Here is a 106,185-nt window from a genome sequence, read left to right as displayed (position 1 = left end):
AACATCACCATTTATTAGGAAAATGCAAACTAAACCATAATGAAATATCACCTCACACCATTAGAATGGCTATCATCAAAAAGACAAGAAACAACAAAAGTCAAAGATGTGGGGAAAGGTACACTGTTGTACTCTGTTGGTGGGAATGTAAATTAGTACAGTAAGTCCTCACATAACATCATTGATTGACTGTAACTTTATGGAAACAATATATAATGAAACCAATTGACCAAGGCTAATTGATACAAACAATAGTTAAATTCCTATGGCATCTTATCAATGTTATAATGAAATGATGTTATTTGAGGACCTGCTGTACAACCACTATGGAAAACAGTATGAAGAGCCCTCAAAAAATAAAGAATAGAACTACCATATGGCCCAGCTATTGCACTTCTGAATGTTTATCCAAATAATATAAAAACACTAATTTGAAAAGATATATTCACACCTATGTTCATTGCAGTATTATTTACAACTAGAGACCCAGTGCACAAATTCATGCACCCGTGCAGTCCCTTGGCCTGGCCTATTGGATTGGGCCAAAACCAGCTCTCTGACATCCCCTGAGGGGTCACAGATTGTGAGAGGGCAGAGGCCAGGCCAAGGGACCCCACTGGTGCATGATTGGGGCCAGGGAGGGATGCAGGAGGTTGACCAGCCAGGGAGGGGCCACGGGAGGGCTCCAGGGTGTGTCTGGCCCATCTTGCTCAATCCTGATCAGCTGGACCCCAGCAGTAAGCTAACCTACCAGTTGGAGCGTCTGCCCCTTGATAGTCAGTGCACATCATAGCGAGCGGTTGGTCGGCCTTAACATATCATTAGCATATTACACTTTGATTTGTTGAACAGATGACTGGACACTTAGCATATTAGGCTTTTATTATATAGGATAGCCAAGATATGAAAACAACCTAAGTGTCCACAGATGGATAAATAGATAAGAATGATGTGGTATGTGCATATATCTGTGTACACACACACACACACACACACACACACACAGGAATACTACTTAGCTATTAAAAAGGTGAATTTGCAACAACATGGATAGACTGAAGATATTCTGCTAAGTGAAATAAGTCAAATGGAAAAATCAACTACAGGTGGGGGAAAAAATGGCAGCCAAGTAGGCAGACCTGTTGTGCACCTCCTCCCAGGGCCTGAATGGAAATACAACTAAATTGGAGAACATTCACCTGGAATTACCAACTGAGGCCCTGCTAAGGAGACTTACTTGTATATCAAGGAAGGAAAGAAAACACGTAGAGACCAGTAGAAAGGGCAACATTGCAAGAGGAGCTGACCCAACTTCCAGGAGAGCCAGGTCAATAGGCTGAGAGTAAGGAGGGAGCTCCTGGCTATAAGAGGGTCTGTTCCCTCAGAAGACAGAGGCCAGGAACTCAGACTGGGCTCCACAGCCCAGAGCTCCAGAGCCAAGACCAGCAGCCCACGGAACATCCAGCCATGAAAGGCAGCAGGGCTGCTGGCCTTGGCAGAGTCTGGAGCCGGTAGACCAGAGCCAGTCAGAGAGAAAGCCACCATTACATTTTTTGTTTTTAACCCAGAGCACAAGAGTTTTCATTTGCAGCTACTCACCGAGGTTTGGTTCAGGGAGGGAAGCGTGGACTCAAGGTGCCTAAGGAGAGACTAGGATAGGAAATATTAATGGGAGTTAGGGAAAAGCATAAGCCAGGAATAATTGGTCATAGGCCCCCCAAATGGAAATGGCCACGTACTTGAGAGAAATTAGCAGCTCCCAGTAGCTGCAGGGCAGGAGAAGAAACCCCCTCCCCTCACCCCCAGGTGATACAGTCTGACCCACTCTTAGGAGCTCTGTATGCCACACTCTGTATATTGACCTTTTCAGAGGAAACAAAAGCAGAGGCCAAGCCTGTGGGTTTGAACAGTCTCAGGGAGCATCAATGACTGAATTGGGAGAAAGACTATCCTGGGAACCTGTCTGATACTTTCCCCCCATAGGAGAGCTAATAGAAACTCCAGGTTTCCAGCTGATCCCATTGGTCTCCATACAAGGATCTCTGCCCAGCTGAGGGCAGACTAATATTTTGGGCCACTTGTGGAGGAGTAGGTCTGGGACAGAGAAACACACCTACCAGATTCCATAAAAGTTAAACAATGCCTCCCTCACCTAAAGCCCTTTCAGAAATAGACTTTTGAGTGGTTAAGATTGACAGCTGGATAGAAAGCAAAGGCAGGCAGAAGCAAAGCCCAGGGAACCAGGGGAAGTTTGCTGACCCAGCCCTGGGCCCCATACTGCTAACAAACCTATTTTAGAGGACAGATTGGCCCCTCCTGCTTGCAGCGAAGTGTGGAGACAGACACAAACGGTGGATTCCTTGGGGGTTTTAACCAGGTTCCTGACATTGATTAGCACCTAAGTACCTCAAAGGAAACCCAAAGTTGGCAGATAGAACATTCAGCCACAACCATCAAAAGAGTAAGATCCAAAGGGAGCTCCCATGGGGCATTAAACTCTGGTGAAACGAACACCACTTCACTTTTTTTTCCCTTTTCTCTTTTTTCTTCCTTTTTTTTTCTTTCTTTCTTTTTTTTTTTTTTACTTTCTTTTCTTTTCTTTTTTTTTATTAAATCTTTATTGTTCAGATTATTACATTTGTTCCTCTTTTTTCCCCCCCCATAACTCCCCTCCTTCCAGTTCCCACCCCACCCTCCACCCTCACTCCCTACCCACTGTCCTCATCCATAGGTGCACAATTTTTGTCCAGTCTCTTCCCCCATCTCCCACACCCCTTTCCCCTCCAAGAATAGTCAGTCCATTCCCTTTCTATGTCCCTGATTATATTATAATCAACAGTTCATTCTGTTCATCAGATTATTTATTCACTTGATTCTTAGATTCACTTGTCGATAGATGCATATTTGTTGTTCATAATTTGTATCTTTACCTATTTCTTCTTCTTCCTCTTCTTAAAGGATACCTTTCAGCATTTCATATAATACTGGTTTGGTGGTGATGAACTCCTTTAGCTTTTCCTTATCTGTGAAGCTCTTTCTCTGACCTTCAATTCTGAATGATAGCTTTGCTGGATAAAGTAATCTTGGTTGTAGGTTCTTGGCATTCATCACTTTGAATATTTCTTGCCACTCCCTTCTGGCCTGCAAAGTTTCTGTTGAGAAATCAGCTGACAGTCGTATGGGTATTCCCTTGTAGGTAACTGAGTTTCTTTCTCTTGCTGCTTTTAAGATTCTCTCTTTGTCTTTTGCTCTTGGCATTTTAATTATGATGTGTCTTGGTGTGGTCCTCTTTGGATTCCTTTTGTTTGGGGTTCTCTGCACTTCCTGGAGTTGTAAGTCTATTTCTTTCACCAGGTAGGGGAAGTTTTCTGTCATTATTTCTTCAAATAGGTTTTCAATATCTTGGTCTCTCTCATCTTCTGGCACCCCTATAATTCTGATGTTGGTACGCTTGAAGCTGTCCCAGAGGCTCCTTACACTATCTTCGTATTTTCTTCAGATTTTTTTTTCATTTTGCTTTTCCGGTTCGGTGTTTTTTGCTTCTTTGCATTTCAAATCTTTGACTTGATTCTTGCGCTCCTCTGGTCTGCTGTTGGGAGTCTGTATAGTATTCTTTATTTCAGTCCGTGTATGCTTAATTTCTAGTTGGTTCTTTATCATAACATCGAGGGTCTCGTTAGATTTCTTGTAGATCTCATTAAGTTTATCGGTGGCTTCTAGACAGTTCTTGAGAGACCTTAAAAGTGTGGTTCTGAACTCTATATCTTCCATTGACAATTTTGTCCTGTTTCTTTGTCTCCGCATTTTTTTATGCTTTCTTGGTGCACCCACTAGTGGTCTTTGTGCGCAATCTTGTTGTAGTTAAGCCTTGATTGTTGTAGTTAATACTGGGGGAATTTGACCTCCAGGCCAACTGGCTGTGAGAGTCAGCTGTGTCTGCAGTGGGAAAACTTCTGTCCTCTGGGGAGGTGCTAATCTAGCCTTTGCCTGAGGCTATCCAGCAAATGGCTCTGTGCAGGGCTTGGGCGGAGCAGGCGGGTCACACTGGTCGCACGGGATCAACAGGGCGGGCGAAGGGAAGCAGCCCTGTCCCCAGAGGCTCTGCCTCTCAGAGTCCCAGCAACCACTGCAAACCTCAGAGAGAAAGCTGCCCTCGTGTTCCAACCGATGCCAGACAGTCCCTCTTCTCCCGTTTGAGTCTGGGTTCCTAGTGACTCGCCCAGAACTGGAGCTCAGGGCCTGAGCCTCCCTCCCGATTGAAAACAACAACCGCGCCCTCAGCCACCAGCCCGCTCCGCCCACACCTCCACACCTTTGTATTTTCCGCACTGCACCTCCTCTGAGTCTCGGTATGCTGTTCTCTTTCCTTCTAGTTGAAGAATTTCCCCTCAGCCAGCTTTCCTGTGGTTCTGGGTGATGTCCGTTCCGTCTTTTAGTTGTATTTTTGAAGTGGTTGTGCGAGACAGCATTCTCCGGTGTTTACCTATGCCGCCATCTTGGTTCTCTCCTTTTCTTTTTTTGTTTACTTTCTCTCTTTCCTTTCCCCCTCCCTTTTTAAATGTATCTTCTTTATCTATCTTCTTTATTGATTTTTTATTCTAGTCCGTTGTTTTGTTCATATATCTAATTTTCCCCTTCCCTTTTTCTATTTAATTACTTTTCTTTCTTCTTTTTTTTTTTACTACTCAGTTTTTTTTCTTTTCTTTCTCTCTTTTCTTTTTCTCCTGCTTTCTCTTTTTTTTTCCTTTTCTTATTTTAGGTCTATCTGCTTTCTCCTCTATTTTCCTTTTCAAATATTTTTCTTTCTTTTCTTTTCTTCCTCCTTTATTGTAAACCATCTTCCTTCCCCCTACTCTCCTAATTCTTGTTTTCTTTATTTCAGCTCTGCATCTACATATTCTTTCCCTCCCCCTTTATTGTTGGTTTTGTGTGTGTTTTTTGTACTTTTTGTTTGTTTGTTTTGTTTTGTCCTCAGATTTTTTCTTTCTTTCTTTTATTCTATCATTATTGCTCTCTTTTCTCTTCCCTAATTCTCTCTTATCAGGTGGTTGCTTTTGTTTGTGCTGTAGGGGTCTTGTATGTGGTTTTGCTTTGTTTCTTTTGTTTTGTGTTTTCTTGTGTTGTATTTTTACCTGTTTGGTCAGCATCCATAATAGCTTGCATAATGTGGTTGGGAATGAACCACATAGTAAGGCAGCCTGAAAGGAGACTCCATCCATGAATGGGACAATAACATTCAAGACCATACTACAATAGAGGAACCCAAATAACTCAAGCAAGGGACTTTCCTAGAGCACCCAGCTCAGGAGATATAATAGACTGCATCAGTGGGTCTCACAAAACACCTAATACATAAGACCACCCCACAAAGTCTGTGAGACATAACAGTTTGATATAATACATAGAAAAAAACCACAAAGGGATAGCAAAAATAAGGAGACAAAGAAACAACCCCAAAATGTAAGGAAAGGAGGAATCACAAGAAAAGGAACTAAATGAAATGATAGAAGAAATTTGTCAGATAAAGAATTCAAAATAATGGTAATAAGGGTGCTCAAACAATTCAGTGAGAAATACAAGCAACTTAATGAAAATTACTGGTATAAGGGACTTAATGACAGCTACACCAATATGAAAACAAAGCTTGAAACAATAAATAAGAATCATTTTGAAATGAGGAATGACATAGCTGAAATAAAGAAAACCCTGGAAGGATTCAACAGTAGACTAGAAAAAGCTGAGGACTGAATCCATGTGAATTAGAAGACAAGGTAGGAAAGAAACACCCATTCAAAGCACCCAGTGGAAAAAACTTTTAAAGCAGGAGGAGAATCTAAGAGAGCTTTGGGGCAACATGAAAATAACAACATTCACATTACAGCAATGCCAGGAGGAGCAGAATCTGAGAGAGGAATAGAGAACCTGTTTGAAGAAATAATGTTAGAAAATTTTCCTAATCTGTTGAAGGAAGAAATCACTCAAGTTCATGAAACATGGAGAGTCCCAATCAGTATGAAGCCCAAAAGACCCATACCTACACACATAATAATTAAAATGGCAAGCATTAAAGACAAGGACAGAATCCTAAAAGCTGCAAGAGAGAGACAGAATGTTACCTACAAAGGAGTTGCCATTAGAATGTCAACTGACTTCGCAATGGAAACGCTTCAGGCCAGAAGGGAATGGCATGAAGTATACAAAGTAATGGAAACCAGGGACTGAATTCAAATCTACTCTATCAATTGAAGGTGAAATAAAGAGCTTTGCAGACAAAAAAAAAAAAAAAAGCTAAATGTGTTTATCATCAAACCAGCACTGTAAGAAATGATAAAGGGACTGTTGTAAGAAGAAATATAGAGAAAGAGAAGAACACAGGCATAAAGAATAAGAATGGCAATAAATAAGTGCCTATCAATCATAATCTTAAATGTAAATAACTTAAATGCTTCAAGCAAAAGACATAGGATAGCTGGATGGATAAGAAAACATGACCCACATACAAGCTGTCTACAAGAAACCCACCTCAGAACAAAGGACTCACACATTATGAAAGTGAAGGGATGGAAAAAATATTCCATGCATATGGAAATGAAAAAAGCTGGGGTAGCAATGCTCATCTGACAAAGTAGACTTCAAAGTGAAGGCCATAACAAGAGATATGAAAGGCCACTTCATAATACTAAAGGGATTGATACAACAAGATGACATAACTCTGGTAAACATATGTGCACCCAAAATTGGAGCACCTAAGTATATATAAATAACTTCTGGAGGACATAAAGGGAGAGATCGACAGCAATACAATCACAGTAGGAGACTTTAACACCCCACTGACATCACTAGATAGATCTTCTAGATAAAAAATCAACAAGGAGACAGCAATCCTAATCAACACACTAGATCAGGTGGAATTGACATTTTCAGAACATTTCACCTCAAAGCTACAGAATATATATTTTTCTCAAGTGTACACAGGAAATTTTCAAAAGATAGACCACAGGTTAGGACACAAACTAAGTCTCTACAAGTTCAAGAAGATTTTATTCATACCAAACATCTCAGATCACAATGGCATGAAATTAGAAATCAGCTACAGTGAAAACCCTCCACAACATTCAAACACAAGTGTGGGGAGCGGGCACAGCCATGGCATACTCATGCCAGCTCAGTCTGGTTCAGTGACTCTGAGTGGGGCGATGAAAGGCTTAGAAAAGACAGACAAGAAAATGAAAGCTGGGTCTCAGTGGGACGCTGCCCCTCTGATGGACAGCGCCAATGCCCACAAGCTGTGTCTTTATTTTATAGTAGATGCCACGAGGCAAAGTAAGGGTGTGATCAAGATGTTTACAACATTCTCGTGGGTTTCAATCCTACTCAACTACATGCACCTGAACTATATCACTCAGGAACGTGGGACCACGTGTTTGGACCATAGGCTCACACTTACAACTATAGCTGTTGGCTATAATTGTGCTGGGAAGGCTCTGCCCTCCAAGCTGGGACTTGCACGTGGCAATGAGAGGACTGTGCCCTCTCATCAGTCCAAGGCTTGAACTTGTCCAAAACACTGTAGCCGCGCCTCATATAGCCCCCTTTGCTTTTGTTTTTAAACACGTCTATTTACATTATCAAAGAACTCTAAACAAATTATTCAGCATAATCAAAACATCAAAACAAACTTCTGGCTATTAACAAAACCATAAACATAGCAATGTTAACAAGAGAGAACAAAACTGGCTAATAACAAAGCAATACCAATGCAAAACCAAACTACAAACATGTTAACATTTTCAGGATATCTTACTTAGAGTCCTTAGATTTGGCTGCACAAGACTTTACAGAAGACTGGCAGCTAACCAATGCTAACATAGTCATAAACATGGCTGAAGGAGCAGCTTCCACTCCTTGCTTTTCTGCCATTTGCCGGGCCTCAGTTGTTAGCTTCTTCAGCTGTCCCCATGTTGGCATCTCGGTCACTTGCATAGTAAAATGCCGCTGATGTAAAGATGTCGTAGATGCAAAACTGGTCCCCTGGATTAGGCTGCTTGGACGGTTGGCCTTGGCACTGAGTCGGCACTAGGCCCAGTCAAATCAGCCCCATCCACGCGGGTGGAAGTCCGATTCCTTCGCAGCTTCTTTCTTTAGCCATCGCTGCATGGAAACGAGTAGCCCTCGGTCCTGCAGAGCTGGAGACCTCGAACTCTGAGTCTGGGGTGTCACACAGACCCAAAGACCCAGAGAGCTATCCCGTCACAAGCAAAGATAATCAAAGCCCAGAGCAAGAGCTTACAATCTAGGTCTAAAATAAAAATTATTTCCTTAAACAACATCAACCACAGCCATTATTTTGCTTTACAGTGGCTTAAACAAAACCTACAAGATTTCTACTTTATTTTGTATCACCTATTTTCTACTTTATTTTATTTTCTACTTATTTCTAGCTCCTATTTCTGCAGCTTATTTCCTACCGCTTACTTCCTACCGCTTGCTTCCTACCGCTTACTTTCTACCGCTTACTTCTTACCACTTATTTTCTAACGTCTACTGCTTATTTTCTCCTTCTTTTCTACCTCTATCTGTGAACTATAGGTAGGCTTGGCTGTCCCTGCCCAAACCTTCCTGGGTTGCAATCCCCACAAATTCCACACTGTAACTGAACCCGCAAAACCCCACGAGGCCCAGTGCCTATCAGCAAACAAATTACCAAAATTTTACCTATACTATCTTCTACTTCTAGTTTTCCACTTAATCTGTATCTATGTTATTTTCTATCTTACCTATCTTTAAGCTTAACAAAACCTAAGAGATCTCTTATTTTCTACCGCTTATTTCTACTGCTTTTTTTCTAACATCTACTGCTTATTTCTACCGCTTATTTCTACCTTAGAAATTTAAAAATGCTCCAATAAGCATTGTTTTTAGGGATCCCCTTTTTATGCTTTTCTGCCTAATTTCTTGTCTATTTTTTACTTATTCTCTCCTTAAGAAATTTAAAAATGCTTCAATTAAGCATTGTTTTTGATGATCCCCTTCCTGGGATCCTGAATTTCCCAAGTTTTACACCGAGCTGACATTACTACACTTCTGCTCCCCACCTTACTTTCTTTTTACTTTTACTTTGCTTATTTGTACTTATTTCTCTATTTCTCTGCACGTGCTTCAAGGGAGCCTCCTTTCATCTGACTACTTTTAATTTCCCCCCAAACTCAAGCCCTGTTCGGGTGCCATATGTGGGGAGCCGGCACAGCCATGGCATACTCGTGCCAGCTCAGCCTAGTTCAGTGACCCTGAGTGGGGGCGATGAAAGGCTTAGAAAAGACAGACAAGAGAATGAAAGCTGGGTCTCGGTGGGATGCTGCCCCTCTGATGGACAGCGCCAACGCCCACAAGCTGTGTCTTTATTTTATAGTAGATGCCACGAGGCAAAGTAAGGGTGTGATCAAGATGTTTACAACATTCTCGTGGGTTTCAATCCTACTCAACTACATGCGCCTGAACTATATCACTCAGGAACGTGGGACCACATGTTCGGACCATAGGTTCACGCTTACAACTATAGCTATTGGCTATAATTGTGCTTGGAAGGCTCTGCCCTCTAAGCTAGGACTTGCACGTGGCAATTAGAGGACTGTGCCCTCTCCTCAGTCCAAGACTGGAACCTGTCCAAAACACTGTAACTGCGTCCCATACACAAGGAGGCTAAATAGCATGTTATTAAACAATGAATGGGTTACCAATGAGATCAAGAAAGAAATCAAAAACTTCCTGGAAACAAATGAAAATGAATACACAATCAAATTCTCTGGGACACAGCAAAAGCAGTCCTGAGAGGGAAGTTCATAGTAGTACAGGCCTACCACAAAGAAACATAAAAAATTAATAATAAACTATTTATTCCTACAACTTAATAAATTAGAAAGAGAACAAGAAAAGCCCAGAGTAAATAGAAGGAATGAAATAATAAAGATATGAGCAGAACTAAATGACATAGAGACTACAAAAAAAAATCAGTGAAACCAAGAGCTGGGTCTTTGAATAGATAAACAAGATTCATTAGCCAGACTCTTCAAGAAACAAAGAGAGAGGACCCAAATAAATAAAATCAGAAATGAAAGTTGGAAAGTTACCACTGACACCACAGAAATACAAAGGATTGTAAAAAAAATAAAAAATACTATAAACAAGTATATGCCAACAAGCTGGACAATGTGGATGAAATGGAAAAATTCCTAGAAAAATACAATATCCCAAAATTGAATCAGGAAGAATCAGAAAACTTGAATAGGCCAAGATAACAACTGATGAAATTGAAGCAGTAATCAAAACATTCTCAGCAAACAAAAGCCCTAGTTTCAATGGCTTCACAGGGGAATTTTTAAAGAACTAACACCTATACTCCTCAAGCTATTCCAAAAAATCCAAGAGGAAGGACCACCTCCAAGCCCTTTTTACGTGGCCGACATTATCCTAATTCAAAACCAAATAAAGACACTCCAAAAAAAGAGACTTACAGGCCAATATCCCTGATGATCATAGATGCTAAAATCCTCAACAAGATATTAGTAAATCAGCCCTGGTGGGTTTGATCAGTGGTTAGAGTGTTGGCCCAAGGACCAAAGGATCGAGGGTTCAATTCTCTGTCAAGAATCCATAGCTGGGTTGAGGGTTTGATTCTGGGCCCTGTGGTAGGGGCACATGTGGGAGACAACCAAGTGATGTATCTCTCACACATTGATGTTTCTCTCTCTGTGTCTCTCTCTCTTGTCCTTCCTCTGTCCTTCCACTCTCTGGAAATCAATGGAAAAATATCTTCAGGTGAGGATTAACAAAAACAAAAGAAAATAAAAGAAGAAATAGAGGAAGATACATACAAGTGGAAGCATACACTATATTCATGGATTGGGAGAATCTACATCATTAAAATGTCCATAATATCCAAGCAATCTATAGATTTAATGCAATTCCTATTAGAACACCAAAGGCATATTTCACAGATCTAGAACAAATATTCCAAAATTTATATGGAAGCAAAAAAAAAATCAAAAAGAGCCTCAGCAATCTTGAGAAAGAAGAATAAAGTTGGAGAAGAAAACCAAGATGGCGGCATAGGTAAACACCAGAGTTAGCTGCCTCGAACAACCACTTCACAAATACAACTAAAAGACAAAAAGGACATTGCCCAGAACCACAGGAAGACTGGCTGAGGGGAAATTCTTCAACTAGAAGGAAAGAGATCAGCATACGAGACTCAGAGGAGGCGCAGTGCGGAAAATACAAAGGTGCGGAGGTATGCGTGGAGTGGGCTGGTAGCTGAGGGCGCAGTGGTCGTTTTCAATCGGGAGGGAGTCTCAGATTCTGAGCTCCAGTTCTGGGCGAGTCTCTAGAGACCCAGACTCAAACAGGAAAAGCGGGACTGTCTGGCACTGGTCAGAATGTGAGGGCAGCTTTCTCTCCGAGGTTTGCAGCAGTTGCTGGGACTCTGAGAGGCAGAGCCTCTGGGGACGGGACTGAGAGCAGCCATAACTGCTCGCTCCACCCGCTCTGTTGATCCCGTGCGACCCGCCCCGCCCAAGCCCTGCGCAGAGCCATTTGCCAGATAGCCTCAGGCAAAGGCTAGATTAGCACCTCCCCAGAGGACAGAAGTTTTCCCACTGCAGACACAGCTGATTCTCACAGCCAGCTGGCCTGGAGGTCAAATCCCCCTGGTATTAACTACAACAATCAAGGCTTAACTACAACAAGACTGTGCACAAAGACCACTAGGGGGTGCACCAAGAAAGTATAAAAAATGTGGAGACAAAGAAACAGGACAAAACTGTCAATGGAGGATATAGAGTTCAGAACCACACTTTTAAGGTCTCTCAAGAACTGTCTAGAAGCTGCTGATAAAGTTATTGAGATCCTCAAGAAATCTAATGAGACCCTCGATGTTGTGATAAAGAACCAACTAGAAATTAAGCATACACGGACTGAAATAACAAATATTATACAGACTCCCAACAGCAGACCAGAGGAGCGCAAGAATCAAGGCAAAGATTTGAAATGCAAAGAAGCAAAAAACACCCAACCAGAAAAGCAAAATGAAAAAAGAATCTGAAGAAAATATGAAGATAGTGTAAGGAGCCTCTGGGACAGCTTCAAGCGTACCAACATCAGAATTATAGGGGTGCCAGAAGATGAGAGAGACCAAGATATTGAAAACCTATTTGAAGAAATAATGACAGAAAACTTCCCCTACCTGGTGAAAGAAATAGACTTACAACTCCAGGAAGTGCAGAGAACCCCAAACAAAAGGAATCCAAAGAGGACCACACCAAGACACATCATAATTAAAATGCCAAGAGCAAAAGACAAAGAGAGAATCTTAAAAGCAGCAAGAGAAAGAAACTCAGTTACCTACAAGGGAATACCCATACGACTGTCAGCTGATTTCTCAACAGAAACTTTGCAGGCCAGAAGGGAGTGGCAAGAAATATTCAAAGTGATGAATGCCAAGAACCTACAACCAAGATTACTTTATCCAGCAAAGCTATCATTCAGAATTGAAGGTCAGAGAAAGAGCTTCACAGATAAGGAAAAGCTAAAGGAGTTCATCACCACCAAACCAGTATTATATGAAATGCTGAAAGGTATCCTTTAAGAAGAGGAAGAAGAAGAAATAGGTAAAGATACTAATTATGAACAACAAATATGCATCTATCAACAAGTGAATCTAAGAATCAAGTGAATAAATAATCTGATGAACAGAATGAACTGGTGATTATAATAGAATCAGGGACATAGAAAGGGAATGGACTGACTATTCTTGGTGGGGAAAGGGGTGTGGGAGATGCGGGAAGAGACTGGACAAAAATTGTGCACTTAGGGATGAGGACAGTGGGGGGGTAAGGGCAGAGAGTGGGGTGGGAACTGGGTGGAGGGGAGCTATGGGGGGAAAAAAAGAGGAACAAATGTAATAATCTGAACGATAAAGATTTACTAAAAAAAAAAAAAAGACAATAAAACCAGAACTTGGCTGGAGATCCTGGCTAGAGAACCTGGCTAGAGAACATGGCTATAATGATCACCTGAAAAAAAAAAAGAAAAAGAAGAAGAATAAAGTTGGAGGGATCACAATACCATCCTATCTAATAATAGACAAACATGGTAATTAACCGTTCCTCCGACACGCTTCCCATTGGCTAATCAGGGGGATATGCAAATTAACTGCCAACCAAGATGGCAGTTAACCACCAACAAAGATGGTGGCTAATATACATACTACAGGCAGGGCGAGACAGCGCCATCCCACCTGCCCCCCTGCCATCCGGTCCTGCTATCTGTGACCAGGGCGGCAGGCAGCCCGTATGGGACCCGACCCAGGGCTGGCCTGCGGGACCACAGCCATCCGCCACCGGACATGCCCACAAACGGCCTTCTCGCAGGGATGCATGGCTGGCAGGTCCTAATGCACCGATCAGCCACCGGCTTAGCCTACAAACGGCCCTCCTGCGGGGATCCCAGGTTGGCAGGTGCCAATGCACCAACCAGCCACTGGCTACGCCCACAAACGGCCTTCCCGTGGGGATCCTGATTTGGCAGGTGCTAATGCACTGATCAGACACTGGCTGTGCCCATAAATGGCCTTCCCATGGGGATCCCAGGTTGGCCGGTGCTAATGCACCAATCAGACACCAGGTGCGCCCACAAACGGCCTTCCCGTGGGGATCCGTGGCTGGCAGGTGCTAATGCACCGATTGCCACTGGCCACGCCCACAAACGGCCCTCCCGTGGGGATCCCGGTTGGCAGGTGCTAATGCACTGATCTGCCAACACGCACACCCAAGCCGCCTTTGCCCTGCGCATACTATGCAACTGGGAGAGGGGAGTGGGGCCGCTGGGAGCAGGGTGGGAACTGCCCAGGGTTTGCATCAGGCAGCCCAGAGTGGAGTGCGAACTATCCCGACAGGTAGCTGCTTGCTCATTCACTTACTTGCTCATTCATTCACTCATTCACTCCCTCATTCATTCACTCACTCAGCAAACCCTCTCAGGTCCCTGGCACCAGGCCAGGCACTGAAAGTGAAGCAGGATAAGACAGCTATGACCTCAAGATATTACTAATTCAGTATGCAACCAGGAGAGGGGCGCCAGGCCTCTGGGAGTAGGGCGGGAACTTTCCCACGTGGGCTTCAGGCAGCCGGGAGTGGGGCCGGAACTTCTGCTGTGTTGCCATGGCAACGTGGCAGAAGTTCCGGTCATTTAGCTGCTTGCTCATTCCCTTACTCCCTCATTCATTCGCTCATTCACTCACTCATTATTCACTCACTCACCAAACCCTCTCAGGTCCCTGGCACCAGGCCAGGCACTGAAGGTGAAGCAGGATAAGACAGATCTATGTCTTCAAGATGTTAGTAATTCAGTAGGGCAAAGTACGCACATGAACAAGGCAGTTGTATGCACAGATGCAGTGTACTGGGTTCGGTGAGGGCTGTAACTAACGCCAACTTTGTTCTCTTGATAAAATGGGGCCTCGGGACCCAGGCCACCCCAAGCCTGTAGGCCTGTGCCTAGGCCAGTAGAGGCCAGGGTCCAGGAACATGACAGAGGGTGCAGGTCGGGCTGAGGGGTCTGGCCCCACCCCTCACCCTCACCCCCGAGTGCACAAATTTTTGTGCACTGGGCTACTAGTATATCAATAATACTATAAATCCACTGTAATCAAAACAGCCTAGTATTGGCACAAGAACACGCATATAAATCAATGGAACAGAATGTTAGGTTAGGTGGCTCAGGAGGCAGCATAGGAAATAAGAGTCCAGTGAATCAGAAAAAGAAAAAAAAGGAAAAGTTTTATTTCTGCGTCCCCGGGAGACCCACGTACCCCAAAGACAGGGCACATGGATTCATCCCAACAGGGAGGGGGGCGCTTTTTTTATACTGTGGTTGGGTGAGGGGCGGGGACATGAGCTGAGGTATTCAGCTGAGGAAGTTTCAGTTTCAGGGGGTCAGCAAGGTATTCAGGAAGAAGTTAGTGTCTGTGTGGGGGTATGTGGATTCAGGGAGAAGAAGCAGTATCTGTGCTTGGCACGTTGATCTGTGAGAAATTCCAGGGGAAGTCCATTATCTCATTACACATCTGCATGTATCCAATCCTGGGGTCTCTCCGACCTAACACAGAACAGAGAGCCCAGAAATCAACCCAAGCCTTTACGGTCAATTAATATTTGACAAAGGAGACAAGAGCATACAGTGAAGTAAAAACAGTCTCTTTTGGACAGCAACATGCAAAAAAATGCAACTAAACTACGAACTTACATCTTACACAAGAATAAACTCAAAATGAGTAAAAGACTTAAATATAAGTTGTGAAAACTTAAAAATCCTAGAAGAAAATATAGGCAGTGTTAACGTAAAAAAACCACTGAAACCTGTGAAGAATTTTTGTGAGTTTATTTGAGCCAAACTGTCGACATGCCGGGAAGCAGAACCTCAATGAATTGAGATAATGCTCCCGAGAATGGTGTTTACATTGTATTTATACATTTGCAATCAAAGGAGGGACATAGGTGGGTTACATGAAATTCATTGGTGATAGATTAAGGAGGAAGGATAAAGTAAAGCAGGGAAACCCCTGGGATTGGATAAAAAGTAAAATGATGGACACATACTTAGGTGGGTGCAGGATCAATTAACATGATAATGAAGGATTTGTGGTATCCTGGCACCCAGCACATTTGGTTGTGCCCCAGGGGCTCCAGAAAAAGGGAAGTTACAAGTTACCCAGACATTTCAAGGGTATGTTATCATAGATGAAAAAAGACAGATAGGCTCAGTTAAGGTAAAGGTTGACCTTGTCAGTGAAGATACTGGCCTAGGATGTAACTGGCCACCATAACTGTTTTAGTTAAAGTTTAATTTCAGACCATCCTTTGTGGTTACTTTAGGTCTCTGAGTTTGCAAGACTGCCATGCAGGCCTCCCCTGAGCTTGTCAGGTCAGCATGTGGCCCCTTTCGTCCACAGCAGTAACATCTCAGACATCTCTCACAGCAATATGTCTCCAAGGGAAAAGGAAACACAGGAAAAAATAAACAAATGGAACTACATCAGACTATAAAGCTTCTGCACAGCAAAAGAAATCATCTATAAAATTAAAAGGGAACCTACAGTATGGGAGAATATATTTGCCAATGATTCATCAGACCAGGGGTTCATCTCCAATATATATAGAAACAACTTATAAAACTCAACACCAATAAGACAAAAAATCCTATTTAAAAGTGGGCAAAAGTCCAGTGTGGCTCAGTGCTTGAGTGTCAACTTATGTACTGAAAGGACAGAACAGGACTGGTAGCTGTGTCCTTAACCCCTCTTCCAAGAAAAAGCCGCAGAATGTATCAGTTACTCAGCCTGCCCTTATCTCGGCCAATGGGAAAGGGGGGGGGAACTAGCCCAAGGCCAAAAGTATGCTAGCCACCCGCCCTGTCTTTGTGTAACCAGACCCTCGCTGCACCCTGCCCCCACCTCCGACCCCAAGCCCTATAAATTCTTTGTTCTCTTGGGACTCGGGGCTCTCTTGCATCCAGTATGGAAGCAGGGGGGGTACCAAGCGAGCTTGTATGAAAGACTCTCTGCTTTTGCATAGGACTGGCTGGCTCCCTGGTGTGGTCTTTTGGGGATCTTGAAATCTGGGCATAACAGTACCAGGAGGTGTGCTTTGATTCCAGTCAGGACATATGCCCTGGTTTCGGGCTCTGCAAAATAAGGGGTGTGCAGGAGGGAGCCTATCAATGATTCTCTCTCATCATTTATGTTTCTCTCTCTCCCTTTCCCTTCCCTTCTGAAATCAATAAAAATGTATTTTTTTTTAAAAAGTAAAATGATAAATACATGCTTCTTTTACATAGTTGGGAAAAGGCAACAATTAACAGATAACAATAACAATGAGGGAATTTGTGGTCTGTGCCCTGGCACCATTTGTTGTGCCCTGAGGGGTCTGGGAAAAGGGAAGTTACAAGTTACCCTGACATCCCACACGTTTGTTATCTCAGATGCAAAAAGCCAATAACCTCAGTAAAGATCGAAGTTGATCTTTGTCAGGGAAGACACTGGCCAAGGACATGACTACCCACTATAAACTGCTTTTAACAAAAGGTTTTAATTTCAGACCATCCTTTGTGGTTACTTTAGGTCTGAGTTTGCAAGGCCGCCATGCAGGCTTTTCCTTGAGTTAATCAGACTAGCATGTGGCCCCTTTTCCCTCACACAAGTAACAGTAAATCCCTATGCTAATTAGCTCACTACTAGTAAATATAGGGAAGTTACTGACTCACTGGCCATGTAGATCGGCCCCCAGCTTCACCCCTGTGACTGGGCTCTCAGGGGCTCCTCCCTACGTCTGCAGCCCCGGTAGGTGCCCCCGGGGCGCGGGGCTGGCATCGGGAGGAGCTAGCCTCCGCAGGAGCGGAAGCGGAAGCGCCCGGGGCGCAGCCATGGAGACGCGTGGGGTGGGGCAGCTGGAGGCGCGCCACCTTTGACCTGCCATCGGGCCACGTCAGAGGCCGGCGCAGACGCAAGTTCCAGTGGGCACCGGAGCTGCGGGCTGGGGACTGCGTGGTTGCAGGGGCCGCGGCGGGCGAGCCGCCATGGAGGTAACGCGGCCCGAGCCCTGTGCGGCGCACTTGGGTTGGGGCCCACCACCTTCTCGCCCAGCCTTGCGGCCCCGGGTTGGACGCGGGAGTAGGCCCGGGATGAGGGCTCAGCAGCTCCCCGCAGTCTCTCCCACCGTCCCCGAATCCGCCCCTCGCTGTCCCAGGCCCATTAGAGCCGCTCCTACACGATTGCTACGATCAGCCCCAGCGACAGACCCCTCCTTCCCCAGGTCTTTCTCACGGTAAAGGTTTCCTCCACCTGATCCCACGGAAGGGTTTTTCCCTCTCAAGGTTCCGCGTTCTGTTCCCGATTAGGAAAACAGTTCTGACCACTTGGGTTTGATTGTTTTGCAGGATCCTGTCCAACATGGAGTGGCTCCACCAGCCACGCCTGGAGCCGGGAAATCGAAGGTGAAGAGAATACTTGACTAGCAGGCTCCCTGGAGAGTAGAAGGCTAATGAATTGGAAAACTGCGGCATTGAGGGCGGGACGGGTTCAAAAGAAATAGCCTTTCTCCAAGGGCTTTCCCTTTTAATTTACACAGTCACCCACCTGTTCCCTTTGTAAGTTTACTGGTATGAAAAGAGTTGATTTTTTTGTTGACTTCCTGCGCCTGGTTAGCACAGCTGAGAATTCTGCAATTTTTCAGATATAAACAAAGCAGTCTAATTTATGAAGATTCATATAGTGTAGTGGAAAGAGCAGACATGGGTAGATAAGAGTCAAGGACTCTGTTCTGTAGGCTTCTCCTATGATGGGAAGAGAGTTCAATAGTGTAATTTTCATGGCCCTGTACAGCCGTTTACCCTTCACTGATTCTCACGGATAGCGGTTTATCACTTGCATGCTAAGTTTCAGGCACTCTAAACACTCCTTCATTTCAGCTTCATGGTAACCATGAGATAACTACCATTGTTCCCCAGTTTTACAGATGAGCCCACAAGTTAAGTAATTTTCCCTGAGTTTTAGTTGAAGCCGTAATGCAACATGATTCATCTTATTGCTATAAGAATTATGCTTACATGTTTTCATGTAGTCAAAGACTTGTCTTGGATAGAATGAAACACTTTTACAGCTCTAAAGAACTTTAAGTAGGATTAGTTTGTCCCCTAATTTACAATTAAAGAAATCAAAACGGAGAAAGTGTCTTCATCTCTTTCAGCAATATCTGTAAGACAATATCTGTAAGCAATATCTGAGCTATTTTTACATTTCCTAGTAGTTGCTTAACTAATAATTGAAGTTGCATTTGCTCATTTTTAAAAATGTAGTGTTTGGTTGACTTACAGTAGGATTTTCATTTTTGGGGAGATGTGATGTTCTTTTGCAGTATAGTAGAAACATGAATTATAACAAATTGGTAATGTCACTACATCTTTCAGCTGGAAACATTGCCCAAGGAAGATCTTATCAAGTTTGCCAAGAAACAAATGATGCTAATACAGAAAGCTAATTCAAGATGCACAGGTATTGGGTTGAAACTGTTTATCTTAATCACAATATTATTTAATCATAGTTAAAAATTAGTTTTTTAATAGTACATTTGTTTGTTTTGTTTACTAGTGAATCCAGTAAAATCTTAGACAGTGTAATGGAATTTGTTATTTAACATTCTATTTGCCTCTGATTATTTTTTTAACCTCACATCTCTAAACTGCAGTTCCTTTGAATTATTAAAATAAAGGAAGATATTTAAAACAATTTGTTGAATTAAGCACCTTTTTTTAACTTAATTTAGATTGTATATTCTTCTGAGTCAAGCATGTTTTCTAGAGTAGTCAGTTAAAATGTTAGAGACACAAGGTTGTGAGCCAAAGAAGTAAAACAAGGCCTAAGTAAAGTAATAAAAGATTTCCACTTCTGGAATTTTGAATTATATTTATTTGCTGAAGTTGATTGAGTCCTTATTTAGTTTGCCTTTCTTTATATTCCAAAAGGATGAATAAATTAGTATCCTTTTTAGTATGTGTGGGTTAGTGCTTAAATTTTCAGTGACTTAACAAATGTTAACTGCCCAGCCTAAAATCCAAGATTTATTTTCTGTTAGGAAAGGTCAAATTGTGTTTTGGGAGGTTGGATCAATTTGTGATAGAGAGAGTAATTTATTTGGAAAGGTGTTCTAGGCCCCAGACCTAGACATGAGTTGATGAAATAGATTAACATGTATGTTTAATATGAGGTTAGTTGTTGCTTTAAGATTCTACAGTAAGAAGTTGTTTACAGCTGAAATAATAATGTCTGGGATTTGCTTCAAAAATTTGATAGAAAGGAGAAAGTGAATGCAGGTCAGAATGAAACAAGATTGGCTATGTAATAATTGCCAAATCAAGGTGATGGGCACATGACGAATAATCAGTCTATTCTCTTTACTTTTATATATTTGGAGTTTTTCATAATAAAAAGGAAAATAACAGATAATAATGGGTTAATATTTTCTTAAATTATTTGCTGCTTCTAAAATGTATTCTTATTTATAGTGATTTTTTTTTTTTTTTTAAGAATGTACTTATTCCTTTAGCCAGTTATTTTTTATTTCTGAACTGGAATCTTTTTCTTTTTTTTTTTAAATAATTGTTTAGAATTAGAGAAAGAAATTGAAGAACTCAAATCAAAACCTGTTGCTGGAGGAACTGATGAAGTTATTAAGGTGATGAAACAGTTGTGAATATTGCTTTCATTTTGATTTATTTACTTAGAGGAAATGTCTAATGACCTATCAGATTTCTGTGAGGGCCCTCAGCCTCCTGGAGCACTCTCTAGCTTTCTGCCTCTGTTTCTCCACTTCCTCTCTGCCCTTAGATAAGTTTGTAATCACTCTGGCTGACTGTAAAAAGAGAGGGTTAAATGAGCTCTGGCTCCTTTCTGTTCTGAAATAAGTATTATTCCCTCTCCTTTTCATCAAACACACTGTAACTATGGTTGTTGACTCAGTCTCAGCCCTGTTCTTCCCTCTCCCCCTCAGAAAGCCCAGGACGTTGATGACGATTTGGGGGCTGATCATTTACATATACATTTAACCTACAGTAGATAGGTATCCCTGGACTTGACTACTGACCCATATCTCACAGGCGAATTTCTAGCTATTGGGGGGAAAATTTTTGCTCATTTCTCGAGTCTGCTCTTCAACATGACTATCCTCTTCTCTGGACAACCAGGGACAGCACCGTTTTCGAGGCCTTTAACATTAGAGACTCCCCAGCTCTCCTGTCTCTAACTGTGTGTGTGTCAGTCACCAGAGAAGTATTTTTTTTCCTTCAAGATAACGCGGTAGTTCACCCTCCTTCTCCCCATGTCCATGGCTCTGTGTGAAGCGCTTCATGTCATATGTGACTTAATTTTAATAACCCCTAACTAGGCTTTCTTTCTCTTCTTACTGCTATATCCAATTGCCAGATCACAGAATGTTATTTTTACCTTGTTATTCTGCTTAAGAACCTGAGTTGCTTATCACCTGCCATTAACCCTAATAACTAAATACTTTTTCCTTCCCCCACTTGGCCTAACCTTTTGAAAGTTTCACTTCTCAAAGCTCTGCAATCATTTTTTCCTTGCTTTTCCATATTTATAATTTGAGTTTTGCGATCTATTCTTTTATTATATGTTATCTTACACTCTTATTAGATGGCTCTAAACTTGTGAGCGGTGAGCAATTGAAAGACTCCCAGAGCTTTCCCTGCTGATAGCTCTCGCAGAAATGGTGAACGTTCCTAAAACCACCGAACTTTCTGTAAGAAGTGTGGCAAGCATCAACCCCATAAAGTTAACACAGTACAAGAAGGGCAGAGATTCTCTGTATGCACAGGGAAAACGGCGTTATGACAGGAAGCAGAGTGGCTATGGTGGGCAGACTAAGCCGATTTTCCGAAAAAAGGCTAAAACTACAAAGAAGATTGTGCTGAGGTTTGAATGAGTTGAGCCTAACTGCAGATCTAAGAGAATGCTGGCTATTAAGAGATGCAAGCATTTTGAATTGGGAGGAGATAAAAGAAAGGGTCAAGTGATCCAGTTCTAAGCTTCATATTTTGTTTGATTATATGACAATAAAATCATGATATGTTCACTTCAAAAAAAAAAAGAAAGAAAGAATGACTTCCAGAAAGTTACTACAGGAGGTCTTAAATCCCTCTGCATCTCATGCAATATACTTTTGTTCTTTATTCAGCTAAAATAGTATATAGTGAATGGCATGCACAAATACCAATACTTGGATTTAAAATGAACTGATTTATTTAAATATTACTGAATTCATAGTAGTTTTCTTTGTTTATCTGGTCATTATGTTATTTTCTTAATCAGTTCTGGCCAATGTACAACTACGTGGTATCTAAGAGTACAGTCTGGAGCCAGACTGCCTGTCAGATCTTCAGATCCCTGCCTGCTCTGCCACTTACCAGCTGTGTGACCATGGCTAAGTTTCTTCATTCTCGGTGACTCAGTTCCTTCAACTGTAGACTAGAGATAATAATACCTATTTTTTACAGGGTTGTTTAGAGTATTATGAGTAAATAAATGTATAGCACGTAGAACTGGATCTGTCACATAAGTACTTGATAATTATTCATTATCATTATTACTTTATTTTTAAAAATATTTTTATTGATTTCAGAGAGGAAGGGAGAGGGAAAGAGAGAGATAGAAACATCACGATGACAGAGAATCATTAATTGGCTACCTCTTGCACATCCCCTACTGGGGATTGAGCCCGCAACCCAGGCATATGCCCTTGACTGGAATCAAACCTGGGACCCTTCAGTACACAGGCCAATGCTCTATCCACTGAGCCAAACTGGCTAGGGCTCATTATCATTATTACTATGTATTTGTGGGAATGTTTTATGCACATTTATGTATGCACACCAGAAGGAGGCTTTTGTATTTGAAAAGAAAACCACAAAGATTCTCTTCTAATTTGTATCATTTAACTCTTAGCTCTTAAAATACTTTTTACAAAATTGCATTTTAGAATACCTAAATATCTGCCCCTTATTTGTTCCTTATCACCAATCAATGTATTCTCCTATTCTGTCAAAACTGTTCCTAGAGATGAGATTAGAAAATTTCTCTAAGTTAGCCAACATTGCCTTTTATTTTATTTTAATTTTTTGCAGGAGACATTTTTGTTGTTGTTAAATATATTTTATCGATTTTTTACAGAAAGGAAGAGAGAGGGATAGAGAGTTAGAAACATTGATGAGAGAGAAACATCGATCAGCTGCCTCCTGCACACCCCCTACTGGAGATGTGCCCGCAACCAAGGTACATGCCCTTGACTAGAATCGAACCTGGGACCCTTCAGTCCACAGGCTGACGCTCTATCCATTGAGCCAAACCGGTTAGGGCAGGTTATTAGTTTAATAATTAGCCCATGTTATCCTAACCACACAAGTCCCAGAAAGTAAAGGTTTGGCAAAAATTTAGCTGTCTTTTACAATGACTTCTGTTTTCCAAATGGTCAAATTAGTACTCTCCTGCACTAATTTGATCTAGTGGTTCTCTAGTATTGCTGCACAGCTTTCCTGGACTTGGCCTCTTGCCATGATTCTGTGAATTTCTACACTGCTTTCCTATGTTGGCCCTTCTGTTTCTAGGTCACATGTCTTCACCTTCTTGGTTAACCCTCTCATTTGGTATAGCATGTCCTTCTATAGCTTCCTAAGAATGGATGCATGGGAGGAAAATTTTTGTCATCTTATGTATTCAAATGGATTTGTTCTGCTCTCATCCTATCTAATAAAAGAGTAATATGTAAATTAGCCTTCACTCCGTGACAAAGACGGCAGCACCCATTGTGGCCGGGACGGGACACTGGCAGCTTTGCCCCGGCAACACAAGCCCAGTGTCCGTGCCCCAGCCGCATGGAGGGAGGGGAGGGAAGGGTCCTTGGGCCAGAGGCCGAGATGAGGGACACTGGCATTGTTGCAGGCTGGACTGAGGGAACTCCCCCTCCCCCCCCCCCCCGTTCATGAATTTCATGCACCGGGCCTCTAGTGTTTGAATAATAGCTATAACTTGACATAGAAGTCTAAACTTCCTACATCTCTGTTTTTTTAAATAACAGTTTTTCTTTATTATTTCAGTAGTAGCCCGGTGCATGAAATTCATGCACATTAAAAGGGAATTAATTAGAGGAAATATTTTAATATTGCTATTTGCCCTTTCTCTATAATAGAAGTGTCAGAACTGAAAGAAAATTAGTAAAATGTATATGAAAATCTTTCTCCTGTCAGAGTCTGGGGTACCTTGCGGGACCCAGAGTCAAGTCTCCCCCGCGTGCACCTTGAAATTGCGCGAGACCCAGACCCGACCTGCCCCACCCCCATTGGGCAAAATTCAGACTCGGCCAGCCTCACTCTCATCAAGCCCCGCCGGGCAGGGAGCGCAGCCTCAGGTCCCCCATCAAGCCCCGCCAGGCGGGGGTTGCAGCCTCAGGGCCCTCGTCAAGCCCTGCTGGGTGAGGGACACAGCCTCAGGTCCCCTGGCCTGGTGGGGGGGGCGCGGCCTCGGGTCCCCCTGGCCCAGGGCAGATGGCGCAGCCTGAGGTCCCCCGTCAAGCCCCACCAGGCGGGGGGTGCAGCCTCAGATCCCCTGCCCTGGCGCCACGCAGCCTCAGGTCCCTGCTGATTGCTCATTACGGGAACCCCGCCTCCGCTGTGGGCGCAGCCATCTTGTGATGGTGTGGGGGTCAATTTGCATATTGCCTCTTTATTATATAGGATATAAGTCCAGAGGTAGGCAATTCAAGGATGATGGATGATGAAATGTACTTATGATTTTAACATTAAGGATTTACTTTATATTTGTGGTGAAATGGGTCTGTGCTTTTCCTGTGAAGTCCTTGGATATCGGTATCAAGTTATGCCAGTTTTATAGAATAACTTGGGAATTCTTCTTGTTTTTCACTTTGTCTGAACAAGTTCATATGTAATTGGTATAATCTGTTCTTTTAAAATTTGATAGAACTCACCAGTTAAGCTATCTATTTCTCCTGTTTGCTTTGGTGGACAATTTTAAATAGCTGGTTTGATTTTTAAGTAGATAGAGTGGTGTTAATTAAACTTTTAATTATTTGCCTTGAGTTAATAAAGCTACATTTTTCTAGGAATTTCTATTCATTTCATTCCAGTTTTCAATTTATTGCCAAATAATTGTTCATATTACATACTCTGTTTAATCTCTGATTTATATGTAGATATTTCTCCCCCTTTTTTCATTATATTGTTTGTTGCTTCAGACTTCTTTTGATCAGTCTTACTAAAGGTTGTCTGCTTTGTTAGCTGACTCTGTAATTGTTGAACTGTTTTCAATTTTATCAATTTCCACACCTATTTAATATCTGTAGAGAATAACCCTGTCTCTGCCCTAGCCAGTTTGGTTCAGTGGATGGAGTATCGGCCTGCAGACTGAAGGGTCGCAGGTTCGATTTCGGTCAGGGGCACATGCCTGGATTGCAGGCTCGGTCTCCAGTGCAGGGTGTGTGGGAGAAGGCTGATCGCCTAGGGGCAGGTCTTATCTTCCCCTAGTGCAGCGGTTCTCAACCTGTGGGTCACGACCCCTTTGGTGGTCGAACGACCCTTTCACAGGGCTTGCCTAAGACCATCCTGCATATCAGATATTTACATTACGATTCATAACAGTAGCAACATTACAGTTATGAAGTAGCAACGAAAATAATTTTATGGTTGGGTCACAACATGAGGAACTGTATTTAAAAGGCCAGAAGGTTGAGAACCACTGCCCTAGTGGCTTCTCTAGGATTTCATGCATCTGCGTTTCCTAACCAGATTTTGCTCCTTGTCAAAGCAAATCTTAATTCTCTCTCATCATTGATGTTTCTGTCTCTCCCTCCCTCTCCCTTCCTCTCTGAAATCAGTTTTTAAAAGAAAGAAAGAAGGAAAGGAAATATATCTTTAAAAATAAAATAACCCTGTCTCTGAGGGAGACAGGACATGGGTAAATTTCTTGCCTATTATTCTAACCACTCCCTATTCATACTATCACCCAATCCCCAATTTTTGAACGCAGTATACATTGTACCTTCAACAATATCTGTTGCCTCCAGTTCCTGAGCATTTAATTCTCTAGAGTATTTCTAGTTTCTCATAAGTGTTTAGCTCTGCAAAGGCCCTTAGGTTATAGCTTTCTTCCTCTCTCTAATTCAGTTCCTCCTCTTCCACTTTCAGTTTTCCAAAAATATGTTGAAATTTCACATATCCTCATGTCCTTTCTTCTTTTCTCTTTGTTCTTATGTATGTTCCTTTTAAAATTTTTCATTCTTATTTTAGTGTGGTTTGGAAAAGGTGAGGAGATAACTTATGCATGGATCAATCCATTATATTTAACCTCGGGCAAACGAATCCTGTTTCAAACAGGCATTGTCTGAACATCTGGATGCTGTTCTTCTGGAAAAAGCAGAGACTGAGCAACAGTGTTTTTCTCTGAAGAAGGAAAATATTAAAATGAAGCAACAGGTTGAGGTAAGGCAATATTTTAATTTTTTTATTAACTTATATAGTGTGGTAATGAATTTTAGACTTAAGATCTTAAAAAGCATCTGATCTGACTTTAACAGTTTACAAACAAGAAAATGAATTGATATTTAAAAAGAAAAATAACTGAAATTACTCAACTACAAGAGATAGAGCTAACATTTCTTTGTTGCATTCTTTTTTTTTTTTTCCTTTTTGATTTCAGAGAAGAAGGGAGAGGGAGAGAGAGAGAAAAACATCAGTGATGAGAGAGAATCATTGATTGTCTGCCTCCTGCACGCCCCATACTGGGGATTGAGCCCGCAACCTGGGCATGTGCCCTTGACCAGAATCAAACCTAGGACCCTTCAGTCTGCAGGCTGATGCTCTATCCACTGAACCAAATCAGCTAGGGTTAATGTCATTCTTTAATAAAAATGGGGTAAAAAAAAAAAAAAGTATGTATTTTATGAAAAAGTATTTATGTAGGTCGAACCTCACACATATTCTAAATACTATTATCTGTTCAGTTCTAGGATATGCAGTTACCTCTTGGGTCTGGGCAAATTTTTCCAAAAAGTCTTTTATTAATCTTCTCAAGAGATAGTTGTTAAAGCCTTGTGATGTAATACAAGTTACATAATTTGTCCTTTTAAAAGAAAATTAAATTCATAAATTTCCTAGTTATTACTCTGAATGGCATTAGTACTGTTGGTATATATTGTCATATTTAAGGTAGTCAGACCCTAAGTAGAATTCTTGGAATATCAGTGTCCTATTTTTCTAAGTACTTTCCTGTTTTCTCTACTTAGCCTGTGACGAATACTTTTCTTGAGGACAGGAGTTTCTTTTGTCTTAACTAAATAATTATTTTTAATTTTTATGTCTTGATTTTTTTTTTAAGAGAGAGAGAGAGAGAGAAAAACATTGATTTGTGATTCCACTTATTTATGTATTCATTGGTTGCTGCTTTTATGTGCCCTGACCAGTGATTAAACTCACATTTGGCATATTGGGACAACACTCTAGCCAACTGAGCTATCTGCCCAGGGCTAATAAAATAATTTTTATGTACTTATTTTTATAATAGGATTCTGAAAATAAGATGGAAGATATCCACAAGGAGTTTGAACAGTCACAAAGGAACTGTATGAAGCAAATGGAAAATTTGAAAAATGAATTAATGGCAGTACATTGTAAACACAGTGAAGATAAAGCTAGATTGCTGAAGGAATTGGAAGAAGAAAAAAAAAAACAATTAGAGTTTTCAGAACAACTTAAATTTCAGAGTGACTCTGAAGATAATGTTAAAAACCTGCAAGAAGAGATTCAGAAAATTAGGGCAGCCTTTGAGGAGCAAATTTTATATCTGAAAAATCAATTAGAAGCTGCCACAAATGAAAAGGACCAAGAAATTACTCATCTTCAAAAAGTCATTGAGGCTAATTCTCAGCATTACCAAAAAGATATTGATAGTTTGCAAGAAAAACTTATGCAGTTGAAAGCTACACATCAAGAAGAAGTGAAAGAATTGATGTGCCAAAATGCAGCATCTGCTAAAGAACAAGAAGCAGAAGCCAATAATTTTAACCAGCTAAAAGAGAACTTAGTCAAACAGTGTGAGGCAAGTGAGAAGGACATTCAGGAAAAATATGAATTAGAAAACTTAGGGAAAGCCTCAAATGCAAACCAAGAAAATCAGATGTCTTCTTTGCTCTTACAAGATACTTTTGTAGAACAAATAGTAAATGAAAAAGTCAAACACTTAGAAGATACTTTAAAAGAACTAGAGTCTCAACATAATATCTTAAAAGATGAGGTAATTTATATGAATAATCTTAAATTAAAACTTGAAATTGATGCCCAACATATAAAGGATGAATTTTTTCATGAGCGGGAAGATTTAGAATTTAAAATTAACGAATTATTGCTAGTTAAAGAAGAACAGGGCTGTGTAATCGAAAAATTAAAATCTGAACTAGAAGATTCAAATAAACAACTTTGCCATATTACAGAACAGCATAACAAAGAAATACAGAGTCTTCAGGAGCAACAGCAAAAAGAAATATCAGAACTACATGAGACATTTTTGTCAGATTCAGAGAAAGAAAAATTAACATTAATGTTTGAAATACAGTGTCTTAAGGAGCAGTGTGAAAACCTACAGCAAGAAAAGCAAGAAGCAGTATTAAATTATGAAAGTTTGCGAGAGATTATGGAAATTTTACAAGCAGAACTAGGGGAATCTGCTGGAAAAATAAGTCAAGAGTTTGAATCAATGAAGCAACAACAAGCATCTGATGTTAATGACCTTCAGCAGAAGCTCAGAACTGCTTTCAATGAAAAAGATGCTCTTCTTGAAACTGTGAATCATCTCCAAATAGAAAATGAAAAGTTATTGTCACAAAAAGAACTTGTACCTGAACTTGAAAAGGCCATAAAAAATCTTCAAGAAAAGAATGACGCATATTTAGTTAGCCTCAGTCAGAGAGATTCCATGTTACAAGAATTTGAAGCAAAGATAAGTTCTCTTACAGAAGAAAAAGATAATTTCATAAGTAAAATTAAAAGTTATCATGAAGAAATGGGTAATCTCCATATAAAATGTGAAAGGGAAGAAAGATTAATTCTAGAACTTAGGGAAAAAGTGCAGCAAACTACCCAGTACAACAGTGAACTAGAACAAAAGATAAATGAATTGACAGGAGAACTCGAAGAAACTTCAAAAGAAAAAGACCAGAGTAGCCAAGAACTAGAAAAGCTTATGGTTCAATTGAAAACTCTCTCTGAAAACCAGGAAGCACTGTCATCTGAAGTGAAGTCTCTTTATGAGGAAAATAGTAAGCTAAGTTCAGAAAAGAATAATTTAAATAGAGATGTGGAAGCTTTCTTGTCTCAAAAGGAAGAATATTTTATTCTTAAGGAACACATTTCTGAATTAGAAAAGAAACTTCAGGTAACAGTTCAAGAGCGAGATAATTTAAATAAACTGTTTGAAAATGAGCAAGCCCAGAAGTTATTTGTCAAAACTCAGTTGTATGGTTTTTTTAAACAAATGGAGCTGGAAGTAGAAGAAAATGAAGAGCAAGATGTTACAAATGTTCTACAAGCTGTAGGTGAATCCTTAGCTAAAACAAATGAGGAAAAACATAACTTGCTCTTTCAATATGATAAAAAGGTATTAGAGTTAGAAAAAAATATTAAGTGCCTTGAGGAGGAGAATATAGTTCAATATGAGGAACTTAGGTCTTTACTGAGAGACTATGAACAAGAGAAAGTTCTCTTAAAGAAAGAGTTAGAAGAAACTAGGTCAGAAAAAGAGGCCCTGCAGTCTGATCTTCTAGAAATGAAAAATGCTAATGAAAGAACAAGGCTTGAAAATTTGAATCTTTCAATTCAAGTTGAAGAAATGTCTCAAAAATTGTGTAGCAACTTTGAAATCCATAATGAAAAAGAAAAGTCTTTTATAAAGGAACTTGAAAACCTAAGGCTAGCACTAAAACAAAAAGAATCTGAATTGCAAGATGTGAAAGCAGAGTTGATATTAAAGGTATTTTAATTTGAATTTTATCAATTTAAATAAATTCTTAGTTCAAATTGTGAGCTCTAGAAAATATATAAACTTTTTTACACTTCAAAGCCAGAATTTAAATTTTTGGCATTTAAACTCAAATGGGAAATTTTTGAAAAATACATTTCATGATGACTTTTTGGTTTTGGATCATTTTAGAATTATGATCTTGCATAAGATTAAGTGATATTGTGTAATTGTATAATTTAGTCAACAGCAAAACTGCACTAAGAATGAAGAAATTTGAATTTCATTCTTGTGTGATGTACGTATTACCTTTTTTAAGGTCAATATTACCTGGTCTCTCAAGGGAAGAAAAAGACTGTTCACCAAATTGCTTTTTGTTTGGATTCTTTAATAATGATTTTCTTATATTTAACATGATGGCCCATTCATCATTAGGAATAAAATGATTCTGTTTTTGTTTTTTTGTTTCCTATAAAATCTAGGATTCCTTTGAGAAATCACCTTCTGTAGAAAATAATCAACTTCCTTTAGTAAAAGAACTAGAAGAAAAAATAGGTAAGTACCGTTTTGCATATGTTGTCACAATTATACAGATTCTCCTTAGGGTTAAAGTAGGTTGGGAAATATAGAAGCCAGTTAATAAGTCTTTAAATCATAATAAGCAGCTGTCTCTTCCTAATATCCCCTTTCTTGCCCCTCTGCCATCTGTTTGTCTTCTCTTTCAAAACTGTCACTTTTTGTTTAATCCAAGTAAAGGACTAATATGATTTTATTTATAAATGGTTCCATGGTTAAATAAACAAACTATTTGAATGCCCAGTTACCTAGGCACTAGTAATAGAAAGGTGATTAAGATACAGGTCATGTCTTCAAAAAGCTCACTGCCATAAGGGGCTGTTATTACATTAGTTTGATGTGTGTGCAAGGTACAGTGCAGGTGGTACTAAAAGTAACTGCCTGTTTTAAGTTAGGAAAAACATCACAGTATAAACTACTTTTCTTGTGTCTTGAATGATGAAAAATTTTCCACAAAAGGAAGGTATTTTAGCAAGAGGAAACAGCAAGAGCTTGTATGTTAACATATATACCATCAAGGAGCATATTAGAAGTTCCTGGGGCAGCAGGAGTCTGAGCATAGACACACCAGTGCCACCTGCAGAGGAGTCAGGACTTTATTTCTCATCATTATGGGATAGCTCTTTTAAAGACAAAGAAACAGCACTAGGTGGTTGGGCTCAGTGGATAGAGCATTGGCCTGGGGACTGAAGTGTCCTGGGTTCCATTCCAGTCGAGGGCACATGCCCAGGTTGCGGGCTCGACCCCCAGGAGGAGGTGTGCAGGAGGCAGCCTCTCCTTTCCCCTTGAAATCAATAAAAATATATTTTTAAAAATATAAATAAACAAAGATAAACAAATACTTAGTGTTTTGTAATGTGCCCATAATTCCTCATTTTAGTGCTCACTTAAATTGGCAGAGAGAAGGGGAGAGGGTAGCTGGAAGAGATTAGAATGACACCCAGTTTTCTATGATGGATGATTGGGGCAAGTCAGGTTAGGGAGATCATTAGCTCAGTTTTAAATAAATTAAGTATAAGGACCAATGCAAGTGGAGATGTCAAATAGACTGCTAAATATGCGAATCCAGAATTGAGAAAAAGCTAAATCAGAGATAAAAATTTGTAATCAACATAATAGTTGGCATTAAAAGCCATGTGATTGAGATCACTAAGCAAATGAGTGTAGAAAAAGGATGAGGACCAGAGATAGTTCTCTATCATTTAAAAATCAGAAAGATAGAAACAGCAAAGAAAGTTGAGAAGGAAAGAAGGGAGGTAGGAAGAGCCAGAGCATAAAATGTCTTGGAAGCTAAGGCAAATGAAGTTCAAGTGTTTCAAGAGGGAAAAATGTTTAACCGTGTGAATGCTATGATAGGCCAAGTAACATTAGTACTAAGCACTAACCATTGGATTAAGCAACCTAGATGTCATTGGTAACTTGGTAGTAATAGTTCCCATGATAAGCCAAAGCCAGATCCTGATTGAAGTGAGTTAAAGAAACAAATGGAAGAAGAGAAATTTGAGAGCATATATAAACAACTCTTACAAGTTCTGCTATAACAGGAAGAAGAGATGGGACAATTTCCACAGAGGAAATGTGGTTTGCCTTTTTGTGTGTGTATGATGTTTCATCTATCCTATCATGACTGCAACCCTCTTTAACTGCATTCATTATTTATTCATGAGCTTAATCTCTCGATATTTTTCTTATTGTATGCTTATAAATTGGAGAAACACTAATAGAGGAGGAAGTATGCTGCACAATAAAGAAGAATTGCTACATTGGTGCCTGAGTAGGTGAGAAGATATAGGACAAAATGCAGAATTGAAACAACTGTCCTGCGTTTCACACACACAGATGGTTCATCAGTAGCAGCCAGATGTATTTGTACAGTGTATTTGAAGACAGGTGCAACTACATTAATAAGCAGGGATAGAACTAAAGTTAAGCAGTGATACCATCAAAAAGTAAAATATGCCCTGTTGAGTATGGCTCAGTTGGTTGAGTGTCAGCATAAGATAAGATAAAATAAAATAAAAATTTAAAAAGAAATTAAGGGGAGAGGTCAAGACTGGATACATAGAACACATTACAGGTTTAGTTGTAAGAATAAGACCAACCAAGACGGGTATGCTTAGGGAGCATGACTATATAACTTCATCTGGTTATATAACTTAATAACAATATAACTTCTACTTGATCCTTGTTTGAAAATTATCACCTAAAATCTTGGTATACGGGTGTTTCCAGGAAATCTTTTCAGGTTAAAGATGTCCTAACAGCCTCTCCAATTCCTAGACAGTTATGAAATGCCTGAAAAACAAAAGTAGACTATTATGGAGGATAGAAGAAAATGGAAATTTTTTACATTGTTTCCCTCACTTAGATAATGAATACTTAAGCTTTCACTTAAAAAAATAGGTATTAATACTTTTTCCAGGGCTAAAATAAGTAAATTTGGATATTTTTCTTTTTTTCCTTTTGAGTTCATATATAAGCCATTCATTTTATGTTTTTAGAGTACCTCAAAAAAGAATCCAGAGAGAAAGAGGAAAAAATAAATAAGATAAAACTAGTTGCTGTGAAGGCAAAGAAAGAACTAGATTCTAGCAGGAGAGAGGTAAGGTGACTTAATGCAAAATTCAAAAACCTTACATTTTAGAAAATCAACTTTTCTATCCATAAAACTATCTATTATATATTTAAAATAGGCCCAGACTCTAAGGGAAGAACTCAAATCTCTTCATTCAGAAAAGGATCAGTTGTCTACTTCCATGAGAGATCTAATTCAAGGAGCAGAAAGCTATAAGGTAAAAAGTTACTTCAATAACAAGATTTATTTGTAACCTCTAAGCCAGGGGTGGGCAAACTTTTTGACTCAAGGGCCACAATGGGTTCTTAAACTGGACCGGAGGGCTGGAACAAAAGCATGGATGGAGTGTTTGTGTGAACTAATATAAATTCAAAGTAAACATTACATAAAAGGGTACAGTCTTTTTTTTTTTTTTTTTTTTTTTAGTTTTATTCATTTCAAACGGGCCGGATCCGGCCCGCGGGCCGTAGTTTGCCCACAGCTGCTCTAAGCTAACAAATGTACTAGAAATTTTTGTCTATAATAATCACCTTGTGTTTTTAGTAAATCGTTTTTGTATAATGTATCATAATGTCAAGATTTTAAGTAGCTATGCTTTAAATAGTGCCTTGTATTTTAAAATTAAGATTCTGTTTTTGGATTTTATAATAAAACTAGAGGCCTGGTGCACGAATTCGTGCACGGGTGGGGTCCCTCAGCCTGGCTGGCGATGGGGGCCGATCAGGGTGGCCGGCCAACCAGGGGAAGGGACCGCTGGAGGTTGGCTATAGGAGTGCACTGACCACCAGGGGGCAGCCCCTGTGTTGAGTGTCTGCCCCCTGGTGGTCAGTGCACATCATAGCTATCGGTCGATCACTTGGTTGTTGGTAACTTAGGCTTTTATATATATAGATTAGGAACAAAAAAGATGGTATTATTACTGTTGTCTTCTATATATATAAAAGGCTAATAATATGCTAAGTGTCTGACCGTTCAACTGGTTGCTATGATGCACATGGACCATCAGGGGGGCAGACACTCAACGCAGGAGCTGCCGAGCTGCAGGGAATTGGCAGCAACGGTTCTTGGGTGACGCACCCCAAAATCAGAGAGGAGGGACCCCTATTCCTCGCAGGGCCGCATAATTCCACCTTCAGCCATGGGTTATGTTGTTGCTGGGGCACTGTCGGCCCCGAATCTGGTTTACTGCACACCTGCGTTTGCGTTCCACACCCTGTTTGACAGCAACTTTGCAGAGTGCCCTCTTGCACTCTGGGACCTCTTGGGGGATGTTGGAGAGCTGGTTTCGGCCTGATCCCTGCAGGCCAGGGCGAGGGACCTCACCTGCCGGAGGTACCCCACTCCACAGATGCCGGGGAGGGACTGCGGGAGGTTGGCTCCAGGGCGTATTCGGCCCATCTTGACCAGTCCTGCCCTGCCGGCCACCTTCTAATTAATTTTTTTTCAATGTGCACGAATCCGTGTACCGGGTCACTAGTTATTTACTACTAGAGGCCTTCACCGGTGTGGGGCATGGCTTGAGGGATCAGCCTGCTGAGGGAGCATCCTGGTCAGCCAAGCGGCGCTCCCACTGTGGGAGCACACTGACCATCAAGGGGCAGCTCCTGCATTGAGCATCTGCCCCCTGGCAGTGTGCGTCATAGCAACTGGTTGACTGGTTGTTCTGGTTGTTTTGCCATTCAGTCGCTGGGCTTTTATTATATAGGACTAGAGGCCCAGTGCACGAATTCGTGCACCAGTGGGGTCCCTCGGCCTGGCCAACATCTCCCAAAGGGTACCAGATTGTGAGAAGGCACAGGCAAGGCTGAGGGACCCCACTGATGCATGATTAGGGCCAGGAAGGGACACGGGAGGTTGGCCAGCAGGGAAGGGACCACGGGAGGGCTCCAGGGTGTGTCCAGTCCATCGCACTCAGTCCCAATCAGCTGGACCCCAGCAGCAAGCTAACCTACCCGTCGGAGCTCTACCCCCTGGTGGTCAGTGCACGTCACAGCGAGTGGTTGAGCAGCCTTAGCATATCATTAGCATATTACACTTTGATTGGTTGAACGGACAACCGGATACTTGGTATATTAGGCTTTTATTATATAGGAATTGTTCTGCCCACATGAATAAGCCATTTGAAGCTTAAACAACAGGTCTGACAGGGAAATGAAAGTATTATTATTTGGAGGTAATATGCTTTTCTACCTAAATAAAATGAGAATACTATAAAAAATAAAGTAATTTAAAATGAGAGTACAAAATTACTGAATGCAAAATAAATACCATTATGTTTCTTTATCTATTCTTTTAGCAAATATTTTTACAGCTGGGTTGAGTACTGGGGAGATGGTCACCAATATACTAAGTTATTGCCATGTTAGGACTTACATTCCAATGGCAATAACAGACAAGCAGACAAAAATACAAGATGGATACTGTATAGAAAAGTAAAGGTAGATAGGGAGTAGGCCATAATCAAGTGGGATTTGATTAAACGAAGAAAAACCCAAAGTAGCCTAAAATAAAATTTCATGAAGAACTTTAATGATAAAATTTGGAACTTAATGAAGAAAACTGCAAAACATATGTAGGATGACTCAATATTACTTGAAATATTAGTTCTCAGTTTTGTTTACAAGTTCTAAAACAATTTCACTTAATATTATAAGTTTTTTAAAATAAGTTTTTATTTTTCAGTTATAGTTGACATACAATATTATATTAGTTTCAGGTGTACATGACAGTGATTAGACATTATAAAACTTACTGAGTGCTCATCCCAAAAAATGTAACCATCTGACATCATACATAGTTACTAGAATATTATTTTTATTTTATTTTTTTGTTATTGTTAATCCTTACCCAAGGATATTTTTCTATTATTTTTAGAGAGAGTGGAAGGGAAAGGGAGAGACAGAGAGAAACATCCATGTGAGAGAGACACATCAATTGGTTACCTCCTACACGTACCCTGACCAGGGCCAGGGAACCTGCAACCAAGGTATGTGCCCTTGACCGGAATTGAACCCGGGACCCTTCAGTCGGCGGGCCAATGCTCTGTCCACTGAGCAAAACTGGCTAGGGCATAGTTATTAGAATATTATTGACTGTATTCCCTATGCTGTACTTTATACCCAAGACTATAAGTACTAATTTGAACTTCTAAAACCCTTCACCTTTCTTAACCATCCCTCAAATCCCCCTTCCATCTGGCCAACTGTCAAAATGTTCTCTGTATCTATGAATCTGCTTCTGTTCTGCTTGTTCCTTTATTTTGATTTTTAGATTCAATTGTTGATATGCACTTATTGCTATTTTGTTGTTTTTATTTAGATTGTTTAACATTTCATGTAATACTGGTAAACTTCTTTAGCTTTTCCTTGTCTGGGAAGCTGTTTATCTGACTTTGAATTCTAAATGATAGCTTTGCTGAGTAGAATTGAATTCTAAATGAGAGCTTTGCTGAGTAGAATAATCTTGCTTGTAGGTCCTTCCTTTTAATCACTTTGAATATTTCTTGCCACTCTATTCTGGCCTGCAAAGTTTCTGTTGAGAAATCAGCTGACAGTCATATGGGCGCTCCCTTGTAGGTAACTAACTGCTTTTCTCTGCTGCTTTTAAGATTCTCTCTTTGCCTTTAACCTTTGGCATTTTAATTATAATGTGTCCTGGTGTGGGCCTTTTTGGGTTTATCTTGTTTGGGACTCTCTGCACTTCCTGGACTTGTGTGTCTATTTCTTTTACCAGGTAAGGGAAATTTTCTGTCATTATTTTTTCAAATTTTGATTTCTTGCTCCCCTCCTTCCCATGACCCTTTGATGCGAATGTTGGTATGCTTGAAGTTGTACCAGAGGCTCCTTACACTATCTTCATATTTTTGGATTTCTTTTTCTTTATGCTGTTCTGATTCTTTGTTTTTTGCTTCCTTATATTCCAATTTCTTTACTTGATTCTCCACTACTCTACTGTTGATGCCCTGTAAATTATTATTCATTTCAGTTAGTGAATCGTTCATTTCTGACTGGTTCTTTTTTATACTTCCTAAGACCTTCTTCATGCTGTTGAAGTTCTCACTAAGTTCTTTGAGCATCCTTATAAACATTGTTTTGACTCTGTATCTGGTAGTTTGCTTGCTTCCATTTCGTTTCATTCTTTTTCTGGAGGTTTCTCCTGTTCTTTCTTTTACGATATGTTTCTTTGTCGCTGCATTTTTTCCGCTTCCTTGTGTTTGTTTCTATGTATTAGGTAGAGCTGTGTCTCTCGGACTTGGTAACATGGCCTTGTGTACTAGTTGTCTCATAGGGTTCTGTGGCCCAGCTGGGTGTTCCAGGTGCACCCCTGTGTGGACTGTGTGCACTGTCCTTTTGTAGTTGAGTGTTCTTTGATGTTGGTATCTCTGAAAGGAATTGACCCCCAGGCCAATTGGCTGTGAGGACCAACTGTGATTATAGCTGAAGAGCTGCTATACAGGAGCCTACCCTATGGAGCAAGACTTGCTTCAGTGGGGCTTTGGTGTTCACCTAGTCTGCCCCTTGGGTGTGTCACTAGTGGATGTGGTAGAGTTGTAATCTGGCCTGGTCTGATGCTGTCCTCTGGATGGACTGGTTTGGGGCCTACTGGGCGGTGCAAAGTCAGCCACTGCCTGGGACCACCTGTCACAAGCTACAGAGAGATCTGCAGATGGCTGCTACTTGTGTTGGGCTTGGAGTTGCCCAGCAGAGGTCAAGATCTGAACCAAAAGAGGGCTGCCACTAGTGCCAGACCTGGGGCCACTTATTGAGAGGTACAGGGTATGCTGATGTTGGTTGCTGCTTGTCTGAGAGATTTTAGGAAATTCTGAAGCATGAGGCAAGAGAGGCCAGTTGTATGGAAAAGTCACTGGAAACAACTTGGATGAGTTAGCAAGTTGGGCAGGGGTAAGGTCTCGGGGAATCACCAGAGCAAGACAAACAGTGTGAGCCAGGTTGATGGAGACTGAGATATGGTACCCACCTGTCAGTTGGGGTATTGGGAAAATGACCTCTGCCAGCACTTTTGTCTGGGAGAAAGCTGCCCCAGTAGCTCCTACCCTGATGCCAGACAATTTAGTTCCTCCTCGTGTGTCCCTGAGGTGCTGCTCCAGTGCTAGAGCTCAGAGGAAGTGAGTCTGTGTAAGTTTAAGAACTGCCTGGGACTCCAGCAGCCTCCATCTCACTGAGCCACTATCCCTGCTGGTTTTTACAGCCAGAATTCATGGAGACTTATTTTCTTGGCACTGGAACTTGGGCTGAGGTGTCTGGTGTGGGTCTGGTACTCCTTGCTCCTCAGGGGGTACCTCCGTAGCCAGGATATCCTACCCGATTTGAAACCATCACATGTGGTTGTGGAACCAGCTTGTTCTATGACTCCTCCCCTCTTACCAGTCTCAATATGGCTTCTTTAATTTCCTAGTTGTAGGACTGCCAGCCAGCCAGATTTTAGGCATTTCTGAATGATGGTTATTCTGAAGATTACTTACATTTTTTATGTGGTTGTACCATAAAGAGGTGAGTACCATGTTTACCTATGCCACCATCTTGGTCAGAAGCCTTCTAGGGTTTTTTGGTAGGGCAATCTGGACAAGTTAGCACGAATAGAAGTGAAAAGTGACATCTTGCAGACAATAAAATTTATTTCAAACCTACAATGATGTGCAAAAATAAAGCATTAATTTAATAGAAGACCTAGTGACTTTTGCATAACAACGCACAAAGTGTGTAGCCTCTCTCCTACACACTTTACATTATCACACAGAAACCAAGGAAGAAGGAATTAGAAAACTATTTCAGAAAAATCTAGGTAGACTTTTAATTCATTCCCCACACTAAAATAAAATCTGGATGGATTATAGAGTTTTGTCAAAATAAAAGCAAATTTTTAAAACCTACAATAAAATATTTGATCATTTGACTTCTGAATATGAAATACTTTTTTAAACTTAAAAGCAATGAAAGAAGTTACAAAAGAAAATATACCGAACTAAAGACAATATGAAATTAACATGAAAATATGACAAGATATTAGTGTCCTTAATATATACAGATATCTCACAAATCCATTTTTTAAACACACCTGAAATTTAAATATGGACTTTATCTTTTATGAGCCATTAGGAACTTGCTTCTTTACATATTAATGTATTATTAATTTTCTACAGAGGCAGATCATGTATGTCAATATATTTGTTTAAAATAGAGATTTGTAAAGATTGAAAACAAGAGTAGAATATTCAGGAACTGTGAGACAACTACAAAAAGTATAATAATATATGCATAATGAGATGTCATAAGGAGAAGAAAGAGAAAGGAACAAAGATTTGACACAGTAATGACTGAGAATTTTCTGAAATTTTTAACTTGGAAATGTGACGTTGTTAGACACCAAATTACAGATCCAGAAGCTCAGAGAACACTAAGCATGATAAATACCTCCAAAAAAATCTAAACCTAAGCATATCATTTGCAAATTTTAGAATATCAAAGATAAATTATGAAAAAAGAAGCAATATAGGTAAGGAAACACACCTTACCTATAAGAATTACATTCATCTTATGAGAAAACATATAAGAAAGAAGAGAATGGAATGAAATACTGAAAGTGTTGAAAGAAAAAAAACCCCCACTAACCTAGACTTCTGTGCCCTGAAAAATTATCCTCCAAAAAGTGAAGTAGAAATAAAGACTTTATCAGGTAAAACTTGAGGGAATTAGTAGACATGCCTTTCAGCAAATATTAAAAGTTCTTTAGAGAGAAGGAAAATGATACAGGTCAGATCCAGAATAGGCATATTGAAGAACAAAGTGGGAGAATTAACATCATATGGCTTCACGACTTACTATAAAGCAACAACAATCAAGATTGTGGCTGAAAAAAATGGACAGATCTATAGAACAGAATAGAGAACCCAGAAACATTATATATATACTAGAGGCCCGGTGCACAAAAATTTGTGCACTCGGGGGGAAGGTGGGGTCCCTCAGCCTGGCCTGTGCCCTCTCGCAATCTGGGACCCCTCGGGAGATAACGACCTGCTGGCTTAGGCCCACTCCCAGGTGGCAGAGGGCAGGCCCAATCCCTAGGTGCAGCCCCTGGTCGGGCTCAGAGCAGGGCCGATTGGGGAGTTGGGGCGCCTTCCCCGTCATGCACAGAGCAGGGCAGATCGGGAGGTTGCGATGCCACCCTCAGTCACGCTCAGTGTAGGGCCGATTGGGGGGTTGCAGCGCCACCCCCTGTCACGCACAGAGCAGGGCCAATCGGGGTTGGGGCGCTGCCCCCTGTCACGCACAGAGCAGGGCCCATCAGGGGGTTGAGGAGCTCCCCCCGTCACTCAGAGAGTAGGGCCGATAGGGGAGTTAGGGCACCGCCCCCTGTCACACACAGAGCAGGGCGGATCAGGGGGTTGAGGAGCTCCCCCCGTCACGCACAGAGCAGGGCCGATAGGGGAGTTGGGGCACTGCCCCCTGTCACACACAGAGCAGGGCGGATCAAGGGGTTGGGACTCCGCCACTCTCACACTCAGGGCAGGGCCGATGGAGAGGTTATGGCTCTACCTTGTCACACACAGAGCAGGGCCCGTGTGTGTGTGTGTGTGGGGGGGGGGGGGGTTGGGTCACCACACCCTGTCACACACAGAGCAGGGCCAATCAGGGGGTTGGGGCGCCACACCCTGTCACACACAGAGCCGCAGGGTGATCAGAAGTTGGGGAGCTCCCCCGTATCAGGCACAGAGCAGGGCTGATCAGGAGGTTGGGGCGCCTTCCCCTGTCACGAGCAGAGCAGGGTGGATAGGGAGGTTGTGGCCCTGCCCCATGTCGCACACAGAGCCGCAGGGCAATCAGGGGGTTTGGGCGCTGCCCCCTGTCACACTGATCCCGGTGCCGGGAGGCCTCTCAGCTCCACTGATCCCAGTGCTGGGAGGCATATTACCCTTTTACTATATAGGATAGAGGCCTGGTGCACGGGTGGGAGCTGGCTGGTTTGCCCTGAAGGGTGTCCTGAATCAGGGTGGGGGTCCCCACTGGGGTGCCTGGCCAGCCTGGGTGAGGGGATGATGTCTGTTTGCAGCTGGTTACACACCCTTCAGGGTGGGGTCCCCACTGGGCTGCCTGGCCAGTCTGGGTGAGGGGCTGAGGGCTGTTTTCAGGCTGGCGGGTGATGGAAGCTCCCAACCGCTCCTTTTTTTCTTTTTTTCTTTTTTTAATTCTGGGCCAGCTTTAGCTCTGAGGCTCCAGCTCTTAGGCCTCTGCTGGTGAAAGTAGGTAATCGAAATAATGTATAACTCCAGCTCTGAGATCCCAGCTCGTTAAAATGTTTCAAACTGCAGACTCAGAGGCCTGAAGCCGCAGGCGGGGAACTTGGTTTCCTCCGTCACTGAGGCAAGCAAGCCTCATGTTAGTTTCAAGCTGCCTGGCTGCCGACCACCATCTTGGCTGGCAGTTAATTTGCATATCTCGCTGATTAGCCAATGAAAAGGGTAGCGGTCGTACGCCAATTACCATGTTTCTCTTTTGTTAGTGTAGATAAAGAGCCAGGAGCCATCGCAACTGAATGTACAGTCGAACAGACGACCGAACAGGCTGAGTGGGACAACAAGGCCGGCAGGGGCGTTAGTGAGGGACGACCAAATGACTGAACAGCATGTTGTGTGGGGCAACCAGGCCGGCATGGGGAGACAGTGAGGGGTGACCAGGCCAGCAGGGGGGGCATTGGGGGCAACCAGGCTGGAGGGGGGGGGATGAGGGGGTGACCAAACCAGCGGGGGGGGCAGTTGGGGGCAACCAGGCCAGCGGGAGGGGGGGGCAGTGAGGGACAACCAGGCTAGCAGGGGGGCGGACAGTTGGAGGCAACCAGCTCCCAGGGGGGTGCAGTTAAGGGCGACCAGGCTGGCAGAGGGGGCCAGTAGGGGGCAACCAGGCCAGCGGGGGCGGGGGGATAAGGGGTGACCATGCTGGCCGGGTGGGGGCAGTTAGGGGCAACCAGGTTGGCAGGCAGGGGCAGTTGGAGGCAACCAGGCCAGCAGGCAGAGGCAGTTAGGGGTGATCAGGCTGGCAAGGGGGCCAGTAGGGGCGATCAGGCAGACAGGCAGGTGAGCAGTTAGGAGCCAGCAGTCCCAGGTTGTGAGAGGGAGTTCCATCTGCCGGTTTAGGCCTGATCATCTCCTGAGGGATCCCAGATTGGAGAGTGTGCAGGCTGGGCTGAGGGGTCCTCCTCCCCCTGGGCACGAATTTCATGCACCGGGCCTCTAGTATAAATATAATCAACAGATCTTTGGCAATGGAGCGAAGATGATCTTCCACCAGTGCTGCTGGAACAATAAGACATCCACATGCAACAAAAAAGATTATTGATATTAAATCCTCACAAAAATTAACTTAAAATGGATCATAGACCTAAGTATAAAACACAAAGCTATAAAATTCTTAGAATCCTATCTAATAATAGACAAACATGGTAATTGACTGTACCTTCGCTACATCTCCCATTGGCTAATCAGTGCGATATACAAATTAACCACCAACAAAAATGGCGGATAATTTGCATACTGCAGGCAGGGTGGGACAGCGCCATCCCGCCTGCCCTGCCGCCATCCAGGCCTGCTATCTGTGACCCAGGGCGGCGGACGTCCTTGTGCGACCCGACCTGGGGTGGCCGGGCGGGGCAGCAGCAATCGGCCAGCCCACCCAGGCATCCCGTGTGCAACCCCCCCAGGGCGCCCCATGTTCGACCTGACCCAGGGCGGCGCCCCAACCCCCAGATTGGCCCTGCCGTGTGCTGCCGGGAGCCGGTCCATCCTTGCTGTTTCAAAGGACCTGGCATATATGGCATACTGTCCTTAAAATGTTTGCTCACCTTCTTGGCACTATGTGTTTTAACCAAGGTCTCTGAGAAAGGTTGTTTCCCCAAGTATGGATTTTCCCCTGAAGTTAGGGAGGGAATAAGACCTCTTAACTAAGTGCCAGGGAGGTAATTAATCACTTTAACTATGAACAATCATGCTTAAGCTACATAATCTTTACTCCCTGGAATGGAGATAAGAAACACCCTAACCTTTGTAATAGAGATTGATAGGATTGAATCAACTGGTATAAATACAGATGTAATAAGACAGCAAGACACAGAACTTAGAATACAGAGCTTAGAACACAGAACTAAGAAGACAGAACCTACACAGAACTAGAGACAGAAGAACTTCGCTGGAGAGAACATGGCAAAAGATCCTGGACTGAACCTGACTACAGAAATGGGCAAGAGAACCTGACTAGAACCTGGTGACTGAACCTGGCTGGAGAACCTGGACAGAACCTGGCTGGAGAACCTAGCAAGAGAACATGGACACAGAACCTGGCTGGAGATCTGAGGCAGAACCTCTCTGGAGATCCAGACCAGAACTTGGCTGGAGATCCTGGCTGGAGATCCTGGCTAGGCTGCTGATCAACTGAACGCTGTCTCCGTGTCATTCCTTCTTTACTGACTCCGTCCACACCTTTGGGGATCCCTGGACCTGCTGGGGTTGGACCCTGGCAGTGTGCGCCACCTGGGGAGGCGGGGCAGGCACCGAGGGATCGGGCCTGCCATCTGCCACCTGGGGAGCGGGCCTAAGCCAGCAGGTGGTTATTTCCTGAGGGGTCCAGGACTGTGAGAGGGCACAAGTGGGGCTGAGGGATACCCCCCCCACTCTCCCTCCCCCGCCAGTGCACAAATTTTTGTGCGCTGGGCCTCTAGTATAATATAAGAAAGAACTAGATGACCTTGGTTATGGTGGTGACTTTTTAGATAGAACACTAAAGGCCATGAAGTAATTAACACCTAAACTTAATTAAAATGTGTCAAAAGAATGAGAAGACAAGCCACTGATTAGAAGAAAATATTTGCAAACAACATGTATTTGATAAAGGACTATTATTCAAACTATACAGAGAACTATTAAAACTCAACAATAAGAAGAAACAAAAAATCCTGATTATAAAATGGGCTGAAGACCTTAACGAATACCTCACTTAAGATATATGGATTGCAAATAAACATGAAAAGATATTCCATATCATATATTACTAGAGGCCTGCATGAAAATTAGTGCACTCTGGGCTGGGGGGGGGGGGGGGGGCGTGTCCCTCAGCCAGGCCTGCACCCTCTTGCAGACCAGGAGCCCTTGGGGGATGTCCGGCCTCCCTCTGCAGGAGGTGACCAGTGGAGCTATCGGGACGGCACCAGCCGGCAAGCAACCGGCCATGCCCCCCAGTCGCCCCTCCGACTCCACGAATTGCCGCTAGTCCCTCCGACTCCACCGGTCACTGCTGCCTGCTGGTTGCCATCCCTTCCTCTGCCCACTGGCACCCGTCTTGGCTGGCCTGACACCACCCGCTTGCCGGCCCCGCCAATCTGCCATTCAGTTGGTTTGCATATTAGGCTTTTATTATATAGTATTACGGAAATGCAAATTAAAGCAGCAATGAGATACCACTATACACCAGTTAGAGTGGTCAGAGTCTGAAAAGATGACACTGCCAAATGCTGGCAAGGACATGGAACAACTAGAACTCATTCATTGCTGATGGGAATGCCAAATGGTACAGCCACTTTGGAAGGAATTTGATATTTGCTTACAAAACTAAACATACTCTTACCATATGATTCAGCAACTGTGCTCCTTTGTATTTACCCAAATGATTTGAAAACTTAAATCCAAACAAAAACCTACATACAGGTGTTTATAGTAGCCTTATTCATAATTGTCAAAACTTGGACGCAACCAAGATGGCCTTCAGTAAGTGAATGGATGTCATGTACCACATAATGAAATTTTGGTCAATGACAGACCAAATCTATGACAGTGGTCTCATAAAATTATAATGGAGCTAAATGATAGAAATATGTGGTTCAGAAGGGATATTTTTTCACTGATGGGGGCAATATTTGTGGGGTTTGGCAATAGATTTTCTCTCACTCGCAGCACCTCAATTTTGATTGTACAAGTTACATTCCAGTCAGTCAGCAACTGAACTATCTCAGTACATAGGGGTCTGTGCCCCAATGCTACATATTCACATATTCAGAGGCCATTACAGCTCTCCCAGATCTAGCTTGATGGTCTTCAGAGTAAAAGGCTGAAAATTCTTTGTTGAGGACCTAAATCTTGTACAGAGGTCTAAAGGAGCTACTTTAACAAGGATTAAGTGCCACTGCCACTTTAGGAAAAGTTTTTACTGGCGGTAATGTGGAGCCAGCCTGTGTCTGTTCTTGGGAAATATTTTCAGGTTGTAATGATTTAAAGCAGGGGTGGGGAACATCCAGCCCATGGGCCATATAAGGCCCGAGAAATCATTTGGTCTGGCCCTGCCACGGCATTAGGGGTGAGTTAATTAAATGTTTGACCAAATATAGCAGGCTAATTTTTAAGGATAATTTGTATGGCCTGAAAATCCTATATAATAAAGATATAATATGCAAATGGTTGTTACATAACGACTGTGTAATGAACAGATCATGGATCAGCAGGAGAGTGGGGCATTGAGCTACAAGCCGGTGACAGAGAGCTACAGGAGGGGCAGGGCAGCAAGCTATGACGGGGGAGGGGTGCGGGGGGAGCTACAGGAGGGTGGCAACGAGCTACTGGCTACAAGTGGGCAGTAGAGAGCTATAGGAGGGGGCCGGGCAGCAAGCTATCGGGGGGGGGGGGGGCAGGGGGAGCTACAGGAGGGCAGGTTCAGCGGGCAGAGAGCTACAGGAGGGCAGCAGCAAGCTACTGGCCCACGGATTTGTGCACAGGGCTACTAGTGATGTTATAAATATCCAAGTGGTCCTTGGCTGAAAAAAAGGTTCCTCACCCCTGATGTAAAGCATAGTTTTATTTCTCCCATCAGTTCAATGCCATAGAGGGTTGATGGAAGTAAAAAATTACCACAGTCAAAATATTGAATCCTCAGTTCTATACCCTCTCAATGTTAAACACCCTCTTCTTTTTTTATTTTTTAAATGAGGACCACAAAGTTCCTTAACCTGACTACTGTTCCAACATGCAGTAGCTGAAACTACATTACCATGACAATCCCTACCTTCCTTTCTCTCTCCATGTTGATTTTTTTTTTTTTAGTAAATCTTTATTGTTCAGATTATTACATTTGTTCCTCTTTTTTTCCCCCCATAGCTCCCCTCCACCCAGTTCCCACCCCACCCTCTGCCCTTACCCCCCACTGTCCTCATCCCTAGGCGCACAATTTTTGTCCAGTCTCTTCCCGCATCTCCCACACCCCTTTCCCCACCAAGAATAGTCAGTCCATTCCCTTTCTATGTCCCTGATTCTATTATAATCACCAGTTCATTCTGTTCATCAGATTATTTATTCACTTGATTCTTAGATTCACTTGTTGATAGATGCATATTTGTTGTTCATAATTAGTATCTTTACCTATTTCTTCTTCTTCCTCTTCTTAAAGGATACCTTTCAGCATTTCATATAATACTGGTTTGGTGGTGATGAACTCCTTTAGCTTTTCCTTATCTGTGAAGCTCTTTCTCTGACCTTCAATTCTGAATGATAGCTTTGCTGGATAAAGTAATCTTGGTTGTAGGTTCTTGGCATTCATCACTTTGAATATTTCTTGCCACTCCCTTCTGGCCTGCAAAGTTTCTGTTGAGAAATCAGCTGACAGTCGTATGGGTATTCCCTTGTAGGTAACTGAGTTTCTTTCTCTTGCTGCTTTTAAGATTCTCTCTTTGTCTTTTGCTCTTGGCATTTTAATTATGATGTGTCTTGGTGTGGTCCTCTTTGGATTCCTTTTGTTTGGGGTTCTCTGCACTTCCTGGAGTTGTAAGTCTATTTCTTTCACCAGGTAGGGGAAGTTTTCTGTCATTATTTCTTCAAATAGGTTTTCAATATCTTGGTCTCTCTCATCTTCTGGCACCCCTATAATTCTGATGTTGGTACGCTTGAAGCTGTCCCAGAGGCTCCTTACACTATCTTCATATTTTCAGATTCTCTTTTCTTTTTGCTTTTCAGGGTGGGTGTTTTTTGCTTCTTTGCATTTCAAATCTTTGCCTTGATTCTTGCGCTCCTCTGGTCTCCTGTTGGGAGTCTGTATAATATTCGTTATTTCAGTCCGTGTATGCTTAATTTCTAGTTGGTTCTTTATCACAACATCGAGGGTCTCATTAGATTTCTTGAGGATCTCAATAACTTTATCGGCGCTTCTAGACAGTTCTTGAGAGACCTTAAAAGTGTGGTTCTGACTCAATATCCTCCATTGACAGTTTTGTCCTGTTTCTTTGTCTCCGCATTTTTTATACTTTCTTGGTGCACCCCCTAGCTGTCTTTGTGCGCAGTCTTGTTGTAGTTAAGCCTTGATTGTTGTAGTTAATACTAGGGGGATTTGACCTCCAGGCCAACTGGCTGTGAGAATCAGCTGTGTCTGCAGTGGGAAAACTTCTGTCCTCTAGGAAGGTGCTAATCTAGCCTTTGCCTGAGGCTATCTGGCAAATGGCTCTGCGCAGGGCTTGGGCGGGGCGGGTCGCACGGGATCAATAGAGCGGGTGGAGCGAGCAGTTATGGCTGCTCTCAGTCCCGTCCCCAGAGGCTCTGCCTCTCAGAGTCCCAGCAACCGCTGCAAACCTCAGAGAGAAAGCTGCCCTCGCGTTCTGACCGATGCCAGGCAGTCCCGCTTTTCCTGTTTGAGTCTGGGTCTCTAGAGACTCGCCCAGAACTGGAGCTCAGAATCTGAGACTCCCTCCCGATTGAAAACGACAACCGCGCCCTCAGCTACCAGCCCGCTCCGCGCGTACCTCCGCACCTTTGTATTTTCCGCACTGCGCCTCCTCTGAGTCTCATATGCTGATCTCTTTCCTTCTAGTTGAAGAATTTCCCCTCAGCCAGTCTTCCTGTGGTTCTGGGCGATGTCCGTTCCGTCTTTTAGTTGTATTTGTGAAGTGGTTGTTCGAGGCAGCTAACTCTGGTGTTTACCTATGCCACCATCTTGGTTTTCTCCAGCCATGTTGATTTCTTATTCCTACTGATCCTCAGGCCATCTCTCACTCCTTCCTGACATTATTATGGTAATCTATGTCTTAACTAGCCAGCCTTCCCTCAATACTTCCAATCAGTCCAGCACACATTCCTGTTTATGGAGCAGCATGAACAGCTTTATGTTCTATTTTTGACTGTCCAGTGGAAGCAAGGTATGGCTTTGGGGACTGTGTTTATAAAGTCTGTAGTAGTGCTATAGGCCTTCACGTTCACTCATCACTCACTGGTTGACTCACCCAGAGCAACTTCCAGTCCTGCGAGCTCCATTTATGGTGAGTGCCCTATACAACTGTACCATTTTTTAAATATTTTCTACTGTATTTTTGCTGTACTTTTTTTACATTTAGATACAGAAATACTTAACCATTGTGTTACAATTGCCTACAGTATTCAGTACCATACATGCTGTACACTCAGGCTTCTAGCCCAGGAGCCTAGGTATATAGGAGGCTAGATCATCAAGGTTTGTGTAAGTGCCTCAATGATGTTCCCGTGATGAAACTACCTAATGATGTATCTATCAGAGCTTATTCCCATCATTAAGTGATTAATGACTGTATTCTGCACTAAAAAGAAATCAGCTATCAAGCCATGAAAAGACATGGGAGAAACTTAAATGCATACCACTATTAAGTGAAAATAGCCAATATGAAAATACATTTGATTCCAACTATATGACATTATGGAAACAGTAAAACTACCGATACAGTAAAAAACAAACAAACAAACAAACAAACAAAAAAAACAATGGTTCTGAGGGTTTGTGGGGGAAAAGAGAAGAATAGGTGGAATACAGGATTTTTAGGGCAGTAGAACTGCGCTGTAATAGTGACTATATGTCATTATACATTTATTCAAACCCATAGAATGTACAACACCAACAGTGAACCCTAATATAAACTATGGATTTAGGGTAATGATGTTGTTCATCAATGGTGAACCAATGTAGTAGGTTTATCTATTGTAATGTACCACTCTGGTGGTGAACGTTGATGATGAAGGAGGTTATCTATTGGAGAAAGATGGGTATAGGGAATTCTCTATACTTTCCCCTCAGTTTTTGTATAAACCTAAAACTTTTAAATGATAAAGTCTGTTAAAACATTTTTAATTTTTTTTATTGTTGAAAGTAGTACATATGTCCCCTTTTCTCCCCGTTTAATCCCTCCAGCCTGCCCTTGCCCTCTGCCCCAAGCCTTCAACACCCAATTACCGGTGTCCATGGATTATACATATATGCATGCATACAGAGTTCTTGGGTTTATCACCTCCCACCCACCCACCCTCCCCCATCTTCCCTCCAAGATTTTGCACTCTGTTCCACACTTCTGGATCCACTCTGTACATCAGTTTATTTTAATTAGATTCCACATATGAGTGAGATCATGTGATACTTGTCTTTGTCTGACTGACTTATTTCACTTAGCATAATACCCTTAAGGCCCCTCAGTGCTGACTCTTACTGCTGCATAGTATTCCATGGTATAAATGTACCACAGCTTTTTTATCCACTCATCTACTGATAGGCACTTGGGCTGTTTTTATGCTTGGGTATTGTAAATTATGCTATCATGAACATACATTCTTTCTGATTGGTGTTTTGTTTTCTTAGGATATATTCCTAGAAGTATGATCACTGGGTCAAGTGGCAGTTCCATATTTAATTTTTTGAAGAAACTCCATACTGTTTTCCATAATGGCTGCACCAGTCTGCATTCCCACCATCAGTGTACTAGGATTCTCTTTTCTCCACATCCTTACCAGCACTTGTCATTTGTTGATTTATTGATGGTAGCCATTCTGACAGATGTGAGGTGATACCTCATTATCGTTTTGATTTGTATCTCTCTGATGATCAGTGATTGAGCATTTTTTTCATGTGTCTTGGTCATCTGAATGTCTACTTTGGAGAAGTGTCTATTTAGGTTATTTACCCATTTTTCAATTGGATTGTTTGTCTTTTGTTAATTTGTATTCAGTTCCTTATATATTTTGGATATTAACCCTTTATCAGATGTATCATTGCCAGATATGTTCTCCCATACAGTCAGCTCCCTTTTTATTTTGTTGATGATTTCTTTTGTAGTACAGAAGCTTGTTCTTTTGATGTAGTCCCATTTGTATATTTTCTCCTTAGTTTCTTTTGACCTAGGACCATGGTCGGCAAACTGTGGCTCGTGAGCCACATGCGGCTCTTTGGCCCCTTGAGTGTGGCTCTTCCTAAGCCTTAAGAGTACCCTAATTAAGTTAATAACAGTGTACCTACCTATATAGTTTAAGTTTAAAAATTTTGGCTTTCAAAAGAAATTTCAATCGTTGTACTGTTGATATTTGGCTCTGTTGACTAATGAGTTTGCCGACCACTGACCTAGGAGATGTATTGGGAAATATATTGTTAGGAGAGATGTCTGAGATTTTGCTGCCTATGGTTTCTTCTACGATTTCTATGATTTTCCAACTTACATTTAAGTCTTTTATCCATTTTCCTTTTATTCTTGTATATGGTGGTCTAGTTTCTTTTTTTTTTTTTTTCATGTATCTGTCCAATTTTACCAACACCATTTATTGAAGAGACTGTGTTGACTCCATTTGTATGCTCTTGCCTCCTTTGTCATTATAATTGAGCGTATGGCTTGGGTCAGTTTTTTGGGCTGTCGTTCTGTTCCATTGATCTATGTGCCTGTTCTTGTGCCAGAACCAGGCTGTTATGATTACGGTGGGTTTGTAGTATACCTTGATATCTGCTAGTGTGATTCCTCCCAACATTGTTCTTCTTTTGCAATTTGATGAAGCTATTCGGTATCTTTTTTGGTTCCATATACCAGGTGTACCAGTTAATAATGCGGAATTTTTTCAATAGATGGATTTACACATATGTTGATATATATGCGATTTGATATGTATGCTATTTTGTTGTATTGACAGCGAGCTTCAAAACTTCATATGTCAAATTTTCTGAAGGTGTTAACATCATAATATTTTTACACTTAAAAATGTTGAATTTCGTGACAAAAAAAGAGCATTTGCGGGAAGTTTTAATTCACTACTTTATTTTGAAGAAAAGTGCTGCTGAAAGTTATCATATAGTTCAGGAAGCTTATGGTGAACATGCTCCATATCAAGATACTTGTGAAGGCTGGTTTAAACGCTTTAAAGTAATGCTTTTGAAGTGAAAGACAAAGAATGTTCAGGTAAACCAAAAAAGTTTGAAGACCAACAATTACAAGCATTATTGGATGAAGATGCACGTTGAACTCAAAAACAACTTGCAGAAAGATTAAACGTTGCTCAGCAAACAGTTTCCGATCGTTTACAAGCAATGGGAAAGATTTTAAAGGGAGGAAAATGGGTGCCACATCAAATGAACAAAAGACAAATGGAAAACTGAAAAGTCATCAGTAAAATGTTGTTTCAATGGCACAAAAGAAAGTCTTTTTTGTATCGAATTGTAACTGGCGATGAAAAACGGGTTTATTTTTAGAATCCTAAATGCACAAAATCATGGGTTGATCCAGGTCAACCATCAACATCGACTGCAAGGCCAAATTGCTTCAGAAAGAAGACAATGCTCTGCTTTTGATGGGATCAGGAATGTGTGGTGTATTATGACCTTCTAAAACCAGGTGAAACCATTAATACTGATTGCTGCCAACAACAAATAATCAATTTGAACCATGCGTTGACCGTGCATGAAACCAGAATGTGCCAGAAGACACAGCAAAGTAATTTTGCTTCATGATGACGCACAATCACACACTTCAAAACCAGTTAAAGACACATTAAAACATCTTGCCTGGGAAGTATTAACCCACCCACTGTATTCACCAGATCTTGCTCCTTCAGATTACCACTTGTTCCGATTGGCACGCGCACTTTCTGAGCAGCACTTCAAAACGTACAAAGAAGTGGAAAATTGGGCCCTAACCGGTTTGGCTCAATGGATAGAGCGTTGGCCTGTGGACTGAAGGGTCCCGGGTTTGATTCCGGTCAAGGGCATGTACCTTAGTTGCGGGCACATCCCCAGTGGGAAGTGTGCAAGACGCAGCTGATCGATGTTTCTCTCTCATCAATGTTTCTAATTCTCTATCCCTCTCCCCTCCTCTCTGTAAAAAAATCAATAAAATATATTTTTTTAAAAAAGAAGTGGAAAATTAGGTCTCTGAATGGTTTGCCTCAAAACAAGAAAAGTTCTATTGGGACAGTATCCACAAATTACCTGAAAGATGGGGGAAATGTGTAGCTAGCGATGGACATTACTTTGAATAAAGCACTTTTGATGTTTCACTTGAAATTATCATGTTTTCTTTGATTACAAAATTCGCATTAACTGGTACACCTGGTAAATTTCTACATTTGTGAAATATACCATTGGTATTTTAATAGATATTGCATTGAATCTATAGATTGCCTTGAATAGTATAGACTTTTTTTTTTAATATATATTTTATTGATTTTTTACAGAGAGGAAGGGAGAGAGATAGAGAGTTAGAAACATCGATGAGAGAGAAACATCGATCAGCTGCCTCCTGCACATCTCCCACTGGGGATATGCTCACAACCCAGGTACATGCCCTTGACCGGAATCAAACCCGGGACCCTTCAGTCCGCAGGCCGACGCTCTATCCACTGAGCCAAACCGGTTTCGGCTAGTATAGACATTTTAATTATGTTATTTCTAACAATCCATGAACACGGTACAGTCTTTAAGTTTATATCTTCTTCTGTCTCTTTTTTCAACGTCCTGTAGTTTTCCCAGTACAAGTTTTTACTTTATTTGTAAAATGGTAAACTTACAAGTAACTTATAATTTATTTGTTAAAATGGTAAATAGGATTGTTTGTTTACTTTCTCTTTCTGAGAGTTCATTATTGCTGTGTTAAAAAGCCATAGATTTGTGGTGTTGATTTTGTATCCTACTACATTCTCAAATTCATTTATTAAATCTAGTCGTTTTTTGGTGGAGTCTTTAGGGTTTTCTCGGTACAATATCATGTCATCTGCGAGTACGGACAATTTTACTTCCTCCTTTTCAATTTGAATGCCTTGTATTTATTCTTCTTGTCTGATCACTGTGGCTAGTACCTAAATTACTGTGTTGAATAAGAGTGGTGAAAGTGGACATCCTCGTCTTATTCCTGTTCTTAGGAGAAATGGTTTTAGTTTTTGCCCATTGAGTATGATGTAGCCTGTAGGTTTGTCATATATGGCCTTTATATGTTGAGATATGCTCCCTCTCTTCCTGCTTTGCCTAGTTTTTATTTTAAAAAATGGGTGTTCAATTTTGTTGAATGCTTTCTCTGCTTCTATTGATATGATCATGTGATTTTTGTCTTTCAAATTTTTTATATGATGCATCATGTTTATTGATTTGCAAATATTTTACCATCCTTGCATCCCTGGAATAAATCCCTCTTGGTCATGGTGTATAATCTCTTCAATATATCGTTGAATCTTATTTGGTAATAGTTTGTTTGAGGATTTTAGCATTTATGTTCATCAGGGATATTGGCCTGTAATGCTCTTTCTTTATAGTGTCTTTATCTGGTTTTGGAATTAGGGTAATACTGGCCTCATAAAAAGGGCTTGGAAGTGATTCTTCCTCTGGGATTGTTTTGCATAATTTGAGGAGTATAGATGTTAGTTCTTTGAATGTTTGGGAAAACTCCCTGTGAAGCCATCTGGACCAGGTCTTTTAATGGCTAGAAGTTGTTGTTTTTTATTACTGCCTCTATTTCATCAGTTGTTATTGGCCTATTCAGGTTTTCTGATTCTTCCTGATTCAGTTTTGGGATTTTTCTAGGAATTTGTCTATTTCATCCATATTGTCCAGCTTGTTGGCATGTATTTGTTCATAGTATTTTCTTACAATCCTTTGTATTTCTATTGTGTCACTGCTTACTTCACTGCTTTCATGTCTGGTTTTATTTATTTGGGTTCTCTGTTTGTTTCTTGATGAGTCTGGCTTATGGTTCATCAATCTTGTTTATCTTTTCAAAGAACCAGCTCTTGGTTTCATTAATTTTTTTGTATTGTTTTTCTATGTAATTTATTTCTGCTCTAATCTTCATTATTTCCTTCCTACTTACTCTGGGCTTTTCTTGTTGTTGTCTTTATAATTCCTGAAGTTGTAGGGTTAAATAGTTTATTTGCCCTTTTTCTTATTTCTTGAGGTAGGCTTACGTTACTATGAACTTCCCTTACAGAACTGCTTTTGCTGTGTCCCACAGATTTTGTGTTGTTGTGTGTTCATTTTCATTTGTTTCCAGGAAGTGTTTTCATTTTTCTTGATCTCATTGGTAACCCATTCATTGCTTAATAACATGCTAATAACATGCTATTTAGCCTCCATGTATTTGAATGTTTTGGGGTGTTTATACTCTAGTTGATTTCTAATTTCATTCCACTGTGTTCTGAGATGCTTGATATGTTTTCAATCTTCTTGAACTTGTAGAGACTTGTTTTGTATCCTAACATGTGGTCTGTCCTTGTGAATGACCCATGTTGACAAGAATGTATATTCTGAAGCTTTGGGGTGAAATATTCTATAATTTTCAATTGAATCCATCTGGCCCTGACTGGTTTTGCTCAGTGGATAGAGCGTCGGCCTGCGGACTGAAGGGTCCCAGGTTTGATTCCTGTCAAAGGCATGTACCTTGGTTGCCAGCACATCCCGAGTAGGGGTGTGTAGGAGGCAGCTGATCAATGTTTCTCTCTCATCAATGTTTCTAACTCTCTATCCCTCTCCCTTCCTCTCTGTAAAAAAATCAATAAAAATATATTAAAAAAAATTAAATCCATCTGATCTAGTTTGTCCTTTAGAGCAGTGGTCACCAACCAGTGGTCCGCGGACCACTGGTGGTCTTTGAGGTCTGAAAGGTTGTTGACCACTGCTTTAGAGTCACTGTTCCCTTGTTAATTTTTTGTCTGGATGATGTATTCAGTAAAGCCAGCAGGTGTTAAAATACCCTACTATGACTGAATTATTTTCGATCTTTCCCTTAATGTCTTCTAGAAGTTTCTTATACATTTAGGTGTTTCTATATTGGGTGCATATATGTTTACCAGGGTTCTATACATCCTCTTGTTGGATTAATCCCTTTAGTATTATGTAGTGACCTTTATTTCCTCTTGTGATAGCCTTCATTTTGAAGTCTATATTGTCCAATATGAGTATTGTTAATCCAGCTTTTTTCTTTCCCATTTGCCTGGAAAAAAATTTTCCATTCCTTCACTCTCATCCTGTATGACTCTTCTGTAGAATTTTCTTGTTCTTTGATTTGGGGGTTGTTTCTTTGTCTCATTGTTTTGGCTGCCTATTTGCATTTGTGACTATATATTAGGTAGATCTACTACACCTCTCAATCTCTAGTGTAGGACTGTTTCAAATGCTGTTTCTGGCAAATTAGATCAGGCAAAGACTCAACGCCTCCAAAGACCCACTTCATCCTGGATTGGATTCAGTCTTGAGTAGTCCTCTGGCAATCATCCACAGATGGAGTAAGAGGTTTTCCAATAGGGTGGAGCAATTGCTTCTACTTGGAGGCTAATTGTTATTCTAGTCTCTTAATTGTCCACAGAAACTCCACAGGGTGGGACAAGGGGTTTTTTAATAGGGTGGGTCAACTGTCTGCTCCCCACGCAAAAGCTGGTTGGCTAGCAAATGTGTGCCTGAGAAAGATGATCTCTGCTGCTGATGGAATGACTCAGCACAGGAAATAGGGGTGTCTGTCTCCAGAGCTCTAACTCCATTGTCCCCAACCCTGGCTTCTGCTTACATAGCTCCAATCCACTGTGGCCTCCCTCTGCGGAGCCCAAGATGAGAGGCTGTACATGAAGTTTTGTGTGTTGGCCCTTTAAGTGGATGCCTGCATTTCCAGCCATCTCTCTCTCTGGTAGACAACAACCCTTCTGCTTTTCACAGCCAGATGTTATGTTGGCAACTTTCTCAGTTCTGATGCTCTTTGCTGGGGTGCCCAGCTTGGGGTTTAGACCCCAGAGTACTTGGTTGGAACCCCCCACAGCTGAAATGTCCCTCCAGAACTTCAGCTGCTGTCTGTGGGTGCCTGGCCAGCCCTTTTTTGGCCTCCAGTCTCTATGTAGTCTCCACTTCCCTTCCTTGGTTTTCAGGGTTCTCTCCAGTTAGTCCTCAGTTGATTATTCAAGATTTTTTTTTTTGTATTTCAGTTATAATTTCAGAGTGGTCTTGGGAACGTGCCAGTGTAGCATCCATTTACTCCCCCTTGGTTTTGTTAAATACTTAAATGTTTTAAATTGGGGTAAAATAAAAAACAAAGTTCACCATCTCCACCATTTTTAAGGGTAGCTATTGACAACTTTTAAAACCCTAATGAGTAAAAACATTAGACAGAGTCTAAGAGGATAAAGACCTTTGATTTTTTAATTTAGAGGAATCCACATAAATACAAAATAAGCATGCCATCATCTCTCTATGAGATAGAAGACATGATTTCTCAATTCCATATTTATGTATGCTAGGATTTGTCAGAATCCTCAGACAAATGAACATGGACAAATAAATTTATAAGCCAGATTTTAGATTCCCAATTCCTGCCTTTGCCAATGAATAAATAGGTAGACCATAAAATAGAACCTCAGATTCTGTCACCAGTGTGGATAGTAATTGACTATGAATAAATCAGAATTAGAAACAAAATTAGATTTGGCCGGAACCAGAAAGAACACATAAATCCATGCATGGGGGGCAGAGGAGCCTGGGAAGGTTAGCCAAAAACTCAAGAGGTCCAGGGCTGGATGAAAGTCACTTTTCAAAGAAAACTGAGAAACATTTTCTTAGTCATTTTGCACACAAATTCATTTATGTGAAGGAGAACAGTCAGTAGTTGTCCAGAAACAAAGCCAAAAACAGGATTTAGAAGAGAGGGTAAAGAGGAGAAACTATAGGCAATCTGGAAACAGTGAGTCTTATTTACATATTTCTTTTTTTTATATTTTTATTGATTTTTTTTACAGAGAGGAAGGGAGAGGTATAGAGAGTTAGAAACATCAATGAGAGAGAAACAGCTGCCTCCTGTACACCCCCTACTGGGGATGTGCCTGCAACCAAGGTACATGCCCTTGACTGGAATCGAACCCGGGACCCTTCAATCTGCAGGCCGATGCTCTATCCACTGAGCCAAACCAGTCAGGGCTTATTTACATATTTCTGGCAGAGTAACCTGATTGGCTGCTATGTAGCAGAAAGGTCTCTGTGGGCATTTTGTCCTGGAATAATGGACATGTGGGACTATCCAAAAAATTCATTTGGTTTTAGAGTCTTCAGAAAATATTGAATGTTTTACTATAAGATGTAAGGGGCTGTATTTATATAATGTCTATTCATGTTCTACCATTAGCACTTCTACTTTATATTAGACTAGACCTGAAACATTTCCTTTATCAGAATTCTTTAGGTGGAGCTAAATAAGTGACCAGGTTAAACTTTTTTTCCTTCCTCAAATTTTGTTTACATTTCAGAAGTTTGTTTTTGTTGATGAATCGAAGATTTAACTTGGAAATTACTGTCTATACTAATAAAACAGTAATTTGCTAATTAGACCGGGAAACCTTCCAGAGACCTTCTGGACAAAGCCGGGGGCTTGGCCGGCCTGCAAACCGCCCTCACCCAGGCTGGCCCTGCCCCGCAGTGGGGACCCCCCACCCTGAAGGGGGTGTGGCCAGCCTGAAAACGGCCCTCAGCCCCTAGCCCAGGCTGGCGATGCCCCCCCAGTGGGGACCCCCGCCCCCCAAGGGGACCCCCACCCTGATCCGGGACCCCCTTCAGGGAAGACCAGCCAGCCCCTACCTGTGCACCAGGCCTCTGTCTATACTAATAAAAGAGTAATATGCTAATTAGATCGGGAGACTTTCTGGGAGACCTTCCAGACATCCTTCTGGACAAAGCCATGGCAGCGGGGCCGAGACAGAGGCAGTTAGGGGCTATCAAGCCAGGAGGGGAAGGCAGTTGGAAGTGATCAGGTTGGCGGTGGGGGAGCAGTAGGGGAAGAGCAGGCCGGCAGGGGGGGGGCCAGTTGGGAGTGAGCAGGCTGGCAGGAGGGCATTTTGGGGGCAAGCAGGTTGGCAGTGGGGGTCAGTTGGGGCATTCAGGCCGGCAAGGGGGGCAGTTGGAGGTGAGCAAGCCAGCAGGGGGGGGCAGTTGGGGGCGAGAGCAGGCTGGTGGGAGGGGCAGTTGGGGGCAATCAGGCCGGCAGGGGCGGCAGTTGGGGGTGTGAAGGCCAGCAAGTGGGGAAGTTGGGGGCGAGCAGGCCAGCAGGCCGAGTGGTTAGGGGTGATCAGGCAGGCAGGCAAGTGAGCAGTTAGGAGCCAGCAGTCTCGGATTGTGAGGGGGATGTTTGACTGCCGGTTTAGGCCTGATCCCATAGAGATCAGGCCTAAACCAGCAGTTGGACATCCCCCGAGGGGTCCCAGATTGGAGAGGGTGCAGGCCAGGCTGAAGGACAACCCCCTACCCTCTGTGCACAAATTTCGTGCAGCAGGCCACTCGTATAAATATAAAATCCTCTTCCCCTTCAATAGAGTCCCCTCATACTTAAAATAATCTGAATTATGATAATTTTATTATATAATGCCAAATAGGTATTCTGTCAAATGTTGAATTTAGGTAAATGTTTAAGCTTCCAGAATGGACTCATAAACCTTATATAAAGATGGCTTGATGTTGCCGGAACCGGTTTGGCTCGGTGGATGGAGCGTCGGCCTGTGGACTGGGGGGTCCCGGGTTCGATTCCGGTCAAGGGCATGTGCCTGGGTTGCGGGCACATCCCCAGTGGGAGATGTGCAGGAGGCAGCTGATTGATGTTTCTCTCTCATCGATGTTTCTGGCTCTCTATCTCTCTCCCTTCCTCTCTGTGAAAAATTAATAAAATATATTTAAAAAAAAAAAAAAAAAAAGATGGCTTGATGTTATAGTCTGACTGGTTGAGTGTATAATAATATCCTAAAATTAAATTATTTTGTTTTTTATTAAAGAACCTTTTACTGGAATATGATAAGCAATCAGAGCACTTGGATATAGAAAAAGAACGTGCTAATAATTTTGAGCATCAAGTAGAAGACCTTACAAGACAATTAAGGAATTCAACTTTTCAGGTAACTTTAAATTGAGAAAATGCATACATGAAAATTATAATAAGTAGATTTCATTTTCAGTATATTTGCATAAAATAAAATTAATACATAAGCAGAAACTTAATTTCATTTTCTTTTCCCACTGTTGGGAAAAAAATTAGCAACTATCCTATCTTACTTACTGCTCTGATCCAAGCATGTCAAACTCGTGGCCCACAACGAATATTTTTGCAGTCCAGCCAATATAATGCTATGTAAGAAATGTTTAAATAAAAATTTTTAACTTAATTTTTACAATATCCTGTTATACATAACTATTAATAATGAACTACAATGTTCCCTAATGACTGATTACTATAATTGTGTTGCATTCATTTCCCTTGTGCACAGGCACACCATTTCTCTCCACTAATACTAGCAGCGAATATTTTAGCAGCCAACTGCCATGTCATTAGTCTTGGACTGGCTAGTTTGGTGTGCAAAACAGGAAATACTTTGCTTTCAGAGAACAAGAAAAATAGGTTTATTTGCCTTGCACTTATTAATTTGTGTTTGCTAAGTTAATGTTCAAGAAAAAATATTAATTCTTATTAAAATATTCTATTTCAGCCCTTTGTATTCAGCGTGTCTTTATTGAAATAAACCTACGTTTCTATGAAAATTGAAGCTTTTTTTTTTTGTAGCCCACATAAACTTAAACCTTTGTTTATTTGGCCCCTGTTAGTCTTTGAGTTTGACATGCTTGCTCTAATCTCAGTTCCCTTTGGGATTCCTTGGTTTTGATTCATTTTCGCCATTTTATCTGCCAGTGTTCCTAGTCTTTTATACTGTTTGCCAAATTAATGTCCACAATTATAGTGTTTAAAACTTATCCTCAACTTAACATTGTCATTCTTTGAAACTGATTTTGAAATCTTCATTTTTTAATACTATGGAAACATTTTTTTTTTTTAATATATTTTATTGATTTTTTACAGAGAGGAAGGGAGAGGGATAGAGAGTTAGAAACATCTATGAGAGAGAAACATGGATCAGCTGCCTCCTGCCCGCAACCAAGGTACATGCCCTTAACCGAATCGAACCTGGGACTCTTCAGTCCACAGGCCGACGCTCTAGCCACTGAGCCACACTGGTCAGGGCGTTAATATACCATTTTATTCTTTCATTCCTGTATATATTTTGTGTGTGTATACAATAATCAGTAATTTCTCATTCTAGTGTGAAAAATTAAATTCTGACAATGATGATCTCCTGGCTCATGTTGAAACACTACAGTCTAATGTCAAGTTATTGGAAGTACAGATTTTAGAGGTCCAAAAAGCCAAAGCAATGGTAGACAAAGAATTGGAAGCTGAGAAACTTAAGAAAGAGCAGAAGATCAAGGTAAAAATAGTCCCGTGGGATTAATTCATGTTATACATTGATGTTTTTATCAAAGTATTATTTACAAGACTAGAGGCCCAGTACACGAATTTCGTGCACGGGTAGGGTCCCTAGTGGCTGTTGGCTACCGGCCACGGCCTCCCTTCCCCTGGCTGCCTGCCGCCGCTACCAGCCGGGTCCTTCCTTCCCCCCGCTGTCAGCCAGGGCCTCCCTTCACACCTGCCTTGGCCTGGTGCCACTTGCTCACCTGCTCCACCACCCCACCGTGGTCCCACTCTCATTGGGGCCCATCGGGGCCAGCAGCACCTCCACTGCCTCCCATGGCCAGCACCGTGTCACCGACGCCCACCATGTTCCGCACCGACCCCTGGTGGTCAGTGCACGTCTAACTCCCGGTTGGTCAAACTCCTGCCCATAGGGACAATTTACATATTAACCTTTTATTATATAGGATGGAAAGATTGTTCTGGACAGTTTGGTTCAGTGGTTAGAGTGCTGGCCCATGGTCCAAAGCATCATGGGTTCAATTCCCAGTCAAGGGCACAGTACCTCAGTTTCAGGTTCAATCCCAGTCCTGGTCAGGAGGCAACCAATCCATGTGTCTCTCTTTCCCCCCACCCCACCTCTATTCCCCTCCTCCTGTTTCACTCTCTAAAAAAAAAAAAACAATTGAAAAAATATCCTCAGGTAAGGATTAATAACAACAAAAAAGATGGAAAGATTACTGAATAGCATTTGTTAATACAGCAAAATTCATTAATTCCTTAATGTATGCTAACTATGAATTTCAGAACCCAAGTTATGACTTTTGAGTGTACAGTAGGTCCTCAGGTTATGTTGGAGATCCATTCCTACGGTGCGAGGTAACGTGATTTTCGCCATAAGTCGGAACCCACCTATGTAAACACCTATGTCACTCACATGGAGCACATACACAGCAGTAATGAAGTGAAACAGTAAAAAAAATGTAAAAGAAAGATAATAATTCCTGACCTTTGTGGTAAAAAATAATAAAAAACATAAAGCACATATGTACATATGTCAAAATGACAAAACTTTTTTTTATAAATACTGTAAATGGGAGATGGTGACATAACCACGAAACAACGTACATCGAGTCCGAAGTAACCCAAAGACTGCCTGTATATTTTTTAAATATTGAAAGATTTCAAACACTTTGTATTTTATTATGTCAGATTTTATAGTTCCTTACAAATACCTTTTTAATGTTGGTTGGCTTGGGGTGGGGGGTGGGGGTTTTTAATTTTTAATTTTAGGAGCATGCCAGTTCTGTAAATGAACTTGAAGAACTTCAGCTACAACTTCAAAAGGAAAAGAAACAGCTACAGAAAACCATGCAAGAATTAGAACTGGTTAAAAAGGTAAAATAAAACATCAGACTCATAACTGATGTCAGTAATTATCTTTGTTAAACTATTCTATAAACATGGAAAAGAAATCTTTGAAAAACATGGTTACTTACTTGCTGTACTAAAATAATCCTATCTAATAATAGACAAACATGGTAATTGACTGTACCTTCACTACACCTCCCATTGGCTAATCAGCACGATATGCAAATTAACCACCAACAAAGATGGTGGCTAATTTGCATACCGCAGGCAGATCCCGCTGCGCCGCCCCACCTGGGGCTAGTGGCAGCGTGATCCCCAGCTGCCAGCTGCCCCAGCGCGAAATCCGGGCCTGCCGTGTGCGGGGCGGGGTGGGCAGGGCGGGCAGCAACACGATCTGAGCGGCCACCTGACCCAGTGCAGGATCCGGGCGTGCCATCTGCAACCGGGGGAGACTGGGCAGACACCGCGGGATTGGGCATGCCATCTGCCACCAGGGGAGCGGGCCTAAGCCAGCAGGTGGTTATTTCGAGAGGGGTCCCAGACTGTGAGAGGGCACAGGTTGGGCTGAGGGACCCCCCCTGCCAGTCCACAAATTTTTGTGCACCGGGCTTCTAGTCATTTATAAATTGCTTGCCTCGTAATATTGAAAATTGAACTTATTTCTCTGAATGCCTATCCCTCCAGAAGAATCTAGGCTAAGGAATTATTGGATATTTTGGATATTGGGTTGGTATTTTATTTTTGTACATGATTATTGTATGACACATGAAGATTTAACTTTGGCTTATTTTTCTCAACTTTTTCCAAGTACTGTACAAGCTGTTTAAAATATTAGTATTTATAAATAAGAGCCCAATAAGAGAATAACTACCAATTGAGGTTAATAAAAAATAAGAGATACAATGAAACTGAGAAAGTTAGATTAAATAAACTGTTACAAAACACATTTTGAAATTACAAAGTATTCAACTTTTAATTTCTTCATTACTGTATAAACTTTATTTCAGAAAAGCATAGTAGAATCTGTTTATTCCTATGGCATCATTTTAGTAAGTTTACATTTGAAATTAACTAATCTTTTATTTTGTGGATCATTTATTTATAATATGTGCAGGATGCCCAACAAACCACATTGATGAATATGGAAATAGCTGATTATGAACGTTTGATGAAAGAACTAAATCAAAAGTTAACTAATAAAAACAGCAAGATAGAAGATTTGGAGCAAGAAGTAAAAATTCAAAAACAGAAACAAGAAGCCCTACAAGAAGAAATGAGTGAGTAAAACACAGTTCTTTTTTAATATATTTTATTGATATTTTACAGAGAGGAAGGGAGAGGAATAGAGAGTTAGAAACATCGATCAGCTGCCTGCTGCACACCCCCTACTAGGGATGTGCCTGCAACCCAGGCATATGCCCTTGACCAGAATTGAACCTGGGACCCTTTAGTTCACAGGCTGATGCTCTAGCCACTGAGCCAAATCAGCTCAGCTCGTGCTCTGTTAATGATTTTTTTTTTTTTTTTTTGAGCACCCAAAGCTTTTTTATATTTTGCTGCAGAGGTATTTTCGATGTATTATTAGTCACTATGTAATTTGTAAACTGCTCATTCATACCCTACATGTACAAAATCATTTTACAAAAATTATTGAAAAAGTAGTAGATAATGTGTCTTCTGCTGGGATCTTACTGGAAGGTGTATCTGGGCAGGTGACAGGATTAGCAGCAGCAGCAGCCAGTACTGTGGCTGCCTCTCTATCTGGCCCTGTCTTCCAACCACCTCGTAAATTCCCAAGTCCACTGCATCTTGGTTCTTCACCTTTCTCCCCTCTTCTGTCGCTGTCTTCTCACTGGGACCAGCCTCTTCACAGATGGCCATGCAGGATAAACGAGGAATAGAAATACATCTTTGTACCTTTCTCCCTTCAGGGAGAACAGTTCTGGTTCTCTGGGACATTCAGCAATCTTATTTCCAGTGGACTTTTTTATCCCACAATGAACCACTTCAAACTTAAATAAATCTCCTTCAATTAGAGTTCTCAAGTAGCCTGCATGAGAGCTTTTGAGTCTTCCTTTTACACTTAGTCCTTCAAGTATCTATTACAATATTTTAACCTTCGTGATCAAAACAACTAAGAACGCTGTTTTGTTACTATTGCGTTATGTTCCATCTCACTAGGAGCTCTACTAAGAAAATACAAAAAGGAAAAGTTCAGCTCGATAATCAGCTGCAGCACGTTCTTAATGTGTGCTACTAGGGGAAGTCTCTAGGCCAAAATTATTGCAATCAGATATCCAGTTCTTCCGAACATCACCAGACAATCCAGGGTCATGGGCCAGACCAGAAGTCCACTGTGATGTTGACATATAAAGGATTGTAATCCACGGATAGTAATTTATAAACACAACTGTTCAACCCATCTGTCCTCCAGACTCGTGACACCTGATGTAAGAGCTTCATCCGCCCTATGTTCACCTCATTGCCTCGGTCTCTAGTGTGGAAGATCATTGTATATTTACCCACATCCGGCATCGGCCGGATTATTTTCATTCTATAAAGTTCAACCCCAGGGTGTTTGCTGGAGTCCAACCCCAGCAGGTCCAGGGGTCCCCAAAGGTGTGGACGGAGTTGGCGAAGAAGGAATGACACGGAGACAGCGTTCAGTTGATGAGCAGCCTAGCCAGGATCTCTAGCCAAGTTCTGGTTCAGTTCTCTCACTAGGTTCTCCAGCCAGGTTCGGTCGCCAGATTCTGTAGCCAGGTTCTTCAGCCAGGTTCTGTCTAGGTTCTCCAGCCAAGTTCTGTAGCCAGGTTCTGTCTCTAGGTTCTGTTGCCAGTTTCTGTCCAGGATCTTTTGCCATGTTCCGTCTCTAGGTTCTGTTGTTAATGATTTTTAACCTAATTCTTTTGTAGTTAGAGAACATACTCTGTATGATTTAGTCCTTTTAAATTTACTGAGTTTTGTTTTATGGCCCAGAATGATTTATTTTGGTAAATGTTTCATTCACTTGAAAATAATGTGTAAGTCTATATTAGTTGTTAGATTGTTCTATCTAATGTCAATTAGATCAAGTCAGTTGACAGTGTTTAACCCTTTGAGTGCCAACAATATCGTAGGAACTATGCTAAAATTGCCAAGGCATTTTTGCTGATTTTACAGCAGTTTGGGAAAAAATTATGAAAATTAGGCAGATAAATGCTAGTGGTCAATTTTAGAACTACAAACATTCGGCATCTTAAGTAATCTGCACTTAGGTGCCATCTGTCAATAAAGAGTGAACTACTGAGCGGTGGCCCAGCTCCGGCCCGGCATGCGCCGGGCTGTCGGGTTCCCTGGGGGGTCGCCCGCCCTCAGATGTGTGGGAGGGGGGCCTGGTGGGCCTCGCCTTCTACACCTGGAAAAAAAAAAAAAAAAGAGTGAACTACTAGCATCTAATAGTGACACTGCATGAGGAGCGCAATAGCGCTCCCAGCACTTTTGGAGAAAGACAGGAGGAGCGCGATCGCCGACACTCTAGAGGTTAAGTTTTCTACATCCTTAGTGATTTTTCACTACTCTTCTACCAAGGGCTGAGAGAGGTATGTTGAATTCTCTCACCATAATTCTGAATTTCTTTTTCTTTTTGGTTCTGAAACATGGGGCTCAGAGTGCAGATTCTTCCTGTGGGTCCTTGCCCTGTGAAGTTTGAAGAATAAACTCATGGACTAAAAGATTTCTTTATAAAAATGTAGAAGTTTATTGGAAGCATATACAAACTCCATCTAGGCAGGGGGGGTCCCCAAAAGGGCAAAAGTCTGCTTTCTCTCTCTCTCTAATGGGAAAAAAATCTAAATCCAAAATCTGTTTCTGCTGAGTCTTTGTCTCCTGGTTTATAAAGGCTGCAGTTCTTTGTCTGGTCTTAACCCTTCCTAATTGGACTCTTCCTTAATTTAGGAGTCCTGTGCTTTCCTCATTGGTCACTCTGCTACATAGTATTACTTTCAAAGTCTAAAGCCCACGTAGTGCCCCTCACTGCCTCTCCCCCTTACTTTGCAACATTGTCCATCTTATCTGTTCAGGTTGGAGTTGCTTTTGATCCCCCTTATGGCTCTTTCTCAGTTGTCCTAGCGGGAGATGTTTCATTACCCCTTATGGCTCTCTCAGCTGCTCAGGTCAGGGCTGCTTTTGATCTACCATATGGCTATTTTAATTGTTCAGGCCAGAAATGCCTCCATCCTCTCTGGACACTCCCCTTCCTGTCTGCCTCATTAAGCTAGGTAGCTAACCCTTATCAGTTCCTATTGAAGTTGCTTCATATATTTAGAAACTCCAGAATTAGCTACATGTATATTTAGTACTAGGGGCCCAATGCACAAATTCATGCACCTTGAAAGGAACTGTGAGCCGTGAGACTGCGGGGGGCACGGGTGGGTGTTGGCCCATCCTCCATGCCCCCTCCTGCCATGACCCCTGGTCCCCTGTCTGCCGGCAGCCCCGCCCCCACCGCCGCCATTCCCATGCACTGATGGCGCCAGCTCCACTTGCACCCGCTGATGGCGTGGAGCGATTGGGGCCGGTGTCAACAGCAGGTGTGAACAGTGGCTGCCAGCCCCGATCACCCCTCAGGAGCAGGGGGAGGTGGAGAAGCCCTCAGGGATGATCAGGGCCAGCAGCTGCCACTCGCACCCACTGATGGCACCAAGCAATTGAGGCCAGCGCTGGGTGCCGGCAGCGGGTGGGAGCAGGGCAAGTGCCGGCAGCAGGTGCGAGCACCAGGCGGGACAACAGTGCATGGAAGCAAAGAATTTTCAGTATCCACCAGAGGCTTGCCCTGATGACAGCGACCGGCACCCCACCTTGGTCTGGCACCCCTGCTCAGCTGCTCCACCATCTGCCACAGCCAATGCTCACCATGTTCTGTATGCACCACGGCCAGCACACGTCATAGTAACTGGTTGTTCAGTTGTTCCCCCATTTGATCTATTTGCATATTAGGGTTTTACATATATAGTTGGTCATTTTTGGTGATTTGATGCCTCTATGATTGTGAAATGTCATTTTTTTATCACTGGTAATATTTCTTTTTCTAAAGTCCACTTTGATGTTAATATTAATATAACCATTTCAGCTTTCTTTTGTTTCCTATTTACATGACATATCTTTTCTCATTCTTTGGCTTTCAAAGTACGTAAATCTGTAAAGTGTTTCTTTTTTTTTTTAAATGAATCTTTGTTCAGATTATTACAGATGTTCCTCTTTTTTCCCCCCATACCTCCCCTCCACCTGATTCCCACCCCATGCCCTACCCCCACCACTGTCCTCATCCAGATGTGTAAGATTTTTGTCCAATCTCTTCCTGCACCCCTCACACCCCCTTCCCCCCGATAATTGTCAGTCCACTCCCTTTCTATGCCCCTGCTTCTATTGTATTCACCAGTTTATTCTGTTCATCAGATTTTTTTTTATTGACTTAATTTTTAGATTCACTTGTTGATAGATATGTATTGTCGCTGTGTTGTTCATAATTTTTATCTTTACCTTTTTCTACTTCTTCTTCCTTTTCTTAAAGAATACCCTTCAGCATTTCATATAATCCTGGTTTAGTGGTGATGAACTACTTTAGCTTTTTCTTGTCTGTGAAGCTCTTTATCTGACCTTCAATTCTGAATGATAGCTTTCCTGGGTAGAGTAATCTTGGTTGCAGGTTCTTGCTATTCATCACTTTGAATATTTCTTGCCACTCCCTTCTGGCCTGCATAGTTTCTGTTGAGAAATCAGCTGACAGTCATATGGGTACGCCCTTGTAGGTAACTGACTGTTTTTCTCTTGCTGCTTTTAATATTCTCTCTTTGTCTTTTGCCCTTGGCATTTTAATTATGATGTGTCTTGATGTGGTCCTCTTTGGATTCCTCTTATTTGGGGTTCTCTTTGCTTCCTGGACTTGTAAGTCTATTTCTTTCACCAGGTGGGGGAAGTTTTCTGTCATTATTTCTTCTAATAGGCTTTCTATATCTTGCTCTCTCTCATCTTCTGGCACCCCTATAATTCAGATGTTGGTACTTTTGAAGTTGTCCCAGAGGCTCCTTACACTATCTTCATATTTTGGGATTCTCTTTTCTTTTTGCTTTTCAGGGTGGGTGTTTTTTGCTTCCTCGTATTTCAAATCTTTGACTTGATTCTTGTGATCCTCTAGTCTGCTGTTGGATCTCTGTATATTATTCTTTATTTTAGTCAGTGTATGCTTAATTTCTGACTGGTCCTTTCCATTTTTTTGGCATTCTCATTAAGATCCTTGAAGGTCTCACTAAGTTCCTCGGAGGTTTGTAGAAGATTTTTGAGTAACCGTATAACTGTGGTTTTGAACTCTATATCCAGTAGTTTGCTTGGTTCCATTTCTTTCATTTGTGACATGTTTCTTTGTCTCTGCATTTCAGCTGCTTCCCTGTGTTGATAAAGTGTCTTTGTGTGCTAGGTGTCATATAGGGCCCAGTGGCTCAGCCTCCCCAATCACCTGAGGTGGACACTCTTGAGGCACCACCCCTTTGTGGGCTGTGTGCACAGGCTTGTTGTAGTTAAGCCTTGACTGCTCTTGGTATCTCTAGGAGGAAATGACCTCCAGGCCAATTGACTGCGAGGACCCGCTGTGTCTATAGTGGAAGAACTGCTGTGCTGGAGACACCCTTATGGGGCAGGACTTGCTTCAGTGGGGCTTTGGTGCTCACTGAGTCTGCCTCTTGAGTGTGTCACTTATGGATGTGAGGAGTTGAAATCTGGTATCTGACCACTGGGTACACTGGCTCCTGGATCTCCAAAGAGGTGCAAAGTCAGCTACTGAGTGAGTCCACCCTGCAGGAGCTACAGCAAGATCTGCAGATTTCTCCTCTTTGTTTGGGGTTTGGAAGTTTTGGGGCTCTCTGACCCAGCTGCAGTTTGTTAGGTTAGGCTGCAAAAGGACAGGCGATTCATTTGCACCGCTGCGCACAGCTTTGGTGGGGTTGTACATTGGGTGGGGCGGGGTCTCAGAGAATCTCCAGGGCAGAGCAAACAGCAATGGCTGTCCATCAGCCCTCTCCGCGTCTCCGGGTCTCCGTGTCCCCGAGTCCCGCACCCCCACAATAACAATGATCCCTGCGAGCAGCTCTGCGAGAAAGCCACCCTTGCTTTCTGACCCGCTGCCAGAGAGTCCAGTTTCTCCCTGTAGGAGTCTGGGTTCCCAGAGTCTTGCCGGAAATGGGTTCAGTGCAGTCAGGGAGCTTGTATCTCCCTTCCAATTGAAAAAAACCGCGCGCCCAGTTGCAGCCCGTTTCGTGTGCCTCCGTACCTCTGCTCTTGGATCCTCCGCACCTCCTACCCAGTCTAAATGCACTTTTTTCTTTCCTTCTAGTTGTAGAACTTCCACCCAGCCAGCTTTCCCGTTGTTCTGGATGATAGCTGTTTTGTATTTTAGTTGTAGTTTTGATGTGGTTGTGTGGGGCGGCATGTACAGGTATATACCTATGCCAACATCTTCTAAAGCTGTAAAGTGTTTCTTAAGTATGTAGTTGAGTCTTGTTTTTCTCTCCAAGGTGACAGTCTGTTATTTAATTGAGATGTTTAAGCTATTTATTTTTAATTATCAAATGATTTAGTTTAAATCTATCACCATGCTATTTGTTTGCTATTTGTCTTACAATTTCTTAACCTTTTACTTTTTCTGCCATCTTTTGAAATAATTATTTTATATTGTTTTATCTCTTTTTTTTTTTTAAATATGTTTTATTGATTTTTTACAGAGAGGAAGGGAGATAGAGAGTTAGAAACATCGATGAGAGAGAAACATCGATCAGCTGCCTCCTGCACATCTCCTACTGGGGATGTGCCCGCAACCCAGGTACATGCCCTTGACCAGAATCGAACCTGGAACCTTTCAGTCCGCAGGCCGACGCTCTATCCACTGAGCCAAACCGGTTTTAGCTTGTTTTATCTCTTTTATTAGCTATACCAATTTGTTAGATTTTAGTGGTTGCTTTATGGTTTATAGTGTACATCTGGAACTTAATAGAGATTACTTTCAAGTAGATTATACCACTTCATCCTATATAATAAAAGGCTAATATGCAAATCAACCGAACAACAGAACAACTGGTCACTATGAAGCACACTGACCACCAGGGGGCAGATGCTCAACGCAGGAGCTTCCCCCTGATGCTTAGTGTGCTCCCACAGAGGGAGTGCTGCTGAGCCAGAAGCCGGGTTCACAGCTGGCGAGCCTAGCAGCAGTGGCGGGAGCCTCTCCTGCGTCTGTGGCAGCACTAAGGATGTCTGACACTTAGGCGGGGAGGGATCCTAAGCCGTCAGTTGGACATTCCCCAAGGGCTCCCAGACTGCGAGAGGGCGCAGGCCGGGCTGAAGGACCCCCATCCTGGAGTGCACAAATGTGGTGCACTGGGCCTCTAGTATCCTATCTAATAAAAGAGAAACATGGTAATTGGCGTACGACCGCTACCCTTTTCATTGGCTAATCAGCGAGATATGCAAATTAACTGCCAGCCAAGATGGCGGCCGGCAGCCAGGCAGCTTGAAACTAACATGAGGCTTGCTTGCTTCAGTGACGGAGGACTCCAACGTTCCCCGCCTGCCTTGCCGGCCTCTGAGCTTGCAGTTTAAGAAACATTGTAACAAATATAGAAGCTTAACAAAACCCCAGAAACCTGCTTTCAGCGAGCCCGGGATCTCAGAGCTGGAGTTATACATTGTTTCGATTATAGAACCGAAACAAACCAAATACCTTCTTTCAGCAGCAGAGGCCTCAGAGCTGGAGCCAGAGCTCAAGCTGGCCCAGAATAAAAAATTAAAAAAAGAAAAAAAGGAGCAGTTGGAAGCTTCATTCTGCCTGAAAACAGCCCTCAGCCCCTCACCCAGACTGGCCAGGCACCCCAGTGGGGACCCCCACCCTGAAGGGTGTGTGACCAGCTGCAAACAGCCATCATCCCCTCACCCAGGCTGGCCAGGCACCCTAGTGGGGACCCCCACCCTGATCCAGGACACCCTTCAGGGCAAACCAGCCAGCCCCACCCATGCACCAGGCCTCTATCCTATATAGTAAAAGGGTAATATGCCTCCCAGCACCAGGATCAGCATGACGGGGGCAGCGCCCAAACCCCCTGATCACCCTGCAGCTCTGTGTGTGACAGGGGGCGGGGCCACAACCTCTTTATCCGCCCTGCTCTGTGCCTAATAGGGGGGACCTCCCCAACCCCCTGATTGCCCTGCGGCTCAGTGTGCGACAGGGTGTGGCGCCTCAACCCCCTGATGGGCCCTGCTCTGTGTGTGACAGGGTGCGGCGCCCCACCCCCCCCCCCCCCCCCCGCTTCCCCGGGCCCTGCTCTGTGTGTGACGGGGTAGAGCCATAACCTCCCCATCGGCCCTGCCCTGAGTGTGAGAGTGGCGGCGCCCCAACCCCCTGATCGGCCCTGCTCTGTGGATGATAGAGGGCGGTGCCCCAACCCCCTGATCCGCCCTGCCCTGAGTGTGACGGGGCGGTGCCCCAACTCCCCTATCGGCCCTACTCTGTGAGTGACAGGGGGGAGTTCCTCAACCCCCTGATCCGCCCTGCTCTGTGCATGACGGGGGGAGCTCCCCAACCCCCTGATTGACCCTGCTCTGTGTGTGACAGTATGGAGCCCCAACCCCCCTGATGGGCCCTGCTCTGTGCATGACTGGGTGCAGCGCCCCAACCCCCTGATTGGCCCTGCTCTGTGCATGACCAGGTACGGATCCCCAACCCCCCTGATGGGCCCTGCTCTGTGCGTGACAGGGGTTGGCACCGCAACCTCCCCATCGACCCTGCCTTGAGTGTGACGGGGCGGTGCCCCAACCCCCCAATCGGCCCTACCCTGAGCGTGACTGAGGGTGGCATCACAACCTCCCAATCTGCCCTGCTCTGTGCATGACAGGGAAAGGCGCCCAACTCCCCAATCGGCCCTGCTCTGAGCCCGACCAGGGGCTGCACCTAGGGATTGGGCCTGCCCTCTGCCACCCGGGAGCAGGCCTAAGCCAGCAGGTCGTTATCTCCCGAGGGGTCCCAGACTGCGAGAGGGCAGAGGCCGGGCTGAGGGACCCCCCCCCAACCCCCCCCACCCCCCACCCCCGTGCACAAATTTTTGTGCACCGGACCTCTAGTATTATATAAGAATCTTACAATGGCACTCTTCATTTGTCTCCCCTTTTCTCCTTTGTGCTGTTTTGTCATACATTTTCATTCTACATGTGTTACAATACATTGTTGTTATTTTTGTTTGAAAATAGTTATCATTTTAGGTCAGTGAACAGTGGCCCACAGCCCAGTTGTCTATTTTTATAAATAAAAGTTTTGTAGAAACACAACTATGTTCATTTGTTTATATCATTTTTTACTACTTTCATGCTGCAACAGCACAGTTCAGTAATTGTCACAGAAACTGCATGACCTGCAAGCCTATGATATTTATTATCTGACCATTTTAGTGTTTATCAACCCATTTTAAAGAAATGAAAAACTTAGAGAATTTGTTTTTAATATTCAGCCACATGTTTATCATTCTGGTGCTCTTCACTCCTGCATATATATCCCAATTCTGTCCAAAAGGTATAACTTTCCTTATGCCTGAAGAACTTCCTTTAATACATCTTTTGACACAGGCTACAGGCATTGAATTCTCTTGTGTTTCATTTGTCTGAAAACAACTTTAACCTGCCTTCCTTTTTGAAGGATACTTTTGCTGGGTATAGAGCTTTAAGATATGTGTTTGTGCATTTTTTCCTTGTTTGTATTTATGATATATTGAACTTCTTTTTTTAAAATATATTTTATTGATTTTTTACAGAGAGGAAGGGAGAGGGATAGAGAGTTAGAAACATCGATGAGCGAGAAACATCGATCAGCTGCCTCCTGCACAGCCCCTACTGGGGATGTGCCTACAACCAAGGTACATGCCCTTGACCAGAATTGAACCCGGGACCCTTTGGTCCGCAGTCCGACACTCTATCCACTGAGCCAGACCGGTCAAGGCTATTGAACTTCTTTGATGTATGGAGTTTTTATAGTTTTCTTCAGGTTTGTCATAATTTTGGTGATTATTTTCTTTAATATTTTGTGTATAAACCTCCCTTTCTTTTCTTTTCCCAAGAATCCAATTACACACATTAGACCACTGATAAAGTCCTAGAACTCAGTCATTTTCCTTTTTCTTTCTTTTTTTTTATATTCTGAGCTTATTTATAGATTGTTTACATTATTATGTCTTTCAATTCTCTCACCTGCAGTGTCTATCTAATCTGTTAATCGTATTTGGTGACATTCTCACTTTAGATACTGTATTTTTTTATCTCCAGATTCCCATTTGTTTTGTTGTTTTTATTTTTCATTTATTTCTACTTTATGTTCATGTTTTTATTTAAGTACTTAAGAATATTGTAGCTATTTTAATTTCATTATTTGCTAATTTCACCATTTCTGTAATTTCTCATTCTATTTCTATTGATTGGGTGGGTTTTTTTTCTGTTTATGAGTAATGTTTTCTTGCTTTTTTTATGGGAAATAATCTTTTAATTGGTTGTGAATTTGACATTTTTGAATGCTAAAATTTTTATATACATTTGAAGAGTTAAATTTTGTATGACAAGAAGTTATTTGTGGATCAGTTTTATCCTTTTGTGGCTTGTTTTTCATCTTCTTTAGGACAAGTGTAGAATAGCCTTTCCTAACGATCCAGTTCAGTCCCAATATTAAGGTGGGAATCATCTGAGGACTACTGAGTGCCCATGTACTCAACAACATTTCTTACTGTAGCTGGTAGGAATATGAATAATTTATAGTGCTGTATAAAATCTGAGAATTACTCAGATTACAGCTCTCTGTGCATTATTTTGTTCCTGTTAATCTTTGCAAGACCTCTGCTCTGTTTGGGATTCCCTTCCTGCACCATAGTTTAAAAATTGCTTCAGGCAGAGAACAGGGACTATATAATAGGGCTTTTACCTCATTTGTTATTTACCTCCTTTTAGGGATCACAGTACTACATTGCTTACTGTCCAATGTCAGAAGACAGGTTTTTTTCACATATTTGTTCAGGTTTCTTTTTTATTATTTAAAGAAAAAATGGAAGTCATTAAATGTCATTGTCTTTTTTTTTTTTTTATCACCCCTCTCCCCTTTGGCAATCATCAGCTTGTTCTCTATATTTGTGGGTCTGGTTTTTTTGTTTGTTTGTTTATTTATTTATTTATTTATTTATTTGTTGTTTTATATCACATATAAGTAAAATCATATAGTATTTATCTTTTTAAAATATATATATATATATATATATTATTGATTTTTCACAGAGAAGAAGGGAGAGGGATAGAGAGTTAGAAACATCGATCAGCTGCCTCCTGCACACCCCCTGCCCACCAGGGATGTGCCTGCAACCAAGGTACATGCCTTTGACCGGAATCGAGCCTGGGACCCTTTAGTGTACAGGCTGACACTCTACCCACTGAGCCAAACCGGCTAGGGCAATATTTATCTTTCTTTGTCTATCTTATTGCACTTAGCATAACACCCTGTAGGTCCAGCCATGTTGTCACAAATGGCAAGATTTTGTTCTTTTTTATTGCTGAATAATATTTCAGTGTGTGTGTGTGTGCGCGCGTGCGCGCACGCGCTAGAGGCCCGGTGCACGATATTTGTGCATGGGTGTGCCGGGGTCCAACCCCAGCGGGTCCAGGGGTAGACGGAGTCGGCCAAGAAGGAAGGACACGGAGACAGTGTTCAGTTGATCAGCAGCCTAGCCAGGATCTCCAGCCAAGTTCTGGTCTGGATCTCCAGAGAGGTTCTGCTTAGGATCTCCAGCCAGGTTCTGTGTCCATGTTCTCTTGCTAGGTTCTCCAGCCAGGTTCTGTCCAGGTTCTCCAGCCAGGTTCAGTCACCAGGTTCTAGTCAGGTTCTCTTGCCAATTTCTGTAGTCAGGTTCAGTCCAGGATCTTTTGCCATGTTCTCTCGCTAGGTTCTGTCTCTAGGTTCTGAGGCCAGTTTCTGTCCAGGAACTTTTGCCATGTTCTCTCCAGCGAAGTTCTTCTGTCTCTAGAGAACGTTCTGTGTAGGTTCTGTGCCTAGGTTCCGTCTCTCCTCGTTCTGTCTTCTTACATCTGTATTTATACCAGTTGATTCCAATCCTATCAATCTCTATTTCAAAGGTTAGGGCGTTTCTTATCTCCATTCCAGGGAGTAAAGATTATGTAGCTTAAGCATGATTGTTCGTAGTTAAAGTGATTAATTACCCACCTGGCACTTAGTTAAGAGGTTTTATTCCCTCCCTAACTTCAGGGGAAAATCCCTACCTGGGGAAACAACCTTTCTCAGAGACCTTGGTTAAAACACATAGTGCCAAGAAGGTGAGCAAACATATTAAGAACAGTATGCCATATATGCCAGGTCCCTTGAAACAGCAAGCATGGACCGGCTCCCGGCATGGGTGCGGTCCCTAGGTCGATTGGAGGCTGGGCCAGCCGGGGGAGTGGGGCCAATGGGGGCCCAGATCAGGCTGGTTGGCTGCCGCAGTGCATGTTATAGCCAATGGTCGTTCTGGTCGTTCTGCCATTCTAGTCGCTAGGCCAGGGGTGGGCAAACTTTTTGACTCGAGGGCCACAATGGGTTCTTAAACTAGACTGGAGGTCCGGAACAAAAGCATGGATGGAGTGTTTGTGTGAACTAATATAAATTCAAAGTAAACATCATTGCATAAAAGGGTACGGTCTTTTTTTTTCAATAGTTTTACTCATTTCAAACGGGCCGGATCCGGCCCGCGGGCCGTAGTTTGCCCTCGGCTGCACTAGGCTTTTATATATATATAGATTATTGTATTATTTTTTATATGAACAACTTTAAACCTAGTTTTGCCCTGTTCTATATATACTAAAATATTTACAAATGAATGTACTAGTATATCTTGTAAAAAAAGTAAAAGAAGAAGGAGGGGGAGGGGAAGAGTAGGTGAGGCTATAGGTCAGGGGTTGGCAAGCTTGTTTTATAAAGGGCCAGGCCATAAATGTTTTATTTTCAAGCCATGTAGTCTCTATCATGTTAGTCAAGATTACTATTTATTGTTGCACTAAAGCAGCCTTAAAAATGCTATGTAAATAAATGAGCCTGTGTTTTAATAAAATTATTCACAGAAACAGACAGCAGCCAGATTTGACCTGTGGGACTGACTGGGTGAAATAAGATTGGCCATGTGTTGGTAATTGTTAAAGCCAGGTAATGGGCACGGTAGTGTTTATTGCACTATCATCACAACTGTCATTTATGTCTGAAATGTTCCATAATAAAAAGTTAAGACAAGTTTCTTTAAAAGATAGGTTAAAGAAAAGACTTGTCACTTGTTTATTTAAATACATTCATGAAAATAATTTCATCTCTTCTGAAATAATTTCTTAATACTAGCTTCACTACAGACTTCATTGCAACAATATGAAGAAAACAACACCAAAATCAAGCAATTGCTTATGAAAACCAAGAAAGAACTGGCAGATTCAAAGCAAGCAGTATGTTAATTCCTCAGTTTCACATTTTAATACTTACTTATAATGTATTTATGAATAACTTCTTTTTAAAATTTAACCAAGATTCTTATTCTGTAGGAAACTGATCACTTAATGCTTCAAGCATCTTTAAAGAGCGAGCTAGAGGCAAGCCAGCAGCAAATAGAAGTCTATAAAGTAAGATTCGTTTTACTTTTTAAGATTTAGAAAAAATCTTCCATGTAGAAGTAAAATACCATTTAGGGATTTTGCTAAATATTATTGTATATCAATCATACACATAGTTGGCCCTTCATAGCTGCGGGTTTTGCATCCTCAGGTTCAACCAACCATCTGCAGATGTGAAGAGCCAACTGTATGCATTGTTCTGTGCCATTTTATATTAGGGGCTTGAGCATCCACGGATTTTGTAACACTGGGTTTCGGGAACCAATCCCCGACAGATACTGGGGTGGGGGGGGGGGTCAGTTGAATCCCCCCGCCCCCAAATATAGTTCCATTGAACTATAGTCTGGAATTCTTTTTCATGACTTTTTTTAAGGAAACCTAATTTATTTTAAAAAATGTTTCAATAATAAATAATTCTGATATTTATGTCACTTAATTATTTGAAACTCATGTCTCTAAACTCAAGTTTATGTTTAAAGAAAGTCTGTTTAACAAGTGAAAATCATATTTGCTAGAGCTTAATTAAAAGATTTTGCCTCCAGATTCAGCTGGCTGAAATAACATCTGAGAAACACAACGCTCACGAACACCTGAAGGCCTCTGTAGACCAGCACCAGCGCGCCCTGAGCGTATACCAGCAGAAAGTGGCAGCCCTTCGGGAAGAGTGCCGTGCTGCCAAGGTTTGTTCCTCATCCAGAAGCAGCATGTCAGAGACGCTGTTACCCACTGGGTAGCACTTCACTTAAGGGCGGTGGTCTGGCTTTTTAGTGTTTGCTGTCATTTAAGAACACTTACTAAATGAATACCAGATTCAGCTCATCTGACCCTAACCCCAACCCTATCACAACCCTGTCACATGGATAACTCTTTCTTTGCCAAGAGGAAAGACATGCATACATGTTGTTTTCACTCCAACTTTGTTTTACAATTTCCATGTGTAAGAAAGTTACTGTTTTAAAGTTTTTATTAGAGAAGTGTTACAGTTCTTTCTGAGGGCTAAATGATTATAAAATATTCTAGTAGAATGGGGTCTGGGGCCTACTTACTTGCATACAAAACAGAAACAGTACAGTAGCTTTGTTAGAGGATAAAACTCTTATCTATGTGTTCTTGGCAGAAGGGTCATGGGAGTTTACAGATCATTGCAGGAAAGTGGAAATCCTAGAATTTAATTTTTCCACTTTCTTGAAAACTGAAGTGCAAGTAACTTAATTTCTTTGAATTATTTTTCTTTATTTATGTATTCATAAATCTTAATTGTTGAAAGTATTACATATGTCCCCATGTTTCCCCCATTGACCCCTACAGCCCACCACTGCCACCCACCCCAGGCCTTCACTATCCTATTTGTGTCCATGGGCTATGCATATGTGCATACAAGTTCTTTGGTTGATCACTTCCCACCCACCCACCCACCCTTCCCCACCTTCCCACAAGGTTCCACAGTCTGTTCTGTGTTTCTGTGTCTCTGGATCTATTTTGTTCATCAGTTTGTTTTGTTACTTAGATTCCACATATGAGTAAGATCATGTGTCTTTCTCTGACTGGCTTATTTCCCTTAGCATAATACTCTCCAGGTCCCTCCATGCTGTCTCAAAGGGTAAGAGATCTGTCCTTTTTCCTGCTGCATAGTAATCCATGGTATAAATGTACCACAGCTTTTTTATTCACTCATCTACTGGACACAAGGGGGTTTCCATATCTTACCTATTATAATTGTGCTGCTGTGAGCATAGGGGCACATACATTCGTTCTGATTGGTGTTTCAGGTTTCTTAGTATATATTCCTAGAAGTGGGATCACTGGATCAAGTGGCAGTTTCATATTTAATTTTTTGAGGAAACTCCATATTGTTTTCCATAATGGCTGCACCAGTCTGCATTCCCACCAGCAGCATACAGGGGCTCCCTTTTCTCCACATCCTGACCACCACTTGTCATTTGTTGATTTGTTGATGGTAGCCATTCTGACAAGTGTGAGGTGATATTTCATTGATGTTTAAATTTGCATCTCTCTGATGATCAGTGACTTTCAGCATTTTTTCATGTCTCTGAGCCATCTGAATGTCCACTTTGGAGAGTGTCTATTTAGGTCCTTTGCCCATTTTTCAATTGGATTGTCTTCCTTTTGTTAATTTGTATGAGTTTCTTATATATTTTGTATATTAACCTTTTATCAAATGTATCATTGCCAAATATGTTCTCCCTACATTTTGTTGATGGTTTCTTTTTGCTGTGCAAAAGCTTTTAATTTTGATATTCTCCTTAGGTTTCTTTGCCCTAGGACTGTGGTCGGCAAACTGCGGCTCGCGAGCCACATGCGGCTCTCTGGCCCCTTGAGTGTGGCTCTTCCTAAGCCTTAGGAGTACCCTAATTAAGTTAATAACAATGTACTTACCTACATAGTTTGTTTAAAAAATTTGGCTCTCAAAAGAAATTTTAATCATTGTACTGTTGATATTTGGCTCTGTTGACTAATGAGTTTGCCGACCCCTGCCTAGGACAGGCGTCCTCAAACTACGGCCCGCAGGCCACATGCAGCCCGTCGAAAACATTTATCCGGCCCGCTGGGTGTTTTTGCCGCCACTGCCTGTCCTGCTTAGCAGCCGACTTCTCCCGGGCCCGCAGTGCGCATGTGTGGAATGTCTGAGGGACAGTGAACTGGCCCCCTGTTTAAAAAGTTTGAGGACCTCTGGCCTAGGAGATATATCCATAAACATATTGCTACAAGAGATGTCTGAGATTTTGCTGCCTATGGTTTCTTCTAGCATTTTTATGGTTTTACATTTATGACTTTTTATTGTTTTTGGGTTTATTTTTGTGTATGGTGTAAGTTGTTTGTCTAGTTTCACTTTTTTGCATGTATCTGTCCCGTGTTCCTAACACCATTTATTGGAGAGATTGTCTTGACACCATTGTATGTTCTTACCTCCTTTGTCAAAAATTAATTGAGCATAATGGCTTGGGTCGATTTCTGGCATCTCTGTTTTGTTCCATTAATCTATATGCCTATTCTTGTGCCATTACCAGGCTGTTTTGATTACAGTCACTTTGTAGTATAAGTTGATATCTGATATTGTAATCCCTCCAACTTTGTTCTTCTTTCTCAAGATTGCTGAAGGTATTCCGGGTCTTTTTTTAATTCCATATAAAATTTTGGAGAGTTTGTTTTAGGTCTGTGAAATATGCCGTTAGTATTTTAATAGGGATTCCATTGAATCTGTAGATTGCTTTGAGTAGTATGAACATTTTAGTGATGTTAATAATACCAATCCATTAACACAGTATATTCTTTAAATTGTTTATATCTTTCTCTATCTCTTTTTTCCACATCCTGTAGTTTTCAGAACACAGGTCTTTTACCTCCTTGGTTAAGTTTATTCCTAGATCTTAATTTTCTTGTTGCACTGGTAAATGAGTTTTTGTTTGTTTGTTTAGTTTCTCTTTCTGTGAGTTCTTTATAGGTGTATAGAAATGCCATAGGTTTCTGAGGGTTAAGTTTGTATCCTTCTACATTGCTGAATTCATTTGTTAAATCTAGTAGTTTTTTGGTGGAGTTGTTAGGGTTTTCTATGTACAATATCATGTCATCTGCAAATAATGAGAGTTTTAGTTCCTCTTTTCCAATTGAGATGCCTTTTATTTCTTCTTGTCTGATCACTATGGCCAGTACTCCCAGTGCTATGTTGAATAAGAATGGTGAAAGTGGGCATCCCTGTCTTGTTCCTGTTCTTAGGGGAAATGGTTTTAGTTTTTGCCCATTGAGTATGATGTTGGCTGTCATATAACGCTTTTACTATATTGAAGTATGATCCCTCCATTCCCACTTTGCTGACAGTTTTTATCAAAAACGGATGTTGGATTTTGTCAAATGCTTTTTATGCATCAATTTATATGGTCATATGATTTTTGTCTTGCAATCTGTTAATGTGCTGCATCACATTTATTGATTTGCGGATATTGTACTGTTGAAATGTCCCCCGCAAATCACACAAGGATGCCTCAAGAAGTCGAATTAAGGAGTCACATTTATTGAAAATCCGGCACTACAAGGGGGGCATGCACTCCAAATCTCGCAGTAATTACCTAGCCCCAACACCAGATTTATATAGGCAAAAGTCACAAAGGTATTGATTACATCTCAGGGTTTGAAATGAGGAACCTGGTTTGCAAAAAAGCAGTTTACAGAAGCAGAATTGAGCAAGTTAGTTAAATTATAGTTTTGGGTCTACGGATCACTGAACCAACGGAAACACATTGCCTGGAGCCATGGGTCTTAGGACCACTGAGTTGACAGGAACATGTTATCTGGAGCCACTGAGGCAATTTAGAGTAATTGTGCAGTCCTGGTCTTGGGACCACTGAGTCAACCACAACACATTATCTGTAGCCACTGAAGCAATTTAGGATAATTGTGCTGTTCTGGTTCCCAGGTACAGAAGAATGTGCTTTCACAACCAATGGGATATTCAAACCACCAACAACGGAGGATTCAATCAATTGGGGTAGCATACATAAGTTCAGAAAAATCAAAGTAACTTTTCTATTGTTAAACAAAGCAAATAAGTACAGAAGCCAAACAGCAGGGTTAAAGTTAAACTACAGTTTCTACCTGAGATGATTGCTACCATACTTCAGTACCAGTTTTGCATCACTGGAATAAATCCCACTTGGTTATGGTGTATGAACTTTTCAGGTATTGCCGGATGCAATTTGCTAATATTTTGTTGAAGATTTTAGCATCTATGTTCATCAGGGATATTGGCCTGTAATTATCTTTCTTTGTAGTGTCTTTATCTGGTTTGGGATTAGAGTAATGCTGGCCTCATAGAAAGAGCTTGGAAGTGTTCCTTCCTCTTTAATTTTTTTGGAATAGTTTGAAGAGGACAGGTGTTATTTCTTCTTTGAATGTTGGGTAAAACTCCCTGTGAAGCCATCCAGACCAGCCCTTTTGTTTGCTAGAAGATTTTTTATTATTGCTTCAATTTCATCAGTAGTTATTGGCCTTTCAGGTTTTCTGATTCTTCCTGATTGAGTTTTGGAAGATTGTATTTTTCTAGGAATATGTCCATTTTGTCCATGATGTCTCGTTTGTTGGAATGGAGTTGGTCATAGTATTTTGTTTCTAATCCTTTGTATTTTTGTGGGGTCAGTAGTTACTTCACCTCTTTCCTTTCTGATTTTGTTTATTTACGTCCTCTCTGTTTCTTGATGGGTCTGGCTAGAGGTTCATAAATCTTGTTTATCCTTTCAAAGAACCAGTTTTTTTTGTGTGTGTTTTTTTGTTTTTTGTTTTTTTTGTTTTGTTTTGTTTTGTTTTGGTCTCTATGTCATTTATTTCTGCTCTGATCTTTATGATTTCCTCCCATCTACTTACTCTGAATTTTTCATGTTGCTCTCGTTTTGTTTCGTTTTGTTTTGTTTTGTTTTGTTTTTACATAGGCCAGTAGCCCTATGAACTTCCCTCTCAGGACTGCTTTCACTGTGCCCCATAGATTTTGGATTGTTGTGTTTTCATTGTTATTTGTTTCCAGGATGTTTTTCATTTCTTCTTTGATCTCTTTGGTAACTGTTTAATAGCATGCTATTTAGCCTCCATGTGATTGAATGTTTTTTAGTATTTTTATTGTACCTGATTTCTAATTTCATGCCATTGTGATCTGAGAAGATTCTTGATATGATTAAAATCTTCTTGAACTTGTAGAGGCTTACTGTGTGTCTTAACCTGAGGTCTATCTTTGAAATTTTCCTATGTACATTTGAGAAAATATATATATTCTGTAGCTTTGTGGTGAAATGTTCTGAAAATGTCAATTAATTCCAACTGATCTATTGTACTGATTAGGATTGCTGTCTCCTTGTTGATGTTTTGTCTAGAATATCTATATTGTGATGTCAATGGGGTGTTAACGTACCCTGCTATGATTGTATTGCTGTCAATCTCTCCCTTTATCCTCCAGAAGTTATTTATATATATTTAGGTGCTCCTGTATTGGGTGCATATGCTTACTAGAATTATATCATCTTGTTGTATTGATCCCTTTAGTATTATGCAGTGGCCTTCATTATCTCTTGTTATGGCCCTCACTTTGAGGTCTATTTTCTCAGACATAAGTATTGCTACCCCAGCTTTTATTTCATTTTCATTTACCTGAAGAATTTTTTCCATCCCTTAACTTTTTCTGGGTGAATCCTTTGTTCTTTGTTGAGGTCGGTCTCTTGTAGACAGTATATAGTTGGGTCATGTTTTTGTATCCATTCATTCACCCTATGTCTTTTGACTGGAGCATTTACTCCATTTACATTTAGTTATTATTGATAGGTATTTATTTATTGCAATTTTTGTTCTGTATGCCTGGGCTTCTCTATTTCTTCTTCTCATTACAGCAGTCCCTTTAGGACAGCAGTTCTCAACTTATGGGTCGCAACCCCTTTGGCGGTTGAACGACCCTTTCACAGAGGTGGCCTAAGACCATCCTGCATATCAGATATTTTACACTACGATTCATAACAGTAGCAACATTACAGTTATGAATTAGCAACGAAAATAATTTTATGGTTGGGTCACAACATGAGGAACTGTGTTTAAAGGGCCAGAAGGTTGAGAACCACTGCTTTAGGATTTCCTGTAGTGCAGATTTGGTGATAATAAGCTCCTCTAGCCTTACTTTGTCTGGAAAGCTCCTTTTGATTTAGCTCTTCTTCTGGAGAATTATCTTGTTCTTTCTTTTGGTGGTTGTTTTTATTGTCTCCTCATTTTGGCTGTCTATTTGGGTTTGTGACTGTATATTAAGTAGATCTGCTACGCCTTCCAATGTCAAATGCTGTTTCTGACTAATTAGATCAGGCAAATATTCAAAGCCTCCAGAGACCTGCCTCTACCTGCGTAATGATTGGATTCAGTTTTGATAATCATCCAGAGGTGGGGCAACAGTTTTTCCAACAGAGTGGGGAATTGCCTGGAGGTGAAATGTTATTCTCAGTCTCTTAATTGGCCTCAGAAACTCCACATGCTGCGGCAAGAGGTTTTCCAATAGGGTGGGTTAACTATCTTTTCCCCAGGAAAAAAACTGCCTGTATAGCAAATGTCTGCATCAGAAAGATGTCCTCTGCATTGTGAGGGAATCACTCAGCACAGGAAACTGGAGTGTGTGCCTTCCCAGACCCCCCAACCCTGGCTTCTAGTCACACAGCTCCAGTCTACTCTGCCCTCCCTTTGCCAGAATCCAAGGTGAGTGGGTGCACACGAAATTCTGTGCTTAGCCCTTTAAGAGGGTGCCTGCATTTCCAACCATCTCTCCCTAGCAGACAGCAACCCTGCTGCTTTCTGCAGCCAGATGCTATGTGGGCACCTTTCTCAGTTCTGGTGGTCTCTGCTTGGGGGCTCAGCTTGGGGTTTAGACCCCAGAGGGCAACCCTCTACAGCTGAGATACCCCTCCATACCTTCAGCTGCTGTCTGTGGCAGTCCAACCAGCCCTTTCTCACCCCCACCCTTCCACTCTCTATGTGGCCTCCACTTTCTGTCCTTGGTTATCAGGGTTCTCTCCAGCTAGTTTTCAGTTGATTATTCAGGATGGTGGGTTTTTTTAAAATTATAATTGTAATTCCACATTGGTCCTGGGAGCATGTCTGTGCAGCATCCATTGACTCTACAGTTTTAATCTCTGCTTTTCTTGTATTTATACAAAGAGGATACACCATACATGAAAATCTGTCTAAATTTCTAAAGGCAAATAGTGTCATTATAAAATGTATGGATAGTAAATTATTCTACCAGGTGTCAACAAATTGTCATTAGTGCCAATTTCACGCCAATAAGAATCATCACTTTGGAGTGCAGTGAAGAAAATCTTTATTCAGTGCAAACAGCTCGGTTGTGATACAGCATGACTATAACAACAGTACTGCTGTGAAGGCAGCCCTGGGAAGAGGCAACAGTTGGCCAGGCCCCTCTTCTGCTAGGCAGCTCTGTTCTGCTCCTCACTAGTCTGCTTTGCCCAGTGCTGGTCTGGTCCACTCTGTTCCAATGAGGCATTTTTGGTGGTTCAGCTTAGCCGGAGAAATGCACTCTTCAGTGGAATGGAAAAGTGTGGCCTCAGAGCCAGAGAGGAGCTGACTTATATAGAAAGGAGTCCATGCCCCTAGTTCCTAGTTAGTCTATCCTCATGCGAATGAGGACTCCAAGTCCTTGATTGGTCTAAAAGGCAATTCCTAATTGGTCAGAAAAGAGCTGTTTCTCTTTTCAGTTGGACTAGGGAAAGCCTTAGTCCAATTGGTTGAAACAGGATTCCAGGAATTCCTATAAGATAGGCTGACTCAGGTGGCAGGAGCACGTGCAGGCAGACAGTTCAGTGTAGAGGCAGTTAGTTCAGGGCAGGTTTCTCCCTGATGTGCAGTTTGCATGAGGGACCCCTTTGTAGAAATGGCTGTTAGGCCTGTTTTCTACTGATTGATCTGTGGGGGGAGGAAGAGGGAGAAACAGTTGTTGTTCCACTTATTTATGCATTCATTGGTTGATTCTTATGGTTGCCCTGACTAGGATCGAACCCATAACCTTGATGTATTGGGACGATGCCATAACCAACTGAGCTGTCAGGCCAGGGTTAGGCTGTTTTTTATTTTTATTTTAATTTAATTTCTCTCTCTTTTTTAAAAATCTTTATTGTTGAGAGTATTACTGATGTCCCTCTTTCCCACCTTGCCCCCTCCACCTGGTTCCCACCCAGCCCCAGGCCCTCACCACCCTACTGTCTGTGTCCACAGGTAAGATCTTTGGTTAATGTCTTACCTCTGAGATTCATCAGTTTGTTCCAAGTTTCCATGCCTCTGGTTCTATTTTATTCATCAGTTCATTTTGTTCATTAAATTTCTTGTTCACTTTTATCGATTTATAGATTCATTTGTTGGTAGATACGTATTTATTGCCATTTTATTGTTCATGGTTTTTATCTTTTTTTTCTTCTTCTTCTTCCTCTTCTTAAAGAATACCCTTCAACATTTCATGTAATACTGGTTTGGTGGTGATGAACTCCTTTAGCTTTTTCTTGTCTGTGAAGCTCTTTATCTGACCTTCAATTCTCAATGAGAGTTTTGCTGGGTAGAGTAATCTTGGTTGTAGGTCCTTGTTATCATCACTATGAATATGTCTTGCCACTCCCTTCTGGCCTGCAAAGTTTCTGTTGAGAAATCAGCTGACAGTTGTATGGATGCTACCTTGTAAGTAACTAACTGCTTTTCCCTTGCTACTTTTAAGATTCTCTCTTTGTCTTTTGCTCTTGGCATTTTAATGATGATGTGTCTTGGTGTGGTCCTCTTTGGATTCCTTTTGTTTGGGGTTCTCTGTGCTTCCTGGACTTGTAAGTCTATTTCTTTCACCAGGTAGGGGAAGTTTTCTGTCATTATTTCTTCAAATAGGTTTTCAGTATCTTGCTATCTTCTCCTTATGGCACCCCCATGATGCAAATGGTATGCTTGAAGTTGTGCTAGAAGCTCCTTAAACTATCTCCATATTTGGATTCTTTTTTCCTTTTTGCTCTTCTGATTGGGTGTTTTTCGCTTTCTCATATTCCAAATTGTTTATTTGATTCTGGTACTACTCTACTGTTAAATCCCTCTAAATTTTTCTTTATTTCAGTTAGTGTATGCTTAATTTCTGACTGGTCCTTTTCCATGTCTTTGACATTTGCACTAAGATCCTCAAAAGTCTCACTAAGTCCCATGAAGATCCTTGAGTAACCTTATAACCATGGTTTTGAACCCTATATCCAGTAGTTTGCTTGGTTCCATTTCTTTCATTTATGACATGTTTCTTTGTCTCCACATTTTGGCTGCTTCCCTATGTTTGTATCTATGTATTAGGTAGAGCTGTTATGTCTCCTAGAATTGGTAGAGTAGCCTTGTGTAGTAGTTGTCCTATAGGGCCCAGTGGCTCAGCCTCCCTAGTCACCTGAGCGGGGCACTCTAGGTATGCCCCTGTGTGGGCTGTATGCAGTCTTATAGTTAAGACTTGATTGTTGTTGGTGTCACTGGAAGGAATTGACCTCCAGGCCACTTGGCTGTGAGGAGCAACTTCAATTACAGTGGGAGAGCTGCTGTGCAGGAAACACTCCTATGGAGCTGGACTTGCTTCAGTGGGGCTTTGGTGCTCATTGAGTATGCCTCTTGAGTAGGTCACTTGTGGATGTGTAGAGTTGTAATCTGCTATGGTTTGAAGCTGTCCACCAGGTGCACAGGCTCTAGGGCCTTCAGGGAAGTGCAGAGTCAGCCAGTGCCTAGGGCTATGCGGCAGGAGCTACAGAGGGATCTACAGATGGCTGTTATTTGCATTGGGCTTAGAGGTGCCCAGGTTAGGCCCAGCTGTGAAGCAAGGCAGGGTGGTGCTAGTGCCAGGTCTTGGGCCTTTTATTGATAGGTTTGGGGCATACTGTCACCAACTACAGCTTATTTAAGAGATTTTAGCAAAGTCTGAAGCCTGTGCCCAGTCTGGCCATTCATATGGAAAAGCTGCTACAAACAGCTTATGTGGGACTGAAAATTGGATGGGGTGGGATCTCAGGGAATTCCCAGGGCAGAACTAACAGTATGCTCCAGGCTGATGGAGACTCAGATATGTCTGCCAGTCAGCCTGTGATAGGGAAGGTCCCAGGACAGGAACACTGTCCCCTGTGAGCACTCCTATCTGGTAAGAAAGCCACCCCTGAATTTCTTCTCTGATGCCAGACAATCCAGTTCCTCCCTGTATGTGTCTGGGTCCCCTAAAGCTGCCCAGTGCTGGAGCTCAGAGTGATCGAGTCAGTAAGTTCGTGCACTGGCCCTTTAAGAGGAACACCCGGGTCTCCAGCAGCCTCTGTGTCACTCAGCCACAATTCCTGCTGGTTTCTATAATCCATGGTTATAGCGACTTCTCTCCCCATCTCTGGGAGCCTGGGCTGGGAGGTTTGGTGTGGGGCTAGGACGCCTTGCTCCACGCTGGTAGCCTCCACAGAGACAATCTCACTTCGATTAAATAAAGGGCACACAAGGGCGTCGGACCAACCTCTTCTGCGCCTCCACCTCTCCTACCAGTCTCAAAGTGCTTTCTTATTTATTTCTCTAGTTGTAGGACTTCCATTCAGGCAGCTTTCAGATAGTTCTGAATGATCGTTGTTCTGTATTTTAGTTGTAATTTTGATTGGTTGTGGGAGGCAATGAGTACAGGCTTTCACCTACACCAAGATCTTCCAGGCTTTGTACTTTAAAATTTGAGCCATTTAGCCACCAGGAGCCCTTCTTAATAGGTATCTTCTTTCTCGGTCCACACAGGGAATAAAACATGGTAGATGCATATCTCTAGTTAGACAAAATTACATCATTCAAAATCTTTTAAAAAGTGTAAGACCAATCACAATTTTTAGCCAAAGTTAATAATTAAAGGCTTAAAGGTGTTAGCCATTGTCCTCATTTTCAAAAACAAGTTGTCATCTTAATGCATTACTCTCTGAAAGACAATAGAGGATCATGTTACAATAGAAAATGTGCCCAGCCATCGTTGCTCAGTGGTTGGGAGTCGGCCTATGAACCAGGAGGTCACGGTTCAATTCCCAGTCAGGACACATGCCTGGGTTGTGGGTTCAATCCCCAGTGTGGGGTATGCAGAAGGCATCCAATCAGTGATTCTTTCTTATCATTTATGTTTCCTTCTCTCACTCCACCTCCCTTCCTCTCTGAGATCAATAAAAAATATATGTGTGTATATATATGTATATATATATATATTTTTTTTTAAGAAAATTTTTCTCTCTTTTAAATATTATAGGTGGAACAAGCTGCTATAACCTCTGAATTTGAAAGCTACAAAGTCCGAGTTCATAATGTTCTGAAACAACAGAAAAATAAATCTGCCTCTCAGGGTGAAACTGAGGAAGCTAAACAAGAAAGGTAAAATCTGAATTATAGGAAACATGCAGGGTTTTTCTCCCCATGGCACATTCTTCACCCAGTAGGTTGAAAATCCTACTTTGATTTCTTTTGACTGGTATTTTACATGTAATCAACAACGAGGAAGGTATTGGCTTCACTGTGTTCCAGACAGCAGCAGGGAAAGGTCACTGTGAAAAGCACTGTTACAAACTCAAAAATATGTGTAAAGGAAACAGTGAAACCAGGCTACAGGCTTTGAAATACAGGCATAATATTTTCACCTTGCAGTAGAATCTGGTCATAGTGAAACAGAGATGAAGTTACATTGTAAGTTTCCCAATCTTGAAAGTTTAGAAATACAAGAATAAAAAGGTTTCCACGATGTACTTATTTCACAAGTTTTAAATTAAGTACTAAATTTTTGGTCTAGAATTGGATTTTCTTAAGTTTATGATCATCTCAGTTACTACTTCAATAGTGTATTGTTTAATGCTTTCCTAAAACTAGCATACTTTTGTAAATTATTTTAAAATATGCTAGGAATAAATGATAAGGCATTCTACAGCATGTGTATTTTCTTTTTAAAAGTACAAGTTCAGTGTTAAAGCAGTTTTACATCTGACTCTTACTGTTCCAAATAGAACTAAATATCCTGCAGTATTTGTATGTTTTTGCTTGTATTAATTTTTGTTTAGGTGTCCATTAAAAATAGCAACTATAGGATGAAAATGATGAGATATTTTCTCTATCAATAGCTCATCTTAAAGCTAAAGTTGAATATTTATACAATATAAAAATGTCACCATTTCCAAGACTTGACTTTTTAATTGTGCCAGAATTTGCGGTTCACATTATTTTAATATGAGTGTTATATGTTCCTTCTACTTTCTTTTTCTTTTTTTCTATGCCTAATTTCCAAAGTGCTTTATTGTTAAAACAGGTCACAAGACTAAGCCTTGGGCCAGTTCTGCCAATGCATAAGCTACAAATGCTTGTCTGGCAGCTAAGGGGCGCTCTCATAGCATGTTTGAGAATTGAATAAAAATCCATATAAAACAAACATCCATATAGTTTCCATAGGAACACAGATAAGTGTGACCCCATCACCTAGGCCTTCCACCTTGTTCCATCTGTGCCAACCACACTTACAAAGAAATTTCAAACTAGCAATCATTAAGTTAATGGTTCCCCCCCCCCCCCCCAATCCCTTAAGTCAAGCTACAGTCGCATAACAGTTACAAGAATGGCTTCTACGTTAATGCGAGCTGATATGCAGGCTGCTGGGAGGCGTTCCATCCCGCTCTCCCAGGCGCAGGACACAGGTAGGGTGCCGGCATCCTCCTCTGCCTTGGCGGGAAGTCTCGGTTCTGGACTTGCTGCATCAGTTGCCATGTCGGCCCTGACATCACATAATAGATAGTCAGCCTCTGAAATTCATTAAAAGTAGAAGCAGCAGCCATGGTGTAAGCACCCATGTTTTCAAAGAGCATCCAGTCTCCCACGTGCATCTCGGACAAGCCACAATGCTCAAAGATGCGATTGAGGCCATCACAGATGGGTCCCCAGATGCTGGATGAGTAATACTTCTCATCTGGTTTAGGCCTCTTCTGCAGAAGGGGCTTCATGTGCGCATAGTTGTAGAGGATGCAATTACATGATCCATGTACTCCTTCATTCTCATAATACATAAAGTTTTTCTTGCTCAACTCATCTTCATCATCAGAGCCTGTTTGTTCTTTAAGACCAGTTTTTTGGCAATGATATTAACTGCAAGTATGAATGCTGATGCAACATAGTACCTGCCTGGCTCAGCTACAAGTGTCACTCCCGAGTCTGATGGAAAATACTTGTCCAGCTCTGGGTTGATTACACAAACCAGCTTTGCCTTTGATGTGCCCTGGCAGCTTTCATCAGCTCAACTTCACTATCGAAAGTCATCATCTGGACTCTGTTATTGGCAGCATATTTAATCTGAGATGCTTGTTTACTAGGGTTTGCATAGGTGATCCTCTCTGGAGACACCTCAAGACTCTGCACCAACTGTATTTCAGTCTTGCTGGCACAGTCCAATCCCATCCGGATGGCGGCTAGGGTCTTCACTATGGTCCTGCTGTCATTGCATTTGACTGCATAATGGGGCGACCCGAGGAAGAGCTTTTAGCCATCTCAGATGTTTCTTTAGAATGTCTCCCACGTCTGCAACATAGAATGCATCCTTATCATCAGAAGAAGAGAATTCATTAATTTTTTGGTCCAGAATGTCCTTGGCAGTAAAGCCCTCATCAAGGAAATCGCAGTCAAACTCTTCATTGCTAATGTTGTTCGTGTTCATATGGTTTCTGGATGTTCCAAAATGCAACACAAAGGAAAATGAAGAGATGGGACTTAGGAAATTACTGCCAGCTGTTCATAAACACAGCTATCCAGGAATTTCCAGTCCACGGAAGATGGGTTCTCTCAGTGCAGCCGTGGGAATGTCCTCAGAACACAAGACGCCTCACGCTGATCCCATGGAGCTGCTGTGCAGAGCACGCAGGACCACTGGCCTCGCTCCCTCCCCCGCCAGACCACTTGCCCGAGTGGCGAGTGGCTCTGGAGCACTGGCAGAGGGGTGGCGGCAGAGGCTGAGGGGACTGACCCCTTCTACTTTCTTATACATTACTTAAAAAAAAAAGAAACTAATCACTATAGTGTGCTGTACTAGCTGTGGTAGAATTACTGGTTGGAATCCGAGATCTAGCTACAAAGTCCAAGTTCTCCAGGGACTTCCTTTCTCCAAGTACTTTTTTGTTTGTTTTTCTCCAAGGACTTGTTTAACTATAACTTGATCTAACCTACCATCCTCATAATGATTAACTTAGAACTGTGTTATTTTTTTTTCTTTTTAAATTAATGGCATAGTCCTACAACATAAAATTTGTTATTTTGATGCCTTGTAATGGTCTGCCCCTTTTGAATATGAAACTTATTAGTTTAAACCTGAAGTGCCTGAGATCTAAAATCTGACAATGTCTTTTGCATCATATTTAACTCTAGTCTCTGAATTCTTCTGATTATTTTATTTACTTTAGAATCATCCATAATAATAACAAAAGTCTGACATTGAAAGATTAAAAGTAAAATTTTAATCATGCTCACTTCTTTCAAAAATATTTTAAACTGTTTATTTCTGTTTATTTTAGAGAACACCTGGAAATGCTGGTTGACCAACTAAAGATCAAATTACAAGATACCCAAAATAATTTTCAGATCAATGTGTCTGAACTTCAGACATTACAGTCTGAACATGATACTCTGCTAGAAAGGCACAACAAGATGCTGCAGGAAACGGTGTCTAAAGAGGCAGAACTCCGGGAAAAGTACGGTCGCTAACAGCACTAACAGTGTTTGTCCCAGGCAGCAAAATATTTCTGCCTTTGAAGTTTCTATCTTAAAGCTCTCCCTTTTGGTTATTTTTGTTCTTAGCTTGTTTAAGAGAAAGTATTCATTCAATACTCTGTCTTTCCTGTAGCCTTCATGGCCAGAATGTTTCCTTAAAAAAAGCCCCAAAAAACACTACCTTGCTACCATGTGTCAAATTACAAGTATTTTTTTCTTTCTCTTTAGAGGAAAATATGTAAAAAAATAGCTGCTGTCTAAAAAGAATATGCAACCTCTACCTTTGCAGCTCTGTCTTCAACTTGTTACTTTTGTTAATCAGTATAAATAGACATTAGGGGTATTGGCAGAAAAGTAGATTATTGTAAACAAGGAACTTTGAATTCTTGTCATAAAGAAATTGAGTGGTAATGTTAGTTGTATCCTAGGTTGAGGAAAAGGATTCTTCATTGAGTGTCTTTCATCAAAGATACTTTATGTATCTCAGATGTGTTTATAATACATGCCCAATTGTATACTAATCTTAAAAGTTAAAGCATTTTATTTTTTTGGCTTTTTAATCTTTAACAGTGTGATTTATGTATGTTAATTTCATAAATCAAAAGTTTCAGGAAAGATCTATCAATTTTCTAACTATCACCAGGGTTTACCATGAGGTTAGTTTATATTATAATGATGTGTATACTTGATGTTTACTTCAGAAATTTCCAACACTTATTCTTTACTCTAGAAAAGTTAATGCTAACTATATTGCTAACACAAATAAAGTGCAAGTGATGCCTCTGAAGTAATTCAGTCATTCCATACATGTTTTTGAGCACCTACTATGTGCCAGTCACTTTTCTAAGTGCTGGACAGTGTTCATAGCATTTTGAGATATTTATAGGGGTCTTCCCCAAAAATATGAAAAACTAATGATATTATTGACCTAGCCAGGTAGTTCAGTTGATATATTGACCCAGTACATCAAGGTTGTGTGTGCGATCCCTGGTCATGGCACATACAAGAGGCAACCAATGAATGCATGAATAAGTGGAACCAGAAATCGATGTCTCTCTCTCTCTCTCTTCCTCTAATGATATTGTGCTGTCTGTGCCCTAGCCCAAACAAATAGCCTTTTCTTTATATATTCTCTGTTTTAAACATTTTAATATTCATACTTTACTGTATGAGAATTTTTTAAGTGGTAGAGGAATAAATAGAGACCTAATTAATATAAACACCCCAGTAACAGCTGGGACAAGAACAGAGGACTTTCCTCATCATCACAGTTGTTCCAGTTCCAGGTGTGACTTAAACTTCTACCTCTCTCAAACAGGCAGATTCAGAAGTGTCACTGACACCACCTGAAAACCCTAGTTCTAAAATGCAGCTTTTATCTTCCTTAGAAAATTATTATGATAGCTAATGGTTCTTTCTTTACTTCCTTGATACATATTAAACAAAATTCTTTCAGGAAAAATGCAGGGTTAAGGGGTAGCATATATATTATCATTCTTTAAACTCATTAATTGATATGAATTTGGCATTTAAGATACCTTTCTGGCCCTAGCTGGTGTGGCTCAGTTGGTTGGAATGTTGTCCCATGCACCAAAGGGTCTCAGGTTTGATTCCCGGTCAGGGCACATACCCAGGTTGCGAGTTTGATCACCAGTCGGGGTGCATATGGGAAGTGATCAGGGTTTCTCTCTCACGTCAATGTTTCTTTCTCTCTCTCTCCTCATTCCTCTCTCTCTCTAAAAATCAATAAAAACGTATTTTCAGGGTCACAGGCTCAATTCTCGTCAAGGGCACGTCCCTCCTCTGTTGCAGGCTCAATCCCTGGCCCCAGTTGGGGCGTATGTGGGAGGCAGCCAATCGATGCATGTCTCTCACAGATGGATGTTTCCCTCTCTGTCTCTCCCCCTCCCTTCTATTCTCTGTAAGAACCAATGGAAAAAATATCCTCAGGTGAGGATTGATAAAACAAGCACCTTTTCTGAAGCATGATTCTTTATTGCATATGTCCCTCTTTAGCAACTAAATCTTGTTTTAAAACCGTATATGGTGTCCATATGTGTAACACATACAAAAGAGATTTTGGAAAGCTACATGCTAGACCATTAATGAATTTTACCCCTGTAGTTGGGGTTTTACACTGTAGGGGTAGGGAGGTGTGAATAAAAAGAGGGATTTAACTGTTTTTCTATAATTGCTTCTGTATTGTTTGAATTTTTATGGTAGTGTACTTGTGGATCCCTTGTGTTAAAAAAAAAAAAAAATAATGTTTTGTTTTACCAAAGTCAAACATAGAACATCAATACTACAACTAAGCTATTAAAAATAGTAGTTTCCAAATAGTAGGTCCCTTACTAGTATCAGTGTGACTACATAAAAATCACATGGAAAACTGCTAAAAGTAGGCAACTTCTAGGATTACCTTTGGATATTGTGATTCAGTGGCTCGAGGAAGAGAACTAGATGCCTGTATTTTTAATTGGGTACCTGGGTGCAGGGAACTTCAGAAGCAGTTACAGTAAGCTAAGTCTTTGTGTTTCGGAGTGTCATGTTAATTCGCTCAGAAGGCGATGCTTTCCTTTAAGGCTTTCCTTATGAATCAAAAGAGTGTTCTTTTTGTGTGTTTTTGGGATAATCGAAAAATACATTAATCCTGTATTTGTTTGAGCTACCACATAAGATAACCTAAAGTGCACTAATTAAAAGTATAATATTTATGCCCTAAAAATAGTGCTTTTTTCTGCTAAACTATGAAGGAAGTTTCTCATCTAAACCATACAACATAGTTCCTCAACCAAGGTTCCTCTCTGAACTACGGAACATAGACTAGGATTTGAACTAGATGACAGCCAGTGTCATTTCTCCCCAGATTGTTACACGGCTAGTCCCATCCTAGATGCATAGGAGAGAAGTTCATTCCTATCTCAGGGCTAATTCTCTTGCAGGGCCCAGTTAAGAAAGGCTGAGTCGGCATCTTAAGTTGAAAGATCTCATATGAATTACGTGCCTGTCACCCTTCAGGTTATGTTCAATACAATCAGAGAACATGATGATGAAGTCTGAACATGCACAGACTGTAAGTCACCTGACATCCCAGAATGAGGTCCTTCGCAGCAGCTTCCGAGATCAAGTGAGGCACTTGCAGGACGAGCACAGAAAGACAGTGGAAACTTTGCAGCAACAGCTCTCCAAGGTGGAAACTCAGCTTTTCCAGCTTAAGAGTGAATCGACCACAAAAAGTATGTATGTACACATGGAAACAATCATTGTTTATGTTCTCATGTATTTATGTCACTCAAATACATTCTTCACAAATTCTTAAGAAAATAGAAAATTTACTAGGTGGCAGCCAGTATTGATTCTGTGATTAATGAATTTTAGATTTGCTCACACAGAAGATATTGGAACCATTCTTGATTGTGCTTAAACCAGCCTATGTAACCAGAGAATATTGATTTTCATGTATTTGTCAACCTCCATGTAATAGAGTATTTCCTTTCTCTGACTCCAACATACTGTGTCAGTTTCATGACCTGTCAGATTTAAATGTTCACTGGATTTGTTTGGTGTTACTCACTAGTCATCAAAATGTATGTATTTCTTAATTAGAAATATTAAGAGAGCAAGAGGCTTGAAAACACTCAAGTAGCACTGAACGTACAGGGTTGGTTGGCCAATACAGCTCTTCCCTCTCAAGTTTCTGATTAGTTGGAGTTTTAGTTCAGCCACACCCAGTAGCAGTCTACTTTCTGGAAGAGATGGAAATATGTCAGCCCAAATGAGGCTACATTTTAGTATTAAGTATCAGCTTCATACTTAACACTGTTTCCCATGGAAAAATGTCATCAGTTAAAAGTCACTCATCAGGGTCAGAAACCAACTTTTAAGAAAACGTAACATATGCCAAGAATCAGCACAGGAAGTAATCAGCCAGGGAAACATGGGTTGCATAAGAGATTGTAGTCTAAGAATCAGCAGTAGAATAGCAGTTAGGAAAATATCAGAAATCCAGGAAAATGCCTCAACAAATGTATCCAGAGGGCTAATGTTTGAAAGAAAATGGGAGGCCACCAAGCCAGCATGTCTCAGTGGTTGGTCGTTGACCCATGAACCCGGAGGTCACAGTTTGATTTGTGGTCAGGGCACATGTCCGGGCTGTAGGCTCAATCCCCAGTGTGGATTGATCAATAGTTCTCTCTCATCATTGATGTTTCTGTCACTCTCTCTCCCTCTCCCTTCCTCTCTGAAATCAACAAAAATATATTAAAAGAAAATGGGAGGCAACTTCATGGAATGGGAAATAAGTGAAATTTGAAGTTTGGGTTAGAATTTGTGTTAGAATTCTGGTCCCTAACCCAGCTCTGAGACCCTGGGCAAAGTCATTTATTTTCTCTGAACTTCAGGTTTCTTGGGATCGATAATGTGATGTGTTTGAAAGTGTCTTACCAACCGTATGTTTCTTTGCAAGTGTTCACTACCAGCAAGCAGGAGAGCCTTGCCCGTGAATTAGTGCTGATTAGTTCCCTGTCCTGAACTCTAGGTTCTTCTTGCCTGAACACTGAGCAGACAATGGTAGGAATCAGTAGAGATATAAGGGCAGTGATCAACAATAACGTTTGCTGAGCAGACGTCAGCAAGTCTGTTGTATCAGAAAGTATGCAGCCAGCTGAAATACCTAATCCTCAAAAATAGCTGGAATCTAGTTTTAGAATTTCTACCAATGTTGAGGTCTCTATGTTGTGAGCTTTGTGTTATCTAATAGTTTATCATATCTAACTAGTAGTAATTAATTTGTAGCTTCTGCTGAAATGACTTAAGTGTAGTTACAAGTTCAGTTTTTAGGACTATTTTAGAAATTATTTTTTATACATCATTTACTTTTTATTCTATTTATTCAAATTCCTTGTCATATCATCTGACATTCCTAGGATCATTTTAATTTTATTGTGTATCTCTGTTAATGCTGAATTTATCAATTTTGAACACTCTCTCACTTCCCCTTTTAAAAAAATAAAATAAAATAAAAGGCCCAGCTTCCTTCCACCAACCTGTGAAGAACCTTCGAGAAAAGAGAAACACAGACCTCCCCCTGCTGGACATGCATTGTATAACCCGGGAGGAGGGAGAAGGGATGGAGACCACTGACACAGAGTCTGTATCTTCCACTGGCACTCACACGCAGTCTTTAGAGCAGCTTCTTAATTCTCCTGAAACTAAACTTGGTACGTTTCTCTTTTTAAATATGTTTTTATTTAATTTTACTGTCTTGTCTAATCAATATTACTCAAAATTACAAATGCTTTTATATCTACTCCAGTAAAATTTCTTTCAGTGTTCCACCCGTTTTCAAATGGAAAACTTTCCTGCAAGATGAAGGAACAAAAAAATTGCTTAATTAAAATTAGTCCTGCCTAAGCTTGAGCCAGAAATAGATAGCTGGAAGTTCTAAGGTAGTATTACAAAGTATGATATTCTCTCACCATTCTAAGAAACAATTTTATTCCTCTCAATAAAGCAGTAGTGCTAAATTTGCCTTCTTCCATATACTAGTGAAGTTGTGGTATATTTTTCTTCCTATAATGAATACTAACTAATGTTCACAATTCAGGGGGAATCTATCATCTTTCTGAAGTTTCAGGATCTGGAGTCCTTGATTATCCACAGTCATTGATTATGATGTGGGTAGAGGCTGTACTCCTGGTTCCTTAAGTGAAGTTAATAGTGGTGAGATGGAAGCATCACTATAGAGTGGCACTAGACCCTAGAATCAGACTTGGCTTTGTGATTTTGCCAAAATGTTGACTCTAGCTTGTTTCAAAATTTGTAAAATTTGAATAATAATTACTCCACCTCATATAAAATTCTTGAGGCGCCATGATATGAGTGATCAGTAAATGTTACTACTTCATTTATAAGTAAAATGACACAAGCTCTTGGAACATTAATAGATAGAAGAGGTTGAGTGATAAATCTAATAAAATGATTTATAAATAAAAGCCTAATAAATTGCAGAATTGGGGCTCATAGAACTTATGTGTAATTAGATTATATGCCTTACAACAGAGATTGTCTTTGTTACATTTAACATGTAAGTTTTTAACTCTGTTATGATGACTAGAGGAATGGCAAAGAAAGTGGACCTATGTAATATTACAGGGCAAAATATCTGTACTAAGATATTTCTCTTATTTAGAATCTTCATCTGTAATCTTGATTTTGAAAATTAATTACTGGAACAACATCTTACAGAGCCTCCTTTGTGGCATGTTGAATTTACCAAAGAAGAATTGATGCAAAAGCTCAGTTCCACAACAAAAAGTGCCGATCACTTAAATGGCCTGCTTCGGGAAACAGAAGCAACCAATGCAATCCTTATGGAGCAAATTAAGGTAAGGCTCAAAAACTGCCAAAGAAAATGCAATTTGGGTGTATTGGCCCTCTACACACACTTATCTAAGTTTAAAAATTCACAGATCAGGTGTATCCATAACATCTTGATTCCTAATGGTATTACATTCCCGAAATCAAGAAATATTAATTGCTTTTATATCTATTATATAAATACTATTTTAACTCCTACTTTTTCTAAGAAACGTAATAGATTTAGAATGTAGACATATGTTCACAAGTCATTATTCTACATGTACTTAAAACTTAATGGGTATTTAAAGATAAACCATGGAGCATTTCTTATTCAGATTATTCTGCTATTTATGGCACTAAACTACTTTCCACAGATGGTAAAATAGCATAGGGAGTTTTTCCTCCTTTAAAGACACCAGAAATGTGTAGGAACAAGGTATATTGTGGAGCAGTTGAGTATTACACAAATTATATAGTCCACCCTAGCTCAATGGTATATAGACTCTCTAAATATTGTCATACTACTTGTTGAGTAGTTCTCATGAGCCAGGCCCTGGGTTTTTAACATTTAGCAAGAATAGCATTTAGTGAGAACCACCAGACCTTGAGACCCTTGTCCTTTCTAACAAAAGCACTGAAGAGAACACCTGAAGCTGATAAATGGTGGAGCAAAATTCCAACCCCTGGCTTTCCAAGAAACACATGCTTCTGCCTGTGCCATGCAGGACCACCAGTTGTCCTTGTCAAAATAACTTTTTTAATGCCAAGTTATTCAGTTATTTGCAGTACATCCATATATGTAAAAGGCTAATATGCTAAGTGTCCGACCATTTGACAGGTAGCTATTACACATACTGACCACCAGGGGGCAGACGCTCAACACACAGGCATGGAAACATGGAACAGACTGATGAATCTCAGAGGGAAGGGGGGAGGGCAGGAAGAGATTAACTAAAGATCTTATATGCATACTAGAGGCCCAGTGCACGGATTTATGCACCAGTGGGATTCCTCAGCCTGGCCTGCGGGGATCGGGCCGAAACCAGGTCTCCAACTTCCCCCGAGGGGTCCCAGATTGCAAGAGGAAGCAAGCCAGGCCAAGGGATCCCACCAGTGCATGAATCCGTGCACCAGGCCTCTGTTTAAATATATTATGACATCCCATTACTAACTATTTTAGTTTGCATCTCTATTTAAAAAAAAACAACAAAAAAAACATTTTCCCACATAGTCAAAATATTATCACATCTAACAAATCACTAATCCCGTGAACCTAAGTGACTATTTATATTTTTATTTCCACAAATATACATTCTCATATGATTTCTTAGACCTTATTGTCACTTTTCTAAAATGGCCCTGGGTTTTAGGACAGAGTTGGCTAACTTTCCTGGACTAACCTATAAAATGATGAACTAAAACAATATATATTTTTTTGTTTCAACCCAGAAATATTCCTCAAAGACTAACATTCTACCATCTTCTTCATATCTTTTGCTCCATTTTCCTTGTATTTTAGATTATCTTGCACTCCAGAATTTTCACTCTATCCTAAAATAGACTTTATTTTTCGTGAAATGCTGTTCATCATGTAAACATAATTTTCTTGTTTGCATCTTAACTGCTGGGGGTTCTGGGAGCAGGTCAGGGAAAGGGGTTGGTGGTGGATACAGATGTTCACTCTGCCCCTGCTCTTAGACTGGCTTGCACTCCTTAAAATGTGTTTAGCAACCCAAAGCCCTGAGCCCTCTGGCTTAGTTTCTATAGAGAGTACACAGGTGGAGGGAACATCTGGTACTAACCTACATAGACTTTATGTAGTCCTCAGTTTTCATGGTAACCTGTACTTCTGAGGCAGGAGATTCTCTGTGTTTCTGTGGAATCCATTCTCTCCTCTTTGTCTTTGGTACTTGGTCAGCAGCTGGTCTCCCATTTTCTGGGACTTTCTTGATATTTCTCATCTACATTTTTCTCCTCTCCTAGGCTCTCCATTATTGTCATTTTGGGGGCATGACAGGGGGAAGAGAAGAAAAATGCATGTGTTCAGTCTGCCATGTTTAACCAGAGCTCCTAAGACCCACTTTTAAGTCATTTCTCTAATACTAGCTTCTCAAAAATGAAGTTAGAAGATTGGAAAGAAATCAAGAGCGAGAGAAGTCCGTAGCTAACCTGGAGTACTTGAAGAATGTCTTGCTACAGTTCATTTTCCTAAAACCAGGTAGTGAAAGAGAGAGGCTTCTTCCTGTCATAGACACAATGTTACAGCTCAGCCCTGAAGAAAAGGGAAAACTTGCTGCAATTGCTCAAGGTATGTGAAGCAAAGTCTTAAAACTTGTTTTATGACTTACACTAAATGTTGTCTTGTGGTTGAGACTTTGTGTGTATACTTAAAATCTTTTTCTTAACACTATGACTTAAAATTATAACTTTTAAATCTTGTTTATTGATGTTTCTCACCCTCTCCCTCTTCCTTCCTCTCTCTAAAATGAACATTTCCTAGTTGGTCCGATGGTTGTGGGTTATTGTTAAGCTCATAAAATGAACATATCCTCAAGTGAGGGTTTGGAAAGAAAAAAAAAGACACATCAGAACACATTGAATTTAGTAAGAATAAGAATTATTTCCTGAAACTCTCTAGGTATATGTATGGATATTGATTATTTGTCTCACTGTGTCAGTTCCTAATATAAAATGTCTTTTTTTTTTCCCTATGGGTTTAGGTCACAAATATTTGAGAAGCGTTAGTTTAGGGAATAAGGTTATCCAACTCTGATAAGTGACATTAAAATCCTTATTATAAACACCTCTTAAGGGCCCGACTTGCACCCCAAGCAAGTGTTATGAGCTCCTGGTTGCTGCCTGTTACATCTCTATATAAGTAACACAACATAAAGTGCCACATTAGTCCCAAAAATGTGACATGAAGAAGACACTGCTGAGAAAATATGGTCACTCTACTTGCAATGTAAATGTTAACTCAGCTTGCTCCCTGCTTATCAGATCCCAGCACAACTCACAGATTGCAGTTCACTGAGATACAACTTGTGATAAATCAGCTCTGCTCTCCAGACATGTTAATTACATAGTACTTCCCTGTGCAAAACTGGAATCTCAGCTCTGCTGCTCTGGCCAGAACTAAAAGTTGCTTCTGTACATCTTTACTCCCTAACTAGGTTATCATTTACAGAGCTGTATATTGTTACTTATATACCAAGGTCCAACATTATGTACACATAAACAGGAAAAAGTCCAACAAACCCAATGGGGAAAAATGCAAAGACTGTCATAAGCTTTTTTTTTAATTGATTAAAAATTTTAATCAATTTTTATTGATTTGAGAGAGAGAGAGGAAGGAAGAGAGAGAGAGAAACATCCATCAGTTGCCTCCACACACAGGGGATCGAACCCACAACCTGGGCATGTGCCCTCACCAGAAATCGAACCCTTGACCCTTCAGTGCACGCTGACATACTCACTGTAAGTGCCTGGTTGGATCTGCAGAGGCTATAGAACCTTATCAGAACAGAACAGTTGCTCAGGCAAGAGCAGAGGCACCATATCTTAGCATGGCTCTGCTCTGGTTACTTACTTGAGATGAATAGCTGCCAGGAATATTGACAGAGCAGAGACATGCCAGATCTGAGAACACAGATTGAGTTTTATTGTGTCACAAGACCTATACTCAGAGTATATCATTTATTCCAGATGAACACACAATAATCTCTGCATTTTGTATTGGGAAATGTGTACAGTCTCCTAGCTCTCATTGTTCCTGGGAGCAAAGCCACCTCCTCTGATGGGAGAAAGCAGAGTCAGTGCCCAGTTATCTATCCCTAAATAAAGAGCTTTCTAGAAGCTCTTCTTGCAGATTGTGGAAGACAGACTTCTACAAGGCCTCCTGCCCCATTAATTGCTCCTCCATGTATCTGTGCCTTTATGTAATCCTCTCCCCTTAAATGGCCAGTAAGCTGGCCTGGTGATCAATCTCCCATGTCCTCCCTGGCCTTGATAGTGCAGCGGTGGGGTCTCTCAGCCTGGCCTGTTCCCTCTCGCAATCTGGGACCCCTCAGGGGATGTCAGAGAGCCGGTTTCGGCCCGATGGCAGAACAACCAGTCGCTGTGATGCGCGCTGACTACTAGGGGGCAGACGCTCAATGCAGGAGCTGCCCCCTGGTGGTCAGTGTGCTCCCACAGGGGCTACACCACTCAGCCAGAAGCTGGGCTCACGGTTGGTAAGCGCAGTGGCAGTGGCGGGAGACTTTCCCACCTCTGCAGCAGTGGTAAGGATGTCCGACTTAAGCCGTTAGTCAGACAACCCCCCGAGGGCTCCCAGACTGCGAGAGGGTGCAGGCCAGGCTGAGGGACGCACGCCGCCCCCCCGCCCCCGCATGAATAAAACCAGACAATGAAGAGAAAAAGAAATGAAAGTGATGTGTAAACTGTAGAGTTTTTCCATTTAAAACTTTGAAAATGCTTCTCTGAATGAGACCCAACTGTACATATATGTCTGAAAACACAGAAAGATGTCTGGAAGGGTACATGCTAAATGTAATGATGGTTGCCTCTGTGGAGGGGAGGGGAGGAGTGAAGGATAAGTTAAGCATACCTTCACTGTACAGCAACAGTCCCATTCCAAGGTGTTTAGAAAACCTATGTCTACACAAAGAAAAACATGAAACTCATGAACATATTAAAAACCACTAAATTTATACCCTAAAAGGGTGAATTTTATGGTATGTGAACTAGTTCACAAATTTTTAAATTAAAAACCTAGGCACAGCCCTGGCCAGCATGGCTCAGTGGTTAAATCCTTGGCCCATGCACCAAAGGGTCACGGTTGGATTCCTGGTCAAGGGCATGTACATGAGTTGCAGGTTCTTTCCCCCATCCTGCTCTGGGTGCGTACAGGAAGTAATCAATGAATGTGTCTCTTTCACATCAATGATTCTCTCTGTCTCTCATTCTCTCCCTCCCTCCTTCCCTTCCTGCCTTCTACTCTCTTAGAAAAAAAAAATCAATGGGCCGACACCGGTTTGGCTCAGTGGATAGAGCGTTGGCCTGCGGACTGGAGGGTCCTGGGTTCAATTCCGGTCGGGGGCATGTGCCTGGGTTGTGGGCACATCCCCAGTGGGAGATGTGCAGGGGGCAGCTGATCGATGTTTCTCTCTCATCGATATTTCTGACTATCTCTCTCCCTTCCTTCTCTGTGGAAAATCAATAAAATATATTTATATAAAAAAAAAATCAATGGGAAAAAATATCCTGGGGTGAGGATTAGCAAAAAACAACAATACCTGTGCACAAATGTTTATAGCAGCTTCATTTTTTTTAATTTAAATTCTTTATTGTTGAAAGTATTACATGTGTCTTCTTTTTCCCCCATTGACCTCTCCCCAGCCACTCCCACCCCCAGCACATGCCCACTATAGCAGCTTCATTTTAAATTGCTAAAAACTAGAAACAACTCAAATATCCTTCACTGGTAAATAAGTAAACAAACTGGTGCAGACACACAATGGAATACTACTCAGCAGTAAAAAAAAAAAAAAAAAAGAGTGAACTGATACACACAGCAGCATGGATGGTTCTTGAATGAATTGTGCAAGTGGAAGACGACTATAAGACTCAACAAGACTATATACAATGTGATTCAATTTACATGAATTTCTAGGAAAAAACAACACTGTAAGGACAGAAAACCAAGCAGTGGTTATAAAGGAGTAGCAGGGGTGCTGGCAAACAAGCACGAGAAAACTTTGACACATTATACCTTGGTTGGGGTGGTGCTACACTTAAAAGGTTGAATTTTACTGTAAGTAAATTATACTTCAATAAGCCTAATTTTTAAATGATTAAAAAACAGTTGTTTGGGGTTTGTTTTGAGGTTTACCATAAATTGATTGGTTTTAGGTTCTAAGTTATGTAAAGGCTTCTGTTTTAAAAGAATATAAAAAGTTACTTTTATTTTCAATAATATGTAATGGCACTGGAGAGTTTATTTTGGAATTATCTAATAGAGAAAGACAATAAACAATAAATACTGAAAGTTTAAGAACAGAAAAATTCGTAACATCGAAGTATGATATGAGAAGATTAATACTTTTTTTTTTTTTTAACTCCCCAAAGGTGAGGAAGAAAATGCTTCCCGTTCCTCCGGATGGGCATCCTATCTGCATAGCTGGTCTGGACTTAGATAGATGGATGGAAAGAACATTCTTTATTAACCAAATGGAATCCATTTGGCAAAAATGGTTCACATATATTGCTGTTATTCTTTCATCAAAAAGTGTGTGTATATCCATATCCACACGTGTTTGTACATATGTGTGCACATATACAGGGGTGGGCAAAAGTACGTTTACTGTTGTAATACAAATAAATAATATACAAATAAACTGTGTTTCACGTACTCATAGCTGAAAGCCTACATTTACCCACCCCTGTATCCTGTATTTAAAAGTCTCAGCTTGAAGTAAAAGTACAACAGCCTGCACTGTTGATACCAGCCCACAGCTCTTTGGTCATCCACGCATGCCAGGGGAAAGCACCAAGAGCTCACTCCGTTCTCTAGAACCTCAGGACCTGCCTATTTCTGAGCAGTACTGTGAATGTTAAAATTAAGCGACATTTTGGTATCATATCAACTGGAATTTAGGCTTTTAAAATAATATTACACAAATATTTGTTGCAAGGTCGGGCTGGTAGATTGTAATTAGCTATAAATTGTTAAAGAAATTTGTTAATTAGAACATGAAGGAAAATGCTTTATTGTTAAAGTTGGTTTGTTTATTAAGGGACTATATGTTAAATATACTACAGTTAATTATGAGATTAAGTTAAAATACAATTTATATAGTTATTTACTTTAAAATTAACTGGGTTTTTTCTACTCTAAAGTAAGTTATATCAAAACTCACTGTGTTGTCAAAGCCCTTTATTGGCTGGTGTAACACTGAATGTGAGTAGATGGAACCACCACCTCACCGTGGGCTGATTTCATGGTGTCTCTCCAGGCTCTTGTTACAGCTCAACTACTTTTAAGCCATGAGTCTATTTTGAGAATTCTCTCCATCTCCCCAAATAAAAATTTATCAGAACAATGACTGTATTACTCAGCATTTTATCAAAATATGAAACTGGTGCTTCCCATGTTTCAGCAGATAATGTTATTCTGTAAGTTTTCCATTAGAAGAATTTAAGAGACACCCCTTACAAATCCACAGTTCTTTTTTTTTTTTAATATATTTTATTGATTTTTCACAGAGAAGAAGGGAGAGGGGCAGAGAGTTAGAAACATCGATGAGAGAGAGACATCAATCAGCCGCCTCCTGCACACACACCCCTGGGGATGTGCCTGCAACCAAGGTACATGCCCCTGACTGGAATCGAACCTGGGACCCTTGAGTCCGCAGGCCGAAGCTCTATCCATTGAGCCAAACCGGTCAGGGTCACAGTTCTTCTTAATAACTCTAGATGGTGTTATGACTTGCTTTGATGCCTCTGAATGTATTTTATTGACTACAAAAAAATTGTGTTCTTAAATCATAATGAGAATTCTATTTTTAATATTTGTTACAGTATGTTCTATGAAGGTCTCTCTTGAGCTTTTCAATTTATATTCTAATTTTCACTCTCAGCTGGTGAACCGACTTGTACTTTGGTTACTCAGAACATTGGCTTCCAATTTAATTTAACTGAAATGTGATGCTGACTTGTTGAGTCATATATCTATCTTCCTTCCTGTTTTATGCATCTATTTCAGAGCTGACTTTAAAAGATTAATTTTTTTTTACTTTATATACTGTGAATATAAGTATGCCAACAGCATACCATGAAACTGTAATAGTACTTAAATAAATCCCACTTTCTCTTTAAGTCTAGGCCTTTTTTAAGTCTATACACTTGTTTTGAAATATAGTTTCTGCTTATGAATGTAATAACAAAAATACTTTTTTGCATGATTAAAAAGTTATTTGATTACAAAAGGAATATTCTTTCATGATTTTAGCAATGAGGAAATATAGTGATTATTTTAATATTTCTATTAAATATGTTTATATATTATGTTTTCATGCTTACTCTTTCTTTTAGACACTGTCTCTTTGGGTTTTAAATTAGTTTATGAGTGGGAATTGCAAAGTCCTTAATGACCATCTTTAGACAGTTGGGACATAGAATATCAGGTGCTTGAGAGAACAGAGGTCAGCCT

General features: G+C 41.3%; 1 protein-coding gene and 1 pseudogene across 7 annotated transcripts; both read left to right on the top strand.

Annotated features, from left to right (window-relative positions):
- The first annotated feature begins 17,517 nt into the window (after nt 1-17,517).
- Nucleotides 17,518-105,961, top strand: GCC2 (GRIP and coiled-coil domain containing 2). 7 transcript variants are annotated; one of them, XM_036349215.1, is made up of 23 exons: nt 17,518-17,631; nt 17,986-18,042; nt 19,015-19,099; nt 20,212-20,279; nt 26,002-26,106; nt 27,188-29,647; nt 30,118-30,190; nt 32,713-32,813; nt 32,905-33,003; nt 58,813-58,932; nt 60,130-60,294; nt 61,572-61,676; nt 62,764-62,926; nt 76,075-76,175; nt 76,272-76,349; nt 76,883-77,020; nt 88,135-88,256; nt 91,421-91,597; nt 94,635-94,852; nt 96,641-96,835; nt 97,863-98,002; nt 100,083-100,284; nt 104,103-105,961. In XM_036349215.1, the coding sequence occupies exons 1-23, from the start codon at nt 17,626-17,628 to the stop codon at nt 104,171-104,173; spliced, it is 5,049 nt and encodes a 1,682-aa protein (XP_036205108.1). In that variant the 5' UTR covers nt 17,518-17,625; the 3' UTR covers nt 104,174-105,961. The 7 variants fall into 7 exon arrangements, 5 of the variants coding, with proteins under 5 accessions (XP_036205108.1, XP_036205110.1, XP_036205109.1 ...); XM_036349217.1 differs by lacking the exon at nt 96,641-96,835; XM_036349216.1 differs by lacking the exons at nt 100,083-100,284; nt 104,103-105,961 and adding an exon at nt 99,426-100,054.
- Nucleotides 21,327-21,692, top strand: LOC118676010 (annotated as a pseudogene).
- Nucleotides 105,962-106,185: the final 224 nt, after the last annotated feature.

This window comes from Myotis myotis, unplaced genomic scaffold (assembly GCF_014108235.1).
Source record: "Myotis myotis isolate mMyoMyo1 unplaced genomic scaffold, mMyoMyo1.p scaffold_m19_p_2, whole genome shotgun sequence".
Lineage (NCBI taxonomy): Eukaryota > Metazoa > Chordata > Mammalia > Chiroptera > Vespertilionidae > Myotis > Myotis myotis.
Note: the sequence above shows the minus strand (reverse complement) of the source record. Positions and strands in the feature narration are given on the sequence as shown.

Coding starts and splice junctions, on each gene's coding strand:
- GCC2 (XM_036349215.1), top strand. Junction 18,043..19,014: donor CTGGAGCCGGGAAATCGAAG/GTGAAGAGAATA, acceptor TACATCTTTCAG/CTGGAAACATTGCCCAAGGA. Junction 91,598..94,634: donor GAGGCAGAACTCCGGGAAAA/GTACGGTCGCTA, acceptor GTCACCCTTCAG/GTTATGTTCAATACAATCAG.